The following is a 114,962-nucleotide window of genomic DNA, read 5'->3' on the forward strand; positions in this document are numbered from 1 at the left end:
TTATTTTTTTATGATCCAAAACAGGTTGTTATTCTCGCGGTAAATTCAAGACACTCACGTAAGCATTTCTCTTTATATTTTTTATTCTCTTCAAAGTAATTGGTACCATCATAGATATAATTAATCAGAGGTACCGTCAATGATGTTTTCAAAAGATAGAATCAATTACTTCTTTATGCAAAAGACAGAAACGAAAGAGAAAGATAGAATCAACTGAATGTTTTTCGGCCCTAAGCATCAATTAAGGAGGGATTGATCATACACGAGAAAGAAGCCCATTTCCTTCTAAGCGGTCACATCTTTAAGAACCGTGATCCTTCGTCTTCCACGTTTTCTTGTTCTACTTGCTTTGTTCCCCCTCACCTAGGGTGGAGTTTTTTCCGATTGACAAATCTATCGAGCATGCCTGGAAGACACCACATATAATCCTGAAGACGAGTAATCTCTTCGCTCGAGCAAACGACATGGATCCGCCGTCTCTTGTTAGAGTCCAATCCGCCGTCTCTTGTTAGTCTCCGAACACGAGATTATGACACGTGAGAACTTTCATTTTGAGCTCATTGACAGCAAACCTAACAGTCCCCTTCTCTCCCCAAGACAAACCTAACGTTAACGTCTTGGACGGCCTTGCATGGCCTATCAAAGATAAGCTACAACGGAATGTGAATGCGATGCAACCTCGAGCAGTGCCTCGTAGTCACAGATCAAGTGGCATTGATGTTTGTGTATTGGACGTAAGCTTTGTTTGTCATCACGCGTTCTTATCTATATCCCAATTTTGCGATCTTCTCATTCATTACCCGTGCAAAATATTAGCTCGGGCACTTTCTCTACTCCTTCTTACCCGATCCGCGGCTGCCAATATATCTCACGGTAACAAGTCTCTCATTACGAGCTTGTACGCAATAAAAAGATCGACCGAAGACACATATGACTATCGAATCAATTACGGTTTCATCTCGTCGCCGGCAGGGAGCTAGTGCACACGATTCCCTCGCTCCCATTCAACTTAGCCAGACCCATAATTTTTGCTTCATCAATTCTCTCAACTTTCGAGAGGTCGTTGCTTAAGACTCATTTTTTAGAACGGAATCACTTAAACACGGGATACACGTTTAAATGTAATAGAGATTAAAGATAATTTTAACTTATTATTTACAAATTGAAAAAAAGGTCTGGCGATATAATTTCTTTTACCATCGAAAGCTCGTGGGCTTCCACAGCCGATAGTTTTCCATGGCAATCGTAGTATATAATCCCATACCAATGAACGTACTAATCCAACTCTTGCACTGAGGTCGCTCGATTGCCTCCATTAATGGAGGTCGACGAGCTTGGATGCCCTGCGCGGGGTGGTGTCGGCGAAGAAGGCAACCACTCAATCATCTGGTCCAGTGTTTGGAGGCTGATTTCCTCGTTGTTTAGAACTCCTAATCGGTTGCCATGATACCAACACAAATATTTCTGTCTTTTGCACATTGTGCAGTTCTCTTGTCGGACTGGTGTGTTGCAGTTATCAGAATCATCATTCAACATCATCAACTAGATATAATTTGACATCTGATGTGCTAAACGTGTAAGCTGTGGTACCTTTCGTGTCTCTTTTAAGGGGTTTTTTCAGCGTTCGGAGTCCCGAAGCTTTAATAATTGGAGTGAATGATTTACTTTTATCCATGCATTAATCCCTGCAAAGGAATCGGCACCATCATGGATATAACTGTCAGTGATGCTTTCGAAAGATAGAATCAATTGCTTTCAAGCGAAGTTTCTACACAAGCGATAGATGGAATCAGTCACGGAATCATTTTTGGGCCCTAATCATCAATTAAGGGATTGATTATACACGAAAGACCGTGCATTTGCTTCTAAGCTGTCACATCTTTGAGGAACATGTTCTTCATCTTATAATTTTTCCTTTTCTACTTTCTTTTTTTCCCTCACTTAGGGTGGGGATCGGTTGCAACCAACAGAAATCGGAAAATTACAAAATAAGTCTAAAACCTATTGTTATTGTGCCAATTCAATTTTAAACATTTCAATTTGGCCAATTTAGTTATAAACATTTTGACGATTTGCAAATTTTGGCCAAAAATGATTGACGTGGTGTTCTAGTCAGCGTCAGCCGTCCTACATGGCGTGACTGACGCTAACGTGGACAATTTTTAAATTTTTTTAATCATTTTTTCTCTTGTTCTTTTCTTTTTTTTCCTAACCCTAGGCTAGTAAGGTCGTCGTCCGATCCTCGTTGACCTCCTAGACCTAGCGAGGGTTAGAAAAGAAAAGGGAAAGAAAAAAGAACAAAAGAGAAAAAAAGAAAAGAAAAGAAAAGTAAGAATTCAAAAAATTCAAAAAATTTTAAATTTTAAAAAACTGTCCACATCAGCTCCGGCCATGCCATGTAAGACGGCCGACGCTGACTAGACCACCATGTCAGTGATTTCCGACTTATCCTGAAGGACTAAATTGACAAATTATCAAAAAGTTTATAACTAAATTAATACAATTGAAAGGCTTGAGAATGAATTGGCAAATCGTCAAAAGATTTAGGACTAAATTAGCTACATTCAAAAAGTTTTGGACTGAATTGACACAAGTGTAATAAATTTAAGACTTTTTCGGTAATTTTTCCAATTTATCAATAGAAAAAAAAAGGGTTTCACAGCTTGCCCTTGTAGTCCCGCAAGAGAGTCATTAGAACTGCCATCATATTATCATCAGAGAAATGCTAAATGTTTTAAAATATTTTACTAGCTTTTGTATATTAAGCGAATTTAACATGGATTTAATGTTTAAATAACCCAATTATCTCGAGAATATATGTATATATATACATATATAGTTTCAATTTATCCTTCTAAAGATGTTTAGTGTATACATATATAGTTTCAATTTATCCTTCTAAAGATGTTTAGTGTTTTACTTTTGTTGGTTTCGAGGGAGCTCGACTTCACCACAAAGGACTTGGACGGCTTTACATGGCCAATCAATTTGCTTTGCTTTGCATGCATGCAAACGAAGATGGATACGAGGGCATGTGAATGCGACGCAACCTCGAGCCGTACCTCGTAGTCTCGTATCAAGGGGGGCATTGATGTTTGTGTTTTGAACATAAGCTTCGTTTGTCATCGCGTTTTCCATGTATGTCTTAAAAGAATCGAGCGAAGACACGTATGACCATCCGATCAATTAAGATTTATCATCTCGTATCCAACTTGGAGCTATTGCACGCGATACCTGCGATTCACGTTTATTTCCCATTCAATTCATCTTTTTGAGAAATCATTGCATACGCTCATTTTATAAAATCCCGATCATTTACGCACCAAAGATTAACGAGATACACATTAAAATGCAATAGAAATAAATTATCTATTTTGCGAATTTGTTTTTAAATAACATGTTTTCAAGTTCATAAAAAGATCTAGTTAATTATGATTAAATAGTTGATTCATGTCACCGAGAAGACGATATCCGAATGATTTTTGGGCACTGAAATTATAACAATCACCAAAGGTCCGCCTTTTTTTGTTAGAAACAATTAGCTTTAAAGGAAAATTGTAATTTACTATGCTGAAAATAACTATGATTAATAAAAACATGCCAGAAAGTGTGGTTAAGTGCGCCCGCTTGTGAATGAGTGCGTACATGATCGGTGAATGAAAGATTTTTCCTTTTTCAAATTCCTTAACTCTTCCCTCTTAAGTTAAAGCGTTAATACCGGTTCATTTATAGACACAGGCAATAGAAACTTACGGTAGATTTAGCATTTCTCTTGTCTAACTTAGTAGTTGTAGTTATCAGAGATTCAGAATTATCATTCAACATTACCAACCAGATTTTACTTTGACACTCTTGTGCTAGACGTGCAAGTTGTGGTCCTGTTTGTGTCTCTTTTATACGATTTTTGTGCGTTGCATGATGAAGTTTATTTATTCATTGATCTCTTCAAAGAAATCGGCACCATCATACACATAATTACTTAGAGGTACTGTCAATGATGCTTGCGAAAGATTAGTTACTTTTAAGCAAGAGGCAAGACAAAAGAGAAAGATAGAATCAGTCGCGGAATCTTCAGAGGTCCTAATCATCAATAAAGGGAGTGATTATCCACGAAAGGCGCACATTTCCCTCCAAGCTGTCACACCTTTTAGAACAATATCTTCATCTTCAATACTTTCCTGTTCTTGCCTTTTCCCCCACGCTCAGCACGGAGTTCAGTTGCATAGACAGATGTATCAAGTGTGTCTGGAAGATGAGTAGTCTTGTCTCTTGAAAAAGCGACATGGATCCACCGTCTCCTGCTAATGTCCGATCTGCTGTCTCCAAACATGAGATGATGGGTACGTGGAAACTTCATTTAAGCTTTACTAACGCCAGATCAACCCCGAACCTAACAGTCCCCGTTCTCTCCCCAAACCAATGAGCGATCTTGATCGCTTCTCTGTTGTCTGGAGTTTGGCACGCTCGCGTCGCTGCTGGTAGTTTTTCGTCAACATCATCAGAAAAGAATCTTGAACTAATCTGGCGAATGCAAATCTTGCCAAGAAAAAAGGCTGTCACAGCTTGCCCTTCTTCTGTGATTAAAGTTTCTATCGTGCCTTTCTACCGACACAACGGTAAGATGGTGCTTTAGATTTGCTTTTAACACTTAAAAAATGGTGGAGGTCTTCTAGGCCCGCACGAGAGTCATTAGGAATGCCAGCATCTTCTTCTTTAGGGAAATGCTACATGTTCTGAAAATATTTTACTGAATTTTGTATATTAAGTGAACTTAAAATGGATCGGATGTAATAACCCAATTATCTTGAGAGAATATATAGTCCCACTTGCTTGAACATCTAATGTATAATTTCGACTACTCATTTACTAATTATATATATGTATGTAAATTTTCAATTTATCCTTCTAAAGATAGTGTTTTATTTTTGTTGGTTTCTAGCTCGGTAAGTAAAGGGTCGACTTCAACACATTAAGGACTTGGACGGCCTTACATGGCCAATCAATTTGCCTTGCCTTTGCATGCATGCAAACGAAGATGGATACAAGGGCATGTGGGTGCGACGCAACCTGGAGCTGTGCCTCGTTGTCTTGTATCAAGGGGGCATTGATGTTTGTCGTTTGTCATCACATTTTCCATGTATATCTTAAAAAGAATCAAGCGATGACACATATGGTGATAGGAGGGAAAGTAGTTGTAGATCAAAGTCAGAATATCATTGCATTACCAACCAGATTTTACTTTGAACTCTTTTTAGTCGTGCAAGTTGTGGTACTTTTGTGTCCTTTTATCGATTTGTCGCGTTCATGATGAAGTTTATTTTCATTGATATCTTCCGCGTGATCGGCCCTTACTTAGCGTCAATGATGCGTGGATAACTTTTAATAATATTTTAATATTTTTCCAAATATTTTTTTTTTATTTTTTCATTCTTTTCTTTTCTTTTTTTTTCTTTTCCTTTCTTCTTTTTCTAGCCGATTGCCGATCTGGCGATCGGCTAGAGGCCAAGGCCGGCAAGCTTCGCCCTCACCAGTGGCCACGAGGTCAAGGCCTTCGACGTCGCAACCTCTGCCAGCGGCTGGGCGTGGCACGACCTTGCCGGATCTAGCGAGGTCGGGCCTCGCCCATGGACAGTAGGGCTCGACCCTCGCCAGTCCAGCGTGAAGGCGGCCTCACCTTGGGCTGGCAAGGGCTCAAGGCGTCGCCAGCGGCTGGGCGAGGCTTGCCTTCGCCGTCGCCGTCGCTGGCGAGGGCGAGCCTCTCCAGTGGCCAGGGGGGCTCACCGGCCCTGGCTTCCAGCCAATCACCGGACTAGTGACCGGCTAGAGGAAGAAGAAAGGAAAAGAACAAAAAAACAAAAAAGGAAAAAAATATTTAAAAAATTAAAAAATTCGAAAAATATTAAAATATTATTAAAAATTGTCCACGCGTCATCGCCGGCAGAGCCACGTAAGCCGGCCTAAGGCCCACGTCGCAAAATCCTGTCAAAATTAGTTGGAAGGACTAAATTGGCACAAAAACAAAATGTTTAGGACTGAATTGGCACAAAAAAAAAAGATTTAGTACTAAATTGGCATCAATGTAAAAGGTTTAGGACTTTTTCAACACTTTTCCCGACCGTCGAATAAGATTAACATTTATCATCTCGTCGCCGGCGTGGAACTTTTGACGCGCGATTCACTCGTTTCTACGTTTTATCTTCCATTGAATTTAGCCGGAACCAATCCTTGCTTCGTCAATCCTCTCATCTTTCGAGAGGTCATTGCTTAGACTATTTTACGAAACCTAATTGCTTACACACCAAAGAATTAACGACATACACATTAGAATGTAATAGAAACTAAAAGTAAGTTTCACACATTCATTTTTACATCGTTATTTACTAATCAAAAAGAGGTCTGACAATATCGTTTCTTCCATCCGTCCAAAGCTTGGGGGCTTCAACGGCCAGAAGTTTTCTACGGCATTCCTAGTACATAATCCCATACTAATGAAAGTATTAATCATGTTGGGGTGCAGGTTATACTAATGAATAGCTGCTGTTTGTATATAATATTTTTCTCTTATAAACAAGGGTTGTAACAGAAAGGTGAGAAATGCTAATTATAGTGAAATTATCTGCTAGATGTAGCTATAGTTTAATGGTGGACCATGATAAAACATTGCGTCTCGATTTCTCTTTCTTACCTTTACCTTCTATTCCGTTGTGTTTATGCGCCTAATCCTAACGAATCAAACACTTAGCACTCTTTATACACCTCCCACAACACTCGCACCATCTCGTTGAATAGCTCGCATTGATTCAGGCAGCAATACCTGGATGTGTAGTCTTTTGAGAGGACTCAAAAGGCACACGACGAAGAGCAACGATGCAAGCCACGAAAAATCTCCAGGGGCCCATCACTTTGTCAGCGCCCAGACAGCAACTTTAGCAAAGACAAAGCACATGGTTTAAACTGGATGACGATAGATACCGACACTCTCTTTTCTTTCCTTCTGTTGTCTTGCTGATTCATGCTTAGAGTGATGCTACTGCTGATAAGTTTTTCTTCATACCACGGTTACAAATTCGATCAGATGTTTTTTAAATGGAAATCGCGGATGCGAAAAACCGAGTCTGAAATTTAAGCTTCTTATTGTGTCCTTGAGATTATATATAGAGAAAAGTATTCAGATTGAACTCGAGCTCATTATTCAGTAGTTTCTCGTGAAGAAAAAAAAGTAGAAGTACATCTTAGTCATAATCATAGGCAACTATTAGTCAATGAGGCTAATTAATTGCTCAGTTCAAATATACTTATGTTAGTTTTGGAGACAAGGACATGATTGAGAATTTTTTTTCAAAAGGGTTAATACCATGAAAAACCCCAAATCGATACACCTGTGATAAATTTACCTCAAACTAATTTTTTGACCATAAAAAACCCTCCAAACTGGTACATTTGTGATAAATTTACCCTCCGTTAAATTGAATTAATACCACGAAAAATCATAAACCGATAAACCTGTGACAAACAGAAGGGTAAAACTCCAAACTGGTACATCTGTCAACTGCCATATATCATTCAACTCATCAATTTGACGGTAAAATTTAATAGAAACTAACGTAGGGTAAATTTATCACACGTGTACCAGTTTGAAGTTTTCTGTAGTCAAAAAAATTAGTTGAGGGTAAATTTATTACGGGTGTACCAATTTGAGATTTTTCATGGTACTAATCCTTTTCAAAATCAGGTTCATCCCACGAAATGTTTTCCGGGCCTTTCGTTCATCCCACGAACACTAGAATTTGAGAGGCCTTTGTGTCCCATTTATGAGTCCATTTCCTATGAGATGCTTCACACTTGTGCAAAATTAGCCCATGGATTGGTTTAGCGGTTACGGAGCAGCCTTCGCACAGGTCCTGTTTTCTACGCCGCCAAATGCAAGTGACTTGGCGATCGTCGACTCGGGGCTTTAGCTCGCATCTTACTCGGTCCATGACGTGCATGCTGTAGTAATATATGGGCACGGGTCCACTCCTAGCTGCAAATCTCGTTCTGGGTAAAGTTGTGTTTAGATGGGCTTTGAGGTGCTCAAAAGACCCAATCAAGTGGAAAAAACTTAGGGCTCTCTTGAGACATGCCGGTCGATATTCGAAAGGTTCGTGTTCCATTCCGGCCCAGCCACTTCATCCACAGATACGCATCACCAAGTCCCTAACACCCCTTTTCCTAATTAAGAGCTACTCCTGACAAATTACACCGAGGTTTTTCTACGACATGGGATGCGCGTATCTTACGGCTCGACTGATTCTCGTGGATACACGCGAACTGTCTCGTCCACGTGCGTCGAGTAAGACTTCACCCGCTAGATGGCGGGTGTGGCCTCTCAAGGTTAATACAAGTGGGCAGATGTCGCGATTTGAACACGTAATTTGTTGAATCCAAACCAAGCGCTTAACCATTCGGTCAACACCACTCTTGGGGGGGGGGTGTTTTGTACTATGATTGCTTTGTATCGCAGTTTTTTTTGTCCGACTTTTATCTCACCTTTTCCATTTCGTTTGCTTGTTGTCGCTAACATTATTCGGATCTAGGTCTCGAAAAAATTATGTTCATGCATAGCCACCTAAATGGCCTGATTGATCCGTGATAGGATGTGGCTCGTTTCGGTTCATTATTGTAGATAGGATGGCAGGGACCGCTAAGAGCTATGTAAGGCACGAAGATTCATGCTATTCAGTTTACATCAAGATGTGATCGATTGAAAGTGAAAATCACAAGGCTTTGGGTTTAACAACTGCGGAAATCGTTGGAGTTCGATGATCGAGTCTAATGTAAACTACCGACCATTCGAACCCTTTGAAGTCGTCACTTCCGGATACATACGTGTACCATTCTCATCGGCTATTCCGTTATTCCGTTGGAGTCGAGCCATGCGCGATGCAGACCTAGCTCGACCGTGCATCCATATGAGGATCAATGTCGGGCTACGCCGTAGCGGAACGGCGGGAATTCATTTCATCCGCGATTCAACAACCCGAAGCTGCAAGTTTTTCCAAGTGTCAAAGAGACATTTTCTTGTCTCCATCGTATCTTGAAAGCGACTAGAGCATGCAGCATCACGATAGCAAGGCTGTGGACGATAGAGACTCGACGAAGTGCAGTGGACCAACCTAGCCTGACAAGAGTCGCATTCCATAGATGCCCGACAAGAGAAAGTTTAGTGTGCTGGGAGATAATGCACTTGTTAAACATAATATGTAATTTAGGTTTACTGTTCATTCATTTAGGTTTACTGTTCATTCTTTCCCTATATAAAGGGACTTGGCCTTGTAGTTCAATGCAAGTAATATACACAAATTTCACTCATCTCAACTTGGTATCAGAGCCGTTATTACCTGAGGAGCGCCCATTGAGTCTGCCACCCCGTGGCCGCCACGACGCCAGCCGCACCGGCCGCGCCGTCCCGGTTCTCCGACAAGACCGAAGTCTTTTCGTCTCTGCTCGCCACGACGCCAGCCGCACCGGCCGCGCCGTCCCGGTTCTCCAACAAGACCGAAGTTTTTCGTATCTGCTCGGCATACTTCCGCTGCTCATTTCGGAAAACTGAGACCACCAGCAGACTCGCCGCCCTCAGGCGACCCACATCCTGAAATTTCATCATCAACGGTCGCCGGACGCCGCCGCACGCACCGCCCCGCGCCACTGCGCCTTCGACTCAGGAAGTCCACCGCCGTTCACCGCTGTTCACCGGTGTTTTGGACATCCTCCGCCGTGTTTCTCCAAAAACCAACACCAACCCACGACTCGCCGCCCTCAGTCGAGTCGGCCAGCCAAATTTCGCCGCATTCCTCCATCGAACGCGCCCTCACGCGCCGCTCCAAGCCTTTGCGCGTGAGATCCACGCGCCGGCGAGCCCTGCACGCGCCGGCACGCGCCTGGACGTGCCCGGCACGCGCCTGGCACGCGCCGGCACGCGCCTGGCCCACGCCGACACGAGCCTGGCCCACGCTCCCAGCTGACGTCACCGCCACCGGTCGTTGACCTCCCGTTGACCGGCGTTGACCGGCGTTGACGTTGGCGTTGACCAGACCGGTTTTTCGGCCGGTTTGACCATTTCCTGACCGGTTTTCGGTGTTTTCCAACCGGTTCTTGAGGTATTCCGACATCCTGAGCTGGTTTTTGGTGTTATTTTTCCCATATCTGCGCTCAGTATACTACATTCCGTTGATTCTATAGTAGTAAAGTGCCTTTCATGGATAGAATGGATAGAATGGAAGTCTCAATGCCAATTCAGACTATTTTGAATGGTTCCAATTATATTTTATGGTCTCAAGAGATATCAAGTTTCTTAAAAGGACGCCGGCTTTGGCGTTATGTCACTGGACAAATTAGGGAACCTACTAGAATTGCTGAAGAAACTGATGATCAATTTGTGGATCGTTTGGATGAATGGGATAGTAGAAATCATCAGATTCTCACATGGTTTCGAAACACTTCGATCCCATCTATTCGACTCCAGTTTGGCCTTTTTAATACAGCCAAGGAAGCTTGGGATCTTCTTGATCGTCGTTATTCTAGTTCAGATGTTGCCCATCAATATCGGTTGTTAGGGACTTTATATCACATGCGTCAGGAGCAAGGTCAGTCCATTAATGATTTTCTATCATCTATGCATGCTATTTGGGATCAGTTGACCTTGTGTGAACCACGCTTGGAAGGGGATAGTAACATTCGCAAAGTTGCTGAACATCGTGATCGCATTCGTGTCATGCAATTTTTGATGGCTCTAAATGATGAGTTTGAACCTGTGAGAGCTTCCATTCTACATAGAGATCCCTTTCCCTCTATTGAGACAGTTGTATCAGATTTACTGAATGAGGAGACTCGGCTAGCTACCTTGAAAACGCAACGTCCTGCTGTGCCTATATCCATGCCCACGGATGCAGTACTTGCCGCTTCGAGTTCTTCCTCCATGCGCCGTCCATTTTGCAAACATTGTCGCCGATATGGTCATATGGCATCAAATTGTTATCGGCTACGACCTATGCAATCCACAGGATCGACCACTCAGCCTCGTAGCCGAGGTCCCTCACGAGGTCCCTCTGTCGGTCCATCTGCCAATGCTACCACTGTAGAAGCTTCTTCCCATGGATCGTCCCACACACTAGTGTCTCTAGAGGATCTTCGCACTATTCTCCGAGAATCTGGTACCTTTACTCCTCCTATTCCTAGCACTTCTACTATGTCTACTACTCCAGGTATTTCTGATTCTTGGTTCTTTGATTCTGCTTGTTGCAATCACATGACATCAAATTCTGCCTTATTTCAGTCTAAATCCTCCGCTTTACATGCACCTCATATTCTTACTGCCGATAATTCACATATGAGAGTTAGTCATACAGGAAACATTTCCACATCTACATTATCTTTAACTAACACATTCCTTGTTCCTAAACTCTCACTTAACTTGATCTCTGTCGGCCAATTGTGTGAACTTGGTCTTGATATTCACTTCTCTTCTCATGGTTGTCGTGTGCAGGATCCTCGGACGGGACAGACACTTGGGACAGGCCGTAAAGTGGGGCGTCTCTTTGAGCTTGTTTCCCTAAATATTCCGACCCCTTTTGCTGCTTGTGCTGCCACAGTGTCCTCTGAAACTTGGCATTCTAGGTTAGGTCATGCTTCCTTTTCTAGGTTAAGCTCTTTAATTTCGAGTGGTCATTTAGGTTCTGTTGACACTAAACATTTTGACTGTCTGCCTTGTAAGTTGGGAAAACATCATGCTTTACCGTTTCAGACTAGTGATTCTGTGTCTCATGCTCCTTTTGATCTCATTCACTCTGATATATGGGGACCTTCCCCCACTCCCACCATGGGTGGCTCTCGCTATTTTGTCATTTTTGTGGATGACCATTCTCGGTATACTTGGGTTTATCTTATGAAAAATCGTTCTGAACTTTCTCGTATTTATCGTGATTTCGTTGCTATGGTTAAAACCCAATTTTCACGAGATATTAAGATTTTTCGTACTGATAATGCTATGGAATATAGAGATACAGAATTTCTTCGGATTCTTTCTCAAAATGGTACTATCATTCATCGCTCTTGCCCTGGCACCTCTCAACAAAATGGTAGAGCTGAACGTAAGCATAGGCATATCTTAGATGTTGTACGCACTCTGCTCATCTCTGCCTCTTGTCCTGAACGGTTTTGGGGGGAAGCTTGTCACACTGCTGTTTACACTATAAATCGTACTCCATCACCTATTATAGGTCACATCTCTCCTTACGAGCGTTTGTATGGTAGTGTCCCAAATTACACTCTTCTACGTGTTTTTGGTAGTGCCTGTTTTGTGCACCTTCATCCACATGAGCGCACGAAATTAGAACCTCGTGCCCATGTATGCTGCTTCCTTGGATATGGCATTGAGCATAAAGGGTATAGATGTTGGGATCCCGCTTCCAATCGTCTTCGTGTGTCTCGTCATGTCACGTTTTGGGAACACAAGATGTTCTCCTCTATTCATCCCTTCGACCCCTCTACTCATGTTCCTTTCTTTACCAATCCTTCCGTGGACTTATTTCCAGAAGACACTACACCTCCATCCACATCTGACTCTTCCATTCCAGATGTACATTTCTCTCATCTTGAAGCAGGACATTCTGGTGACCCTACTTTGGCCACTTCTGACGTGTCTGCACCTCCCGCGGATTCTCCACCAGCGGTCATTCCTTCATCCTCTGATCGTCGCCCCACCAGAGTAAGTCAACCTTCTGTTTGGCTTCGAGATTACCATTGTTATTCTACAATAGCTTCCCTTCATGAACCTCGCACATACAGAGAAGCTAGTACTAACCCTCTTTGGCAGAAGGCAATGGTAGATGAGTTACAAGCTTTAGACAAATCTCATACTTGGGATTTAGTTGCTCTGCCTCCTGGTAAGTCCGCTGTCGGTTGTAAATGGGTGTACAAGATTAAGACAAAAGCAAATGGTACGTGGACCGCTATAAAGCTCGCCTCGTTGCAAAAGGCTTCACTCAGAATATGGCATTGATTATGAAGAGACTTTTGCCCCGTTGCACGTCTTACTTGTCATGAGCCTTCCATTTGTCGTCGTTAGCGTTGGCTCGCATTTCGGATGGATGTCAAAAATGCATTCCTAAATGGCGATCTCACCGAGGAAGTTTATATGGTACCTCCTCCTGGCTACACTCATTCTTCCCACCAAGTGTGTCGATTACGTCGTGCATTATATGGATTGAAACAATCTCCTCGTGCATGGTATTCCAAGTTTAGCTCCACCATGGCATCTCTTGGCTTTAAATCTAGTCCCCATGACCACGCTCTTTTTGTTCAACATACTTCTCGTGGATCTATTCTCCTGCTTCTATATGTTGATGATATGGTTATTACTGGAGATGATCGTCCTGGAATTTCAAAACTCAAGCATTATCTTGGTCAACAGTTCGAGATGAAGGATCTCGGACAACTTAGTTATTTTTTAGGCTTGGAGGTTACTTCAGACACATCCGGATATTATCTTTCACAAGCCAAATATGCCACTGATCTTCTTTCTCGAGCAGGACTCACGGACACCAAGGTCGTTACGACCCCTCTTGAGATCAATGCCAAATTTGATGCCGGTGATGGGACTCCTCTCCAAAACCCTACCCTCTATCGACAGCTAGTTGGCAGTCTTATATATCTTACTGTTACTCGCCCTGACATCGCTCATGCTGTTCATATTGTCGCCCAAGACATGACAGCGCCTCGTACAACTCACTTTGTTAGCAGTTCTTCGTATTCTTCGCTATGTCAAGGGTACGTTATTTCATGGCCTTCACTTTTCTCGCTCATTCGACATTGGAGTTGGATCGCCTATTCGGATCTCGATCGGGCCGGTGACCCTCAAGATCGTCGTTCCACTACGGGTTATTGTTTTTTCTTGGGCACTTCACTTATCTCCTGGCGTAGCAAGAAACAATCCACTATTGCTCGTTCTAGTACGTGTTCGAATATCGAGCTCTTGCTGATACCACATCGGAGTTATTATGGTTGCGATGGCTACTGGAAGATATGGGAGTCCGTCATCATAGTGGGACAATCCTTCATTGCGACAATCGCAGTGCTATCCAAATTGCACATAATGATGTTTTCCACGAACGCACCAAACACATTGAGATAGATTGTCACTTCATCCGCTCTCATGTTCTTCGTGGCACTCTACGACTTGTCTTTACTTCATCAGCTAATCAGATTGCCGATATCTTCACAAAGACACATCCACCTGGGCGCTTCTTAGATCTTCTCTCCAAACTCCAGTTGACTTGTTTCAACTCATCTTGAGTTTGCGGGGGGATGTTAAACATAATATGTAATTTAGGTTTACTGTTCATTCATTTAGGTTTACTGTTCATTCTTTCCCTATATAAAGGGACTTGGCCTTGTAGTTCAATGCAAGTAATATACACAAATTTCACTCATCTCAACCTGATGATTTTATCTCGACAACGAAGAAGCTTCAAGTACAGTATGCAATGTTCCCCGTTCCACCGACGCAAAAGGACAATCAAATCAACGGCTATCTATAAGCTTTCGCCTCCGAAGGGACGTTCCCGGTTTTCGTTTCGTGCCCGAGACAAGATCTTCTAGCGAAAGAGCTGCTTCCGCCCTCTCGTTCTCTCCATCTTTAAGCCCTTGGCGCCAATCCGGGGAGCTTCAGGACATAGGCAATGGCGGAGAAGAAGCCGACGATGCACGCGGTTTGGTATGAGTCTTACGGCGGAGGACCCGCCGGCTTGAAGGTGCGCTAATGTCTTCCGGCTCTCGACCATATCTCGCGATTCGCACACGCGCACGCGCGTATACGCATTTCGAAACTAACACCAGACCCCGTATATGTGTTGAATTAACAGAGTTTGCATTGACGAACTCTGTTAACTTGTTCTCGGACAACTTGTGCTGTCAATTGGAGCCTTTCTTGCTTTTTAGATTCTTCTATTCCAAACGGAACAGAGGAAGAAGCTGTTCAGTGTTCTCGAATCTCTGAGTTTGGTGGAAACAGAGAAGATCTTTGTTATAGAACGTTCTCCTAATGTGAGAGTGCACAAGGCGGCACAAAGTGAGCCCCAAGCTTATAGCCTTCTCGGTCACGTTTGTCTGTTTTCTTATTGAGCTTTTGACGATAACGTTTGCATCTTCTTTGGTCCTTTTTCGGCCAAGCTTTTTCTTTTTCTCGTTTCTTTGTCCGGTATGACTGGACCCGATCTCAATTTTGGTTGTTGGCGTTGAGAAAAATCAACGATGAATCAGAAGATATAAAACCAACGATGTTTTGGACAGGAATATCTGTCTAATAATTTGAAGTCTAAATTCTGAATTCGATCTGCTCCTACACCAGAAGAAGACCGGTAGAACCCACGGATCGACCTATAATCATGCTTATATACGTTAGATCCACTTTTGTGAGTCAATGTAAGATCCCTTGCTCGTGAAGTGTTTCTCTATGGACTGCATATAGTCTGGAATTTGGGTATTGGGAAACAGTGAAAAAACTGCTTTTCTTCAAGTTAATTGATCTCTTTATTTTTCTGTTCTTTCGTGAGCTGACATGTATTAATCCTAAAATCTGATTGATGTTATATACGACTCCTCTGTTCTTCTTTGTGTAGATACGTGTTTGAGTGGTTTTGGTTGTCAATTATCTGGGCGTCGGTTGTGCTTTTGATTTGCCTTACATGCCGTGTTACCTGTTCTTTGCGCTTCTTGCAGCATGTGAATATCCCGGTTCCTGACCCTAAAAAGGACGAGGTTTTGCTGAAAGTAGAAGCGATTAGTATAAATCCTTTTGATTGGAAAGTGCAGGATGGACTGCTGAGACCAATTCTTCCTCGCAAGTTCCCTCAGATACCTGGTATTGGGTTGAAAACCCGAAATTGCTTTTTTCCCCTCGTTGTTGAGAAAAAAAAGTGTGACGTCTTTTACAATGTATGGATCTCTGGGTGTAGAGTTATTTCTTAAAGATTGTTCATGTTTGCTTGGGTAGGCAATATAGTCAGTATAGTTGCATAATGCCCTCATTCATCTGTTGTGCTTAAGAGATGACTATGCCACTTTCATTTTGGAGACTGCACTATGTTATAACAAGAACCGATTCATGCAGACTATTTTACTACTTTCAAGCATTCATGTCTGTCATCATCTTCTCCCTATCTAACCCGTGGGTTCGAGCCATTCGAAAGGACGTGCGATTGCAATATCGTTTGGTTGCTTCTGGTTTGTGCCAGCGCACGGGAATGCTTATGCGTTTGGTATGGTCTCGAGGGCAGGACATCATGTTTCGAGGTGTTAGTGGGAATGATTTGGAGATAGGCATGTTTCTTCTGTCAAAGCATATGTACTGAATACAAGTGCAATTTGACGTCTTTTGTCTCTTCGCCTTCATTTTTACAGCCACGGATGTAGCAGGAGAGGTTGTCAAGGTTGGACCAGCAGGCAAGAAATTTAAACCTGGTGACAAAGTCGTAGCCGTCCTCAATCCCCTTGTAATGCTCACCCTTCTTCATGCCTTGCCTTTTATCTTTTGACTGGTCTTGGATGTTGCTATGATGCTGGATCAAAGACTGGAATCAGAATTGACCTTTTTATAGATTGAGAGAGTTCCTGGAATGGCTGATTTCTCTCCTAGTCCGTTCGTGTAACTCGTGCACGCTAGTTCAGACCCGCTAATGTTAGATCATTCTCGGCCTTTGTTTGATAACCTGACAGGCAGGAGGTGGATTCGCCGAGTTCACCGCTGCAAAGGAGAGCCTAACGGTGGCGAGGCCGCCTGAAGTATCGGCACCAGAAGGGGCAGGGTTACTCGCAGCCGGCCTAACTGCTCTCCAGGCCCTCACCCAATCTGCCGGGCTAAGGCTCGACAGGAGCGGACCGCTGAAGAACATCCTGATCACCGCTGCCTCGGGCGGTGTCGGCCACCACGTGGTTCAGCTCGCGAAGCTAGCGAATACACACGTGACCGCAACTTGCGGGGCTCGCAACATCGACTTCGTCAAGAGCCTCGGCGCCGACGAGGTCCTCGACTACAAGACCCCGGAGGGAGCCGCCTTGAAGAGCCCCTCCGGGAAGAAGTACGACTTCGTGGTCCACTGCGCAGTCGGATTCCCATGGAAAGTTTTCGAGCCGAACTTGAGCGCCCGCGGCAAGGTGATAGATCTCACCGCGGGTGCCAGGGCCATGATGACTTTTGCGCTCCAGAAAGTCACCTTCTCCAAGAAGCAGCTCGTGCCGATGGTACTGTCGTCCAAAGGTGAGAACCTGGAATTCCTGGTTAACTTGGTTAAGGAAGGGAAGCTCAAGACCTTCATCGACTCGAAGTATCCTTTGAGCAAAGCAGAAGATGCTTGGGCTAAGTCTATCGGCGGTCGCGCCACTGGCAAGATCATTGTAGAGCCATGAGACTTAAGTGCTGGTGTGTTCTTGAGAAGTGTAATTTCACTTAAAACCCTACGTGGACCACCACGTCAGCGATTCCCCAACAGCAATCGGCCGGAAGGACTACATTCGAACTTCGCTCAGAGTCCATAGGCAAGAGATTGAAAAGCTTTTTTTGTTGAATTGGTATCCGTACAATAGGTTTAGGACTGAATCGATAATCTTCTCCCTATATCCATCGTTTGTATTGTTTAAATATTGTTCAATAACAAACTCAACTGGAAATTATGAGCATTATTGATATTTTTCTAGTGAGAACATCGTATGTAAGTACCTGTTGTGACGGCTCGACCGTCTTCTCTTCCCCTTAATTCTAAGTTATCTCACTGGCGTACTAAAGCGGATACCTGAGACAAGAGGACCGATATATCCTCCACCAAGTATCAAGTGTCGTCGCACCACTTGTAACGACCCGGTTCGTCTCAAACGAGCCAAAACACCCAAAACAATATTCGGAATAATCACATAAGGCGACCATGATCGGAGCGTGAGTCTTGGTCGCAAATAACATTACAAGTAGAACCGGTAAAATGGGTCGACAACCCACTTTTTCACTGATTTATAAGATTGCGGACGGATCACCTAAAAAAAAATTTTTAAGCAAATTGAAATTAGTTTAATGGTGCATTTGTTTCGCAAAAAATGAATGATCTGAAAAATATCATCATACAAATAATCGTTTGTATCGCTCATAAATATGAACGAACGAACGAAAATTTTTATTTTATCGCGCATGACAATGATTAGACAGAAACTGTTGTTCGATAATGAAATATTTTCATTGACTAATAATTTCAAGCGATGTTGGTAATGCCTTCGAAATGATCTCGTCTAAATTTATAATGGGGCTTATGAGTGATAGAATGATCTCGAGAGAGACCTACTATACTCGTATCTAGGCGTGAACCTTGGCGCATGCGTTTGAGGTTTTAGACACTAAAAGACAGATCACAGCTCAATGTGATTGGTCTGAATTTACTGTGGACTATCGAGTGTGTTTTATAGATGAGCTCAAATCATCTGATGTATCTGCATCTTGCAAGACAACCGGCATATGCAAACAAGTCGTGTTTTTTTTTTTTTTTGGTCGAAACAAGTAGTGTTCAATACAAGCATTTTTCAGCATTTTAGATTTTGTTTAGTTTTCACGATGAATCTCAATAATAATCACAACTCGCGTGTTTCGGACACGAAAAAATAAGTAAATAAACAGAATGACTTTTTCGCATCGATTCGACAAGTTTTAAAATTTGATTGTATTATTTATAAATGTTAAGACTCGATTGCACTTTTGCAATAAGTTTGACGATTTCTAACGGGGGAAAATTACCAAAGTCACAAACCTATCAATTCAGTCATAAATCTTGCTTTTTTTCCAATTGAGTTCCAAACAAAGCATTTGTATCAATTCAGTTCATCCGGCTAATTTTAACCGGAAATCGCTGACATGGACGCCGACTGTCCTACTTGGCGTTGACATAGATAACTTTTAATATGATATCAATTAACTTCAATGAAATGATTTCACTAGACTCAACCAATTATAACTTTTAATATGATATCAATTAACTTCAATGAAATGATTTCACTAGACTCAACCAATTAATTTTTTTTTTGGTCGGTCATACTCTATTTCTCACTCACGATACACACTCAGACTTGCGCCTCACCTCTTGCAGGGCGTGGGCGTCGAAACCCACATCTTAAACTACGCGGCCCCACACCTATCCCCTGCGAAGGTGGGGATTCGAACTCCCCACCTCCCCCTTCTCAAGTAAGAAGGGTGGCCACTGGGACCAATTAATTATCTTGATCATGGAATATCATCGAGAAATAAGAATCTGTATTATCAAAAGATTTCCTGCATTATTTCTAGTATGTAATGAGTCAATCACCAACTTTGATTTCTTATTGAACAAAAATGGTGATATTGTTCCTCCATTGATCAAGAATTTTTATTTTTGGGAAGTATCGTGATCATCCGGTAATGGTTTCCATTTTTTCAAATGAACGATTTGAAGCCCTATTAATTCTAAAAAAGAATGAATGTATCTTGTAGGATTCTCAAGAAATTCTTCAATTTCTTCCGGAAGCGGATGATTCTTCATCTCCTTCTCACATTCCATGAATAGCCAGGAATATCCATGAATATTTTTTTGAATTTTTTATTTTTTTCCTCTTTTTCTTTTCTTTCTCTCTCTTTTTTTTTCCTTCCCTTCTTCCTCTTGCTAGCAAGGTTGACCTTATTAGCCACTAGTGCCGGCCACTAGCGAGGGCGAGCCTTGCCATGGATCGCCCACCCCTGCCCTCGCCTCTTGGTTTGATGACTAGCTAAAGGAAGAAGGGAAGGCAAAAAAAAAAAAGAGAAAGAAAAAAAGAATAAATAAATAAATAATTCGAAAAAAAAAATTAAACTATTATTAAAAATTGTCCACGTTAATCCCTTGCTAAACATCGTGCTCAACTTTTCGAGTATATCTTTAATCTCAATTGGATCAGGAAAAACACGAGCTAAAACTTGAATGATTAGCTCAAATAGGAAATTGTCTTAACTTGATAGCTTGAGGAATCGAATTTCTATCAAGGAAAATTACTTGATTAGTCGAAAACCCATTATACAGATGTCAATTCAGCTGTAAAGTTTCTAAAATTTAGTCCTAAACCTTTACGCGAAATTTCAATATAGTCATTCCGGACAACTTTAGCCTAAAATCGCTGACGTAGCGGTCCAGGAATCGCCAGCCCTACGTGGCACATCGCCGTATTAGGCGTCAGCGATGTCCGGGCGAAAATAGATCAGTAGGATTACATTGGAATTCCACGCAGAGATTTAGGACTCAAATGGCCAAATCGAAATATTTAATGATTGAATTGGCGTTCGTATGATATATTTAGGACTTAAATTAACTAATTTCTCCAATTTCCGTCGTACGTCTCAATTCATACACAAATCCGCTCCTTGATTTTGAAAGCGACTCGGCTCGTATGGTGCCAAAAGACTAGCAAATTTGTGAGCAATTCTTGTGTTTTCTATGACCAATAGGTTAACTCATTGTTCCTAGCTTTATCCGGACGTATCCAAATCAGGCTTCTTTCTATCGTTTCGACGCACTTGGTTTCATCCCCCCACCTTTCGCTCTCGTCCTTCTCAATGCTCAGCGGGTAGCAGGATAAGGGAAACCGAATCCCGATCATGCCCTCGCCTCGTTTCCCCCTCTCTCCGGACCTATTACGGAAACCGTCTCCCACCGAGGCGAGGCTATTCCAGTCATTTCCTAAAAGAGAATCGACGGCTATGAATACGCGGTTCGCCTCCGAACGGACGGTCCCGGTTCCGTTTCCGTGGCCCCGACAAAACCATCTCTTTCGCGAGAAAAGGGTGCTTCTTCCCACCTCTCGCTCCTCTAGATCTTCACGCGATTCGAGGGAGCTTCGGGGGAATCGGAAAATGGCAGAGGCGAAGCCGACGATGCGCGCGGTGTGGTACGAGTCTTACGGCGGAGGACCCGACGGCCTGAAGGTGCGAACGTCTTCGGCTCTCGATCGCCTCGCGATTCGTCTCTATGCACGCGCGTACGCGCGCGCGTATATATACGTGCGACGCGAAACTAGCGCCGGACACCCTGTATGTGTCGGAAGTAGCGAAGCTCGCATCGACGAATTGTGTTCGTGTGTTATCGGATGGCTTGTGCCGTCAAATGGGTCGTGGTCACTTTGGTGAAAATGTTGAAGCTGGCCCTTCTTTGCCTTTTAGATTCTGCTGCTGATGCTGTTCAGTGTTCTCGTCTGTTGGTTTCTAGACTCTGCTGGCGTGTTCTGTTCCATTTTTTATTGGAGCCGACGACCTTTGTTCTTTTGGGTAGTAATTGACTCTACGGTTGAGTTCCCGGGACGTAAGAAATCGAGGGGTAATGGTGAAGGTGGATAAAATTTTGACTTTTGCGCAAGCGCAGCGATGGAGTTCGGTCAGATTTTGCTCACGTGACAGAGTAAAACGCTTATACTGCTACGGATTGTGATTTTTAATGAATAATATGTGAGGATTCCGTTGACCGACGCAACCCTTAGGGACAGAGCTTTGGAAACAGAGAAGATCTTTGTTATAGAACATTCTCCTTATGTAAGAGAGAATAAAGTGGCACCTATTAACCCCCAAGCTTATGGTCCTCTTGTCCCGTTTATCCATTTTCCTTGCTGACCTTTTGATGATTAACGTTTGCATCTTCTTTTGGTCTTCTTTGTCCTGTGTGACTGGACCCAATCGCGATTTTTGCCTGTCGGTGTTGAGAAAAATCGATGATGAAGCAAACAGAATGTGTTTTTTACAGGAATATGTATCGTATAATGTGAAGCCTAATTCTGAATTTGATCTGCCCCTATGCCAGAAGAAGACCGGTAGAACCCGGGAATAATGAAAAATCCACTATTGTGAGCTAATGTAAAATCCCTTGCTCTGTAAGTGTTTTGTCACAATACATGTTGGCTGGAGTGTTTCTCCATTGACCGCATAAAGTCAGGAATTTGGGTATCATAAAACAGTGAAAAAGGTGCTCCTTTTCAAGTTAATTGATCTTTTTTTTTTTCTGTTCTTTCTTGAGCTGACAGATATTAAACACGATCTGATTGATGTTATAAATATTTCTTCTGTTCTTCTTTGTCAAGATATATCTGTCATTTGTGCTTTATATTTGCATTACATATCATGTTACCTGTTCTTGTGCTTCTTGCAGCATGTTGATATACCCGTTCCTGCACCTAAAAAGGGTGAGGTTTTGCTGAAAATAGAAGCGACTAGTATAAACCCTGTTGATTGGAAAACGCAGAAAGGAATGCTGAGGCCACTTTTTCCTGCCAAGTTCCCTCACATACCTGGTATTGTGTTGAAACTGGAACTTGCTATTTGTCTTGCCTTGTTGAGAAGAAGTGTGATGGTTTCCCAAATGTATGGATCCTTGGGGGAAGAGTCATCTCTTAAAGATTGTTCATATTTGCTTGGGTAGGCAATATAGTCAATATAGTTGCATTATGTCCTCATTCATCTGTTTTTTCTTTTATAAACTTTGGGCCAATTCGTTCATGCTATTTACTTTTGTCCGCTTTATCACTGATTTGGTGAATCTATTGTGCTTAAGAGATGACTATTTTATTTTCATTTTGTGGACTACAGTATGTTAACAAGAACCAATTCGTGCAGACAATTTTACTACTTAAAGCATTCGTGTGCGTCATTGTTTTTCCCTATCTAAACTGTGGCTGTGAGCCATTTTGAATGATTTATTGTTTGGTTGCTTCCGGAATGCGCGTGCGTATAGGAATGCTTGTGTTTGTGTGTGTGTGTGAGCATGTGCTGGGTCCATGTTGGGAATGCTGATAACTAGATTATCTGGGATTGTCTTGAGGGCAGGACATTGTTTTCCGTGGTTTAGTGTCAATGATTTGGGGTTAGGCATGTTTCTTTTGCCTTCTAGTATGCTCACTCTTTGAGCTTCATCTATGGGCTGGTTATTTTGTTAAGCATATGTGCTGAATATAAGTGTAACTTCGTATCTTTTGTCTCTTTGCCTTCATTTTACAGCCACTGATGTAGGAGGAGAGGTTGTTGAGGTTGGACCAGCAGTCGAGAAATTTAAACCTGGCGACAAAGTCGTAGCTCTCCTCGATCGCTTTGTAATGCTCACCCTTCATTTTTTGCATTTTATCTGTTGGTAAGATTGTTTTTTGCGATGATGGTGGATCACAAACTGGAATTAAAGTTAACTTTTTCACAAATTGCGAGAGTTCTTGGAACAACTGATTGCTCTCTTAGTCAGTTTATGAACTCCTACACGCTAGTTGAGGCCAGCTGATGTTAGACCATTTTGTGCTTTTATATGATAACCTGTCAGAAAGGAGGAGGATTTGGCGAGTTTGCCGTCGCAAAGGAGAGCCTAATGGTGGCAAGGCCACCTGAAGTATCAGCACCAGAAGGGGCAGGGTTACCAGTAGCCGGCCTCACTGCTCTCCAGGCCCTCACCCAAGCTGCTGGGGTAAAGCTCGACGGGAGTGGGCCACCCAAGAATATCCTGATCACCGCTGCCTCAGGCGGCGTTGGCCACTACGCAGTTCAACTCGCGAAGCTAGGAAACACGCACGTGACTGCAACTTGTGGGGCTCGCAACATTGACTTTGTCAAGAGCCTCGGCGCTGACGAGGTCCTCGACTACAAGACCCCAGAGGGAGCTGCCTTGAAGAGCCCATCCGACAAGAAGTACGACTTCGTGGTCCACTGCGCGCACGCTTTCCCTTGGTCAGTTTTCGAGCCGAACTTGAGCGAGCGTGGCAAGGTGATAGATATCACCCCAAGCTTTGGCACGATGATGACTTTCGCTCTCAAGAAACTCACCTTCTCCAAGAAGCAGCTCGCGCTGTTGTTGTTAACGGCCAAGGGCGAGAATCTGGACTTTCTGGTTAAGTTGGTTAAGGAAGGGAAGCTCAAGACTGTCATCGATTCGACATATCCGCTGAGCCAAGTGAAAGATGCTTGGGAGAAGTCTATAAGTGGTCACGCCACTGGTAAGATTATTGTAGAGCCATAGGGACTAAATACTGATTGCTGGTGCTTTTGTGGGTGTTGTCTATGGTAATGATTTGCTTCTTGCTGTGAATGTTGTTGAACGTTTTTGTTCATTTTCACCTATAGAAAGGTTTCTGGAATGTATGATATCACTTTGAACAGAGCGATTTACATTATATTGAAGTGCTTATACTTGTGTTCTTCCTTTGAATCTTTGAATCTTTTTCACTTGTACTTTTGGCTCAATTATTAGTGGCTGTCGCCTACCTAAGCTCAGCTTTATACAGTTCAATGCATCACGCGCACGGTTCTCGTACAATGTGAATTTTTTGGGATTATTTATTTTCGTATTAGGTTTCAGTCATAGTCACGTGTAAGATATTTCAAGGAAAAATTTATTATACAATAAAATACAGATCATGGAAACGCGGTACCCATAAGAATGTACGCCTATGTGGATACTCGGTACATGTCAGTGCCACATCAATTTTGAAGAGAACCTCTTTTTTACTATTTGAGAGCTAACACTAAGATGGTCATGTGCTATTTATTGGCAAAAAGTTCTATGAACTGAAGAGTTGATTAAAAGACAGTACAAAATTTGATCCAACTCTCAAAATCAATTACCTTGCAATTCGGTTAATCAGGGAAAACAATTGACGTCATGCTCACGCTATAATATTGATAGATATTCGATATTGTTTTCAATTTTTAGAACCATCTGTAATTTTGTCACTCGTTATGTTCACTTTCCCTGTTCTTATTTTACATATTGGCATTGATACTTTGATTTTGTTAATTTTCCATTTGACCGTAGATCTAATACATTTTCCCTCATCAAGGTTCCCATGCGGTGAACGTGCAAATACTACGTTGAAAAATTTATAAACGAGAGAAAGTGGCCGTCTGTGACGTGATTAAATAACAAGTTCATGGATCAATGAGATTGCATGACATGCCATGATGCGAAATCGACACGCAACTTGAATCTAACACTAAATATCCTTAATTTTTCATCGAAATTGTTTATAAGTTAGTATATTTCATAAACAAAATATCATAAAATCGGATTAAACTCTTAGATTCATCGTTAATGAATTATTATTTACAAATACAAGGGTCCGGACGTGGAACCCCTCTACCTAGAGGTCCGTAAATCCCTTGCAAATCTCATAAATTTGTTAATTCCAGGTTTTAGGCTAGTGCAAGTGATGACACGAGCACTTTGCATGCATTCAGTAAGATCTGAACAAGTATCCTTCAATTTCTGAGTTGGAAATCTCGACGCTTTACTCAAATATACAAATTTTATAAGTTTTGTAGCCAATGAATTATTAATAATAAACAATACAGACGACATAATCTTCTTGTGAATTATGTCTAATCAAGTCGAGTACATGTTGCGTCGATATTAATTCATCAAGTTAAATGGGTTATATGAATTAAGCTGATCGTGTTGATCTCAAGACACGACAGGTAATCTCGTCGGATCAGCGTCAAATCCGATGATTTCTATGTGGTTCACATCGTGCCACGTGTCGTGTGAGTAACTGTCACCCGGATCAGTCGTTGTGTTTCCATCAAGTACTCTAACGATACCATGAAGTAAAGCTATGGGATTTTCGTCGGAACTGCTCTCACTCGTGGAATCACATTCGGCGCGATTTTCAGGAAAGCAACCGATGACGGTTCTTCAAAGCGTTCTGCTATTGCAAGTGGCGGAGGAGAAGCTAATGCGCGCGGTTCGGTACGATTCTTACGGCGGAGGAGCCGCCGGTCTGAAGGTGCGAAACGGGGTCTGCTCTTGATTCTTGGTGTGGTGAGGAGACGTTCATTTCTCGATGATCTGAAGCGGAAACTCTGGATCTCCGTGCTTCGATCCGAGCCTCCCCGTGATTTCTAATCCTCGTGCATGCTAAATTTGCACGCCAATGCCATGAAACCGGAGTCAAAGGAAGGGTCCTTTGTAACCTGCTTGAAGATAATCAGTTACAGTGTCGTACTTTGCTTGATTCAACGTTTAATGAGTCTCTTTGGTTGAGCTCATGCTGCAACAGCTTTTGATTGTTGATGGGTACATGAATGAGGATCCATTGATTCATCACACCCTGCTTTGGGAAGGAAGAAGATAACAGGTTTCGTATCATAGAACATTCTCAAGGCACGAGAGTGAAAGAGTGAGGCTAAGCGAGCTGCAAACTACTGGTGCAACATGGAATAGTGTACAACCCTTTAGTTATTATCTTATGAATTTCATGCCATATCGAGCACGGAGTTCTCTATTCTTGCGTTGTGCTTATCCAATGATGGATCGCAGGGGCCGCGGGTTGCACCCAACTGCTTGGTGCTTGAGTAAATTTATACCAATATCGACGGAACTCGTAAATAATAGATATCTTGCCCCCGAGTTAGGAAGTGCAAAACCTTTTTTTAAATTTCTTCCTTCTGTGCCATCCGTTGTGTTTATCTAGTTCCCTCTACGATCTTCAAATTGAAACTTATGCACCTTCTCGGACCTGTTCTTTGGTGGAGCATATATCTTCGGTTCGTTCTGGTCGGAGTGGGATTGGACCTGATTGCAAATCTGAATCGGTACTACTGTTTTTGTTGTTGTTCCTTCTTGTCTGCGTTAGCTGTAAGGTATGAATCCTATAGTATCATCAGTGTCATGAATGTCTCCTTTGATCTTGTTTTCATGTTTTACAGATGAGGATGAGTACTGCTGTTTTCCACTTCAGGTTTGCTCTAGTTCTCGTACCTCATTACCTGTTCTTGTGCTTCTTGTAGCATGTAAAAGTACCGGTTCCTGAGCCAAAGAATGATAAGGTTCTGCTGAAATTGGAAGCGGTTACTATAAATCCCGTCGATTGGAAAATACAGAGCGGAATGCTAAGACCCTTTCTTCCTCCGAAGTTCCCTTACATACCTGGTAATGATCATGTTTGCCTTGCAATAAGAAATGTTCTGTTTTTGGCTCCCTTCTCGACAAGAATACGATGGTTTTGTAAAGTATGGGGCCTCTTTTTTGGGTGAAGAGATGTTTCTTAAAGATTGATCATATTTGCTTGGTGATGCAATACAAAGTACACTCAACATAATAACGAAGTATGAGGAAGATAATGTCCTCATTCAACTGCGTTACTTTCGTGCACTTTACTGTCAGATGATTTGGTAATTCTGTGATGCTTAAGGTCTGGCTCTTCATTTTGTGAACTATGGTATGCTAACAACAGCTGTTCCAGCTCTGAGTTTCATAAATGGCCGGTTGTTTTGTTAAGCACATGAACATAATCAACTACCAAATTGCAACTTTGGCGTGCATATCTTTCACTTCTCTTTAGCTGAAGAGATTCTTCACTTGTATTGTACAGCCTGCGATGTCGCAGGAGAGGTGGTTGAGGTTGGTCCAGGAGTCGAGAATTTTAAAGCTGGCGACAAAGTCGTAGCCTACCTCAGTATTAGTGTAATGCTCATCCCTCATGTTCTGCACATGTCATCTCTTTCAACTAGTTTTGCTCGCGTGGAGGATCAGTTGAGAGAGTTTTTTGGTAAAACTGACAGCTTTCTATGTCATCCCTCATGTTCTGCACATGTCATCTCTTTCAACTAGCTAGCATGAAGACATTTGTTTTGCCTGTCTGTTGATATAATATTTTCGGTATGCTTTAATTTGATAACACGACAGAACGGTGGTGGATTTGCCGAGTTTGCCGTCGCGAATGAGAGTCTAACAGTGGCAAGACCACCTGAAGTATCCGCACCAGAAGGGGCAGGGTTGCCTGTAGCTGGCCTCACTGCTCTCCAGGCCCTCACCCAAGCTGCTGGGGTAAAGCTCGACGGGAGCGGGCCACTGAAGAATATCCTGATCACTGCTGCCTCAGGCGGCGTCGGCCACTTTGCAGTTCAACTCGCGAAGCTAGGAAACACACACGTGACTGCAACTTGTGGGGCTCGCAACATTGACTTCGTCAGGAGCCTCGGCGCTGATGAGGTCCTCGACTACAAGACCGCAGAGGGAGCTGTCTTGAAGAGCCCATCCAGCAAGAAGTACGACTTCGTGGTCCACTGCGCGCACGCTTTCCCTTGGTCAGTTTTCGAGCCGAATTTGAGCGAATGCGGCAAAGTGATAGATCTCACCCCGGGCATCAGCACAATGACGACTTTCGCTCTCAAGAAACTCACCTTCTCGAAGAAGCACCTCGAGCCATTTCTGTTAATACCCAAGGGCGAGAACCTGGAATTCCTGGTGAAGTTGGCTAAGGAAGGGAAGATCAAGACCGCCATCGACTCGAAGTATCCGCTGAACAAAGCTGAGGATGCTTGGGCAAAGTCGATAAGCGGTCACGCCACTGGTAAGATAATTGTAGAGCCATAGGGACTAATTGCTGGTGCTTTCTGGGCGTGTTGTCTATGATAGTGATTTGCTTCTTGCTGGGAATGTTATTGAACATTGTGTTCATTTTCTTTCACTTTAGACAGATTTCTGGAAAGCGTAATATCACTTTGAACGGAGCGATTTTACATTACAATGAAATGCTTATGAATGTGTTCTCTTTGAATCTTTGTCTTCTTTGTCGCTTGTACTTTTGGCTCAATAGCTTGAAAACAGTTGAATTCTGCTATATCTTTGCTCCTTATTCTTGTACTTCTACTCTTCACTACCAAACTTAACTACTAATTATCAGCGCCATTAGAATTTTTCCGTGAACGGGCCCTCGTACCATGAGTAAACTCTTAGTGAACTTACCACAACGTGGAAGTAATTATGATGACGTGTTTACCTTCTTCGCTATTTGCCTAAAAAGTTCGGAACACGTAACATAATTCATATTATCTCAGTGACGTATTTTCACATATGTCCATGACAAGAGCACCCATACATGTACTTCACTAATTGTCGAGTATCATCACACCGCTTGTAATGGCTCGATCCGTCTATGTGGGCAAACTTTCAAAAGAATTGATGATGAATATAACATTGCAAAAAGGGTTGGTGAAATGAAACCCAGCGTACTTCCAACTTGCATGACCACTCACCCATTATTATTCATTTTATTCTAATTGTGGCCATATTATACTTAATTTAAGCTTATTGTGTCTTACCATAGTATTCGATGTATTTTTTTTTAAATTTTTTGGACCCTTTGTTATCGTATTAGGTATCAATCATAGTCATCTGTAAACTAATTTAAGGAAAAATTTAGTAGACAAGAAAGTCCAGATCACATAAACGCAATACACATAAATATGTGAGCCTATGCTGATAATCGTGTTGAAATTAAAGGGATTGGACGATGATTGAGGACACATGATACGCTACGAATGCGCCGTGTGTCATTGTCACATCGATTTAAGGAGAACCTCTTCTTTACTATTTGAAAGCTAACGATAAGATGGTCATATGCGATATATTAGCAAAGAATTGTATAAACTTGAGAGCACATAAAAAAAATTTTGTTCGAACTTCAAACTCAATTACCTTGCAATTTAGTTGATTAGACTAAGGAGCTGATGTCATGCTTACGCCATAATTTTGATGTACAGTCAATATTACTCTCAAACTTTAGAATTATCCGTAGTTTTGTTGCTCTATTTACTTTACTTTTATGAAATAAATTTATGGTCTATTATCGAAATTAAAGTCGAGTTTTTGAAATTTAATGCTAATTCTAATTTGTCTCCTAGCTTTGATAGTGATGTTTGTCCTAATTGTTATTCCAATTTGTCTTGTAGCTTTGATAGTGATAATTGTCCTACTTGATGAAAAGTCTATTTATACTGTCTTTTGAAAAATTGGATATACAAATAAAAATGAAGAGTTATTTTGCCTTTTCTCATCTTACATATTGACATTGATACTTTGATTTTGTTAATTTTCCATTGACAACAAATGTGATACCTTCTCCCACAAATAGAAAATACTCTGTCAAAAAAAGTTTATAAACCTTGCCAATACCATAGTCAAGAATCAAGATAATGATTCCCTTTCGTCCGAAGTCGTGATTGTTCGCGAATCATGCCTTTCCTGGGGAGCTTCTCGATAGCAAGTGGGGGATACGAAGCTAGTGCACGCGATTTCTTACCAAAGTGGGGGAACCGTCGTTTCCAAGGCGCGAGACCTTTTGCTTTTGATTGTTATTGGCGAGACATATACCATAGTAGAAGATTCGAATAAAAAACTCTAGGTTTACTATAAATAGAGCGACAAGAACAGTGGCCTCAGTAGAGCTGTCAAAATGGGTCTATGATCTACTTCTTAATCCATGTACAATGGACCGAATTATTGTATGGGTTAAGTAAAATTTGGAACAAAAAGGAATTGGCAGGAGTTAATAAAAAGCTAAGCCCAATGGGGTTTTTAACGGGTTTACACCTTACCCAACCCAGCTAAAAGGTCGAACGCAGAAATCTTATAAACATGATTAAGACAGCTTAGGAGGAGAAGGTGGGCTTAAATTGAGGTCGCTCGTTTTTTTCAAGTAAGTCAATGAGATGAGGTGGCTTGTTATGGTTCATATGTTTTTATTCTACTATTCCAACGATTCTGGTCGGTTTAGGGCAAGCTTTTCTTTTCTTTGCTTTGCTTTAATCTTTTCTCTTTTTTGACCTTTTAATCTCATTTTGATTGTGGTTTGATTATTTACAGCAAAATGGAAATTACCAAGAAGGAAAAAAGTAATGCAATTCACCATGGGAGTGGCGTGGGGCTATGTCATGTGCCTTTCCAAAGCAATTCTAATTTCTAATGGCAAGTGTGTGCATTTCGATTTCGAAGGAACAAACTTATTGACTCTGTGAATAACTTTCCAACCGAATCACGACGCTCATGATCGCACATCGTTATGGAATTGCAAACTTTACAGAGAGTAAAGAAAATGTAGGAAAAAATAAATAATTAGTTTTTCGTCGTAAATAGGTTCTAATGGGTTTTGATGGATTTGGCGATGGAAAAAGGATTAACTAAACTCAGATCAATAAAGTATGCATTCAAAGTGTGTTCCGTCACAACACATGCACACTTTCATAGTTATTTATAATTATTTCAATTTATAAGGTTTTTTTTTCGATTTTTACTTTATTTACAAACATTTTTTATTGTACTAATTTACTTTTTTAATTTGATATGAAAATTTAATTCAAGTAACATATGCACACATGAAGAGTATAAAGTGGGTTAAATAGGTAGATAAGGGTTTCATAGGTTGGATTAACATGAACGTGTTTTAGTACTGCTAGAATAATTAAATATTAACTCACGCCTTCATCTGACAGCTTAAATTTTTAGAACAATTGGCAGTGATCTCAATAAATCTCACATGATATCAAAGCTGGAGGTCCTGAGTTCAAATTTAGTGCTAGGTAAAAAGACCAGACTAAGCGCATTCATTAAACTTTTAGAACAGTTGACTGCGATCTTATCAAATCTCACAAACACTATAGTATGAATTGGTTATTGCTCACTAAATTAGTGTTGCATATAAATGGATCAAATCATTTTCAAACTTGATCCAAATTCGACGATTGCCCTACCCCCGAGCTACTGGCAGAACAGGTAGCCTCTTAGTCATTATTCCATGAATGTCGTGTCACATGGAGCATGTAGTTCTCTGTGTGCATACGATGATGGACAACCGTCGCCGGTGGTCTGGGGGGCTGTCTGATCATCTTCTTTGAACTGATAAGAAAGATCTGCCCAACACGAGGATAGAAGTACAAATGACGCTTTTTCAACGTTCTACTTTTCTGACCAAAAGAAAAAAAACCGTTCTACTTTTGCGTGCTCGAGGCAGGTCCACCTTCGGTTATCCATCTCTTGTGCAAAAGAACCCAAAACCGTTTGAACAATTCAAGTTATCACCGCGTTCCGATCCGATTCCGATCTGGTTCTAGACGGTCCTGAAAGGTTCTCGATCCCAATTTTTGGGAACTGATGGGTATTGATCCGATTTCCGATTTCAGGTGTAGAACCGCCCACCTGGACCAGACATGTAATATAATAATAATATAATATATTTATTTAATTTTTAATTTAAAAAAAAATTCTAAATTCCTAAACAAAACCTAACTCGCTCAAAGCTCGCAGCCTCACATTAAGTCGAGAAACACATTTTTTCGCCTTCGCCTCATGCTCACTCTCACTCTCACTCTCTCACTCTTCTCGGTCAATGCTCACCTCACCATCTTCGTCTCCATCTTCGTCCTTGGCTGGTAAGACCGGTTCCATGGACCTACTCAGGAACCGAACCAGACCAGCGGTCCGATTTCCGGGTAAATCCATGGAACCAACGGGCAATTTCCGATTCTAATTTTTCGAAACCGATCTTTAGTAGGCGGTTCCCGGCTCTAAAATGAAAATTACCCACCCGGACCATACTCACCCCTATCCACACCTTTGCTCTCGTTCTTCTCAGGCTCGCAAGACGAGAAGAACCAAGTTCCGGTGATGCCCTCGTTCCGTTTCCCCTCGCCGAACCTTCCACAGACAAAAAATACGCAAGAAACTGTCCCATCGAAGTGAGGCCATTCCGGTCATTCGCAAATGGAAATCCGCGGCTATCTATACGTGCACGCCTTTGACCAGATGACATTTCATGCCCGAAGAAATTTCTTCTTGCGACAAAGCTTCTTCCACCTCTCGCGCTATTTAGATCTTCACACAATTCGGTGAGCTTCGGGAACGAAAAATGGCGGAGAACAAGCCGACGATGCATGCGGTCTGCTACTTGTCTTACGGCGGAGGATCCGCCGGGTTGAAGGTGCGAATGTTTCGGCTCTTGATCGTCTCGTTATTCATGTGCACGTTCGCGTGTTGACATAACGAAGTTTGCATGGGCGTACAGTGTTTATGTGTTCTGGGACAACTAATGATGTCCATGGATCGTTGTCACTTTAGTGAAAATGTCGAAGCCAACCTTTCCTGCTTTTTTTATTCTGCTGTTCCAAAGTAAACAGAGGAAGAAGCTGTTGGGGGTTCTCGTATGTTGGTTGTGGGAATGTTTGTTTGGTGGACTTCTTGGGATTCAAATTACGACTTGTTCTGCTAGCCTGTTCTGTTCCAATATTATTATTGAGCCAACAACTTGTTCTTTTTAGCAATTGCGTCAACAGTTGAGAATACGGAACATTAAAAATTGAGTGATGATGCTATCAAGATTATGACTTTTGCGCAAGCACGGCGACGGAGTTCGGTCTGGTTTTGCTAGAGCAACAGAGTAAACCGCTTGTTCTGCTACAGTTTTTGATTTTTTAGTGAATATGTTAGGATTCCATCGATCAACACGCCCTCGATGATCATAACTTTGGTGTAGGAGTGAATAAAGTGGCACAAATTAAGCCCCAAGCTTATAGTTCTCTTGGCACGTTTATCTGATTCCCTTATTGAGCGTTTGATGATATCGTTTGCATCCTCTTTCAGTCCCTTTTCGGCCAAGCATTTTCTTTTCTCGTTACTTTGTCCTGTTTGACCAGACCCAATCAAGATTTTGGGTGTTGGCGTAGAGAAAAATTGACGATGAAACAAACAGAATTAAGTTTTTGACAGGAATGTCTATCTGATAATTTGAAGTCTACCGAATTCGATCTGCTGCTACCCTAGAAGAAGACCGGTGGAACTCGGGGACAGACGTATACTGAAGCTTACATATGTTAGATATACTTTTGTGAATAAATGTTAGATCCGTTTCTCTTTGAGTGTTTTGTCATAATACATGTTGGCTGGAGTGTTGCTCCTTAGATTGCGTAAAGTCAGGAATTTGGTTAGCATAAATCAGTGAAAAAGTGATCCTTTTCAAGTTAATTGATCTTTTTTTTCTGTTCTTGTGTGAGCTGACGCGTATTAATCAGAGGATCTGATTGAATGTTACAAATGTCTCCTCTGTTCTTCTTTGTGTAGATACGTGCTGAGTGATTTGGGTTGCCAAATTATTTGTGTTTCATTTATGCTTTTGATTTGCATTACACACCATTTTACCTGTTCTTGTGCTTCTTGCAGCATGTGGATGTCCCGGTTCCTGCACCTAAAAAGGATGAGGTTTTGCTGAAACTGGAAGCAATTAGTGTGAATCCTTATGATTGGAAAATGCAGAAAGGAGTGATGAGACCATTTCTTCCGCGCAAGTTCCCTCAGATACCTGGTATTGTGTTGAAACTGGAAATTGCTCTTTTTCCTACCTTGTTGAGAAGAAGTGTGATGGTTTTGTTTGTAATGTATCGATCTTTGGGTGAAGAGTTATTTCTTAAAGATTGTTCATTTTTGCCTGGGCAGGCAATATAGTCAATATAGTTGCATTATGTCCTCATTCATCTTTTTTTTTCTTTTGCTTTTGTCTGCTTTATCACTCATTTTGCGCCCTACAGTATGTTAAGAAGAACCAATTCATGCAGACTATTTTGCTACTTGAAGTATTCGTGTCTGTCATTGTTTTTCCCCTTATCTAACCTGTGGGCATGAGCCATTTCAGATGACGTGCAATCGCCATACTGTTTGGTTGCTTCCCGAACGTGCGCGCGCACAGGAATGATTGTGTTTGTGTGTGTGTGTGAGCATGTACTAGATAATCTGGTTTGGTCTTGAGGGCAGGACATCACTTTGCTGGTTTTGGTGTGAATTATTTGGAGATGGGCATGTTTGTTTTGCCATGTAGTGTGCTCACTCTCTGAGCATCATAAATGGGCCAGTTATATTCTTAAGCATACGTGCGAATATAAGTGTAACTTCGTATCTTTTGTCTCTTTGCCTTCATTTTTACAGCCTCGGATGTAGCAGGAGAGGTTGTTAAGGTTGGACCGGCGGTCAAGAAATTTAAACCCGGTGACAAAGTCGTAGCCACGCTCAACATCCTTGTAACGCTCATCCTTCATGTTTTGCCTTCATTTTGACAATGATGGTGGATCACAAACTGGAATTCCCGAAATCACTAACTGCTCTCCTAGTCAGTTTGTGAACTCCTACAGGTTACTTCAGGCCGGCTGATGTTATATATCATTCTGTGCTTTTATGTGATCATCTGACAGGCAGGAGGTGGATTGGCTGAGTTCGCCGTTACAAGGGAGAGCCTAACAGCGGCAAGGCCACCTGAAGTATCAGCCCCAGAAGCGGCAGGGTTGCCCATGGCCGGTATCACGGCTCTCCAGGCCCTCACCCAAGCTGCCGGGGTAAAGCTCGACGGGAGCGGGCCGCTGAAGAACATCCTGATCACCGCTGCCTCGGGCGGCGTCGGCCACTACGCGGTCCAGCTCGCGAAGCTGGGAAACACCCACGTGACCGCAACTTGCGGGGCCCGCAACGTCGACCTCGTCAAGAGCCTCGGCGCCGACGAGGTCCTCGACTATAAGACCCCGGAGGGAGCTGCCTTGAAGAGCTCATCCGGCAAGAAGTACGACTTCGTGGTCCACTGCGCGGAAGGATTCCCTTGGTCAGTTTTCGAGCCGAACTTGAGCGAATGCGGCAAGGTGATAGATCTCAGTCCGAGTGTCGGGGGCATGATGACTTTTGCTCTCAAGAAGCTCACCTTCTCCAAGAAGCAGCTCGTGCCGATGATGGCAACACTCAAAAGTGAGGATCTGGAGCTTCTGGTACAGTTGGTTAAGGAAGGGAAGCTCAAGACCTTCATCGACTCGACGCATCCGCTGAGCCAAGCTGAAGATGGTTGGGCAAAGTCTCTCAGCGGTCGCGCCACTGGTAAGATAATTGTAGTGCCATAAGACCAAGTACTGGTGTTATGTTATGCTGTTGTTTAGTACGCATTATATGTTGTTAGGGCTCTGCTAGCAAAATAATTTTTGAGCTACTGATAGAATAACATCATATTGTAAGCCATAAATTCTTGAAGGGGTGGATCATACAGCAATTTTGATTATTTGTTATTTATTTTTTTTATAACCCAAAACATGTTATTTTCATGGTAGATTAAAAACATTCACATAAGCATTTCTCATGTTCTTATGCATGTGTTGTGTGTACGGCCATCAGATTTGGGACCATTGGAGATGAGAAACAGTGTCGAACTAGCCAATGGCAAACTCATGTGCCAATTCTGGCTTATTGACGAGTAGATATTGCTATGAACCATCAAAAATGTCCTATTTGACAGTGTACTCTGCATAGGTTGAGGATACGGGGCGAATATAAGGTGGATATGATTCCAAACCGATTTTGATATTTTAGATCTAGAACCTACCCGGTTGTACCGGTTCTACATATCCTCATGCTAAAGTATCAAAGCCATTTTTTAGGGGAAAAAAAAAAGAGAAAAAGAAATCACTATTACTCATGCTTTAGAATAGTACTAAAAGCCTTATCCGAATATTTTAGGTCAAATTGATCAAGACAAAAGGGGCGATCGGTTTCTTAAGCACAAGAAGCATTAAGTCCTCCATCGTTAAATCTCTCTGATTTCGGCGTGGGAAACCCTAACCTTTGCTAAATCTCCCCCCTTCACTTTCTTGTCCGATTTTATCTATCTTCCCCACCTTTTCACTTCTCCTTTCAAAAATACCCTCGAATCGGCACGAGCCGGCACGTGAGATGGGCGCGCGCGCGCGTCTCCACCGTCCGCAATTCCCACCTACGTATAGATCTTGGGGGCTCGATGTCGCACATTTTGGTCAGTATTTAAGGAGGGGAGGGGGCTAATTGCACGAATTTGAGGTTGATGGGTTGTTTTGCGAAAATGGGCTCACAGTGGCGGGGGTGCAAATTGAAATTTCCCCAAAACAAAAGGGTGCCGTAACCGGATTGACGATTAAGGCCGTGCACTAGATCCCTAATAACCGATAGCACCAACGCCGCCTCCGCTGCCCCTGGCGGGACAATATCGTCATTTGCGAGGGCACCGCCGAAATAAACGAAGCAGTCCGGGGATACTTTTGTAATTACGGTTAACACAATATTGTATTGCCCGCGTGGGGCCCACCCCGCGATCCCCTACCTCTACCAAGCTATCCCCGATTTAATATTTTCTTTTTTTACCAAACATTAAAATATTCTCCGAGTTATTAAAATGTTTTTTTAAAAGTTTTATTTTTATTTTTTATTTTTTTAACTTTTCTTTGGTTTCTTCTCCTTTGCTGCGGAATCCTACTCCTCCTCCCTTCTTCAATGGCTTCATCAACACTCTAATTCTCTCTCTCTCTCTCTCTTCTCTCTCTCTTGTTCGTTCTCGTCTTGAATGGTTTCACGCATTGGCGTTCTCGCTCTGGCTCGTCGCTCGTCGGATTCATCGACCTCGTTCGGTTCTCTTCTCTCTCCTTCGAATCAATGGTGAGTTCGTCGATCTCCTCGTCTTCTGGCTCCTGCCGTTCGCAGACGATCCTTTTCGATTACGCAAATCCCGCCCCCTCTCTCCGTCTCCCTCTTCTGGCCGTCGTGGCTTTGCCGAGGTTATTGTCGTTCGGTTATTCGATCGTGTTGGAATGCGGTTGGGAGTTTTCTGTCGTGTTGCGGGGCCGCTGCTTGTTTTTTGGTGGGGAAAGATAAGGGAACTGATGACGAGAATAGGATTGAGGAATCGACTGAAAATTCGGAGTTTTGGCTTTGGATGGAATAGGAAAATCTCGAGTTGTCGGAGCGAGTTGTGGAATGAGTTCATTTATTGGAGTCCGATGAATGTTGCGTCGTGATCTCTTTTCGTTTTCGTGGCTTTGATGAGGTTATGTTGTTCGATTATTCGATCGTGTTGGAATGCGGTTGGGAGTTTCCTGTTGTGTGTGCGGGCTGCGGCTTGTTTTTGGGGGAAAGATAAGGAGCCGATGATGAGAATAGGATTGGGGAATTGACTGAATCCGGCGTTTTGGCTTAGGATGAAGTAGAAAAATCTTGATTTGTCGGAGCGAGTTATAAAATGAGTTCATTTATTGGAGTTCGATGACCGTTTCGTCGTGATTTCCAAATTCGAAAAGGTTTTGCCTTCCAAGGACTGATCTTGTGTTTCGCGGGCGCTCCTCCTCTTTTGCTTCGTGTGATAAATGCGTCCCGAATCCGATGTTTCTATTGCGGAAATAGGATTCTTGTTTCCTTTTCGGTTCTCCAATCGTGCACGGCAAACAAACGGATTAATAAGAGTCCGTCCTTTGTCGTTCCGAAAGATTATCTGATTTTCTGTTTATCTTAGTGTATCAAGTATGTAATTAGAGACTGAAATTATTCTCTCTATCTTCTTAACATTGCGTTTCTGTTTTGAAAGTAATTTATAAGAACGGCAAACAGGATGAATCTTTGTATTAGCCAGGAGAGTGAAGGACCCATAGGAAATTAAAACAGCTGATTCATGCTCAACTCCAGCGTATATGTGCCTCCTCGCATTGTTGAATTATTAATAAATTATTAGATTAATTCTTTTTGCAGCTCGCTTTGCCGTCTTAATGGGGCCTCAGTTGAAGGATGTGAAGAAATAATGATTAGATCGATCTTGTGTTGAGTTGAATGCATCTTGTACGAGTGTGCTAGTTGGAAGTTGCAGCATGTTGGGGGTTTTGTCCCTAATGCTCAATCGTTCCAACGCAAAGTCCGATGTTCACGAGATTGGATATTTTGTGCGACTCAATAACGCCAGAAAGTGTTCACAAACTAGTGGCCTGCACTGCGTTGACGGTGTAGAGACCTGCATTTTGTCTTTTTTGGAAGTCCCTTGAGAAAGTGCTGATTGTCATTTGCTGCGACACGAAAAATGGAAAGGTTTGCTGCTTCTGAGTGCTTTAAGTTCGATACTGCCAACATAAATTTTGATAAACTCACACAAACTATCCACCTGTATGTCTATCTTCCAGATACGAAATTTTGGGAGAGCTTGGAGATGGCACCTGCGGCAGCGTTTATAAGGCCCTCAATAAGGAGACACGCGAATTTGTAAGGGATCTGTTGTTGGAAAAAATTGATATGACTCAGCAGATCATGCGACTTACATGTTTTATTACTTATCTTGTTTCCCAACCTTCTTTTCTTTGGACATCATAATGATATTGATTATCAAGCGGCAAAAGTCGCAGATTGTGCTTGCTGCATTCATTTGTTGGCTTTGGTAACGTGGTGCCATTGCTGGAGTCTTAATAAGATTTGGGGATGCTTGGTTATGTTACCATGACTTAACTTTTTAGGTTCTTTTTCTGTTATTTTTTTGTCTGAAACAGTCTCTCTAAACGGAACAGATTCACATCCAGTTCTGGGAACCGTAGTGTGGTATTTGACATCTGTCGCCCTGTTGGTGGGGCTTAGGAACTTGATTTGTATGGTTGTCATTGTGGCTTCCTCTCAGGCCTTCATTTGATTGACTTTCATGCTCGTTGGAAACTTTACGTTTATACTTATAGAGTTCTTGGGGTGGGGCCCAGCTTGAGGAGCTCCTTCGGCATTCCTTGGTCAATGGAGCGTAATGCTTTGAGTTTTTCTTTTCACAATCTCAGGTTGCTGTTAAGAAAATGAAGAGGAAGTTCTACTATTGGGAAGAGTGCATGAATCTTAGGGAAGTTAAGGTACTTCAGATTTTACAGAATACTGTGCTATAAATTCATTCTACGTATCATATCGATAATAATAACTAATGTTTCCGCAGGCGCTTCGAAAATTGAATCATCCCAATATAGTCAAGTTGAAGGAGGTTGTCAGAGAAAACAATGAGCTGTTTTTCATTTTTGAGTACATGGTGAGTGATCATTTGTCCCCTCACCGATATTCGTGTAATTTACCTAGCATGTAATAGGAATGGTTAATGTACTCCCTTTTTAGTACAGAATGATTTAGCCGCTGACTTTACTTTAAAGGGAAGAACCTTCCACAAAACTCCCCTTGATATTTTACTGCTGTGCTCGATATATTAAGACATATTTACAGCCTCATAAAATATTGTCCCTGGTGTGTGCCGATGTGAAGATGGAGTTATTTTCTACAGGTAAGTTGAAAAGGAGAAGAATTTATTTTAATTAGGACTGAAGAAATAAATGGGTCTAAGATATATCCTACATTTTCTTCAAAATGAAAACTTTTGTTTATTAAATTTCTAGTGGCAACTTTTAACAGTGGCAAGCGATAAAACTTCTCCGTGGTCTAAGATTCTATCTTCGGATGATCAGCAGTATGATACAAGTCTTTCTCATCAAATGCATAATATGGTATTCCATGGAAATGATTTGTTCACGAAGATTTTTTTAAAGCAAGATAGTTAAGTGCTTTGGTGCACATGTAGAAGAGGACTTCTTGAAGTTCCATGTTGTAACTAAGGAAAAGTGCAGCTCCAGAATTTTCTCTTACATGATTAACCGACAGAATGTGTAAAGAGTGTAGTAGAGTGATGAAATCTTTTCGCGATGGAATTTGTTAATTAACATCCCGGAAAATTTCTTCAAACCAAGAACGCCAAAGATACTTTGGCGCACATGCAGCACTGACTGCATGAAATTTGTCAATTACTATGTACGGTGTTCAAGTTCCCTTGTGACTAAAGAAAATTACAGATCCAGAAAAGTGGCATTCTTCTGTGGCTTGGTTAGTACATGAAAGGTGAGGTTATTGAAGCGAAAATTTAATGGGCTCCTGTTCTTGTCAGGAATGCAACTTGTACCAGCTAATGAGAGAACGTCAAAATCCTTTCTCAGAGGAAGAAATATGTAACTTTGTGTCTCAGTTGGTGCAAGGTCTTGCCCACATGCATAAAGTAGGTTATTTCCATCGGGATCTGAAGCCGGGTAAAATTCTAATATTGGTGCAGTTGTTTGGTCCTATGCATGCACAATTCCCTGGTTCAATTTCATTTAGCATCTTTAGTACGCTTGAGGATTTTTATATCCAAGTTTTAGACAATTTACTTATCCTTCATACAGAGAATCTGCTTGTGACTGATGATGTCCTCAAAATTGCTGATTTTGGACTTTCTAGAGAGGTGGCTTCCATGCCACCTTACACTGAATATGTCTCAACACGTTGGTGAGTCTCTATTATCTGAGTTATTCTGGTAATTTTTGCTTACATAATGCAGCTGTCAGCTTCTGGTCAATGCAAATAGCGTGACTGAGTTGCTACATATGATCATGAGCCTTATTTCTTGTAGGTACCGAGCACCAGAAGTTCTCTTGCAGTCATCGTCATATACTCCTGCGATTGGTATGTTGTACGTACATAGAAGTCTGTACTAGAGATTATAATACAGTTGTCAATCTACGTCGAAATCTGACTTCATATCATGCAGTTGGCATGCTGAATTGTCAATATCAGTTAAGATGATCATTTTGGAGAGTATATTATGTTGGAAGTTTGTCTATCATGCATGCCATGAACCAAAAGATGAGCAACTGAATTTTTTTATATCAAGATAGTCAAATCATGCATATAGTGGAATACATTACACTACAACACGGTGTTATAGTGATGCAGCATGCAAGAGAACAGCACCATATGATATCTATTGTGCGCAGTGTACAGGACCAAGATTGTTGATAGGTAGTGAAATTTTATATTCTCTGGTATCTTCGATCCTGGCATGCATTATGGACATTATTCATTAGTATTAGTTGACAATTGAAATTCCATCACATGTAATGAGTTCAATATTTGTCACTGTTCTTTGGAAAACAACTAGCGGTTAGCTTGTGTGATGTAAAAGAAGGAAAGCGTTCACCAATATATTGTCACATTTAGTGTTAAGGTTGCTTAAGTGATCATCAATCAGGTTTGATATGTTTACCTGTGCTTAATGGGTATACTTGCATCTTGTAATACGATGACATACTTCATCAATCAGGTTTGATCTGAGAAGCGTACGTCTCATGAGGATTTCTTGTGCTGTTGCTGTAGATTTACTCGGGTGCCCATGTTCTCATGCACTTAATGGCTTAGTGTCCCTATGTGTGTAAATTCTGTGTTGATAGTTAGATCATACTAAGCAAATTCTTGTGAAGCACCTATATGAGCTTATGTATTTGCTTGTTTGCTGTTAATCAGACTTCCATATCCCATTTCATAGAAGCTAGTTATGCTCATGTCTAACGTTGTAGAACATTTCCAGACATGTGGGCTGTTGGTGCAATACTAGCTGAACTGTTCACTTCGTCTCCTATTTTTCCTGGTGAAAGGTGATTTTTAATGTTTTCACTCCACAATTATCATTGAAATTTATTTGTTATTTGTCCAGCGAATCATAAGTACAAGTTGCATTTAAGTTTAAATTATTTTTGGAGAGTTACCTGCAGATATAACCAATATGATCTCATAAAAGAAAAAATTTCTTATGACCAGTGAAACTGATCAATTGTACAAGATATGCTGTGTTCTTGGCATGCCGGATTGTTCTCCTTTTTCTGAAGGAACCAGTATTTTTCCCTTCATTAATATCAATTCTTCAGAGGTGAGTATTGATGTTAATCTGTTTGTAAATCCATTATTGTCATCCTCTGCCTTTAACTCCTACAAACCTTTTTTCTCTGGAAGTATTTTGTCGTCGTCGTGATTCATTGTTTCTGGCCAGATTCTGCCTGCCAATCTTTCTGCTATGATACCCAATGCTAGCTCGGAAGCAATTGATCTCATAATGGTGAGGAATGAACTATTGTTGGATAGACAATCATATTTTTCTTGCTAGCTATGGACTTATAAATTAACAGATGGTACTTTTTGACTAATATTAGCAACTATGTTCATGGGACCCTTTGAAAAGGCCAACTGCCGAGCAGTCGCTTCAACATCCATTTTTCAATGTAAGCATCCCTTCTTGTACTTGTTTTTTTTATTTCACCTTTAGGAAATGCTTTGTTAATACCCAAAATACAGGTTAGCAAGAGGGTTCCTTTTCCTCTGCGTGATCCATATGAGAGGAAGCTAGACAAGATGGGTGAGTCTTGCAGAATTGAGATTTTGTGGAGTTCCTAATGCGGCGGCATTTATTTAACAGATTTTACTGTATTTTGCCTACACTTCAAAATGAGAATTTTCTACTCCCACTTCAAAATTTGGAAAAAAATATCGAAGCTTAAAATTATGAAAACCTGTTTGTAGGTTTAGAATTTGGAAGGTTTCAGGTTTTCAATGTCAAATAAAAGTCAAAGCAAAGTTTGGAAAAAGCATTAGGTATTTGGAAAAAGTCTTACCAAACAGACATTGCTGCAGGTGCAATCCCAAACCTTGAGTTGAACCTGTGGGACTTTGGCAACCAACCTGATGACTGTTTTCTTGGCTTGACACTAGCAGTGAGGCCAAGTAATGAGAACTTGGGTATGTTTTTTAGTTTTCGCGTTCGGTTGATGCTCGTCTTTGTGTTAACTTGTGATAAGTTATAGAAATTGCTCCCGGTTCTTCATATGCATCAAGTAAACTTTTTGTCCTCTCAGTATTTATCATAAGATTTTTAATAGAACTTCTCTGCTATTCAGTTGTGAAGTTCAATTTCACTTATCGGTTCGAGAGGATTTTGAGGTGTTACATGCATAAACTTACATGAATATTTAATTCGCCTTTACATGCTTCTTGAGTGGGTGAATGATACATTCTTCCTGTCATTTTCTGTAAATGCTCAATTTGACTTGTGTTTGGGCGCTCATCTCTTGCATTGGTTTGACGCAAATTTTTGCTTGTCTTCCAATCCCATCTTTCTTCTTCCCCATTTGATTTCTATTGGCAATCATCTTTCTTTTCATATGAGCGATTCCTGCAGATTTGGTGCATAACGTCTCCCAGGGTATAGCAAAGGTGAGTTTAGACTTTGTAAGCGCTTTATGTAAATCATTGTTTGAACGTGCTAATAATGGGGTTCACTGCGTTTCTCTATTTAATACTGATTTTCAGAAACAAAAGTAGTAAAGAGACTTTCTGTTACTTACAATCGTTGTACTTTATTGCTCCTGTCCTAAGTGTAAGTTTCGACTGGTATCATAAACTAGCTTGAACTTCGCCCTGCAGGATATTTTTTTTGGCTCCGACTATAAAGATTGCGCAGAACCATCAGGCAAGTGTAGTGTTTAATATGGAGAAGGCTCTTTTCTTTGCTCTGAAGCTTAGTGTAGCGTTTTTTGAGAATAAATTTCTCATGTCTTTGATTAGCTGTCATTCACATTATTGTGGTTTTGGTGTTTCAGTTTATTGGTCGCTACTCTCTCCTAGTCAAAATCAAATTCAGACACCGGTCGACTCTTCATTGTCACTATCCTTTAGGTAATGGCAGGTTTGAAAGTGTACAATTTTCACTAGCACGACAAATGTGACAACCTTTTCCCAGATGATCATATGGAAAAGTTATACCTGGATGTTGATATGGTTGGTCGACTGATTGCTTTTTGATGAGAATGCAAGACTTTTCTTGGAGTGAATGTACGGTGAATGTTTTGTCTTCGGCAAAACCAATGATGTCAGTTGTACAGGCAAATTTCTGTAATGTGGATTAATTCTCATTACGGACCGCATTGTAGTCGTTTATTATGCTAATGAGTAGATTGTGCTTTCAGAGGAATGATATCTAATATTATCCTTGTGTGCTGCAACAGTTCAATTCGGCATCCCTCAATAGGAGTCCCACAGTCAACTGGGTTGACCCTTTCTTCTTTGCAGCCCGGTATCTTGGACTGCCCTCTATTGGCCATGCCCTCTTCTTTTCAGCAGGGTCATTGGCTTTGAGTTACTAATTGCACCAACGGTCAATAACAATATGCTCTGTAATTTATTTCAATTTTTTTTCTTCCTGTAAAGCTCAACAGGACATCAGTTTGATGTCCAGAAATGGACAATGCCCCGCGATGCATTTGCTTCTTGGGGAGTATAGTTCGGAAATACATGATGAACAAATTGGAATATGGAGAGGAGAAAATTTGTACAGGATTCTCGACTTCATTCTTGCCTTTATATCGACAGAGTAATCAAAATTTTGTAGGTGCTTGCAGATAAGTGGTTGCAAAGTTTATCATCACGTGTCTGGGTACATAAACTGCTCTAGGAACGAATCTTATAGGTTATCGTGATTTGGGAGGAAGGCAGTTTTTAATAATCCTAAATGACGGACACATGCTACCGGGAAAACATTCCCAGGTAGTAAGAGGGATTCTTCGCACAAGGAATTGGCCAACATTCCTGGTTAGGAACTAGGAAATGTCCAATGTGCCTGTGGGACTCAGGTCCTGTTGCTTCTCCATACGAGTCGAAATAGATTGAGATTTGAATGACGGGTGTGAGACTGAGTAGGGCCTCATTTTGTAGGATATTGCACATCGAGTACTTTGGGAGTGTTCTTGCGTTGGAAGGTTTTGCTTGGGTGGGCAGGTTATGAGTGACTTTTGTGAAACGTCACTATGAAAAAAAGGGGATTTTGATCAACTGTCCTTGGCTAATGTGGAAACACATCGCCACCCATTGTGAATTTATTGATGATTGGAGAAGGATTTATGTTAGATCAAGCCCGTCGATTTCATTCTCTACAGTGTCGAATAGAGGGATTATCTTCGCCTGCGAATTCGAGCTCCCGAGGATATGCTCTCGTGGCGGAGATTCTTTTCTGTGCTTCTCCTCTGTAGCTCATCGATTTGAGACTCCCACCAAAGCTTCCACTCCACCGTGCCGTGTTGTACCTGCGATATTTTAGGACAACCAATTAAGTAAACTCTATGGTCGGAGCATACAAAACTACCCGAATGGTGAAAGAAAAGTCGAACTTTATAACAAGCATGGTTGGTTTCTCCCCTTTCATACTTCTTTTCTCGCGACAAGCGAGTGGGTTCGTGTTAAGAACAATATCTGACTGTGATCGGTATATTAACATGTGCAATTTTGACTTCATGACAGTCGATTACAGTAAGACAGAAGCCAATTATCTTTGTCGTGAAATGTGGAAGCCAAAAAGATTATCCGAACTCGTGTGTAGTTTCCATCCACACATCGGCTATGATCTTTCAAAGACAACATCCAAATATCAATCTTTTGACACACAAGCTGCTTCACACGAACAACAACTAGAATCTCATAACCCTAGACCATTCTCAACCTAACACAGCATAAGCAAGGAAAAGAAAAAAGGTGAAAATTGTAAAAAGAAAAAAGAAAGCAAATACCTGTATATAACAGAATGGTTTCCGACCACCAATGGCCATGTCTCTATAATACAAAGCTCTGCTTGTAGGATCGGACAACGTCTCGTGGGCCTCCTGCACCTGAATGAACCTCTTCGTGTACTCTTTGGCCCTGTCGGGAGGCGACACGTCAGGGTGGTATTTCAGGACCAGTTGCCTGTAAGCTTGCCTGATCTCCGACGTCGTCCCACTCTCCGAAATGCCCAGCAGGTCGTAGAGACTGTCCGCCTCCGTCGCCTCCGTCGCCACCACCGCGCGGAGGTCGTCAACGGTGGCTCTCGAAGCGGGTCTTGATCTTGCGGAAGAAGAAGAAGACCCACATGAAGTCCTGACGAAAATGGTTGTGGCAAGTGGGCAATGAATCTTGGGCGGACACAAGGTCGGGGCACGGACTTTGCGCACACGGGGAAGTAGGTTTGGCTCATCTCTCTCTCTCTCTCTCTCTCTCTCTCTCTCTCTCTCTCTCTCTCTCTTTCTGCTTCCGCTGGTGAAACAAATGGAAGTTTCGATGTCTTCTTAGCTTTGGCACGAGATTGAATTGCGAGCCTCTGCGGCTCTCTGTATATACGAAGGAGAATGGTGAATTGGCAGTGGGGACCAGAGCCACCATGCGTGATGATGGCAACTCAAAATTGATTATGAATTTGAGGTTGGATCATGATTTGGATACGAATTTTATCTTAATTTGTTGGCTGACACGGTTGTGATTTGATCCCATGTATAAAAAATCGATGATCTGATCCGTGCACAAAAACGTGTCATGAATATTTTGGATACCAAATTGTAATGACGTAAGCCCAAACTTGTTTCATCAACAAGCGAATGCACGTAGTTGCCATTATGCCACTTCCTTTCTGATCGGTACATTGTAAATGTAAGATTATAATTATAATCAAGTCGGTTTCACAACATGACACATAATTTGACTTCAAAATTAGGATTTGGTAAATTGTAAATGTAAGATTGTAATTATAATTAAGTTGGTTTCACAACGTGACACATAATTTACTTCAAAATTAGGGTTTGTTATCTACGCCACAAGAAAAAGATCACTAACACCTATATACGCCGCGAGTCATGACCTTCAACGAGCACAAATAGGAGGAATGGTGGGTCGAGGATTTTTGGTTACGGTCTGCCCGATTTAGTTACTAATCTGAAACATGGTGCGGTCTTGTCTGTTTTGAATATTTCACTATACAAAAATGATATTCAAATAGAATAATTTCAAAAACCGTCCTCACTTTTGCGGGCACACATCAAAAGATTGTTTGGAAAATTTACAATTTGCATGGGTACACAAAATCCTCCTAAGAAAGACCGAGCTACCTACTATTCCACCTCACCTGAACCCCAATCCCCGCCACACGGCACCCCCCCCACCACCCTCTCTAAACTGGCCTAGTTGGTGTGAAGCTCAACCAGATTTAGGGCCTCTCTTAAAAAGCTTAAACCATTAAATAAAAATATCGTTCAATAGTTAAATATTTAACGCGAGTGACAGAGTAGTAGGGATGAAGGGAGAGACGAACTCCGTCGGAGCGATTGTCAATGACTCGGCTCAAGGCGGCGGAGTGGCGAGGTGGCGATCATGGGCCACGCCAGCAAGGAGGGGCTGAGCTTGGATTGGGTTAAGGTTTTAGTCGTGTGGACCTTGCGATCGATGATGCTTTGATGCAGTGAGAGAGCTAAATTGGAAGGAAAAATTACGATACCATAATATAAGATTAAAACCTAGATGCGACTCAAAACGGAATCCTTCACGTGAGGGTAATTTCGTGTGGGTTATGGAAAGTCTCCCACAAAATTATTCTAATACCTATTTACGACACATCGAATCCAAGTTTTAGAATGTTTAACCATCCGGAGGGCGATAAGCGAATACCATAGACGGTCGCTGTTACACGTTAGCTCGTGACATGACGTTGGAATTTGAGCGTGCATGAAATTATATACAAAAACTGAGATTGGCGACAGCGTTTCGACGAGGAGGAGGACGGCTCTTAATTCCATGGAAAAGATGGGCCGACGTTTGCTTATTTTGATGTTGATCACTCTCAACTCCAAGTCATGACTCATGACCCTTCTTTAGCTACTGATGACGATCGACAGCATCCTCAGAGATTTGATTCTGACGGATTTGCCAGGACGTTTCCATCAGACCGTCTCCTTCTGAACAGCTTTCTCGAGATTCAAATTATTGTTTGCACGGATTCTGTTGAACTGCCTTCATTCGACCCTTCTTCTGCGATCGATATCTTGACATCAATATCTTGACAAGCGGTCTTTTTAGTAGGATACGTGCAATCATCCTCATCTCATAGCTCTAATAGTACCCTCTGTTGCATGAAAATATCAGTCCCCATTGTGTCCTCCTCTGCAGAAATAGTCGTTTTGCTTCATAAAATTTCTCCACTAGAACCTAAAAATCTTCTAATCAATTCGAACCCAAACTCAATCACCAATGATTCCCTTCTCCCCGTCCGCCGTCACGAGGACCTTTGCCCTCGTTGGCCACCACCAACCATAGGTGCTTGCATCTCTCTCTCTCTCCCTAATTGAGTGGCCAAGGCATCAGTGACCTTGAACCGAGGTTGCCGGCCTCGTTGTCCGGTCGAGATCGCGAGCTGCATGGAAGCCATATTTCATTCTTACGTCCCCGGGCCACGTAAAAATCGCATGCAGCATGCACCTAACGGGGGCGCAAGGCACAAAGAGGGTCGTACTGACTATCTAAATCAGGAAAGACGAATGCTTCGAAAACCAAAGACTTGCTTATTTATTCATTACCCCCACCTACGCCGACAATCATGTCATATGATATACATTAAAGATACCCCGATCAAGCTCATTTACAATGACCTTTCAGGACAAGCAGAGATGCTTATGACACGGCCCAAGGGAGCAAAGGGCTCCGAGCTCGTCCATGAACGAGACATGGCCCCTTACGTGCATGGGACATGGCCCATTCGTGCATGGGACGTGGCCCATCCGTGACTAGGCGCGAACATCATCCGCGACCCTTCAGTTGCCTCTGACACACGACCATGCGGCTTCCCTTGGCAGACGTCCCTTGAGCTTCCCCACGCCCCTAGGGCCTCTGCAACTTCTTGAGTAGCTATGTAATGATTGTATCGGTTTGAACACCACCATTGGATCATGAGGGGATCAATGGATCAGATTAGACCCGCACTTGTATATATAGGGGACCCTTCCCCTTCATTTGTACATGCTCATTTCTACAAGAAATACAACTACGAAGCTTTCTCTCCATTCTTGTGAATTCAAGTGTGTGTACAAGGCTAACTTTGGAGTGATCCTAAGGCCGCACGGGTGTGGGATCGTTGTTAATCGACCGACCCGTGACACTTAGCTCAGTGATGACCACTTTGAGACATTGTGTATAATTTTAGGTGGAGCAAACGCGCATCCCTTGGTCGATGCTCCCATTGGAGGCCAAGTTGCCCAAGTTGTGGTACCCCACACTCCTGTTGTAAAGCAGGACAAACGTCAAGAAGTGGGACCAGATCATTCTCTGTTCTACACAAGCATGCAAGACAATAATAGATAGACTTAATCTGAACGTTTTCGTTTATTAGAACTGGATTTATAAAGCATATGAAAGAAGTCTATAGGTTCAATGTCTCTGATATAATCGTAAAAATCAGAAAGTTCTACAAAGGTTTGTATGATATCATAAAATAATTCTAAAGTAAGATTGATTATATATAAAAATCTTACTAAATAAAGAAACAATTTATAAATAAAAATTAGGCTAAATAAAAAGGCGAGCATTATAGCTTACATAAAACCATAAGCAACATATAGAATTAGAAGTAAGACTACTAAACCAACCATGTAGGTGGTAAGGGCAAAACAGTAAGAAGAAGTAAGGATATATATCAAATGTAGTAAATTGCTTTAAAATAAATCACAGACCAACCATAGGCGGTTCGACCTGCTGATTGTGGGGTATGTAAATAGAATTGCAGGAAAGATATTGCGATTAATAAAAATTACTATTAAATGAGATGGAAAGATTACAATAACAGTATTGAAAGATTACAACTGAACTGCTAATATTCAAGGTATAAGTGCGAAAGTAAATAAAACACTTTATATTCTCATATCATGAGCAAGATCTGGAACACAATGAGGTTCAGGGATGCTATGGAACTTACTGGTTATAGAAGGCTAGAAAGCTTAAAGGTTTCTTGAGATTTACGATCTCTTATTCTTTAAAGAAGGGTCGAGGAAATCTGAAGAAACTTGAGAGAGGTTTTGAGGGATATGGAATTGTAAGTGAAGAATGGTCTGTCTTCTCTGAAGGAAGGAGTCTGAATATATAGGGGATAAGTACAGCGCAAGTGCCATAACTTTTGTACGGAGGACACTTAAGTGCCATTTACGAGCTAGTCGTGAGGGCCCGAAACCGCGGCTTTTACGGCCGAACAATGACCTTCCCGGTGAGGCGAGCACCACCAGCTTGAAGAGGGGGCGTCGGTGAATCATTCCATGGCCTCCGTTCGTCTCGAAATTTCCGTTTTAGCCTCCGTTGACGAAGGTAAAAATGTTTCGTAGTCACACAAACGGCTTGATAAATGTGTGACTACGAAGCATTTTTACCTTCGTCAACGGAGGCTAAAACGGAAATTTCGAGACGAACGGAGGCCATGGAATGATTCACCGACACCCCCTCTTCAAGCTGGTGGTGCTCGCCTCATCGGGAAGGTCACCGTTCGACCGGAAAAGCAGCGGTTTCAGGCCCTCACGACCAGCTTGTTAGAGGGGTTGGTCGTGAGGGCCCGAAACCGCGACTTTTTCAGCCAAACGGTGACCTTCCCGGCGAGGCGAGCACCACCAGATTGAAGAGGGGGTGTCGGTGAATCATTCTATGGCCTTCGTTCGTCTCGAAATTTCCGTTTTAGCCTCCGTTGACGAAGGTTAAAATGCTTTGTAGTCACACAGATCGGCTTGATAAATGTGTGACTACGAAGCATTTTTACCTTCGTCAACGGAGGCTAAAACGGAAATTTCGAGACGAACGGAGGCCATGGAATGATTCACCGACACCCCCTCTTCAAGCTGGTGGTGCTCGCCTCACCGGGAAGGTCATTGTTCGGCCGGAAAAGCCGCGGTTTCGGGCCCTCACGACCAGCTCGTAAGTGGCACTTAAGTAATCATTTTTTTGAAAGTTATGGCACTCTAGTGAGCCAAAAAAAAGTTATGGCACTTAAGTGTCCTCCGTACAAAAGTTATGATATTTGCGCTGTACTTATCCCGAATATATAGACAGACTGACTACTGTATGAAAAAGATTCACGAGTGGTACTGTAGCAAGCAGTAGAAAGTGCACAGTGTTACAATGAACAGACATAATTATGAAAGTTATAAAAGAGAACAAAAGGACAGTCTTCTTTCGGCGCCTTCTGTCTTTCACAATGATGGAAATTATTCAAAATCTAGACAAATCTTCAGGGGATCTTCAGGGGAATTTTCTTCTTCTTCTTCATGATCGCCCCATGGAATGCGCGGTATACCAGGGATTCCATAACAATCATCTTCGTTGGAATTTCCACTATGATGAGAGTGGGAGGAACCCGAATATTCTATTTGAGAAAGGACTTGTTTTAGCATTCCTGCTAACTACTGATGAGATTTAACATATGCTAGTTTTGACAGAACAAACCCTTTGTCGTGTAGAAATGGAGTGATATCATCAGAAGTTAAAGGATGAGATCCTCTAGAACTAAGCAATTGGGTAACAGCTTGTTCAGTAACTCTATCGAAGAACTTGAAACCATCCCACCATTTGACTTTGAAACGTCTTATTAAAATGGGGATGCCAATGTTAATGGATTTGCGATAATCAAAGTGCCAGCCTAGTACCCATGATACTCCAAAGTGATAGAAAAAGAGCATCAATTTGGGGAAATTTTTCTCATATGGAAAGGGAGTAAATTTGCTGAGGAAAAGTTCATAACTGTGTTGGACTTTTGGGTGAAGGATTTCATCAATAGGTCCAAGATGTTTCCACCATCGGATGAACCAATATGGAACTTGTTTAATATCAAAATCTTCGAAGAAAAATAGCCATGTATGAGAATTGTTGGCATTTTTTCTCCAGAAAGTATTCCACCAAGCTTGTTGGTAGTCAAAGTATGAGAAAGATGATCTGTATGGTAAAGATTCAGTCATCTTGATATCAAATTTTTTCAAAGTTAAAGGATTGGGTTTCCATTGGGAAGGGTGAATGACCCTATGAATTATGGCTGTGGAGTAATTAATATGACCTTTACCAGAAAAGTGTCGAAAAGTGACAAATTTTGTTTCTATCACTTCATTGTTTTATAAATATCATGTGGAGTATAATTAAATTTTTCAGAAAACATATTTTTTGCAAAGAGGTATGGATCTTCATTATAAAATCCATTTTCTACATTGCAAACATTTTGAAATATTGTTTTATGAAAGAATTTGGATTTTGGAGGGGTTGCCTGAGTTGGCTAAATAACCACCTCACTAAAAATTCTTTTTCCCATTGATTTTTGAGTAGCTATGGGAGAAAGATTAGGACTTACTATTGCTATTGAAGGTTGAGACTGGTTATTGAAGGCCTGTTGAAGAAGTTGTAAAGCTTCTTCGTCAGATATTTTAGTAATATCAAAGGGAGTATCTGGTTCTTGTTTGACTTGATTAGAAATAGTGGTAATATTTAATGATGGTAGAGTTGCTTGAAGGTAACTCCTGATGTTGGTTAGGCCAGAAGACTTTTTCTCTGAAGATGTTTCGGCAATTTCTTTGCCTTTGTCTCTCCTGGTGGGCTTGTTGGGAGGTTTGAGAGGTATTTTCCCAGTAAAAATTCTCTTGTGAGGAAATCTGGAAGAGAATTTAAATAACCATTTATAAATTCTATATCAAATCAAAAACAGATAGAATCGCTTGCCATCTGGCAAAGATTTGTTTAGAAGCAATATTTTGAACATCTTTTTGCAAAATATCTTTCACAGATTTGCAATCTATTCTTAATAGAAATTTTTTATTTAAAAGATCTCCTTGGAATTTAGAAATAGAAAGTACTATAGCAAGAATTTCCTTTTTAATAGTGGAGTAATTCTTTTAACAATCATTCCAGTGTTTAGAGACAAACTGAACAATTTGTTCTTTATTGTCTTTTGATTGTTTTAGAATTCCTCCATATCCAATTTCAGAAGCATCAGTTTCAACAATTTTATAAGCAAATGGATCAGCAAGATGTAAACAAAGAATTTCTTAACAGTACGCTTGATTTGTTTCACAATATTAGTATGAACCTGAGTCCAGGGTGGAGGATCTTTTTTAAGTCTCTGATGGAGTGGTTTGCAAATGATGTTGATGCGAGGAAAGAAATCAATAATATAATTTAAACTACCAAGAAATCTTTGCAATTGATTTTTGTCTCTAATTTCATCAGGAAATTTTTCAGAAAATATTATTGACCTTTCAATGGGTATGATAGTCCCTAGGTGGATGTAATGTCCTAGGAAACGTATCTTTGTTTTGAAAAGGGATATTTTAGTAGGTGAGACTACCAATCCATTCTTTTTCACAATATTGATAAAATGATTGACATGTTTAAAGTGTTTTTCTATGGATGTAGAAAATATTAAAACATCATCTATATAAACTATAATGTAATCAGAATAAGAATTAAAAATGTCATTCATTATCCTTTGGAATTCAGAAGGGGCATTTTTTAATCCAAAAGGCATGACATTCCATTCATATTGGCCAAAAGGAACAGTAAAGGCTGTCTTGTACCTGTCCTTTTCGCTAATTTGAATCTGCCAAAAACCTGATTTCATGTCAAATTTCGAAAATACTTTTGCATCATGAAGTCTATTCAACAACTCCTTTTTATTAGGTATTGAATACCTTATCCATTTTAAAGGTATATTTAAAGGTTTATAATTTATTACCAATCTTGGAACTCCCCTTTCTAGTTCAGGATTTTTGTTGACATAGAAAGCTGAGCAACTCCAAGGGGATTGGCTTTTCCTAATAAGCTTCTTCTCGAGAAGTTCTTGTATTTCTTTTTGACAGAAATTTAGAACTTCGTGATTCATTTGAGAAGGTCTAGCTTTTAGTAGGAATGTCCTTTTCAAAGAATTATGAATCATAAGGTAAATCAACTATATGACATTTTCTTGACCAAAAAGCATTGGAAATAGTTGAACATATGGAATTTCTGATTTGATTTTCAAGACTGGAAATCCTTTTATGAAGATTTGGTTTAGAGAGATTTTTGTCAATCTTTTTGTATTCAAGATCTTCTTTTAAAAATTGAAGATGGGTTTCTTTTTCTTGAATAATACAATTTATTTCAGAAATAGAATGTTCTTGAAGAGTGTTTAAATTTCTGGGCTGAGGTTTTGAAATGAAATCAAAACATATTTTCTTGCCCAAAGTTTTAGTTTCTATTCCTTTGTTAGAAACTTTAAAAGGTTAAATTAAACCAATAAAAAGTGTTCCCAAAATAATATTTTGTTTGATGTCTTTGACTAGAAGAAAAGGAGTTTTATAAGAAATTTGGTCTTTCACAACTTCAGCTTCAGGAATTTTGTAACTTATATTTAATTTATTCCATGATGCCGATTTGAGAGACTAGGAAGTTTTTTCAAAATATTTAGTTGGTATAAGACCTTCTTTTATACAATTAACATTTGCGCCAGTATCAAAAAGGACTATTGTTTCCAAAATGAATTCATTATTGACTTTTATAGTAATATTGATTAACCATTTTCTGGTTGTTATTTTAGAAAGCATCAAAAGGAAATCATTGTTAGAGGGAGAAGGAAGTTTAGAAATCTCATTTTCTTCAAAATCTTCTTCTTTTTCTTTTCCTTTTAAAGATTTTGTTTTGATATCAAAAATTTCTTGTTGCATTTTCAATTGGGCTATTTTGAGTTCTTGAATTTCTTGTTTTTATTTATTTATTTCGTGATTAAGGTCACTTATAGAAATTGGTTTAAATTCTGTTTTCTTTCCTTTACTGAGTATAGTAGAAATATTGTAAGGAGTATTTGTATGATAATCTGGTTTGGGATTTTGGAAATTATTCAAATATTTTATTTTTGTTTTCGGATCAGTAATTTGATCAATAGTTTGCAAAAGAATTTCTTCTTCTTTTGTTAGAACATTTATTTCAAAATTGGTGACATCTTCATCTTCACTTTCTAAAGTTAATGAAGAGGTTTCTAAATCACAAACATGAAGACCTTTTTCAAAACGAGATTCATCAGAAGAACTACTGTTAGACTCGGCCATTATTTGGTTGAGTTGATTGATAATTTCTTCGTCTAAATCTAACTCATTTACCTTTTTGCTAATTTTACAATATCTAGAAGTATGACCTTTTTTGCCACAATTGTAACAAGTAATGGTTTTAAATTTTTTCTTGGTCTCTTTGTTTTATCAAAACTTTCATCTTCTTTTTTCTTAGAAAATATTTTATTAAATTTTTTCTTATAGGGTTTTTTATAAGATTTCTTTTGGTCCTTTTGTTTAGAAAAACATTTTCCTGGACATTTTGACTTTTCAAAAGTTTCAAAAGATGGATCATACTGGGCACAGAAATCTCCTAATCCCTTGTTAGAGAGTTTCTGTTCCTTTTTAATCTACTTTTGAAGGCGAATGTTGGTGCACATTTGTGTACCTATTTATAAACATAAGAGGTCAATTTACCGTAAGAAAGATGGTTATATGGAATCTGGTTTCCATATTCTTCTCTTATCTTATTGCGAACTTGTTCTCCTATGAGTTTTGGTAGACCAGCTAGAAACTTTTCTTTCCAAAAAGGTTGATTACAATCTGTTCTTAAGAAAACTCTTTGTAAAAAGACTTCTTTATATTCTCGAAATTCTCCTAAAAATCTGCATTTCATATTGGCTAAGAGATATTGATTCTTATCACGTATATGAGATGGATCTCCTAGAAAATGTTGAGATATAGAAAATATTAAAGTATTGACAGCATCCTGAATAGGTTGATTATTTTTATCAACTATTCTTTGACCAAAATCATCTAATTTGTTAGCATTAAGAATTTGATTTCTTTGCTCTACAGTTAGATAATTATCCCACCATCCTTTTAATTGTCCGATAAAACAAGCTATTAAAAGGTAGGCAATAGAATGGTCGGAAGTGTCTGAAATGGTTTTATAAGTATTAGCAAGCATAACCATTTGAGTCAAAATATTTATGAAATTTTGTTCAGAAATACCATCTATATTCCATTCATAAATAGCATAGAAGAATATTTGTTCTGAGTTTTTAAAAAGGATTCTTCTGTAAGAATATCAGGAGGAGTCGCACGAGAATAATATAATTTTTGAGGATTTCTCCAAGTAATTCGGTTTACCTTAGGAATTGATTCAGTATCAGATTTATCCAAAAGATTGATTTGATTAGAAGACTCAATACAATCAGGAGTGTCTTTGACACTTAGGTTTTGTATTAGAGGAGTATCTAAAATTAAAGGATTTTTAGAATTTTAAACTGCTTTTCCTTTGAGGAGTTTTCTTCTATCCTCCAAGGCCTTAGCAAATTCAATGCTAGGATTTTTTGGAATTTCAAAATTCCTAAAGAGAGGTGGTTTTAAATCCTTTGTTTTAGAAATTGTTTCTGAAGAAGAAGGGATTTGGATTGAGCATTCTATTCTATCTAATTGTTTTCCTGTGGTGTGAATATGTTGATTTGAAAAGTTATTTTGCTCAACAATCTTTTTGATACATGTGCCATCTATTTCAGAAGCCATTTTGAAAGGAGAAGCTATAATTTCATTTTCTCAATGTTCAAATTTTATTTTTCGAAGGGGTGGATGATTGGATTCAATCATTTGCTCATTGTCTAATTTCCACCTCTAAAATTGGTCTAAAACAAAAATCTGTTTTTCTTTTAGAAATTCATTTTCAAACCAATCAAAGAAGAATAATTGGAGTTCATGTTGGTACATGTAATCATAGTATTCCTTTTTGATTTGTTTTGCTTGTTGTCCAAAATTTGTAAAGAACCAATCTCTGATTTGCTTATTTTCCAAAGAATTGAATTCTTTATTTAAAAGTATTTTATTTGGCTCAAAAGTTAATTCTAAAACATTGATCTCAAGATCTTCCATTTCAGAAGGAGTTGAATCAGGAAAATCAGGAGTGTGGAAGTGTTGATAGACCGGCCTGGAGATTCTTGACCTGTTATCTATCCCGTTGATATTTGAAAGGGGAGGAGCACTTGCATATGCTTCCTCAGGATTATTCAAAGGAATATTAGGGACAGAGTCTACAGATCTTCGAGAAGAGGTGGAATGCCAAGAAAGAATTGATCTGATGTCACGAGACCTCCTAAGAATATCAACAGATCTTCTAGAAAATTGTATAGTTACTCTTCCTTTAGGATATTGAATGATATTAGTGGGATCAGAATTTTGAATAACTCGTTGGGGAATTTGATTTTCTAATTCCCATTGATCAGAGAGTGTTATTTGATTCCAAGGAATGGTTTTAGGAATGGTAATATTGGCTTTGGAAATATCAGTTTGTAAAAGAAGAGTTTCTCTATTGGAGTTTAATTTAAAAACCTTGCTTCCAAAAGCAGAATTCATTACTTTGTAGTAAACTCTATAAACCAGTGCTATGGGAATTGAAGCTTATGCTATTGAATAATTATGAGTTTTTATTTGAAGAATTAGAGACTTTAAAATATTCTTATCTTTTAAAGAAACTGTGAAATCAGGATGACTATCAAAATGAATAGGGCCACTGCAAAGACTGGTCTCAACTGCTCCAAGAATAGATTCATAATATATATATGAATGACTCAAACTGGACAGACACCGACACTATTACATTCTTAATACACATCTTCTCCAACTAGATTTAGTATTGCCTTCGTATTATTGTGTTAGATGGAGACACCGAGCCCACTTGCTCGTAGTTTATGTTTTATTTAATTTCATTATCGAAACATATGGTCATGGAAGGCAAGTTGAGGGTGATTCTAGCGATCCCATGTTTGACGTGAGAATCAATGACTTCCCTCGAACTAATGCAGGTGAAATCCAACCTTTGGCAAGGCTTGCCCTCGTACAAAGAATTAATTCTAGCACCTTCTCTTCTCTTCTCCTCATACAAGCAACGTTTTCGGACCTGTCCTTATTCAGTCCTTCCTTCCTTCCTTATTTCTCAAGGAAGAATTGCCAAAACAGTCTTAAACCTATTGGAATTGTGCCAATTCAGTCCTAAACATTTTTTTGAGCCAATTCAATCATAAACATTTTGCATTTGTGCCAATTCAGTCCATCCAGCTAATTTTGGCCGGTCGGCCAACGCTGACGTGGCAATTTTTTAATATTTTTTTCCGAATTTTTTATTTACTTTTTCTTTTTTCTTTTCTTTTCTTTTTCCCTTTCTTTTTTCTTTTCCTTTCCCTTCATCTTCAACCTCCTGGAGACTGGCCAAAGGCGAGGGCCAGCAAGGTCGTCCCTGCCGGCCGCTGGCAAGGGCGAGCCTCACCCATCCCTGGCAAGGCTCGACCTCATGAGCAACGGCAAGGACGGGCCTCGCCATTGAAAACCTACACCCCACAAGCAAGGAATCCTCCCGAGTTTTGTCCCCAACTTGGGTGGTCTCTGTCTTCAACACATCTCGTACAAGCTCGGATGGGGAAAATTGTCCAACCCATTTCAAATAAACTCAATTTGCAAAACGTGAAAATGTTTAAGACTCAATTGGCACAATTAAAAAGTTTAGGACATTCTGATAAAAAAAATTAGGACGGAATTGGCAAAAATACAATAAATTTAGGATTTTTTGAAAAAAAATTTATGGTCAAATGTTAACGTTGTGGAGCTTGTGGCGGAGGTTTTGTCTGTGATACTTCGCACTGCAGTGTGAGCCCGGGTTCTTTTGTTCTGCTCCCAGCTGTGCTCCCAGATTTTCTTTCGCGTGTATCGACTCCATGCCATGGGAGTCTTCGGTTTGCCTGCTTTAGTCCTCTTCATCCACTCCTTTTCAAAAGGATTGATTGAGTGAGTGAGTGATCGAGCTAAAAATGGACAGGCAAGACATGTGATCGCGCGAAACACATGTCTCGTGTTTCTCGCTCAGGATTATTGATTCGTTTCAAGTAGTATTACCGTAAAAAATTAATACTTTTGGCTGGACGTGCTAGAAAAAGGTAGCACTTTAAGTTCATGCCAATTTATGTCGATTCCAAATTATGGACGTGTCACGCGTGTCTCGCTTGAGATTATTGATTCGTTTCAAGTCATGTTACCGTAAGAAATTAATACTCTTTCCGTGAATTGTTCGAATCCCTATGTTCTTATAGGCGTTAAGTTCAATGCAGGAGCCTTTAGGTCTATTGTGTCAATGGGTATCAAACTCCGATTAACGATTGAAAAACCGATGAGTGCGACGTAGCCTGGACGATAAGTGATAAAGACAAATCACAAAAAAGAGTGTTTTTTTTTTTTCAGATACCACCGGGGCTTGAATCATGACCAAAATTAAGAGGGACAGAGAGAAGTAACGAAAAAGGAGGAAAATGGGACCCACGAGAAACAATAAAGAAGAAAACAAACGGGACACCACAAACAAACAAAAAAATATGCTTAAAAAAGATGGGACTCATAAAGATTAATATTATCAAAACACTATGATATGAAATATTTTAGCTATGGTAAGAGTGGAAAAAGTTTTTGAATTGAATAGATAAATAATGCATTTATTCGTGTATCGAGCCCCGTCAGTCCCGACGGAATCAAATCCATTAACAACCGTAGACTTCAAATTATGAGTATTATTTATTTAGTACAACAAATTTCTCTTTCTGACTTAATTTCCAAATAAATGCATTGACTCGTATATTTGAACTACTTTATCTGTTCTTCTCAATTTTTAAACAATAAGATAAATAGAAAGAGATTTAAGTTCGGGAAAGATAATAGAAATAGATTTCAAGAATATTTATTTTATCTATTTATTGATCAAATACATTTGAGAATACATTTGAAGATACTTTCTAATTTTTCGTTCTTGGATCATTAATAAGTGATTGACGTTTGGGGATGACAAATTATTAAACTGATGATAATTGGACAATGCCGATGACGGTCATGGATGAGCGTCGGCGTTGCTCGCGAGCCGCTCGTCCCGAGCAATCGCAACGCAATGGAAAATGATAACTATGGAACGAGCATTTCTTCGAAGGAATCCCTCCTTCGTCCGTGGCGGGGGGGAGAACGACACGATGGTCGGGTTCTGGAGCGCAGCGAGGTTTGGTCGACAGGCTTCCCCGTCGAGGCGTTGTACGAGAGGGTTGAGGAGGTGGAGGTTCTCGAGAAGTCCGATGGCCGGCGGGGATCGGGCCCTCGACCTGATTGTCAAAGAGAGATCCGGAGCGCGGAGCTCGACAGCACCGAAGACGGTGTCCGGGAGGGACGGGTGCCGCGTCGAGGGAGTCGTCGGAAAGGTCGAGGGTGCGCAGGTATGTGAGCATGCTCGTGTCGGAGGGGATCGAGCTGGCGAGCCAAGCCGCGAGCCCCCGGAGGGAGGGAGAGGCCGCGGTGTCGTTACCGAGGGGGCGCCGCCGCACGTGACGCCGGACCACGAGCACGGCGCGCCGCCGCCGCCGCCGTAGCTCCAGGTGGCGAGCGCGTCGACGGAGGAGACACGAGAAAATATCGGGTACCTCTCGAAGGAGACAGCTTCGTCCGCGGCCTACAAGACGAAAACAAAGAAAAACAATTGGAGAAGAGAGAGACTAACGAAGGAGAGAAAAAAATTTGACAACAGGGTCTGCGTGTGCGACACATGTCGCGTTGTCGCATAGTGAGTGGGACACGTGAACGGATAACGTGACATCACTATGGTACCTAACATTTTCTTATATACGATAGAAGGGCCGATTGACACCCGCTTTTATGGACTTTTCTCTGGTGCATTTTCTAAATTACTATGCTAAGCTTGTGACAATGGGAATGCAATTTCAATTTCTCGATCTCCATAAGTACTTAAAATTTTCTGAAAAAATATATTACAAAATGCATCTCATCTTTTACCTAACGATCACTTACGTATCTCTCCCTTTAACAATATCAAATGTATATACCTGACTATTACTTTTGAGATCACTACACATTCTCATCAGTTATTCTTGCACCACCATTATAAAATTGTCGATTTTGTTTTCCAAATATATCCATCCTCAAATCTCAAATTCTCACAACCACCCAAAACACTCACAACCAACTACAAGCTGAATCACTCAAAAGCTAAGTAAAATGGTAAATGAATTTACAATGAGTGACTATTTCATTTTTTCAATATGAGGTTTTATTTAGAGATATGTAAATGATATTTGCAAGAATAGAGATATATAAGTGACCATTAAATTAAAAATGAGATATGGTTTTTTTTATATTTTTCTAAACCTTCGATCTACTCATAGTGGTGAACTTTTCGTCTTTTTTCCGATATTTCAATGCATATGTCATCTTCAATCTCATCTTTGGATAGTGTCACACAATCTCTTCCTTTATGTGGTTAAGGGAAATTTACCTAAAAAGTCGTAAACATATTACACTTTTACCAATTTAACCATAAACCTTTTAATAATGTCAATTGAGTCCTAAACATTTTCACGTTTTGCCAATTTAGTCTAGTTGTGCCATGTAAGACGGTCGACATCCACATCAGCGATTTCTACCAAAATTGATCGGATTGACTCAATTGGCAAAACGTAAAAAAATTTATGACTCAATTAACACAATTAAAAAATTTGGAACTGAATTAACAAACGTGCAATAGATTTAACAGTTTTTTTGATAGTTTTCCAGCTTTGTGGTTAATGGTAATAATTTTAGGTATCATCTAACAAATTTAATTTGCTCTTGTCGCGTTGGCCGACGAGAGATATTTTCTCTCTCACCCACGATTTTCATCCGACGTCATATGTCCATATCTGGCTCGATATCAGGTCATGCATGTTCTGTCCACAAACTCATGCTTTTGGTCTAGAATGGATACAAAACAAAAGTCACCGTTGGAGTAGAAAAATAGGCATTGCATGCAAGTGCACAAAACTCAGATTGTTACCAGCAAATCGCAGCATCCCACAATCGATTCCTGCAGTCCCATGGACATCCCTCAGGAAATGCATGTCGTTCTGGCTGTAGTTTTTTCCCTCCTGGTGCTCCGCATCGTTCACCATCTTGTCAAATCCGACAACGAAAAGACCGCCGGAAGCCAAACCCCGGAACTGCGCGGGGCGTGGCCTCTGGTAGGCCACCTCCACCTCCTCTGGGGCCCGGGGCCGGCCTTCCGGAAGCTCGGGGCAATGGCCGATGCACTCGGGCCTGTGTTCTCGCTACGGCTCGGCGTCCACCGCGTGGTCGTCCTTAGCAGCCGGGAGGCCGCCAGGGAGTGCCTCACCACAAACGACCGCGCGCTCGCCTCGAGGCCGGACATCGCGGCGGGCCGGTACATGGGCTACAACAGTGCTGTGCTCGGGCTCGCCCCCTACGGCCCCTACCTCCGCCTCATCCGCAAGATCGCCACCCTCGAGCTCTTCTCGAGCCAGCGCCTCCAGGCGCTGCACCCCGTCAGGAGCTCCGAGGTCGATGCCCTCACCAAGGAGCTGTGGCATCGACCCGCCAGCGGCGGAGTGGAGATCGGCGAGAAGTTGGAGCACATGACGTTCAACATGAACCTGAGGATGATAACCGGGAACAGGTACGAGGACGAGGAATTCGAGGAGGTCGGGTCGGACGCGTGGAGGTTCAAGAAAGCGATCCACAAGGCCCTGTATCTTTGCGGGGTGTTCGTGCTCTCGGACGCGATTCCGTGGCTGGAGTGGCTTGATTTTCAGGGGCACATGAGGTCCATGAAAGAGACGGGCCGAGAGCTCGACGCCGTGCTCGAGAAGTGGCTGAGACAACACGTTGAGAAGAGATCAGAGAAAGGGATCCGAGCTGATGGTGGTCACGCCGATTTCATGGACCTTCTGTTGGAGAGCCTGCCCGAGGACGACGTGGTGTTTGGCCACGAGCGTAATGACATCATCAAAGCCACAGCTTTGGTATTAGTTTCTGCGTTCAGTTATTATTGTTTCGTAAATACTTTGAGATTATACCGCATGAACAAATATATTTGCTTGATGCAGCCACTCCTGATTTAAAAGTCTGAAAAACTTTTCTGGACCTCGTCTAGGGAAGACGAGTCTTCAACTCCGGCACTGTTCATGAAAAAATTATTTTTGTGATTCTCTATATACTGAAAAAAACTGTACTTTCTTAGATTTTATGAGTCGTATGGAAGAAATCTTGTTGACTGTTTAAACAAGTCAATTATCCCCTCATGTTCTTGAATCCGCTTATCAAGCGTCCACTGAAGATTGGCGATCGCATCCATGTATGATTCTCAGTTTACTTCTCCGTTATGACACCTCTCTCTCTCTCTCTCGATCTGCAGATCCTGATGCTAACTGGGACAGAGAGCACATCCATCACAATTACATGGGCACTCTCCCTCCTCCTCAACCACCCGGCCACACTCAAATCCGCCCAGCAGGAGCTCGACACCGTCATCGGACGAGACGAATGGGTCCGAGAGTCCGACATTAGCAATCTCAAATACCTCCAAGCCATCGTCAAGGAGACCCTCCGCTTATACCCGCCAGCTCCCTTGACGGGGATCAGAGAAGCCATGGAGGACTGTCACATCAGCGGCTGTCATGTTCCCAAGGGCACTCGAGTGCTCGTCAACATTTGGAAGTTACAAAGGGACCCTCGGGTCTGGCCGGAGCCCGACACGTTCCGGCCGGAGCGGTTCTTGGAGGAGCACAAGGAAGTAGACCTGAGAGCTCAGAACTTCGAGTTCATTCCGTTTAGCTCGGGAAGGAGGTCTTGCCCGGCGGCCACACTCGGGTTGCAGGTAAGAATCGCTTCTGGCATGATTCTCACGCTTCTATGAGAGGACGAACTCAAGAGTGACAAAAAATTAACATTGTTCTGGTAATCACGCGATTGACTAGAATTGGACTTAGATCAATGGTCGGGTCGGATACATGACCTAAATATCCTTGATTCGGCCCGTCTATGAACCGGGCATGGGCGAGGCTGTGAGGGCCTACATTAGCGGGCTTGAACCAAGAAAGAAAATGCTTAAGCAGGTTCGTTATATTGTGCTCCGAGCCTTATTGGCTCGAGTATATGTCTGATAGGACTCAACGACTCGGAGGACCACATTCTAGTCTAATATGAATACATAAACTCGATTTTGACACGTGAATACGAATTGCAGGTGGTTCAATTCACACTAGCACGGATCCTTCAGGGATTCGAGGTGACATTGGAACAGGGGGCGAGGGTGGACATGGAGGAAGGGCCAGGCATTTCCCTGCCCAAGGTGAACCCACTCCGAATTGCGCTCAAGCCACGCCTTCCGCTTCATCTCTACGAGAGCCTCTAAAGTGGAGGGGATAACAATAATATGATCCAGCTTATTTATGATAATTATGAATACCTCCCTTGTTGTAATGATTATCGTTTAGTATTTCAATGTAATCAAAGAAAATGGTTCCTTTTCCTTTTTTCTCTTCTTTTTTACGCTGGAATGTATAATGAATAATGGACTAAATAAAAAGGATGTTGTGAAAAAGCACCAGGGCCTCGTAAAAAAGTATCAATTTTACTTTGTGATTTGTGTTTTTTTTTTTATGTACCACGTGTTAGAAAGAGACATTTATTCGAATTTTCGATGTCCTTTAACATGTACTGGAAAATTGTTCTTCCTATCTTTAGGTTCTTATTGAGTGCAAAAAGATATTTGTTAAGAAGGATCCTAAGTAAAATGGGTTTTCCATTAGGGAAAAGACTACCAAAAACCTCAAACTATGCCACTTGTAACAAATTTACCCTAAACTTTTTTTTGTGATACGAAAAACCCCAAATTATGCCACTTGTGACACATTTACCCCACTATACTTTGACAAATTATTCAACTCATTTGACAAATTTCCATCTACAGAGATGAGCTCCGAATAGATACTTGCAATGCCATCTGCTATTGCAATCACCAGATCTTCTAAAATGGAAATCCCCTGTGAGACAAACAAGCAACTGTTGTAATAGCAATCCTTCCTGCCAGTCCATTGAGAGAGGTATTAGAATGGCGTCCAAACAGTTCTGCAAATGAAGTGCTATGAAAAGAGATAACATTAATGATGGGGAAAGGCTGCACCGAGTGTTGTAAAAAAGCAAGGCAGCAGGAAGCAAAGAAGCATGTATAGCTTGCAGTAACACCATGACATGTCCAGAAGGGAGAAAAACAGAGAGAGCGCATTGGGATTACCCTGCCATACATGTGAAGGAAAACAAGATATACAATCTTTATCTATGTTAATGCCTTCCAATGACATATTACTTCGCTTCCAGGTTCATAATTATGGAACATAGCAAATTGGAACTGTAAGCAGTTAATCATCGGCAGATATTGTTATTTGGTATAAGATGTCCCCATTATTTTCTCTCTCTCTCTCTCTCAATATATATATAGTTATTTGGTATTAAAGATGTCCCCATTACCTGTAAAGTCCACGAGTCCACACAACTGTCAACAAGACGATATACTGAAGCCTATCATAACCCATAAAGTTTAAGACATCTTCCTTAAGCCAGTAAAACCACCCACATTAAAAGAGTTCGAGATTATGTTTTTAACTTCATCTCAGGTTCCAGGAACCAGCAGTCTTAGCTAGTTCGCGTCTTTCATGAACTAGCTACTCCATGTTAGCGGTTTCAAGTATGCTTTCGGTTTAATTTCATTAAATACTTGAACCAACAGAGAGCGCCATCTACCTGAGAGAACCAAACTTTAAAAAGCAGAGTAATAATTATGCAAAAAGATCCTCCTTGCCCAATCTCCTGATCTTCTGAAGTACGGCGCTCTGTCCTTCTAATTTCTGGAGAATCAAAGTAACTAGTGCCTGACAAGATGAAGAATGGGGCGTCAATCAACATGAAAGTTAAACATGAGAATATACCCATGCAAGCAGATGAGAGTGCATGTCTACCCACACCGAGTTGAATAACTTGGAAGGCACCTCTTTGACATCGCTGCTTCTTTCAGAAAGTTTATTGTCTAGCCAAGCCACACACACGGGGCGAGAGGAACTCTGTATGATTTCAGAAAACAGAACCAACCAATCTTCCAGAGTCCCATTTTGAAAACCTTCTGGGATGCTGTTCACCTGCAAAAATATATAACATTGGTGAATCCTTCGGTCACAACACAGCCACATATTTCAGCTAAAATAGCGACTTCCAGGAATTGCAGAGTGACTTGAGACTACTGACTGTAGCATAATGTGACAAATAAGAAGTCAAAGCCGGCATTGGGGTTGGGCGAGGGCGACCCTCGCCGGCGTCGGGCGAGAGTCGCCCTCGCCGGACGAGGGCTGCCCTCGCCGGCTTCCCTCTGCCATGGCCGGCGGAGGGAAGAGAGAAGAAAGGAAAAAAAAAATAAAAAGGAAAAAGACGAAAATGCCCTTGGGCCAAAGTATTGTGAGATAAATGTATCACAAGTGGCATAATTTAGATTTTTTCGTATCACAAAAAATAGTTCAGTGTAAATTTATCATAAGTGACATAATTTAGGGTTTTTGATGGTATTTTCTCTTTCCATTAAAAGGTTAGACGGTCTTCCAGATAGATGAAATTATCAACCGGTCTTAGCGCATCCGATCTATGGGTCAAGAGGACAATTTTTCGCAGAAAAGGTTGTTAACGCATGGAGAGACTTCCAATGTACCATTACTCGGGTCATGAAAATAGTATCATCGAGCTAGCTCGCGAGTCGTGTGTGCACGTCCGCCCGCAAGCAACGCAGATTAGATTCACTCCGTACTCATCAATTCAAGGACGAGATGGCACAGTCCAGTCTCTGATAATTGCCCGTTTTCCCCTCCACTCCAGTGACTTGAATCGTGAAGTTTCGTAGCTAATATCTTCTTTATCACATCATCGAATTCCCTAGTCCTCCGGATGATATGCAAATCCGGCTGGCTCGCGTCTACTGGGCCTGAAGCGATTGGGCTGATCCCGAGGCTCACGGGGAGTGCCGAACCTGCACACCACAAGCAAGGAAGCCTCCCCAGTTTTGCCCCAACCTGGGTTGTCTCGGTCTTCAACGCATCTCGTACACGCTCGGATGGGAAAAATTGTCAGGCCAATCTGGTCGGACGGACTAAATTAGTAAGACGTGAAAAGATTTAAGAATGGACATTCTGATCATAAAAAAATTTATAACATAATTGATAAAAGTATAATAAATTTAAAATTTTTTGGATAATTTTTTTATAGTTGGTTGTTAATGTTGTGGAGCTTGTGGTGGAGGTTTTGTCCGCGTTACTTCGTACAGCGGGGTGAGCCCGGGGTACTTTTGTTGTGTCCCAGCAGTGCTGGATGATTTTCTTTTGCGTGTATTGATCTCCGTGCCATGGGGCTGTTGGATTTGCCTTCTTGAGTCCTCACCATCCACTCCTTTTCTAAAGGATTGATTGATTGATTGAGTGAGTGATCGAGCCAATAATGTACGGGCGACACATGTGATCGTGTGAGACACGTGAGGCGGCTGAAAGACGGTAGCACTTTAACTTCATGCCAATTTATGCCGATTATGGATTATGGATTCCGTGAGACATGTGCCTCGCTTAAGACATGTGTCTCGTGTGTCATGCATGTCTTGCTTGATATTATTGATTCGTTTCAAGTCGTGTTACTGTAAGAAATTAATACTCTTTGCTAGACATGCTAAAAATAGCACCTTAAGTTCATGCCAATTTATGTCGATTCCGGATTATGGATTTGTGTATAAGCTATATATAAAATAAGTGGAATTTTAGATAAGTGCATTTTTAAAGAAGGAAATAACACTAAATAAGATGTGGACAAGCATGTTTCAAACTAAGTTGCAATTTTTATTATGATAAAAATTTATCGAATATCTAGTGAAGTTTATTCAAGTAATAAAATAAGTTATTGCTCATATTATTTTAATCTGTTGTTGAATTGAATGGATAAATAATTCATTTATTCGAGTAATTAACAATGCTATACTTCAAATTATGAGAATTATCTATCTAGTACAATGGATTTCTCTTTCTGACTTAATTTCCAATTAAATGCATCAAACTCATATATTTGAACTACTTTGTCTATCTCTGTTTTTTTTTCAATTTAAAATCAATAAGATAAATAGAAAGATATAGATGTTTGGAAAAGACAATAGAAATATATTTCAAGATATTTTAATTTATCTATTTTGTTGGTCAAATACATTTAAAAATACATTTGAAGATATTTTCAAATTTTTCGTTCTTGGATCATTCAATAAGTGATAAACGTTTGGCGATGCGGCACAATTTATTCCGTAAGGCATGCTAGTGTGGCAATGAAAGAGGTAAAGTTAGGTTCCACGTGGTGAGCACGAGAGCGAATATTCTCTCAATTCTGACTTAAACTAAATATGATAGACGAGCCAATTGACACCCACTTTTTTGAACTTTTCTCCGATGCATTTAATTTTTTTCTAAACTACTACGCTAAGCTTGTGACAGTGGGAATGCAATTTCAATTTCTAGATCTCGATACACACATAAAAACTTTTGGAAAAAACTTTAAAAATGCATCTCGTCTTTCACCTAAGGACCACTTATATAAATATATATATATATACTTTTAAAAATATCAAATACATGCCTGACTTTTACTTTGGAGATCACGTTACGCGTTCTCGTTAGTTATTCTTACGCCCCATCATAAAAATGTCGATTTTGTTTTCCAAATATACCCATACTCAAATCTCAAATTCTCATGCCAATCCAAAACACTCGCAACCAACTACAAACTGAATCGCTCAAACCCTACTTAAAATGCTAAAAAGAGTTTACAATGAGCGACTATTTGGTCTTTTCAAAATGAGGTTTTATTTAGAGATATTTAAATGGTATTTGCAAGAACATAGATATATAAGTGACCATTAAATTAAAAATGCAGTATGTTTTTTTTGTATTTTTCTAAACTTTCAATCTGCTCATCGAAAATGTTTGACCCACTCTTAGGGGCAAACTTTTTGTCTTTTTTTTTTTTATATCCGAATACATATGTCACCTTCAATCTCATCCTCAGATCAAGTCGCACGGTCTCTTCCTTTGAGTGGTTAAGGGAAAATTATCAAAAAAATTCTAAACTTATGGCACTTTTGCCAATTCAGTCATAAATCTTTTAATTGTGTCAATTAAATCCTAAACATTTTCACATTTTGTCAATTGAGTCTCTCCGGCCAATTTTGACCAGAAATCATTGATATAGACGCTAGCCGTCCCACGCGGTATGGCCGGCGCTAACATGGATAATTTTAATAATATTTTTTGTAAAATTTATTATCTTTTCTTTTTTTTATTTTCTTCTCTTTTCTTTTTTTCTTTTTTTTAACTATGGCTGGTGAAGGGGCTCGTGGTCCTTACCCGCACTCGCCGGCCACAGTTAAAACAAAGAAAAAAAATAAAAAATTAATTAAAAAATTCGAAAAAATATTAAATTATTATCACAACTGTCTACGTCAGCGCCAATCATGCTACGAAGAATGTCTAGTATCTATGTCGGCGATTTCCGGTCAAAATTGACTGGATAGATTCAATTAGCAAAATGTGAATATGTCTAGGATTGAGGACTAATTTTTCCGGGTGGTTAATGGTCATAATTTTAGGTACTATCTAACAAATTTGCTCTTGTCAGTGATGACCGCCGTATCATAGGATCCGTCTAATCAAAAGGGTATTGTCTCACCCACGTTTTTCATATAATGTCACTTGTCCGTATCTAGCTCGACATCACGTCATGCATGTTCTGTCCACAAACTCATGCATTTGGTCTAGAATGGATACAAAACATAAGTCATCGTTGGAGTAGATAAATAGGCATTGCATGCAAGTGCACAACACTCAGATTGTTACCAGCAAATCGCACCATCCCACAGTCGATTCCTGCGGTCCCATGGACATCCCTCAGGAAATGCATGTCGTTCTGGCTATAGTTTTTTCCCTCCTGGTGCTCCGCATCGTTCACCAACTTGTCAAATCTGATAACGAAAAGACCGCCGGAAGCCAAACCCCGGAACCGCGCGGGGCGTGGCCTCTGGTAGGCCACCTCCACCTCCTCTGGGGCCCGGGGCCGGCCTTCCGGAAGCTCGGGGCGATGGCCGACGCGCTCGGGCCGGTGTTCTCGCTCCGGCTCGGCGTCCACCGCGTGGTCGTCCTTAGCAGCCGGGAAGCCGCCAGGGAGTGCCTCGCCGCGAACGACCGCATGCTCGCCTCGAGGCCGGACATCGCGGCTGCTAGGCACATGGGCTACAACCGTGCCCTGTTCGGGCTCGCCCCCTACGGCCCCTACCTCCGCCTCGTCCGCAAGATCGCCACCCTCGAGCTCTTCTCAAGTCAGAGCCTCCAGGCGCTGCGCCCCATCAGGAGCTTTGAGGTCGACGCCCTCACCAAGGAGCTGTGGTGTCGACCCGCCGGCAGCGGAGTGGCGATTGGCGAGAAGTTGGAGCACATGACGTTCAACATGAACCTGAGGATGATAACCGGGAACAGGTACGAGGACGAGGAATACAAGGAGGTCGGGTCCGACGCATGGAGGTTCAAGAAAGCTCTCAACAAGTCCTTATATCTTTTCGGGGCGTTCGTGCTCGCGGACGCGATTCCGTGGCTGGAGTGGCTTGATTTTCAGGGGCACGTGAGGTCCATGAAAGATACGGGCCGAGAGCTCGACGCCGTGCTCGAGAAGTGGCTGAGACAACACGTTGAGAAGAGATCAGAGAAAGGGATCCGAGCTGATGGTGGTCACGCCGATTTCATGGACCTTCTGTTGGAGAGCCTGCCCGAGGACGACGTGGTGTTTGGCCACGAGCGTAATAACATCATCAAAGCCACAGCTTTGGTATCAAGTCCTGCGTTCACCTATCGTCATTTCTTATCTAGTTTGAGATTATACAGCATGAACAAATACATTTGCTTGATGCAGTCCACCAAATCTCACATCAATTATCCCCTCATGTTCTTGAATCTGCTTGTCAAACATCCATTGAAGAATTGCGATCGCATCCATATATGCTTCTCAATTTGCTTCTTCACCATGACACCTCTCAGTCTCTCTCACTTTCTCTCTCTCTCGACCTGCAGATGCTGATACTAACTGGGACAGAGAGCACATCCATCACGACTACATGGGCACTCGCCCTCCTCCTCAACCACCCGGCCGCACTCAAATCCGCCCAGCAGGAGCTCGACACCGTCATCGGACGAGACGAATGGGTCCAAGAGTCCGACATTAGCAATCTCAAATACCTCCAAGCCGTCTTCAAGGAGACCCTCCGCTTATACCCACCAGCTCCCTTGACGGGGATCAGAGAAGCCATGGAGGACTGTCACATCAGCGGCTGTCATGTTCCCAGGGGCACTCGAGTGCTCGTCAACATTTGGAAGTTACAAAGGGACCCTCGGGTCTGGCCGGAGCCCGACACGTTCCGGCCGGAGCGGTTCTTGGAGGAGCACAAGGAAGTAGACCTGAGAGCTCAGAACTTTGAGTTCATTCCGTTTAGCTCGGGCAGGAGGTCTTGCCCGGGGGCCACACTCGGGTTGCAGGTAAGGATCGCTTCTGGCATGATTCTCACGCTTCTATGAGAGGACGAACTCAAGAGGGACACAAAAATTAACGTTGTTTTGGTAATCACGCGATTGACTAGAACTGGACTTAGTTCAATGGTCGGGTCGGGTCAAGTCCTTGACCTAAATGGTCCTCGATACGGCTCGTCTGTGAACCGGGCCTGGGCAAGGCTGAGACGACCTATATCAACGGGCTCAAACCAAGCAAGAAAATGCTTAGGGCAGGTTCGTTATACCGCGTTTCGAGCCTTATCGGCTCGAGTATATGTCTGACGGGACTCAATGACACGTAGGACCCACATTCGAGCCTAACTTGAATACATAAACTCGACTTTGACACATGAATACGAATTGCAGGTGGTTCAATTCACACTGGCACGGATCCTTCAGGGATTCGAGGTGACATTGGAAGAGGGGGCGACGGTGGACATGGAGGAAGGCCCGGGCATTGCCCTACCCAGGGTGAACCCGCTCCGAGTTGTGCTCAAGCCACGCCTTCCGCTCCATCTCTACGAGAGCCTCTAGGTGGAGGGGATAATGATAATATGATCAAGCTTATTTATTATATGATTATGAATACCTCCCTTCTTGTATTTTATTTTCGTTTAGTATTTCAATGTAATTGAAGAAAATGGTTCTTTTTCCATTTTCTTCTTCTTTTTACCTTGGAAATGTGTAATGAACAATGGACTAAATAAAGGGGATTCCGCTAAACTAGCTCCATACAGCACTGGATAAAAAAGTACTAATTATACTTTGTAATTTGTGTTTTTTTTTAATTCATGACCCGTTAGAAAGAGACATTCGTTCGATTTTTCGATGTTCCTTAATGTGTACTAAAAAATTGTTCTTCCTATCTTTATGTTCTTATCGAGTGCTATCAAAGATATTTGTTAATAGGATCCTAAGTAAAATGGGTTTTCAATTAAAAGGTTGGACGGTCTTGCAAATAGATAAAATTATCAACCCGTCTTAGCGTATCGGATCTGTTGGTCAAGAGGACAATTTTTGTAGAAAAAAGTTGTTAACGCGTGGAGACACTTCCTAACTGCTAGCTTCCCGGTGGGGCTGCAATGAATGACTCGCTGACCACCATCGCAAGTGGGGTGTTGCTAGCACTATGAGAGTAAAAGCATGTTGTAAATCACAAATTCTTGAAAGAGTAGACCTCATTATAATTTTTAATTATTAGTTATTTATTTTTTTGTAATCCAGAACTTGCGGTTAATCTCATAGTAGATTGAGGACAGTCACCTAATCATTTCTCATTCGAAATAATTTTGGCTCAAACCAAATATTTCGTAGTGGGTTTAGGATCCTTATAATAAGGCCCGAAAAAGGCCGCTAGCGCTGCTTACCCTTGTTAAGGAGGAAAAAAAAAAAAAGAACATGTGATGTGGCTAATTATCAGCACGTGCGGCATTTGAAGTGCTTAAATCAAAGCCATTTAACAAAAGATGTTGGCCATTTTATTTAATAAATTCGAGCTACCATCTCTAGGACGGGGCCGTATGCACAAGGCCCATGATCAATGTTCATCTTTTGTGCATTACGACGGACAAAATAAAGGAGGTAGAGAGCAGTCATCCATTTGATTGGCAGGACACGTAATTTAAATCATGTAAAACGTTTAAGTGACAGTCCTTGATCTAATGCGAGATTAACAGCATATTCAGAGATCACAAAAATAATTAATAAATAATTATAAATTACTGTGGAGTTTACTTTTTTAATAATTTGTGACCCAAAACTACTAATCTCACGTTGGCCCAAAAATTATGATGCTAGCGAAGCCCGTTATCATAGTGTTGTCTGTCAAAACAAATTACAGCTGGAATTTCAATATCCATAAATGGAGCGGGGAAAAGAAGGGAGAAAAAAGAGGAAGGAAATGATCATTCCTTTCTCTTATAATAAATATAATCATTTTTTTTAAAAAAGGAAAAATTGGGGGGACTCGTACGGACAGTTCAGCTTCCTAACGCTACGAGAGTATATATATACACGGCTAAAGCCCTTCCGATCGTCTCTCTCTCTCTCTCTCTCTAGCTTCACGCCACTCTCTTTCCGTCGCGCCTTTCGAACCTTCTCTCGGCGATCGCCACCATAAAACCCTAGGAACCGCCGAGCCCGCAGCCCCGCGGCGAGGTGCGGAGGAGGAGCGCCGAGGAGATCCTTCCCTCTCGCCTCGCGCTCGGCAGATCCCGTCGGAGCTTCCAGGTAAGCCTCTGCTCCTCCGTTTCCCCCGAATCGGCATTGCCCGGCGAATCGCTACCCGGTGTTCGTCTTTCGGGTGCGAGATCACCGTTCGGCGGATCGCTGCGCGGAACTGACCTTAGCGGTTCGGTCAGATCAGCGCTTTGGTCTGTTTCCTTAGGTCGTTTTTCGCGCGGATGATGTTGCTGAGAAGCTGGAAGAGTCTCTTCTTCTTTTTGCTTGCGTTTATGGCTTTCGATGGAAGACGAGTGTGCGCGAAATGGCGTTTGTGGTTGAATCTGATTTGTTCCTGGTTACCAGTGATATGTAGCTCCGCAGATGTTGTCTTGGAACGGTGTGTTTGGTGAATTTCTCTGTGTTTGGCTGTAAGGCTTGTCGTGTTACACTGAGGTGGGATTGAGGGAAGTGGAAGGAATTGAAGAGAAATGAAAGATAGGGAATGCTTCTAGGATTTGTCAAGTGGTGTCGGATAGTTCCATGGCATTAAGTTTACCTCTTAATTATATATTTTTTCTTCATGTAACGTTTGGCTTTCTGTTTTAGGGTTGTGATTGATTGTTTCCTGGTGATCAAGTGGTAATGGCGGTGCAGCAAGCCCCTGCTGGAGCAGCCTCTCCATCAGCTGATGTTGTATGTAGTTTGTTGAGTGTAAAATGGGAATTGCGCTTTGTGTGTCATTTCCTCTGTGATTTCAACCCGCATTTTCTTCCCCTGATATATCCTTCATATTGTATAGGTTGGCAATGCATTTGTTCATCAGTATTACCTCATCCTTCACCAATCCCCTGAGCATGTTCATCGATTTTATCAAGATATTAGCAAGCTTGGCCGTCCTGAAGAGGATGGAGTCATGGGTATCACCTCAACCATGAAAGTGAGCTGTTTGATATCTCACTCCCTCTCTCTCTCTCTCTCTCTCTCTCTCTCTCTCTCTCTGATTGGGCAACCCTCCTTTCTGTTATGTGTCTTAAATGCTGTGTTTCATTAGGCTATATGTAATATTATTCGGAGAGACATTCCAGTTCACTCTGACATGTTGGTTGAGCCATTGTTAGCGTTTTTCTCCACTAACTAAGCGAATGCTATTTGTGGATGGTCTTACTAATTACTGGTAGTATATTGGGTGTTATTTCTTTAATATAACTTAAGCCACTTGCTCCTGATGCAGGCTATTGATGAGAAGATACAGTCACTTGATTATGGTGGATTCAGCGCAAAGATCATTACAGTGGATGCACAAGACTCTTTCAATGGCGGAGTCACTGTACTTGTTACTGGATATCTTACAGGAAGAGACAATGTGAAACGGAAATTCACCCAGAGTTTCTTCTTGGCACCTCAAGATAAAGGTTACTTTGTTCTGAATGATATTTTCAGATACGTTGAGGAAACCAGTCATCAACAGCCAAACCATGGTTCAGCTAATGATGTGGAAGCTCCTCAAACTATCGAGCAAGGTAATGGAAAGTGATTAAATTCATATATGTTTAAATGAGGCAATCATTTAAAATATTTCGGTTTGCAGAGTCAACACCTCCGCAGGAGAACCGCATTCCTCAACAGGTAGCTGCAGATTCAGAAGAAGTTAGTCAGGAGCAAGTTTACAACCCGTCTGAGAATGGAGATGGTTCAGTTGTGGAGGAGGAAGCCCCAGTGCCTGAAGTAGTTGATGAAACTCCAGTGGATTCACACACAGTGGCTGAATCTAATGCTAAAAATGATGTTCCGAAGAAATCGTACGCCTACATTGTAAGTTGGGCTGATTCTACATAGAATTTTCTATTTGAGGCACGTTAGCTAAATTTTCCTGCACTTGTCATAGTGGTGGTAATATCTGAGGGACTGCACTGTTTGTTTTGCTGTAATTAGATCAGAAGTAAGATGATTCTTGGGCTGATAGCATTTGTCATTAGTAACTTGATTTGCTGCCACTTTTACTTACAGTTGGGAGTCATGAAGGAGAGTGCTGTCAATGTGCCATCGTCTTCACCTTCTCCAAAGCCTGTTCCAAAGAGCCAAGAACCACAGATGACTGCACCACCACCTCCAGCCCCAATACCTGAGACTCAAGTTTCCAGTTTAAAAGCGACTGAAAATGGGAATGTTCAAGAGGGTGAATGTGCGTGGTCCGCTTATTCTTCTTTTGTTAAATTAAATTGATAATATTTTTCAGTTGTAGATATTGAAGTGCGTCTAAAAAGTCTGATTCATGTGATTACATGCTTATTTTGAGCAGCTGATGGGCACTCCATCTACTTGAAAGGGCTGCCTATGAATGCAACCTATCCACAAATTGAGAATGAGTTTAAGAGGTTTGGAGCAATCAAAACTGGTGGTATTCAGATTAGGAGCCAAAAGGTTGGTTTGATTTTAACAATTTTAGCTACATTGGAACTTCATGTCTTATCAATCTTTCTCAAACAACAGGGATTTTGCTTTGGGTTCGTGGAATTTGAAGAGTCAAGCTCTGCCCAAAGTGCAATAGAGGTAAGTCCGTTTACTTTGCTCTTTTCTCATTACAGTTGATGGAGCAATTGGGGAGGGGCATGCGAACATTTTCATCACTGTTCGGGGCTACTGGATTAACTTCCATCTCTGACACTTTTGTTATAAGCTATTATATAATTGTCGTTTACCTCTTAGTTTAGCATTTACTTGGTAATCTAAACTTGTAAATCCCTCTTCTTTTCCAATTGTTCAGAAATCTCCGCTAGTTTTATCATTTCGATCTTTCTGTATGCTTGCGGTCACAACAATCTGCATCTTCACCTTAAGCTGGGTTTAGTATCGCAGTTATAAGAATCATGTGCAAGTGTATCTGCTGCTAAGATTGCCACCTTTGCAATGGACTGCCGTCTAGTCGCTTGTTTTATTTGTGATATAATAAAGTTCCCTTCATGGTGCCCATGTAATTATCTGGACATGCTTATCCTCACTTGTCTATACGTATGCATTGCACAAGTTATATTGAGCTCTAAATGAGTTGAGTTATGAGCATTTCTCAAGTTTCAAGGTTAATGTCCAGGCCTCTCCAATCACTATTGGTGGACGACAGGTGGCTATTGAACCAAAGAAGTCTACCTCACGAGGTAAGTTACTTGTTCAACTTTTAGAACTCTGCTTTTGTTATGCTTGATGGGGGCCATAATTATTCTCTTAATTTTACAAAAGAGCCACATTTTACCAAAAACAAGTCCTTAACGTCCTCTCGCCCCTCGTGTGCTGCATATGCAACCTTTCGATTTTATGGAGGAAATTAGGTCCAACCTATCTCCACCCATCTTGATAGCCTAAATTTATTCGCAGAACTTTGATACATGTATATTGGATCATCCTATCATATGGAGTGATTTCTATTTTGCATGGTTCTTTCTGCAGGGAATGGTAGGGATCGTTTTCCATCTGGAAGGGGGGCTGGCTACAGGAATGAGGGTGTGCGAGGGCGCGGAAGCTATGTTGGCGGTAGAGGCTATAACAGGGGCGAGCTTAATAACAGGATGGATTATGGAAACAGAAATGGTGGCAGGGGAGGATACGCTAACCGTGGCGATGGATATCATAGGGCTGATCATTCAGGAGGCAACGGTGGCCGTGTGAATCGAGCTGGTTTTGCTGTCGATGCAGCCAAAAGCATGGCACCGCGAGTATCTGCAACTGCTTGAGGAACCAACGGGTAGTTACTTTTCTCAGTTGTTGGATAGGCATCAAGAATGCATCTTTAGATTCTTTTGCACATGATAAATTTTGGAGCTAAATCAAAATATTAGTCTTCAGCTTTTTGGCTGTCGATCATGTTCAGTCTCACTGGTGGGAAATAGATGTACTTAGTTTCTGCTTCCAAACTAGATCTTTGTCTGTCTTTGGTGGGATTATCCTGCCGATTTTGGAGCCGTATCATTTTATAAAAATACTGAAAAGACCAGCATTGTTGTTGTATGGATATCCTGGATATATTGATGTACTTCTTGGGGCCATTTAGGCAGGTTGCAACCGTACAATGAGAGGGTACTGTGTGTTTTTGAAAGTCGAGGCCAATCTGAAAGGAGAGAGCTGTGCAATTGTTGATTCGTGTTCGTTTTCAGTTACTTAGATTAGAGGTTATTTAAGGAGCACATACTTTTTGTTCCATCCATTTCCCTGGATTCTCCTGAGCAGTTTAGCTCCACGCAGACAGATACTGATGTTTATCAGCAGCTTGTGGCCCGATAGATCGATCACGGGCTTGTCATTTTAAGTTAATGCTTTCCTGGCCCAATGTTTAAGAAGCTTTCTTATGGTTCTCAGCATCTTTAGTGTATCCTACCAAAATTCCTTTACTGTCTTCCTGCAAAACTGAATCGGCAGACTGGCTTACCGTGGGGTTTGCATCGGGGTAGATCTGGTGTTTTAATCGAATCGAATTAAAGCGCTCTAATGCAGTATAAAAATATTCGAAATTGAAATGAAAAACCATCCAGACCGAACTGCGCTTGCGTTCATTGTCTCTTTTTTTCTTTTAACGTGCTGACTAAGCTTCAATACTTTGAATAAAAAGCTGCACTATACATTTGCACTGAAGCATTTTAAACGCATCGTGTCAAAGAAGAACCGGTTTTGACCCAAAAAAAAAAAAGATAGCAAAGAAAAACCGACAAAAAAAGAGACGAGTCAATAGCCAGCGACTCAGGCTATGTGCGCAGCTGAACTTTGCCGCGTCGGGAATCCTCTCAAAAGAGACGGGAGCTGTAGAGAAGTAGAAGAGGAACAAAGAGACATTTTGCAATGGAAGGTTCAATTTTAAAGTGAGAAATGCCGAACACCAAGTAAAGATGAACTGCGGTTTGGTTTAGATTTGTCAACTATAAACTATTGCAAACGGCGAGCCAACAAAGCCCTCCTCAGACGGGGACGAAAGAAAAAACTCACCCAGGTGTAGCGTGCGTTACCTCCATTAGGATTTTGCAAAACCTCAAGGCATTAGTTGCCGTTGGATCATTATTCAATAGATTTCAGACGTCCATTGAAAAGATATTGCAAGCGTTTGTATGTCATGACATTGCATATAGAAATGCATGCGGTACGATGATGCCACACAACGGATTTAAAAAGTACTTATTTTCCGAAAAGTTACATTACGAGACAGATCACTCTCAGAAGTGCTTGATCGGATTCAAGGCATGACAGATTTGGAATAATCCTCTAAGTCAAGACAATGGATATCTCTTCCAAATATACCAACGATGTCCTAGCTTAGAAACTACCCGCATTACTAAAGTTGCAATCATAACATCCGCAATGAAGCATTAGTGTCAGGTTAACCAAACATCCAGAACCACCTCATACATTCCTCGTAATGCACTGTGACAAGATAAAGAAAGCAGAACATCTCATAAGGATCAATAATTAAATTCCTGATATATAGGCGTATACAAAATCGAGAAGTCTTCTGAAAGAGATCACTCAAACTTGTGGGGGGGTTTGAGTGGACGAAAGATATAAAGGAACTTCATTAGGAAAGTAATTGCATTCTGGATAATAAACATTTGCCAAATAATTAAGATTGCAGCACTTGTATGGACAAAGAAAGCAGGGTTGTGTAGTAGATATGGCACAAAACTATCTAAACTCGGATAGCAAACGAACCTTCTGATGCAACTAATAAGGATGCGTGGTAAATGTTGATCGCATTCCCAAGTATCCCACGATTGGAACCTTTCCAGCAGAAAGCCCGCAGGAAGATGATTCATCTGACTGTTTCTTCAGACACCAAAGTTGCAGGCCTGGACGAAATCCAACTCGTAGTCGACGTACTTTGTCCATAGTGGCTTAAACAGGCTCATGGCAATGTCAAGCCATGGCTTCATATTCCCATTGAAGTGGACAACAGCAGCATTACGAATCTCCTCCATGCTTATGCTGGGATTGTAGCCAAGTCCTAAAACATGCCATGACTTGTCCAGTGGCTTCGTCGTTGAGTAAAATGTTATCAAACCCGGGGGCAGAGTTCCCAATTTCCACAAGGTTCGGTTCTCGTTCTGCATTTTAGAGAGAAAACAGCATTATACTCGGAGAATGAACGAAAATTTTCAACCTCTAGTAATTATTTTGCATATTTGACAAGGATTGCCAAAAACAATCTTGGAAAGCCATTGTGCATAACTTTTACTCTCCTCAGGTTCATCATTACTTTCTTTTTCAGTTACTCATCGCAGTGAACTTAAAGAATTATTTACTGGAACAGATAAAGTTCTGTATTACCATGAAACCGAAATGAGTCCATTTGCCCTCACTGAAAAGACAATCGGTGAAATGCAGCATAGATTGGGAAAGATTATCCCTAACTTTTATGTAGAATTTATCAGCTTATGATAATCACTTAGCAATCAAGCAGGAGCCCTAAAAGAGGGGGACGGGGATTAATTGACAAAATTTCACCAGAAAAGGTTCAAAGATGTTACCAGATTCTGCCAGTAATGATACTGTTCGGTGCATTTCTCCCTTCTCCAAGCATCCAAATCAAAAAAGTTCATTCCATAAGCCCATGCACAAGCCTTGGGGTTGAATTTCTCCTTTATCAGAGGGTGCGAGAAATTCATATACTGCGCATACCGATGGAAAGAGCCGAAGCACGTCTCAACTGCCCCATTCACTTTTCCATCCATGTCTATCTTCCATAAACCAGTCAAGTCCTTCTGCACAACAATATCGTCATCCAAAAACAGAATCCTGTGCAACTTGGGGTACATTTCTGGTAAATAAAACCTCAGATGGTTCAGTATCGAGAGGTACTTAGGGTTCCTAAACTTCATATTCATGGTATCCTTAGTAGCATTTTCGAGCTTATTCTCGAAGTAAAACTTCTGCAAGTTTGCAGACTCCAGTTGTCTAAGCACCGGTACATAAGAAGAGTTCAAGAACTTGTAATCCTCGACTGCCTTAACCTCGACATGAGCCCCATTGTATTCCTTCAACTTGAACATAACTTGCATAGCCCCAAGATTCATCTTATCAGTCACCACATGGAAAACATGTTTCCATGGCTCCTTTGCATTCTTCACAGCAGAATTTACCACCACAGATGCTGCAAGCACATTATCTGAGAAAATTGCATAATGGTAAAGGTTGGGATCCTCCAGTTCTGGCTTGGGAGGCTTTCCCTCATCTGTATACTTCTCAGGGTGCGCGATTCGCTCTTCCATCAACCGCATCGAAAGGCAGTGCAGGCTCTTAGGTATCGATTTCGCAGCAATCAAACTCGAAAAGGCACCCTGCTTCTTTGCCTTTGTCAATTGCTCGTTCACTGCGAAAATCGTATCCTTCAACTTCTGAATCTTCAATTGATTGTCGAACGACTCCTTCGATTCAGACACCGCCTGGCGAGTGACCTTGATGCGCTCTTTCACTTCCTTCTCGAACTGGCGGAGCACGGTTTCGTCGATACCGAGCGAATCGGACCCGAAGAGAGCATGATACCCGGGCTTCTTGATGAGATCGCTGTAGTTCTTCGAGAGATCGGCGAAAATCCGAACCAGCTTGGAGTACTCAAGCTTGAGCTTGCGCGCGTACGACGCGTAGGCCAGTGCCAGGGCGCGGTGATCGTCGGCCTGCTTCTGCAGCTGGTCGAGCCGAGGCTTGAGAGGATCCGATTTCATGGCGAGAATGGATCTCCCGACGGATGCGTATCCATGAGAAGCAGAACCAATCCCCTGCGCATCAAAAAGGACGCACGCACGCACGCACAGCAATAAGCTTCGACCAAACGCCGCCTACCTCAAAGTCCTAACTACCGAACCACACGCGATCGACAAATCGACCATCCAAATCCACCGAAACGGCATCGTGCGAATCGGATCTAGCGCGACCGCGACGGGGACGGGGACGGCGAGAGCGCGAATCGAGGATCGAGAGGGTTGCGAAGCGGGAGAAAAACCTAGCTCCATCGAGAAAAGGAACAGCGACAATGCAGGAGGGAGGGGACGACGTACCAGGCGGTGGAGACGGGAGGCGTCGGTGCGGGAGGTGGCGGAGAGGGAGGAGGCGAGGAGGAGGAAGGCGGCGGCGGCGGCGGCGGCGGAGGCGAGGAGCTTGAAGGGGGAGAGGCCGCAGGATCTCCGGTGGTTCGCCATTCGCTCACCGCCCCACCCCCACCAGTCGAGTCGCTCACTCAGTGTCAAGAGGGAAGGGAGGAGATCCTTGAGAGAAAATCGCGGGCGGAAATTGGAGCGAGTTAGACGAGCAGTGGATCGCGGAACGAATGATGATGATGTCTCACGGCTTCGCACCCGAAATCTGACTAACTGGCCTCCACAATCTAATAAGCACATTTGTTTTTAAAAATATATATTTTTTAAATATTTTTGTTTATTTTTTATTTTTTATTTTTTTTTAATTAGGCCATATCCCACTCTCAATCTCCAATTGGCGATGTTTAATGTAATCGATTTTTTTGGCCGTATGAAAAAGCATTTTCATATGATTAAACGAAGTCGGCGACAATTATCGGATCCCGTATTTTTGGATTTCGAATGAAAAGACCCAATTGCCCTTCAATCAGTTCTTTTCTTCCCTCCTGCCTTGATGTACTATGCGGTAATATTTCGGGCCTTTAGCTCTGTCTGGTTTGCCAGAAGAAAATGTGAAAAGAACGGGGTTTTCTTTTCTATTGTTATCTACGCTCGAGTACGTGCATATGATACCTTCGACTTTACAACGAATCAACATAATCTTATCCCAACCAAATCTTTTGATAGTTCAATTTAGATAGATCCGGGTAGCATTCGATTCAAATGGAGCTTGTTCGATGAAAAGAGTTTTTCAGCGGAAATACAAAATGACCGGGGATCGACATATAATAAATTTTTAAAGAAATATCGAGCTTCATTATAAGAATAAGAATAAGCTTCACAATACAAGCTGTATACTTTTATTTTCAATGAATTAAATAATATTAAATTATTAAATCACGTCTTTATCCTCGAGTTAAAGTTTTTAGAGAGATCCGGCTTTTATTTTGCAGAAAAGAAAAGATTTAAGTTATGCATACACGTTCACGCGGGTCCTGATTTTAAAAGTGTTTTCTGACAACGGCAACTCCTGCAACGCGCTTCGACCAAATGTAAATAGCCCCGTCTCTTCTTCTAATCTTTAAGTCCATGAAACAGTTGACTTTTCTTTGCTTCGACATTCGATAGGTTATGCTCTCTTGCTCCAAAACTTTATATCATATGCCCTCACATTGCTAAGGATAGCGAATCAAAAGCAAACTGAAAACAATACAATGCAGCACACAAAAGTCACGATGGCCACCGTCCATATCAGATCTCCAAGATCACGCGCAGCATCAGGAAGAAATGAGACTGGGGAAGCGAAAAGGAGCTATATTGACGTTAAAATTAGATGACCCAGAAGTAGTCCTGATACAGATATAGTTCGAATACATACAGAACCTCTCTTTCCTTTGCTTTTGCATTTGCCGTTTGAAACCCAAGTCTGCAAGAACCCTGAAAGAAAGAAGGAAGAGAGCGACGGATCTCAGTTGTAGCCCTTCTTGGTGTGCTTGCCCACATGGTGCAACCACCCAATGCCCCTGAAGGCCTTGGAGATCCTGACCAGGTTGGGCCTTCCCATGCCCAGGTTCATCTTCCCCGCAGAGAACTTGAGCGCCTGCAGGCAGCAGAACTGCTCGTCCATGTCTTCTTCTTCTTCTTCTTCTTCTTCTTTGACTTGGTAGTCGCCTTTCACGTGCCCTTCGACTCTCCCTCCTCTCTTGCCCTTCTTTGCGCTGTTCTTCACTTGCTTGGTGGTGGTATCGTTCTCGTAGGCCTCCCACAGCAGATCCATCCCCTCGCCACCCTCCGCATTGTGCCTCTCTTCGAAGAGCTTGCATGCCAGTGTCCTCTTCCACTCTTTCTCTCTCCTCATCGACCCAAAACTCCCCAGATGTTGAAGACCCGTGTTCTCATAATGGCTCTCGTAGAGTTTATCAGGTGAATAGTAAGATTGCTCTCCTCCGCCGTTGTCATCGAAGAGCCTGAGACTCCCACCAAGTCTTCTAGAATTCTGCCTTGTTCTTGAAAAGCACTCTCCTCCATGATTATCCCTTACTTTTAGGTCGCTTAATTTATTGCTTACTGCCTTGGATCCGCCTTTGAACAGTGGATCATCTTCTTTTTGCTCTTCTTCTTCTTCACCAACTTTCTTGGGCTCTGAGTCTGGAAGTTTGACTTCTTTCTCTTCTACTTTGAAAACCGCACCTTCACTTTCCCATTCTGCCTTCTCCCGGAAAAACAGTTCTTCAAGTTTGTCCTCAACTTTGGACTCTGGCTGACAAATCTCAACCGGCTCTTCCTCGAATATGGTTGCTGATGCCTCAGATTGCCCCTTGACAACATTATCTCCATAGATCAAGAACTTGTCAACTGGTGCTTCAGATTCTTCAGACCCACAATCCCCCCGTGGCTTCAACTGATCAGAAACTTCATCTTGGCTTTTCCCGGAGTCCCACGTGGAAGCTTCTTCAAAGAAAATCTTGTACACTTCAAGGTCCTTTGAGAGCTCAATCCCTTCATCTTCATCAGCTGAATTTGATCTCAACTTCTCTAGAACCCTGGAACATAACTTTGAAACAAAACCCACTTTGGATTCTGATGTTACTTCAAGAGACCCCTCAAGGCCTGGAGAGAGGGAGAGGAGGGCAAGCAGGATAAGGAAGGTGGTGATGAGAAGAGGAGAGAGGAAAGTCACAAGCTTGAGAAGGTAAGGTGACAAGAAAATGAAGTAAGAGAACAACACAGGGTAAGACAGAAAGAAAGAAGAGAAGAGTACTAAACAGGACAAGAGGACCCTAGACAAGGGTGCATTTTTTGCTGTGCTTGACATGGAAAACTCAGTCATTTTTCTGCTCCAGAGTGCTTGAAGGAAGCGGAAGAAGAAATAAAGCTGAAATGGAGCTAGTGATGGAGTGAAGAAGAAGAAAATTGGATTGCTTTACAGAGGAATTGAGTGGTAAAAGTGTGAAGCTTTGGAAGAGAGAGTGGCGTGATAGAAGGAAGAGACAGGGAGGTTGGGAGTGAGTGAGTGAGTGAGTGAGTGAGAGAGTGAATGGAGGAGTGATGAACATTGGCGAAAAAAGGCATCTTTTGAAGCCTTTCCATGTCTGTCTGTCTATAACCACCAAATGTGCCCCCACCCGAAATAAATTAGAGAAAGAAATTTTGACAATGGGCTACATATGTTTCCCTTATAATTATGAATTGGGAAAATTACACAAACAGTCCCTGAACTTTGACTATGTACATTTGATCTCGAACTTTTAATTTATTCAATGTAGTCCCGAACTTTAGCTCGATATTCAATTGGTCCATGAACTTTAATTTGTTCAATGTGGTTCCTTAACTTTTAGTATGTGTTCAATTTAGTCCTCGAACTATTTGAAAATGTTCAATGTAGTCCTTCTATTAATTCAAGTGCAAGGACTACATTGAACATTTTCATATAATTCATGGACTAAATTGAACATGTGCTAAAAGTTCAGGGACCACATTGAACAAATTAAAAGTTCAAGGATCAAATTGAACATTAGGCTAAAGTTCAAGGACTACATTGAACAAATTAAAAGTTCAGGGACCAAATTACACATTGGGTCAAAGTTCAGGGACTGTTTGTGTCATTATCCCTTATGAATTCTCCGAAAACAATTACGAGGCACTAGTCGAGTGGTTAAGCACTTGATTTATATATGGCATATGCATATTTCGTGTTCGAATCCCAACATCTCTCACTAGGGATGAACTTAGAAGTCATCGCTTATCACCTTGTGAATAGAGTCCGGTAGAAAAGAAAGATTGATTCTTTGTCATATCAAAAACAATCCCAAAGAAAAACTTCTGCAGCCTATTTCACAGGTATAACAGTTGCAGCATTGATGAATATTTAATTGCTTTGCACATGTGGTTGGTTTCAATGCCACAACTTATTGGACTTGGATAATTGGAAAGATACATAACTAACAAGCTCACAGCAGTGGGTACCGATCTCTCCCTTAATCATTGCAATGCCTCTGTGATTATTACAATAAGGCAAAATATCGACCCCTTGTGTTGCTGATATCTCAGTTTGGTTCCTTTCTCAGGTATTCTCCTCCAATCTACAGAACGTCCAGTCACCTTTTTCGTCCAGTCCGTGCCTATGGACTTTCACTTTAATGGAATCCCAAGTGAAGTTTTGGCGATCCCATTGTCTGCTTGACACTTTTCAGCAGCCTTTCCATGCGGGTTTGCGATCTGCCCAGTAAATTCAGGGAACTCTACAGACAATCCTCGATGTTCAAGGTTACAACCTAGTGGTATCTTGACTGCTGCAGTACTAAAGATAGCCAATAACATTCTTTCAAGGCGATTTTCCTCTCATCGTGGGAAATATGCGCTCCCTTGAGGTTATGATCTTAAGAAAGATCTTGCAGATGCAGGATCTTCCATCTCATTCACCGTTAAACCAAGTAAAGAAGGACGAAACTTCATCAACTTGGAGAATCCAATCTAACCGCCAGCCTGTTTGGAGCACATAATCTCATCCAACCCATCATACTCCCACAGAACCATCATGCGCATTTCGTAACGACTCTTTTGGGTCCGAAAGCGCGCGAGATCCTAATTGCCTCAGTCGGTCCTTACACTCAATCTGAATCATTGTGTTTGTAGTTGATTGAACTACTAGAATCAGAATGCCAATGACCCAAGAACCCTTTCTGGTAACCCTAGGTTTGGAGATACAAGTATTCGTCTCCCCCACGTGGGTAAAATCCTAATTAGCAAAGCCAAAAGGAAGGTGCCTGAGCAGCCTAAGAAACTCGGGCACATTCTGAGTTCTCCTCATCTTTTCTTTGCCAAATAATAATTTGGAGCAATTATTAGCAAATTAAATAAGAAAGGAGCAATGAAAGAAGCAGGAGACAGGAGCCGAGTGAAGGATTCTAAGCAGAGAACTGGAGTATGAGCGGAGACATTTGATCAACCCCCACATGGGAAAGCACTCATGGCCACTCGAGTACCGTTGATGCATCCAACCATTTCCACCATTTGGACCTCTCCTTTTGACCTCTCCAAAGTTTTCCATGTCGGAAACGTGTCCTCTCCTCTTTGACCTTACACCTTTTCTTAAATCTGATCATTGTCATCGATGGGAGGTTGGTCTGTCTCCCCTTTCCATGATACCTACCCGACCTATGATCGTCACAACCAAATTCGCTTTATCAGAGCTAAGAATTTGTCGACGGGACAGAGTCCGAGCCGAGGTATTATTATCTTCAGTGAGGAAAACACACGTCGCAAACCGTGCATTTGCAAGCCAACCTTCTTCCTAAATGCTTCACCTTGTTATGAGGCGACAAATGTGCCTAATGACAATACGAGGAAGATTAAGAAGCTGAATCGGAACAGCAACTAGACCGTGGACGACTTTACCTATCACAACTCCTCGCTGGGACCAGACATTGTCTTAGCTTTCCGCGATTTATTATATGGTCACCGACGTGAGAAATTACACAGCAAGTAATCAATCATAAAGCCATCCTGAGATTTCTTGGCAGTAAAAACAAAGCCCAGATAATTTGGCTAACGATATCAAAGCAAGAACAATCGGCTTTCATTCCATAAAGACCAACACTACACGGATCATCAGAAATTTGATATCGAAATTAGTCCTGAATCCAAAAGGTAAACCGCTCGAACATCACGGTAGACGGATACACTTCCAAAATGAAACATTCTGTCACTCATGCCCGCCTCGACTCCGAAGGGAGATGCCAACAAGTGAATTCTACTCTGTCATGATAGGTTTATTTTCGCTAGCCTTGGGCCTCTGCTCCTTGGGCCTCTGCTCTTCCATCTTCCTGTAATTCAAACCCAGGAAACAACACGGAAATGTCAAAAAATGCAGAGTGGCAAAGCTGACACTAGTAGATCCTATGCATCCCCATCGCTATACACCTTCGACAGCCAGAACACCTCACAAAGTAAGGATGGAAATAAATAGCCTAATGGAAAGAAGCCAGAGACAGCTTAAAGCTCCTAAAAGCAAACGGGAAAGTTAGCTTCCCTAAATTTGTCAAGCCTAAATGGCCATCACATGTGTCCATGAGTAACTCTCACTTTTTACCATTACATCCATAGTATTGCTGCAGCCAACCATCTACTTTTCAACATAACTTTGATGGGGATATGAAGCAGATACTACAGCCCAATAAGTAGAAAACAAGAACTAGCACGGGGACCACTGAACTTGACAAGGGCTAAATTACATATGCAAAATAAGAATGTTAATGAACAATCTCATCAATGCTAAAGGGCGATGACAATGACACTGATGACGAGACCTTAACAATACTAACATGCCAACTATAGCGAGCCCTTGAAAAGCAAATACAAAGGCCAGGGAGACTGAAAGAACAGAGACCATATATTGGAATTACACAAACTCCAGAGTTCTGCTCAGTGAGAATTAAGTAAAAGACAAAGGGCTTGGAACTAGGAAAACCAGATGAAAGCATTGACGATGGAATGAATAGTTACCGCTTGATTTGGAAAAAGAGACTGAGAGAAATAGGGCAAGATAAAAGATTACAGCGTTCAATAAAGCAAACAGAGCCACCTTATCAAATGAAGCTTAATTTAGCAGATTCGATCATGGAAACAAAATTTTGAAACCCACATCTTCACCTTAAAACCCATACAAAAAAAGCCATGATCACCAAAAACATACCCGTAGGGTGCCTTTGTTTAGCCGAAAATGAATTATTTGGAAAACATTTTCCTAAACATGATCGCTCGTATCTCTTACAAAAATGAGTGGACGAAACATATTTTCAAGGTCTACGAAATATTTAAACATAAAGTGCTATCGATAATGATAAAAAAATTTCATCGACTAATTATTTCAAGCATTATAAGCAATTATTTTTAGGAAAATGTTTTCCAAATCGAACAAACGGAGTCGTAGTATCATTGCCAAACTAATATTCACATGATTCTGAAACCTTCAAGCTCCACGACCAAAATTGGACTCTACCAAAGTTCAAACTTGAATTAAGCAATACACACACGCCGCCACCGACGTGTTCAAAACAAAAGACATAAACCCTCGGCCGCAAAGACGACCAGGAATGGCTCACATACGCCACCGCTATCTAAGTAGCTCGACGATTCGCACATGCTATCGGCCAATAGGAACTCACAGGCTGCAGAGACAAGGCGGAAATCACGCAAAATTGGCGCAAATTCCACGAACTTCTCATCGGATACATCAACCAATATGCAGAATAAAACTGCGTCTAAGTGCTTGATCCTAGTACCAGCCCAGTTTCAAATCGTCTCGACTCGACAAATAAACTCATAATCAACAACAAACGTCAAATCACAATCACAGACGCGCGCGCGAACAGAGATAGAGAGAGAGAGAGAGAGAAAGAGAGGGACCTCTTGTCGGAGGAGCCACCCTTCTGGCTGAGGAACGATCGGAAGAGAGGGGAGTTGACGTCGTAGATCATCGTCTCCGGTGCGGTGGAAAATCTTGCAGCAGCAGCAACGGGAGTATGTCCTCGAGCTTTCGAAGCAAACCCTAATTTCTTCTCGCTCGCGATTACCCTCCGCGGCGACCCCAACGGGGGCCGTTTTATATGCGGACGCGGTCGACGACGTTAAAGCCCGAAGTAACGCGACGCTGGGCTTCCTGCCAAAAAGCCCATATCCGGAAGCGCGCGTGGGGCGATCCGTTTCGGAAGAAGAGTCCAGGGACCGCAGTGCAATTTTGCCAAACGGAAGCACTCCCTTCCGCAAATTGGTATAAATTGTAGGGCTAAATTCTTCCGCGAAAGTGACGGGCGACCATTACGTGCCGAGCGGCAATAGCTCTCGGATTCCTTAAATCACACAAGATGACAGCCTCCGGGATCTATCGCTTTCGAGGAATCGGAATTCACTAGAGCCCAATGAGGTAATTTTGTGTGTCCCTTTGCCTTGAAATACTTTACTTTCCGATTCCATAAGGAATCGTATTGTTAATTTTGGGTGAATTGGACGAATGGTAGGCTTATCCGGCGATGGTAGAATGGGGACCGAACAAGAACGTAATGTGCTGCCCTGAATGCCACCTGACCGCTGGATAGAAAAAAAGAAGAAGAAGAAGAAGAATTACGTGCCACGTCGTTTTATCGAGAGATGTATATCCTCTTCCTTAACTCCAAAATCATTTTGGTCGCTTCAATTCGTTGCATCTGCCTAATGGGGAAGTGTAGCCAAATGCACTATGTCGAAGCACGCGTCACGCGCGTGCGCAGCTTGATGATTATGTGAGGGAAAAAATGAGCAATTATATAACGAAAATGGAAAAACCATAAGAGTGAGCGGAAGAAAATTAGCTATATAAGAAAGTTAGAGCGGAACAATTGTTAACTATGTCTTTTCTTGTCTCTTCACATAGTGCGTTTGTTTAACAAAAAAATTATGATTTGAAAAGTATTTTTCAAAAAACGATCGTTTGTATTGTTAATAAAAATAAATGTTGTTGATAGCGAAAATATTTTTATTGATTAATTTTTTAAAATAATATAACCAATCATCTTTTAAAAAATATTTTTCAATCATTTTTTTTTCTTGAAACAAACGAAATGAAAAAAGCATATTTCGAAAGAGTCAAAAGTGAAAGTATAAGCTATGGATAGATGTCCCTGATTACTTGCTTTGACATAACAGATGGAATTAGCAAAAGGGTAACTTTTGCATAATCGTCCCATCATATTTATGTTCGTGCTCCCCTCGATTAAGTACTAGAGATTGAATTTGAAAAAAAAAATTAAAAGGATGTATTTTTTTATAAACGAAAGAATTTTTCGCGAATTAATTTTCTTGCCGACCTACGGAACTGTTTTTGTGGCGCTAGATTAGACGGGCTGTGGTCGGGCGACGGAGATTGGATGGCCTATGAGCCCGGAAGGGGGGGGCCCACCGTCAATTTCGCGAAACATGTTCTCTTAACCTCATTTGCCAAAAAGGACCAGCGAGCCTGCACACGTGGGCCAATCACGTGTCGGATCTCTATTCCTCTGGGTTAGAGAATCTGGAGGACGGGCAACCAAAGTCAACAATCATGCTGGCTGGCTACTTTCGGCTTTTGTTCGTGAACTTGACGACATGCGGCTGCCAAATCCGGTTCGTGTGAACGACAGTTCGTTTCTTGGCACGTGCCGGCTAAGTTGATTTTTCTAACCTTTTCTTCGGTTTCTCTGGTTGGCCTATATATATACATACATACATATATATATATATATATATATGGGTTGGTGTTTGGAAGTTGGATCCGTGGATGGTAATTCTACTTCTGTTTTTTCTTTAATTAGGACATGCTTGTGCAAATAATCCTAACTTGTAACAATTTGCATGCAATTAATGAGATTTGATATGCATGGTTCTCCGATCGCCGTTTGTTGAGTTTTTTTTTTTCCTCATTTACACATGGACCCGAGAGATTTCTTATGTCATCATAACATGTCTGGCAAGTTTTTCTTTTTATGATATGATATTATGCTTTTAATAACCACAAAACATTCGAAAAATTAAGAGAAAAAAAAAAGCAATTTTGTCAATATTTTATACAATGAAATATGTCATGGAGTTGCATCTGTTTAGAAATATAGTAAACTTTTAAGCGAATCATTTTTTTCTTTTAAAATAACCTAAGGTGTGAAAGTAGAGGTTCGATTGCTCGAAAGTCCAGGAAATATCCTGTGATTTTGGATTTTCCAATCCCGACAAGTGGACATTATCGTTGATTTCTACCTTAATAAGCCGAGATACATTCGCAGAATCTCCAAGTGCATCACTCTCCCGATCGTATACTTCACCGTTGCCCATCGTGATCAGTCCAGAGTTGAGCGAACTTCATTAAGCAGTCGGATTGCTCCCTTCCTTTACTCAATCTAAGTAAACTATCGAGTTAAAAAAAAAAAAGAAAAGGGTCCGTGGCAATACAATCTCGCGACAGAAGGCCCATCGCCCGATCCCGAGCCGCTTCGACGGAACGAGCTGCTCCTCCGGCCGAGCCCGAACATCGGCTTTCGGGGCTAGCTCGGAGAGTAATGAGGAACTAATCATCGTTATAATTACGATCATCAAATTGATTAAGGGGGGTGGGGGGTCGGGAAATGTGTACGTGTGCGTGTGTGCGTACGCATGTATATCTATGCAAGGAAATGATTGGAGTTCATTAGGGTTTTGGGGCTGGCGGGACACATTGCAACATTATCTTCTCTACAAAGGGGGAGGGGGGCGCGCTTATATGGCAGGCCGCCCATCCAATCACCGCTCGTCGGTGCCCTTCGCTTGCCACCAACTAACTCACGCTTATTTAATAATTCCCCACTTCCGATTTTGCCCCTGCTCCCGCCCCGGAATTCCCCCCCGTGCCCCCGCTCCCCTCGTCCCCACATCCGTACCCCATACCTTGTGCCCGGTGAATTATGACGTGATATGCACCGGCGAAATTACATAAATGGTGACGCCTGATTTGAAATGTTTTTTTCCTCCTTCTTCTTTTATTTTTTTTGTATTTTGCTTTTCATTCTCTCGTTTACTTTGGTCCTGGAGTATTTATGCACCGCACAAAAAAGAAACCTTCAAAAAAAGGAAAAAAAAAGACGCGGTTCCGAATAATATAATGGGATTAGTGCAACGGAAACTCATTATATCATGTTAGTAATTTCCGTTAGCTAAATTAACAGAATTAACGAAAGTATAAAGACTAAAAGTTTATTAAAAAAATCATGTTAGTATTTTCCGTTAGCGAAATTAACAGAATTAACGAAAGGACTTGATTGTATCGATATGATAAGTTTAATGATTTGATTGCATTTTTTGAAAATTTTATAACTTAATCCCACTTTCGCAAAATTTTTTAGAACCTCTGGTGGTGCACTTATTCCAAATATAATTAACCAATCTTTGATTTTTTTTTTTGTGACACGAAATATTCGAACCTATTACTCGACCAACTCCTACATACCGCAACAGGGTATCGGATAAGACCCGATCCACGCGGTGGCGGGCGGGACCCGCCACGTTACTCCGGGCACGAGTTACCGTGAACTAAAACGAAAGAAGAAAAACGCTATCGCATTCGGATCAAACGTTTAGTGGTTCGGCCAAGATCTCTTCGTGGCCCTCGAATGCTCCAACCGTATAGAACAAATTTCGCATTTTGGGGATGGAACATGGTGGGATTCTGATTTCAAAGGTATCCGAATTGACAAAGGATAATTCTCGGATTTTCACGTAATCAATCAATCCCACCAAAGGAAATTATGCGGCCCGTCAGCAGAAGCTAACATTATTTGACTTCAATCTGTCCAGTCTCATCTAGAAGCCAGCGGCGGGTTTTAAACCAAAATGCAACTCAAAAGCAGACCTTCTCTTACCAAAGAAAAACTTACTTTTAATGGGTCCCCTTTTTTTTTTTTTTGGGTCAAAACCTTAATGGTTCCTTAAAAAGCATTGACGGCGTTGAATTAATTGATTGTTGGGGGCTGTGGTTTTGAATTTCAGATGTAGAGGTATCTCCAAATCTGAATTCTTGATCTATTAAAAGAAAGGAAGCAAGCAATTCGGATAAACCAGTCACGTTATCGACATATTCTTACTTTTTTTTTTAATTAAAACATAAAACGTCGGTTAAGTAGCCCTATCTAATTATGAAGATTAACCGCGAATTCTTGTAGCAATTTTGTTTTTATACCTTGTGCTAGAAATTTATGTAAAGAAAAGCTTAATCGATTGGGTTTGAGTTCGGGGAGGTGTTCGAGCCGGAGGTGATCATAGTTCCAGGGTAAAAGCTAGAACCTGATAACCGGACCGTTGGAAACTTGTCGATTCCGTATTTCAAATTATGTAAGGTAGGTTCCAGGTTTCAAAAGTTGAGGAACCTGTTTCAACGGATAGATTCCACGTTCTAAATAGGTGGAACATGAAACCTGGAACCTATGACTAGTAACAAGTTTTTTGTTTTTCTAGGTCTATGCCTTTATATGATCCTGCGGTGTTACATAGCGTCCAATTATGAGTGTATAAGTTGTGGTCAGTGGACTGTAACGGTAAGTGGTTGTCATAAAATGTGATGTTTAGCTATAATCCTTCAATTAATAATATAAGTGAAACCTGAATAAGCCCTGAAACTGACCTTGGAATCTATGACATGGTAAATTCTAGGTTCTAGGGCATTTATGGTAGATTTCGGACTTCAAAAAATGATGAACCTCTAGGTTCTACTTGGAATCTATACGGAATCTGGAGCCGCTCACCCTTAATTTGAGCACTCGTGTCCTCCCGTCAAGACAAGTTCCTCAACGTTAACGTAAGGGTGGAGTAAGAACTTTGGTAAAAAAAATGTCTCGAATTTGATTCCTACTTTGATATTTTAGTTGCCACGAGCATCATCTCAATATTTTAGATACCCATAATTTGTTTAGCTATCTGTCTCCCCTTCCATTGTTAAATTCTGTGTGCTTTCTTGCATACTCATGCTATTGATGAAGGAATGTATATAATATATACAATACTTTAAGCTATGTATATAATATACACAATACTTTAAGCTCGCCATTAGACGTCAAGGTCAATTCTATTTAATTCTTTTCTTGCAAGAAAAGACTAAAAGGAATGCTACACTTGCGGGGGTTGGTGCAGCAACACCATTATAAAAAATATTCAAGCCCACGGTTTGATTGCTTGACCTCCGGAGGGAGAATTGAGCAGTACTTGCCCTTTTGTAGATACGCGAACCATCGAAATCCTTGAAATCTTTTCGCCTGCTGAATACGATGACTCGACATCGAGGCATGAAACAGCTCGTCAGGCCTGTTATTCCCGCCCGGTGTAATCAAAGATATATATAGTAACTAAAGAAAATTTACTTTTATTAACTGCATTAGATTAGTATTCCCATATCAACACCACTTTTTTATTTATTTTTTAATAAAGGTGTTTCCAATATGCTCGATCTTTAATGATCTCTCAAGAAACCATAACATCCCTCTTGCGAGATGGAATCGACGGAGTTGAAAGAGTAAGAGATTTTCTCGAACGAATGTTTAAAAATCCTTCATCGAATCTTTTTTTTTTTTAATATCGCAACACGTATCATAAACATATCCAAAAGAATTGGTTAGCGATTACGCAACTGTATAAGGTCCGCCGAAGCTCTTAAAAGAAGGTCGAACGACTCGCGGATCCCGATCCAGTGCAAGTAAAATGCCTCGCTCTGTCGAGATAAGCCGCGGCAGCCCGGGAAAAAAAAGAAGAAGAAGAAGAAGAAGAAGGGAAAGCGCGGAAAGGAAACAATCAAAACGAAAGGCAGAAATTGGAAAAAAGAGAAGAAAGAGAGAGAAAAAAAAACAAGGAGAGCGCGCAAGCGGGAGGGGCATTTTCGTAATTCGGCAGATCAGGAAAGATCCCCCGCAGCCCCCACACTCCCCAATCGGGGAGTAATTTGGCCAACCCCATCAAAAGGGCAAAACGGTAAAAAGGATGGAAAACTCCACCCCCTCCCTCCCTCTCTCTCTCTCTCTCTCACTAGACTCCACACAAAGCACGTCCCCTTTCTCCTTTCTCTGTCTCTGTCTCTCTCGCTCTTCAACCATTATACCACCACCACCACCACCACCACCTTCTTCCTCTTTTCGAAGAAGGAGAGCACACTGCCACCCTCCTTGTCAAAATGACACCAGCTATAATGGGAAAGGTGGAGAGAGAGGGAGAGCGGGGAGGGAGGCGGGTGAATAAAAACAAAAAGGTGGTAGATGCATGAGCAACAACATCTCTCTCCTTCTCTCTCTCTCTCTGCCTCCGCCTCCCACCTCCACCTCTCGCTAGCCCCCTCTCTCTCTGTGCTACTTCAATCTCTGCCGCCGGCAACTCGCCCCCGGATTCCACGACCCGCGACCCCTTTCGATCGCCCTCCGTCCCTCCCCGGGTCCTCCCAGTCAAGTCGCCACCTTCGTCTTTTCTCTCCGGTACGTACGCATTGACTCGGTCTCCCTCCCTCTCTGTCTCTGTCTCTGTCTCGCTCTCCCTCTCCCTCGCTCGCTCGCCGTGATGGGTGTTTCTGGGGAAGGCTGGGAATCGGTCGGGTCGAGTCCAGCTGGCTGGTCGGTCGGTCGGTCTCGTTGGGTCCTTGATTTTTTGTTGGGTCGTCCGGGTTGGCTCGGATGGAGCTTTTGTATTTGGGACTGTATTTCCGTACACGCGGGGGGGGGGGGGGTTTCGGTTGACTAGTCCATGAAAGGTGGTAGGTTGGTGGGTTGACTTAACTTTTGTGGACGGAGGGAGAGAGAGAGAGAGAGAGAGGTGGTGGTCTCTGCGGATGCTTGCCGTCGTCTCTTCGTTTGCGATTTTCGGTTCACATGCTTGCGCGCGAGCATGTAAAGATTGTCCTGTTTTCTCTGTTTCTTGTTTTTTTGACGAATTCGGAAGTAGGAATTACATGTTTAGCTGGCGCCTGACTCTGTCACCTTATCCGCAATGCTTCGCGTGCCTGTCTTCTTCTACAGAGAATTCGGTGCTCACATGAGTTGATTGCATCGAATCGCGGATTGTTTTGGGTCTTGCGCGTTCTCTGTTCATCTCAATTGTGGGGGAGGCCTCGTTTGCTTGGTCTGGAACCTGGCATTGCATTATTGCTATTATTATCACCTGCCTCGAATGATATGCTTGCTAAAATTCTCATCTGAATATTGGGTCTTGCCACGGAAAATTACATTGGAAACTGCGGCTGGTTTTGTTTTTGGGACGGATTAGAGAGAGCGAGAGAGCGTAGAGAACTGTGATCTTCTCAGCTGCTTAATTTGGTGTAGCCGCAGTGACAACATTGGCATGGTATCGATAATCTTATATAGCTTTGGTTAGCTTAGCCCATTAAGATACTTGTAGCTGGTGGGAGCCGAAACTGGTATTGTAGTAATAGCTGGCCGCGTTGATGGGGTGTGATTGTCCTAATTCTCCTCAAAATGTAATTTTCGCTGCGAGTTTTTTTTTTCTTAATTGCATTGCTCGTGACTACTCTAGATAATGATGATGCTCTAGCACGATAAATTTGACTTATGAGACATAGCTCAGTACGTTCTCATCTTCAGATGCTTCCTTTTTCGATTGATTTAGGTCATTTGTGCTTGGAAGATAGCTTGAGTTGAGCCACATCACTCCAGGTTGCAACTCATTCAATCCTTACCGGCGATAAATTTCCGAACCAAGAACTTCTGCAGATCATCTGTCTCGATTGTCCTGTTCTAGTTAAACGTGTTTGGCAGAGGGCACATTCTGTGTGCTCATATTCTTTTGATGTGGCATACGGTGAAAACTCTTGGTTCTGGGATTTGTCGGTTGAGTACTTGTTCACGTGGCGCTTGACTTGTTTATCGTCAATGATGGTAATTGCTAGAAACCTGCAGAGTTGAAAATCTTTTCATTCTCTTTTAATTCTTTCTCACGGATTATCTTCCTCTATATGTTTTATGTAGCATGGTGATGCATATCCAGATTGAAGAACCAGACCATTGTGCACAGAGAGGAGACTCGGAACAACCATGGTGAGCTTAAGAAGGCGCAAGCTTTTAGGACTCTGCTCAGGTAAACTTTACTCGACCTCACTGTGTCTTTTACTGCAGTAGTCAACCATAGTGTAGGATATAAGACCTCGTTGTAAATTAGTTTCCATATTTGTAAACTACTTTACTATGACAATTCTGTAATCCCGTCCTCTGGGCTCCGCTTTTCTGTTGATATGGTTTTTTCTTGTTTCTTAACGCAGGTTGAAATATTACTTAGCTTCTTGGTTTTATGAAAGCGCTTATGTTCTATAATTTGATTTTATTGCACATGATTGATTTTCTCAGGGAAAAGTTCTTTCTTGGCTCCACTTCCCAAGTCATCCGATGGACATGCAAATGATACTCCTAACCAAAACACAAAACTTGTGACGGTGCATCCCTTACCTCTGGATGATGTCAAACCGCCAGAAGAAGTAAGAAGGCAGTCTCCATTTGTCCTTTCCTGAGATCATCTTCTCTTTGACAGCTATTATTGTGCTGGATTTCCGTTTCAAATTTGGCCATTACCAGGAAAGGAAACTCATTGGATACTTACTGTGACCTTATATTCTCCTATTTCAGTTTTCGACAATCATAGCTCTGGACTATTACCACTATCTCACGATTTATTGTACTAAACTAGTGAAGAAAAAGATTTAATTTATATAGAGAAAATGCGGTTCTAGGGTGGAGCTGTGTTTGGGACGTTGGTGAAGAGATGTATTTTTCATTAGAAGGATTGTCTCAATGTGTTACTGCATTATCAGTTCAGACATCGTATCAATTTAGTCTTTTCCTTGCATTGGTGGATGTTCTTGGTGTGAAGTTCAATCATATTGGAACTGGGAAGGGCTCAGGATGTCACTTCTCATGTGTTATAAAATCTGACCAGGACTTCCATATTAGCATAAGTATTTGGTTTCATGAATTTTCTCGATGAATTGTGGTCTCAGAGAAGGTTATATGTTGTGATTGGCCAAATGGACAGAGTACTTGCGCCTTGCGAGTCTGAGATGGCGGTGCGCTAAATCGGAACGTTGATTGCTATTGTAAACATCTTTTCAGTTTCATGCAAATCTGAAAGATGGATATGGGGTCTTGATTTGTAATTAATAACTCCATCTCTTTGTTTTGTAAAAAGGTTTGACTTACCCTGTTTGTCAGATAGAAGTCTGATGTCATCTGAATGTTTATATTCCCCAAGTTCCAAAAAAAAAGCCTTCACACATGACATCCAAGTTATATCTCTAATTGATTCACATGCAAAGCATGTGCATTTTACTAATGCTACTGTCAAATCAGTAGAATCCTTGTGATCTTTGGCGGATTTTATTTTCCCAGTAACCTGGTGCTCACACCTTCTTTATGTCATTGTCCAGAAAATACTCGCAAAATTAGGATCTGGCTCTTCCAATATTTCTGGTTCTAGCACAGCAAAAGAGCCACATAATCAAGACTTTCCAGGTTTGTTGCTCCGCCAGATTGTTCCCATTTCTTGCATTTGAATTGTCAGTACCCTACATTATTCAGATGGTCTGCTGGTTTTCAGTATACAGCTATTTTCGCTTTGTCCCCCTTATAGAAATGGATCGATTCTCAGATTTTGTTTCTAGCTACTTGACCTCAATAGGTTTGTGCTTTGATGAAGATTATTGTGCTGTACTATTGTGAGGGAATCTTTTTGATTCCTCAAATGATACTGCGCATACATTTCGACGATTTACCTCGTGTATTATGATATTCTGTATAAGTACATATTATATGATGAAAGCTTTTATCAAATGGGTTTACCTAAATAGGAACTTTCATGCACTGAGTAGCTGTCCAAGGTTCTGATTTGGATCCATTGATTCTGGTTTGATGGTTGTAGCTGCTACAGTGACCTTAACCCGCTTCTGCTAAAATGAGGATCCAGATGTTCACTTGAGGAAATTCTGCCTGTTAAAATAAACAGGACTCCTTAGAGAGATGGCAATAGAGATATTCTTTATATGTTCGAACACCATTACTGTCAATAGCTGACAGAGGTCTCACGATACGAGCCGAAAGTTTTTAAAATTCTATGCTTATTTGTATCGTATCTACATGTATTATTACACGCCCAGCAAATCACGCTAGGAAAAAGTGACAGTAATTAGAAGACAGAAATCACTGTGAGTTGAGTCCAAGATTCAACACTTCTGCATGGTTTACAGATAATACCATCCTGTAACCAGATTTGTTACCCGTGTCTTTGTTTAGTCTAAAAAATGGTGATAAGAAAAAAGGAAGCAGCATGTTGCACTCTCTCTTTGGTGTGACAGTGGTGTGGCTGAATTATTGTGACTAAATGATTGGAAGAGCGAAAAATAATGCGAACGAGTAATTCTTTTCTACTAGGTTTTACTGTTTTCACTTCGTTTTAGCAAAGTGTTTGCTTTCCTTTTACTTTTTGCTTCCTGTTTGTATTTTCTGCAACTCCTAAAAGTGATTCCAAACATTGAGCTGGCTTGCCATTTATATAAAGTATGTAGAAGAGTCTTATTAACCTAATTAATCTCATCAACTGAGCCTTTTCAGAAGCGCTTGTGTTATTTCCCTATACACTGTGTCCTTACCGGTGCCCTGTTTAATGTCCAGTGAAATGTTCTCTGGTGACCACATAACTATTTTTGGTAGCTAAAGTAACTCATTGCCTATGAAAGCTAAGTGGTAGTAATGGTAAATGGGGTCTCTTGGAGTACATGTCTCTGAATCGTAAGGTGTATGTTCGTACAGAAAGCTGTCACTCTGTCTATAACACTTCATGAACCTAGCCTGATCCCGTGGACATGCTACGAATTCATATTATAAAGACTCTTTTGTCCCCATTCATTTCTCTTTTTAAGGAATAGATCTCCTGGTAAGAGTAACTCCTTGATTGAAGATTGGTTGTTAGTTGAAATGCAGCAATTTGAATCGTGTATGCCTTTTTATTATTACGTGAAATATCAGCATGCAAATAGTGCATGCATAGTTGGCAGAGGTTTCTGTTGGAGCTTTCTGGTTCATGAACCTACTTCTGAAGTCTGAAGCATGGGCATGGGTTGCTCATTTTCAGGACAAGCGATCAAAAGGAGAAAGCGGCACAGGAGAAAACATCATCACAACCAAGAACCTTGTGTCATGAGAGGTGTGTACTTTAAGAATATGAAATGGCAGGCTGCAATAAAAGTTGATAAGAAACAGATTCACTTGGGCACTGTTGGTTCCCAAGTAGAGGCAGCTCGTCTTTATGACAGGTATGAATGGATATTGTCGTCAAAAGTACTCATCTCTACCCATTGACCATGCTGCATCATGTGTTTTCATGATATTCGTCCGTTTATTCTTTTCGGCATAGTTTATTTAGCATTGAAAAACTATGAGTAGAGTAGGCATCTCTCTCTAAGCTGACTGGATTTCCAATGATAGACATCTCCTTTAGCAAATAAGATGAGGAATATCGCTGAGAGAAATATATTTCACTATATCTTGAGTACAGCAGAGGAATTCTCTGTCACTGGAAAATTTTGTGGGCATTGGACACTTGTTTTGGTTGTTAGGAATAAGCTTAATAATCACAATAGTGTTACACTTCTGTAAGTATGCTTGGCGTTGCTAGAGTTCCATTATAGTTGATGTTTTTGTGTGGCTACGCTCTTTGTCCCGCTTTCTGATTATTTGTCGTTAAAGAGGAACCGAAACTCACTGTTCTAAGCTTGATTTTGACTTACCGAACTTGTGTTAGCCATGATTGTTTTTATTTTTATTTTTCAAAGAAGAATGCAAGAAAGTAATTATAAAGTCTTAACCTTGCTAAGCTACATGCTGCAGGGCTGCTTTCATGTGTGGCAGAGAACCAAACTTCGAGCTGTCAGAGGAGGAGAAACACGAGCTCACGAAACTGAACTGGGACGAGTTCCTGGCAATGACACGCCACGCAATTACCAATAAGAGTAATATGTTTTCTGTGCATCTCATCTGAAGATACATTGCCACTCTATTCCGCCGAATTCTTTGCTCTTACATCTCTGAGGTTTTTTCAGAACACAAGAGAAGGGTCGGGGCAGGGTCGGAGAAAAAATCCGAGCCCGAACCCGAGAATGGCGACTGGGATGGCGAAGAAGCCAATAGCTTGTCGGGTTCGGAAGAGGTGGAGCCAGACACTTCAGTCTCTTGAAAGTTTGATCCGAAACGAGGCTGAACGATCAATTTTAATGGTCGGGCTCGAGCCGGTCGGCATTAGCCTCTCTCTCTTTTTTTTTTTCCCCTTTTTTTGATCATTAAAGGTCCCTATTAGGGCATTAAATATCTTAGATTATATTTACTCCTAGCAAGCAAATTCTTGTAGCTTGAAGAGAAATAAGCTGTAATGTCAGACATGTCGCCGCTGCCGATCAATTTATAAATATATATAATTGTAGCGAGAACTCGAAAAATCATAATCTCGCCTTTCCTGAAGAAAAAGTTTAGTATTTTGCAGTTTAATTTCTTTCTCGTAGTTAAGAGTTCCCGTGAAATTTTTGTGCATCCAGGGCAAGGAGGTTTTGATTGATATAAGCTATACATTGGCTCTCGGCAATGGCTGATGGATGAGTTTGCCTGGGGATCTGGGGACACAACAATGTCAAATGACACTGTCAATTCTCCTGTGTGAGATAGTTTGCTTGCAGCTCTCAAGTAGTTTCAGCTTTTAGATGAAATCTAAAGTATGTTAGAAGTTTACTAGAAGTTCCTCAAGAAGGGGAACCTTATTACTGCCGATTCGACATGCACAAGATCTCCCAACCCTGTCCACTTATTCGGAAAATACGAGAAATAAGCAATTACCAACTTATCAGTACGGCGGGATCTTTAAGATACGAGCATCGATCACTCCTCTTTATCCTTATATCCTTATACTTATTAGAGAAGAAAATTAGACAAAATTGTGCTTAAAGATTACCAACCAATTGTGTGGAGCGTGTGGGAATGGAAATTGTTATCGAGTCGATCGGTTGAGTTTTTTTTTTTTTTTTTTTTTGGGGGCCCGGTTAAGGAGTGTTCTAAAATACATTAGCTAATCCTAAAACTAAGGCAACGATAAACGAGGCATAGTACGGCCGGGACATCACTACGCAACGCGAGGCCCTTTTTGTGCCAGTCGGTTGCTTTCCCTCCCTCCGGAGCAGCGAAAGAGCTTGGCATCATCGGACGAAAAATGGCTTCGAATCGCGATCCGAAACCCTCCCAATCAGAGCCTCCATCTCCATCACCGTCGCCGTCGCCGCCGCCGTCGCCGTCTTCTTCTGACGATTGGAAGGGTCGTGTCTTCCTCCCCGCTCTCCTCGCAGGTCCGTCGCCGTCGCCGTCTCCTCCTGGAGTCGGCATTTCCCTTTTTTCTTCTCCCTCTCTCTGCCGTTGCTTGATTTGATGGTCTCGGCGGTCGCTGGATTGCCGATTGATTTGGCGTTGGGATGGTTTGGTTTGGTTTGGGGTGGCAGGAATTGCTGGCGGCGGGTACGGGCTGGTGTCGAAGCACCGGAGAGTTCACGGCGTCGCGAATATCTCCGCGACCTATGCTGCCAATTTCGCCATTGTCATGGGTTGCTATTGCGGTGAGTTCCTCTATCGCATTTCGCTATCCGAGTCGGCTTACATACGGAGTCGGAGCTTTAGTTTTGTCGGAAACTGCTCGAGGCGATGGTGTTCCTAGATATTGTTAGTCTTAAGTTGAATGGCGTCGAGCGTTCTCGATCGGGGGCGTCGACTATGAGGAAGAAACTGGTGACTGCTTATGCCGCTTTAAGCTTCTGATTCTCCAACAAGTAGCTGATGATTGCATATACTAGAGAAAGGCTGTGTTGCTAGGGTTCATTCGCCTCTTTTCATCTACTTTCAATTCTTCATTGTCACTTGCATGACTCTAGGATGGGATGAGAGGACAAACAATGCAGGAATCAGAGGAGTGGTTACCATAGTAGAGGTTTCAAAGTGAGCGAGCGAGCGAGCTTCTAGGATTCTCAAACTCTTTCAGAATTGTCCAGCCTAATATGAGAAGTCGGGCTTCTGTACTCACGGGAGTGGAATCACAGATTTGCATTCATTATTCACGGTCCTCGTCAGATTATTCAGTCATGCTGCTAGGTGCTATGCTTCTGCAATAAGCGGTGCAGCTAGTTAGGATGTATAGTCATGCCTGGGACAGTGGTAGCTAGTTTTCCTTTCGTTTCGTCCGTGAATCATACATTGTTATTTCCATATGATCCTCTAATTTATATGTAATTGTGGCAGAACCGTCATTTGCATATGCAATTATATAGTTGATCATTTTCAGAAAGTTGGGGGTCAGTTCTCTGTATCTCAATTACCGCACCATTTGACATGCACAACTGCAACCCGAGTTGGATAGTTTTGCTGGAAAGGAAAAGATCAAGGAGTGTATGTGTACATCAATAAAGGACAGAATACTTAATTTTTTAACGAGCTCAATGTGTTTGAACCAAAGTTGATTTCCCATGATCAAAACTCTCATACTAACTTTTGCAAGGGAAGTATTTAACCAACAACAGTCTGTGTGCAGCACAATCTAGATAATGCTATGGAGTCATGACGTATTTTAATGGCAAAATCTTCCAACTATATGCATTCCATATGGGCAGGGACCCGCGAGTTTGTAAGAGTGACTCGTAAATCAGAACCGGATGATCTGTTCAACTCTGCCCTTGGTGGCTTTGCTAGCGGTGCTATCCTTGGGCGGCTCCAAGGTCAGATTTCTCTCTCTCTCTCTCTCTCTCTCTCATGAATGGGTGAGCACAATGGAGTTGGACTAAGCTTACAATTGTGGATGATTACTATCGTTCATCATATGGGTCTTCATTTTCAGGATCATCGCGACATAAAATTTCAGCTTCTAAGTTCAGGTTGATCTCAAATAGATGGGTTTAGGATTATTAGTATATTGTCTCATGACGCCAATGTTGTGGTGACTTTGTATTTTTCACCTCAGCTCCTTATTTGCTTGTCTTTTGAATACTGCATCCCTCTTTCTTGTGGGCTTTAGTAAGGTTATGCAAGGATATTTGGGTTTATCTTCTGTATAAAACAGCTTTGCTGAGAACTTCTAACGCTACAAGCTCTGTAGACTCTTAGAACTTTTTCAGTGAAACTGCCCAATCATCCTAGTATTTTTTTTAAAAAGTGTCAATGTGCAGACATTGCATCTACTGGCTGGTTTGTTCAAAAAGCCACGTCTGTTATATCATTCTTAACAATACGTGGTAATTTGGTTATCTTGCCTTTGAAAAAGGATCTGTATGTGTTTGCTTTGCAATTCCAGGTGGGCAAGTCGGAGCCATCAAGTACTCAGCTTTGTTTGCCATTGCGGGGACAGCTATGGACTTTGCTATTTTGAAATTGAGACCAATCTTGAAGGACATTGACTCGTTGAAACTGCCGGAGTGGTCCCCCATCCAAATACTTGATGAGGAACAGCTTGCCGCAAAGAAAGCTAGGGAACAGCAGCTCTATTCCCAAACAACGCTTGGTAAACTGAACAAAGAAGATTCTTGAGGAAATTGAGGGTTAGTGATAGCGTATAGGTAAAAGATAGAGTGGCTGGAGGGGAGTCTCTTTACCATGTTACCCAAATTTTAACTCAGTGGGGATCTTTGTTGTACCTGCTTTGCGAATGGTTATACTTTGGCTCACATAAAGGCAATCTCCCATCTGATGTTTTGGCAAAAGACCACTTTCTTGGAAAGCGGTTGATATTTGGATGAGCTTATCTGATTTGACTGGGTTCTATTTACAGTCGGCAGCAGCTCCTGAATCTGGTGTGTTGGTACTTGCAACACTATAGAAAGCTAGGTCCAAAGTGTAGCTCAAGTTAAACTTCAAAGGGGAGACTGATTTATGTGATGAAGTGATTCAAGGCGGGATGATCATGAATCCTCCACATGGCTTGTGCTGAAGTTTTTCACATTTTAGCTTGTGGAAACAACGATTTTCTTATTGGGTAACCGGAAAACTCTAGCAGTTCAATTGTTGAGCCCCGTTGCTGGTTTGAGCTTTGGATAATCCTAGCGACTCTTTATCCTCTCTGTTTTTGGGTTGGGGGGTCTGCCTCCTCCGGCAACTCTCGACTTTAGTCCCCATTGAATGATTTGAGTCACCAACTTTTAGGTATATTCATTTCAGAAGACCTAAGAGAAATCGATACTCTCATTTCGTAACGACCAATATCCCACCTCACGCTTAATTAAATTACTCCTTAAAAAAGGGGCTTGCCATTGCAATGTCGTAGGCAAAAGAATAGACAGTATCTAATTCCGAAGAAATAACATCATTTACAGGAAAAAGCTAACAAAAGGGAAGGCTAAAAGTAATCCTAACATGTTAACAACTTCATTGTGACGAGCTCAACACTGTCCATAAGTACTAAGATCACAGGTAAAAAGTACACCACATCAGATTAACACAAGAAAATCTAGAAGGTGCCACAGCGCAAGTACCAGCCCTCATTATCATGTCACGAGAGCAGAGAGACCAATGACACAAACTCTAACGTCACCCGGCCCTTCGACCTCGTGTTGATGACGAAGTGCTCCGGGTATTTTCTCAGCAACATAAGCAAACCATACCAAGGTTTTCCCTTGGCTTCCGGGCCAGGCCAGTCCTCAGACGTGAGGTACCTCCTGACTCGACTGTGGTGCCAAACACTGCTATACTGCTCCACCAGCTAGAGGAACAAATTCCATGAGTTAGCATAACCATAGGTCAAAAAAGTTTTTAGCAGTACATCACACAAAGTAACAAAATTCACTAAATCCAAGAAAGTCGGAAGACAAAATTCCGGAAACTATATTAAACAGTATTAATGGTATAATCATACGAGAGTATCAATAAGGGAAAACAATTCGTGAACGGTAAAGGGATTCCATGCAAGTAGCAAGAGAAAGAAGACAAATATTACAAATGACCATGACGATCAAATAAAGCATGCTTGGTACTCTGCATATCGTTTCAACCCATATTATCATGACAATCTTTTGCTAAGTCAAATGCACACAAAGAAAACACATTAGTTGCCAGGTAGCCGTGGGCATAAAGGGGAACTTACTCATGAGAAGTGAAAAATCTCATATTTCAATAAATTTTTTTGGAATCTGAAGACAGGAATTTGTCTGATCCTCCGAATGGATCAATGATGATATATCATCATCATACATCATAATTTTCTGATAGCGAAATTCAACAGCCCACTTAAGTGGAAAATGATTGTTTGAGCTGTAGACTTCATATCAAGTACTTGTTTTGGTACAGGATCAATAAACCCATTCAGAAGTTTCTTTCGGCCAAAATCAGAAACCTGGAGTCTGGAAAATAGACTTTCCAGATACAGCAACCAGTTTGTTTCGGAGACCTTAAGGCAGTTTCTGAATATTGTGAACAGGCAACTAAACCAGGCTAGCCCAATCTATCTAAAGAAAATAGAAAACAATTTGCTCTTCAAATACTCACCTCAGTATGAAGTTTCTCCATGGCCATCCATTCCCCAGGACCACAAAGATCAGACAATACTGTAGCTACAGATGATACCACATCCTTCTCTTCCAACTGCATTAGCTGCTGGTTATCAGCATCTCTGTCAATTCTCGATCTGTTGTCTCCCTTCTTCTCAGCAGGAACTAGAAATAGTGTCATGCCAAACGAAAAAATCATCACTTCCATGTGCAAGATATCGATCTCAATTGAATCTCCAACTAGGAAAAACAACAATGGTCCAGCATCTATAACAAAAAGACCAATCCACACTTTCATGACACAATTTAAAACCAATTTCAAATCTCCACAGTAGCTCATAACAGAAACCACAAAATATAAATTGGAATTACATAGAAACCAAAAGATACTATCAGCTTGAATGTATCAAGAAATGGACATTTTGAAATCTTGATTGCAATGCATTATGATTGTTGAAGCCTCAGATCACTTGGTAGAGGGGTGCGGGGGTCGAGGTTGCTCGGACTATGTAGGAGAATCTGGATAAAAATCAAAATGAAAGAGGTGATTGGATCTTGAATGCTGCTAATGAAGAGACAGCTCGATCAAAGATTTTGACCAACGGGTAAGAGAAGATGGAGAATAAAGTCACTGGAGGAGGAATAGACAGAGATTAGGAATTATTTAACTAAGAATAATAGCTTGCAAGCAGCAGCAGGATTAAAGAACCTAAGAAGTTTCCTTTCAGGTACCACTTACAATCCTCTCTACAAATAATAATAGGCTACTTGGGACAAACCATACAGGCCATGTAAGGATTTTGATGAATGCGTACAAGGACGATGGTGAACAAAAATACTATTAGGGGATCGACAACATTTAAAGAACTACAGCTTTGACTTTAAAATAGGAATAAGCAGAGACCAGGAATTGATGGTTCATTGTGCTATAAGCTTGCAAGCCACAGTAGGATCTTAGAATTCTCATTTGAGGTACCAATTACAATTACATGTAAAAGTATAATGCTCTGCTAACCAAGGTCGATTGACTACTTCATATTCCCAAGTTTTACTGAGCTTCCTCGTCCTCAATGTGTGTGTGTGTGTGTGAGAACCAATAGGATATTCCAAACAAAATATACAGGCCATCCAACATAACACCTGAAAAGAACTGCAAATTGAGAGCATAGAGACTTGACATTGTACGCAAAATCACTGGACAAAAAACAGGAAGAGGACAAACTACGAGTCAATCTCAGAAACAAGGACTACAGCCACTACCATACTGAATACACACTGTAGATTGTTTATAGTTTTGGTGTTCCGTAAATGACAGTAATGAGCAGTAGCTCTGAAAAAAAGACGTTTTCTGCAAAAAGCACACACTTATAACCATGCCTAGGTGGAGAGGTAGCAAGTGCGTGCATAATGTAGGGTATTGCAAGTAGGCAGAGAATCACCTTTTAAAATAGAAGGTTTTGTGGCAAACAGCCCTGAGCTAATTAGAAATTTATGTTCCGTCTCTAAATATCAAGCAAACATCAAGCAAAGACAGGCAAAGAGCCATCTTTTCTAATGACTGAATTATGAGAGACATTATTAGCTACATCTGTGCAGACTGCAGTTTGTTACCCACAACTCATATATCATGCCAAGGCATCGTCCTCAAAATTCAGGATAGCAGTTTTTGCTACAAAGATAATGAACAGTGAGCTCGGTTTATCTTATAGAATGGGCCAATGTGGAGAACTAAATGCATCAGCAAACCAGGCATGACACACATAACAGATGCTATCAAACTTCTCAACAGATTCTCAAAGTTCCCATTCCAGTGAGAAGCGAACAGAGATTGGAATAACAGAGATATTAGAATACAAAGAATTCCATTTTTTGCATATGGAAATAGCACGGGAACAACAAATCCTAACACTGATCCAACCACCAAGGCAGTAGAATGGAAATACATCAATCTCAGAAAAACCAACAAAGCAACAAACTTTAAGAGAAGACACCACCCTATTCTCCCCCATCTACCCCGAATCCGATTTCACAGACTTCCAATTTGTCATCCCCTTTTCCTAACAAAGTCTAGTCAAGAGTAATCAAGAAACAGGACATCACAGAGAGAGAGAGAGAGAGAGAGAGAGAGAGAGAGAGAGAGAGAGCAGAACTCACCCAGTGCCTGCTTCCCACCAGACCCACCACCAGCATAGCCACCATAAGCCCCCTCATACCCATCCCTCCTCACCCTCTTCCCACCACCACCACTTCCACCGCCACCGCCACCTTCCTCCTCCTCTTCCCCATAATCCTCCTCCTCATAAACCTCCCTCCCCCTCCCCTTCCTCCCCGCAACCACCGGCTGCGGCGGGTACCCATACGCCCCCGCCGGGGCAGCCACGTGGTGCCGGGGCCCGATCGGCCCGCCCAAAATGCTCCTCACGGGCAACAAGAAATAGAACTCCTTGTCGCCAATCTGGAGCAAGTCCTGGGAATCGAGCTTGACCGGGGGGTTCCCGGGGAGGTGGAGGACGCCCTCGACGAGGCATCCGTTCTTGCCGAGGACCTCGAGGGCAAAGCGGCGGCGGGAGAAGTCGTAGAAGATGCGGGCGTGGTGGCGGGAGATGTTCATGCCGCCGCCGAGGCTGGAGAGATCGACGTCGACCGTAGATTTCTTGGAGTTGCGGCCGAGGACGATGGAGTAGGTCTGCATGTAGTACTCGAAGTCCTCCCCCTGCAGCTTCGCGAACCCCGCCTCCACGTCGCCGCCCGTCGCGCTCATGGCTCGATCTCCGACGCTGCTGAACCCGGCGATCGATCGCTACCTGCTCTCCTCCTCCTTTTGAGTCGCGCACACGGAGAGAGATACAAAAGAGAGGAAGACGAAGAAGAAGAAGAAGAATGGTGAGGGCAATGTAGGCATTTCCATAAGAGAGTGCGAGCCGAACCGGTCGAAACCAACGGGACCGGTACTTCCGAGTTAGTGGCAGTTCGACCGGGGAAATTGGTTCGGTTTTACGTTAAGGTTCTCTTGATGGACTACGTTTGGGGGATACCTTGTAAAACAACTTTGGGATTTCAAAATCCTTATGAGCCAAATATTTTGTGCTGGGTATAATTTTTGTACTTTGGACCCAAAGCTATTTGAGGATCCAAGGCTAAAGGGAAATACCCACTGCTTTAGCTTTGAACAACTTGAGGGGTTTAATAAATTTTTTTGTCTTCCAATCTTGTCCTCAGTAAACGATTAGAATTCCGATTTTACATCTCAATCAATAGATAAATAGTATGATACCACCATGTCATGTTACGGATCTCGCTCTGCCTAGGGAGATCCTATCACATATCGACACGTGAAATTAAATGAAAACAAATTTAAAGTCCCTCAAAATTAATTACACGGGAAACTTCAATTAATGCTTTTAAATTTGAAATGATCGCCAACTCACTTTCATGGCTTTCTCCCTTTTTTATCACTTTTTACGTTTAGAAACTGTCTTTTCATTAATTTTCCCTAGTTTTTTTTTTTTTTTGAATGAGAAATCTCCTTTAGAGAAACCCATGAATACTCTACCTCAGGCTTCATAAAAATCAGCAGAGAGGTCTGAAGCTTTGATTTACGCAGCGAAGAGGTGCGAAGCTTCAGGTGGCGCAGAGATGTGCCGAGGCTGAGCACACATAGCAGAGATACGTGACAGTTTGAGCACAGTACTCCACTCAGGTTCAGCAGAGAGGTGCGAAGGCTGCACACGCAGCAGAGAGGTGTAAAGATTGAGCGCAAGCACTCACACTCAGGTTTGCACAGCAGAGAGATGCGAAGGTCGAGCAGCACTCCACTCCCGTTTGTGCGGCAGAGAGGTAGGTGCAAAGGTTAAGCACGTTCAGTAGAGAGGTCTGAAGGTTGAACGTAAAACTGCCATTCAGTTGCGCATCAGAGAAGTAGGAAGGTTGAGCACGACACCCCACTCCACTCCGGTTAGCTCAATGGAGAGGTGCAAAGGTGAATAACATATGTATATATTTTAGCTTTACTCATACATATTTTGCATTCACAGAATAAAAAAGAAAAAGGGTAACCTTTTTCAAGATAAAACAACATCGATGGTAATAAAGTCTCCAATTCATAATAAACATACTCACATGGCTCAAAACATCAGCCTAAGTGTGGTAAAAGAGCTCGTTCAATCGTACACATCGCCGCAAGTTACGTAAGTCACGGAATAAGCTTGCATAGATTTTTATTAATCATATAAATTGTTGAATGAAATCATGGCACGCCGTTTTAGCACGACCAATTGTGATTGTTGCACGTAAACAAGAACACCACCACATAAATCATTGAATTGTTTAAATTGTTGTATGTAAATCATACAACATCTGTTAAAAAAATTTGTTAACATCACGAAAAATCTCAAACTGGTACATCTCTGACAAATTTACTTTCCGTTAAATTTTACTGTCAAATTGCTGAGTTGAATAACACATGGCAGTTAACATGTGTACGAATTTGGGATTTTACCCCTCCGTTTATCACAGGTGTACCGGTTTGTGATTTTTTATAGTATTAATCCAATCTAATAGAAGTTAAATTTGTCAAAAGTGTACCAATTTAGGGTTTTTCATGATCAAAAAATTAGTTTTGGATAAATTTATCACGGGTGTATCGGTTTGGGGCTTTTGATGGTAAAAAATTAATTCGGGGTAAATTTATCATAGGTTTACCAGTTTAAGGTTTTTCGTGGTATTAACCCTTAAAAAAAACAAGCACAAAGGAGACCACAATCAGTTATGATTTTAGGACGGCTGGTGTTCACGTAAGCGATTTCCGATCAAAATTAACTAGCTTGATTCAATTGGCAAAACGTGAAATTACAACTCAATTGACACAGTTAAAAGGTTTATGAATGGATTGACAAAAGTGCAATATATTTAGGATTTTTTAGATAATTTTCTCTCGTGTTGTCTGAAGTTGTGACGCGCGTCCCCGATAGGGATTATGGGCCTGTTTGGTTCGGCTTTGGGGGAATGCATTTGGCAAAATGCAAATACCTTTGAGTTAAAGGGGTTTTCCGAAATGCAAGTAGTGTTTGGTAACGTGTCTTTTAAAATCACATTTGAAAACAACTTTGGTCTAAATACCGTTTGGTAAAATCTTAATTTTGTAAAGGACTTTTGCTAATATTTTTTTAAAAAAATTTTTGGCACAGAACCAGGCCACCGTAGGCCAACCTCCGTGACGGATCTGGCCGCCGCGGCTCGCTGAGGTCGGCACGGCCCTCCGGCGACCACTTGCAGCACAGGGGGTCGCCAGGCCAGAGCAACCACAGCACTGGGGTCGCCCGGAGCCTCACGCCCGGCTTGGGTCGCGCGATCCAGAGATCCGGGTCGCGACCGCGCACTTTGCCGGGCGACCCGAGCCGGTGGTCGCCGGGTCGAGCTTTGTTTCCTCGGCGGCGCCACTGGGGGTCGGGCGACCTCCGGCTGACACGCCGCCTAGGGGTCGCTTGACCCGGTGACCAGCCCTTTGGATCCGCCCGACCTCGGGCGGTGCTCGGGTCGCGCGACCAGTCTGGGTCGCGCGACCGGCACTTCCCAGCCGCTGAGGGGTCCAGCAATCTGGGTCCCGCAGCTTGACACAGCCTCGCTGCCGAGGTCGGGCGACCCGGCGACGATCGCCGGACCCCTCAGGCGGCCTCCGGTGTGGCTCCTTGGGCGCGATGAACAGTAGCGGAATGAACAGTGCCACTTGCATTCCGAAAATGCTACTTCCCCAATGCTCCTTCAACCCTCCATTTAGCCAAAGGCCCTTAGGAAGCTTTGGAGATGCAATTGCATCTCCTCAAAGCTTGCAAAAAAAATTGCCAAACAAGTTTGCATTTGCCCAAGGGCCTTTAGAGCCCAAAGCAGCATTTGAATGCTGAACCAAACAGGCCCTATGTCTGCTCTTCTCTATCCATGTATGCCCCTCCTCTTTTAATTTAATTTCTGATTTTACGGTTTCTTTCTAGCATGCACTTTTTTTTTTTTGGGGGTCTTTTCTAGCATGCACTTTAAACTTGTGGTTATCAAACACTATTTGCTTCGAGGGAAAACACGTCGAGTCATACTAAGGTTCCTAGATGTAAAGTCTCAAGGCCAAAGCAATTGCTAAGTCGGTAGTGAGTTGGTCTGTAATCCATATAAGTTGCTTATTCATGCGTTCTCTTTGAAACCCACAAAGCGAGGTCATGAACGTGGGATAGTGATGTGTGTCCAGCATTTGTGAGGCCATAGTGACGGACTTGCTCTTCTCGGACGTTTAAGACGCCGGTGGAGGATCATAAACATTTCCAATTAAAGCATGACATATCTTCTATCACGTTGATACGAGATATCGAGAGAGAAAACCGTGAGCATCCATCGTGGAGTAACCACGTGTCGATCGGCGATGCGCTGTCCAAACTCATTAATTCGCATGATTATTATAACAAACATAAAAGCTATATGTATAAAAAAAAACGACGATGTTGAAATAATCAGTTAACTGAAAAATATAACAATATGTTATATTGAGAAAATTTACTCTTTTTTTTTCTACCGTATCATACGAGCCCATTATGGTATTAATCTTGACGTGCACTGTATCAGAACGGGCGTGGCATGGCGATCACATTCATGGAAGCGTAGGGGGATGCACATTTCCTGTTTAACCCATCCTATGTTGTCCCGATCGAGACTATTCTTGTCGTAATCGGAAGCACTGACGATAAACATGATCACGACAGTCACCAAAAATCGAATCGAAACCAAATTTTTTTTCCTAGAGGATCTCATAATCTTCCTTTTCTTTTACATTTAGATTTAGGAGACGTGTGTAATTTTTTTTTGTGAAAGAAACGTGCAAACGCAATAATGCAATGCAACCATCACATGTTCAAGGCACTTTTGCCCCTCCCAAACTCCCTCATCTCCATCTTTTTGTATGGGGACGTGATCATTCCGGTTCATATGCCCCCCAACGTGATTTCGAAGAACATGCATGTGGCTCTCTTCCCCCCCAACCCCGTCGAGTCAATTACGGTGGTCCCTCCCCGTCCAAAATCACGAACCCCCGGCACTAAACACCGGGCCCCTCGTGCCAAACCGCGTTTGCTCCCCGCGTCGCATTTTTTTTAATGAAGGCGAAGGTATAAACACCTAATTATTTCTAATGAAATCGAATGGTGCAAATTTCGAACACTCATAAAGATTGTACCAAGAAATGCTAATCAATAGCCATGACGGGATGTTTCAAGACAAATGGATAGCACTCTTGATTTATCGACTTGTGACCTCAATCGATCAATCGATCTTATAGATTGAAGATGGGATAATGACACAAACAGTCCCTGAACTTTGACTCAATGTGTAATTTGGTCCCTGAACTTTTAATTTGTTCAATGTAGTCCCTGAACTTTAACCTAATATTCAATTTGGTCCATGAACTTTTAATTTGTTCAATGTGGTCCCTGAATTTTTAATATGTGTTCAATTTAGTCCCTGGACTATATGAAAATGTTCAATATAGTCCCTGCACTTGAATTAATGGAAGGACTACATTGAACATTTTCAAATAGTTCGGGGACTAAATTGAACACATATTAAAAGTTCGGGGACCACATTGAACAAATTAAAAGTTCGGGGACCAAATTGAACATTAGGTTAAAGTTCGGGGACTACATTGAACAAATTAAAAGTTCATGGACCAAATTGCACATTGAGTCAAAGTTCAGGGACTATTTGTGTCATTTTTTCATTGAAGATTAAAACGAAAGACGGGAGATATTGACACATGGCGGGCCATCTCTCTCTCTGTCTTGAATCTA

At 41.7% G+C, this 114,962-nt stretch overlaps 14 protein-coding genes, 1 long non-coding RNA gene and 1 pseudogene across 18 annotated transcripts; 10 read left to right on the forward strand and 6 right to left on the reverse strand.

Moving 5' to 3' along the window:
* The first annotated feature begins 14,485 nt into the window (after positions 1 to 14,485).
* LOC115690551 (chloroplast envelope quinone oxidoreductase homolog) lies at positions 14,486 to 17,480 on the forward strand. Its single transcript, XM_030616933.2, has 4 exons — positions 14,486 to 14,789; positions 15,757 to 15,898; positions 16,438 to 16,529; positions 16,753 to 17,480. Exons 1-4 carry the CDS (start codon positions 14,718 to 14,720, stop codon positions 17,440 to 17,442), a joined length of 996 nt encoding a protein of 331 aa, XP_030472793.1. The 5' UTR covers positions 14,486 to 14,717; the 3' UTR covers positions 17,443 to 17,480.
* A 3,357-nt stretch (positions 17,481 to 20,837) lies between these two features.
* Positions 20,838 to 24,242, forward strand: LOC115690550 (chloroplast envelope quinone oxidoreductase homolog). Its single transcript, XM_030616931.2, has 4 exons — positions 20,838 to 20,998; positions 22,209 to 22,350; positions 23,054 to 23,145; positions 23,364 to 24,242. The coding sequence occupies exons 1-4, from the start codon at positions 20,927 to 20,929 to the stop codon at positions 24,051 to 24,053; spliced, it is 996 nt and encodes a 331-aa protein (XP_030472791.1). The 5' UTR covers positions 20,838 to 20,926; the 3' UTR covers positions 24,054 to 24,242.
* A 1,378-nt stretch (positions 24,243 to 25,620) lies between these two features.
* On the forward strand, positions 25,621 to 28,601 carry LOC115690553 (chloroplast envelope quinone oxidoreductase homolog). The gene is made up of 4 exons (XM_030616935.2): positions 25,621 to 25,815; positions 26,819 to 26,960; positions 27,403 to 27,494; positions 27,717 to 28,601. Exons 1-4 carry the CDS (start codon positions 25,645 to 25,647, stop codon positions 28,404 to 28,406), a joined length of 1,095 nt encoding a protein of 364 aa, XP_030472795.2. The 5' UTR covers positions 25,621 to 25,644; the 3' UTR covers positions 28,407 to 28,601.
* A 3,840-nt stretch (positions 28,602 to 32,441) lies between these two features.
* On the forward strand, positions 32,442 to 35,773 carry LOC115690552 (chloroplast envelope quinone oxidoreductase homolog). The gene is made up of 4 exons (XM_030616934.2): positions 32,442 to 32,787; positions 34,023 to 34,164; positions 34,782 to 34,873; positions 35,045 to 35,773. Exons 1-4 carry the CDS (start codon positions 32,716 to 32,718, stop codon positions 35,732 to 35,734), a joined length of 996 nt encoding a protein of 331 aa, XP_030472794.2. The 5' UTR covers positions 32,442 to 32,715; the 3' UTR covers positions 35,735 to 35,773.
* A 1,347-nt stretch (positions 35,774 to 37,120) lies between these two features.
* On the forward strand, positions 37,121 to 44,819 carry LOC115690562 (serine/threonine-protein kinase MHK). Of its 2 annotated transcripts, XM_030616950.2 has the most exons (18): positions 37,121 to 37,292; positions 38,376 to 38,705; positions 38,798 to 38,876; positions 39,431 to 39,499; positions 39,580 to 39,669; positions 40,570 to 40,708; positions 40,844 to 40,946; positions 41,071 to 41,123; positions 42,025 to 42,091; positions 42,255 to 42,363; positions 42,484 to 42,549; positions 42,644 to 42,712; positions 42,786 to 42,846; positions 43,122 to 43,226; positions 43,666 to 43,700; positions 43,911 to 43,956; positions 44,087 to 44,162; positions 44,492 to 44,819. In XM_030616950.2, the coding sequence occupies exons 2-18, from the start codon at positions 38,698 to 38,700 to the stop codon at positions 44,619 to 44,621; spliced, it is 1,305 nt and encodes a 434-aa protein (XP_030472810.2). In that variant the 5' UTR covers positions 37,121 to 37,292; positions 38,376 to 38,697; the 3' UTR covers positions 44,622 to 44,819. The 2 variants fall into 2 exon arrangements, with proteins under 2 accessions (XP_030472810.2, XP_056170665.1); XM_056314690.1 differs by lacking the exon at positions 37,121 to 37,292 and having other exon boundaries at positions 38,359 to 38,705.
* A 509-nt stretch (positions 44,820 to 45,328) lies between these two features.
* Positions 45,329 to 46,874, reverse strand: LOC115690559 (chaperone protein dnaJ 20, chloroplastic-like; annotated as a pseudogene).
* A 15,278-nt stretch (positions 46,875 to 62,152) lies between these two features.
* LOC115690571 (dimethylnonatriene synthase-like) lies at positions 62,153 to 64,754 on the forward strand. Its single transcript, XM_030616970.2, has 3 exons — positions 62,153 to 63,174; positions 63,567 to 64,028; positions 64,398 to 64,754. Exons 1-3 carry the CDS (start codon positions 62,164 to 62,166, stop codon positions 64,563 to 64,565), a joined length of 1,641 nt encoding a protein of 546 aa, XP_030472830.2. The 5' UTR covers positions 62,153 to 62,163; the 3' UTR covers positions 64,566 to 64,754.
* A 343-nt stretch (positions 64,755 to 65,097) lies between these two features.
* LOC115690560 (uncharacterized) lies at positions 65,098 to 66,494 on the reverse strand. Its single transcript, XR_008817159.1, has 3 exons — positions 66,199 to 66,494; positions 65,954 to 66,081; positions 65,098 to 65,236 (listed from the first exon to the last, which is right to left on the reverse strand). It is a non-coding gene; the product is annotated as an uncharacterized LOC115690560 (long non-coding RNA).
* A 3,581-nt stretch (positions 66,495 to 70,075) lies between these two features.
* Positions 70,076 to 72,531, forward strand: LOC115690531 (dimethylnonatriene synthase-like). The gene is made up of 3 exons (XM_030616890.2): positions 70,076 to 71,092; positions 71,335 to 71,796; positions 72,175 to 72,531. The coding sequence occupies exons 1-3, from the start codon at positions 70,082 to 70,084 to the stop codon at positions 72,340 to 72,342; spliced, it is 1,641 nt and encodes a 546-aa protein (XP_030472750.1). The 5' UTR covers positions 70,076 to 70,081; the 3' UTR covers positions 72,343 to 72,531.
* Positions 72,532 to 73,836: 1,305 nt separating this feature from the next.
* On the forward strand, positions 73,837 to 77,995 carry LOC115690532 (nuclear transport factor 2-like). Its single transcript, XM_030616893.2, has 10 exons — positions 73,837 to 74,037; positions 74,578 to 74,664; positions 74,771 to 74,908; positions 75,203 to 75,491; positions 75,560 to 75,783; positions 75,979 to 76,153; positions 76,271 to 76,392; positions 76,462 to 76,521; positions 77,060 to 77,123; positions 77,413 to 77,995. The coding sequence occupies exons 2-10, from the start codon at positions 74,614 to 74,616 to the stop codon at positions 77,694 to 77,696; spliced, it is 1,407 nt and encodes a 468-aa protein (XP_030472753.1). The 5' UTR covers positions 73,837 to 74,037; positions 74,578 to 74,613; the 3' UTR covers positions 77,697 to 77,995.
* Positions 77,996 to 79,382: 1,387 nt separating this feature from the next.
* On the reverse strand, positions 79,383 to 82,311 carry LOC115690530 (galacturonosyltransferase 8). Its single transcript, XM_030616889.2, has 3 exons — positions 81,999 to 82,311; positions 80,472 to 81,719; positions 79,383 to 80,048 (listed from the first exon to the last, which is right to left on the reverse strand). The coding sequence occupies exons 1-3, from the start codon at positions 82,137 to 82,139 to the stop codon at positions 79,773 to 79,775; spliced, it is 1,665 nt and encodes a 554-aa protein (XP_030472749.1). The 5' UTR covers positions 82,140 to 82,311; the 3' UTR covers positions 79,383 to 79,772.
* A 1,059-nt stretch (positions 82,312 to 83,370) lies between these two features.
* Positions 83,371 to 85,261, reverse strand: LOC115690533 (uncharacterized). Its single transcript, XM_030616894.2, has one exon. It carries the CDS (start codon positions 84,904 to 84,906, stop codon positions 83,545 to 83,547), a length of 1,362 nt encoding a protein of 453 aa, XP_030472754.2. The 5' UTR covers positions 84,907 to 85,261; the 3' UTR covers positions 83,371 to 83,544.
* A 2,416-nt stretch (positions 85,262 to 87,677) lies between these two features.
* Positions 87,678 to 89,652, reverse strand: LOC115690536 (wound-induced basic protein). Its single transcript, XM_030616900.2, has 2 exons — positions 89,484 to 89,652; positions 87,678 to 87,901 (listed from the first exon to the last, which is right to left on the reverse strand). The coding sequence occupies exons 1-2, from the start codon at positions 89,552 to 89,554 to the stop codon at positions 87,829 to 87,831; spliced, it is 144 nt and encodes a 47-aa protein (XP_030472760.1). The 5' UTR covers positions 89,555 to 89,652; the 3' UTR covers positions 87,678 to 87,828.
* Positions 89,653 to 95,910: 6,258 nt separating this feature from the next.
* Positions 95,911 to 102,124, forward strand: LOC115690534 (ethylene-responsive transcription factor-like protein At4g13040). Of its 3 annotated transcripts, none has more exons than XM_030616895.2 (8): positions 95,911 to 96,064; positions 97,209 to 97,477; positions 97,568 to 97,676; positions 97,943 to 98,070; positions 99,016 to 99,100; positions 100,716 to 100,896; positions 101,471 to 101,592; positions 101,683 to 102,124. In XM_030616895.2, the coding sequence occupies exons 3-8, from the start codon at positions 97,634 to 97,636 to the stop codon at positions 101,814 to 101,816; spliced, it is 693 nt and encodes a 230-aa protein (XP_030472755.2). In that variant the 5' UTR covers positions 95,911 to 96,064; positions 97,209 to 97,477; positions 97,568 to 97,633; the 3' UTR covers positions 101,817 to 102,124. The 3 variants fall into 3 exon arrangements, with proteins under 3 accessions (XP_030472755.2, XP_030472759.2, XP_056170888.1); XM_056314913.1 differs by lacking the exon at positions 95,911 to 96,064 and adding an exon at positions 96,356 to 96,472; XM_030616899.2 differs by lacking the exon at positions 97,209 to 97,477.
* A 663-nt stretch (positions 102,125 to 102,787) lies between these two features.
* On the forward strand, positions 102,788 to 105,360 carry LOC115690568 (uncharacterized). Its single transcript, XM_030616963.2, has 4 exons — positions 102,788 to 102,969; positions 103,120 to 103,233; positions 104,278 to 104,382; positions 104,955 to 105,360. The coding sequence occupies exons 1-4, from the start codon at positions 102,837 to 102,839 to the stop codon at positions 105,185 to 105,187; spliced, it is 585 nt and encodes a 194-aa protein (XP_030472823.2). The 5' UTR covers positions 102,788 to 102,836; the 3' UTR covers positions 105,188 to 105,360.
* Positions 105,361 to 105,914: 554 nt separating this feature from the next.
* LOC115690566 (FHA domain-containing protein FHA2) lies at positions 105,915 to 109,996 on the reverse strand. The gene is made up of 3 exons (XM_030616955.2): positions 109,294 to 109,996; positions 107,138 to 107,304; positions 105,915 to 106,355 (listed from the first exon to the last, which is right to left on the reverse strand). Exons 1-3 carry the CDS (start codon positions 109,898 to 109,900, stop codon positions 106,146 to 106,148), a joined length of 984 nt encoding a protein of 327 aa, XP_030472815.2. The 5' UTR covers positions 109,901 to 109,996; the 3' UTR covers positions 105,915 to 106,145.
* Positions 109,997 to 114,962: the final 4,966 nt, after the last annotated feature.

Source organism: Syzygium oleosum, unplaced genomic scaffold (genome assembly GCF_021117445.2).
Source record: "Syzygium oleosum isolate NSW1041296 unplaced genomic scaffold, Sole_v2.1 Sole_v2.09, whole genome shotgun sequence".
Taxonomy (NCBI): Eukaryota; Viridiplantae; Streptophyta; class Magnoliopsida; order Myrtales; family Myrtaceae; genus Syzygium; species Syzygium oleosum.

Excerpts from the sequence above, each read along its gene's own strand:
- LOC115690551 (XM_030616933.2), top strand. The coding sequence starts at position 14,718 with ATGGCGGAGAAGAAGCCGACGATGCACGCGGTTTGGTATGAGTCTTAC. Across the intron at positions 14,790-15,756 it reads GAGGACCCGCCGGCTTGAAG|CATGTGAATATCCCGGTTCC; the intron begins GTGCGCTAATGT and ends CGCTTCTTGCAG. Across the intron at positions 15,899-16,437 it reads CAAGTTCCCTCAGATACCTG|CCACGGATGTAGCAGGAGAG; the intron begins GTATTGGGTTGA and ends TCATTTTTACAG.
- LOC115690550 (XM_030616931.2), top strand. The coding sequence starts at position 20,927 with ATGGCAGAGGCGAAGCCGACGATGCGCGCGGTGTGGTACGAGTCTTAC. Across the intron at positions 22,351-23,053 it reads CAAGTTCCCTCACATACCTG|CCACTGATGTAGGAGGAGAG; the intron begins GTATTGTGTTGA and ends TTCATTTTACAG. Across the intron at positions 23,146-23,363 it reads TAGCTCTCCTCGATCGCTTT|AAAGGAGGAGGATTTGGCGA; the intron begins GTAATGCTCACC and ends ATAACCTGTCAG.
- LOC115690553 (XM_030616935.2), top strand. The coding sequence starts at position 25,645 with ATGGGATTTTCGTCGGAACTGCTCTCACTCGTGGAATCACATTCGGCG. Across the intron at positions 25,816-26,818 it reads GAGGAGCCGCCGGTCTGAAG|CATGTAAAAGTACCGGTTCC; the intron begins GTGCGAAACGGG and ends TGCTTCTTGTAG. Across the intron at positions 27,495-27,716 it reads TAGCCTACCTCAGTATTAGT|AACGGTGGTGGATTTGCCGA; the intron begins GTAATGCTCATC and ends ATAACACGACAG.
- LOC115690552 (XM_030616934.2), top strand. The coding sequence starts at position 32,716 with ATGGCGGAGAACAAGCCGACGATGCATGCGGTCTGCTACTTGTCTTAC. Across the intron at positions 32,788-34,022 it reads GAGGATCCGCCGGGTTGAAG|CATGTGGATGTCCCGGTTCC; the intron begins GTGCGAATGTTT and ends TGCTTCTTGCAG. Across the intron at positions 34,165-34,781 it reads CAAGTTCCCTCAGATACCTG|CCTCGGATGTAGCAGGAGAG; the intron begins GTATTGTGTTGA and ends TCATTTTTACAG.
- LOC115690562 (XM_030616950.2), top strand. Across the intron at positions 42,364-42,483 it reads TTAATATCAATTCTTCAGAG|ATTCTGCCTGCCAATCTTTC; the intron begins GTGAGTATTGAT and ends GTTTCTGGCCAG. Across the intron at positions 42,847-43,121 it reads GAGGAAGCTAGACAAGATGG|GTGCAATCCCAAACCTTGAG; the intron begins GTGAGTCTTGCA and ends ACATTGCTGCAG.
- LOC115690571 (XM_030616970.2), top strand. The coding sequence starts at position 62,164 with ATGCAAGTGCACAAAACTCAGATTGTTACCAGCAAATCGCAGCATCCC. Across the intron at positions 63,175-63,566 it reads TCATCAAAGCCACAGCTTTG|ATCCTGATGCTAACTGGGAC; the intron begins GTATTAGTTTCT and ends CTCGATCTGCAG. Across the intron at positions 64,029-64,397 it reads CGGCCACACTCGGGTTGCAG|GTGGTTCAATTCACACTAGC; the intron begins GTAAGAATCGCT and ends TACGAATTGCAG.
- LOC115690531 (XM_030616890.2), top strand. The coding sequence starts at position 70,082 with ATGCAAGTGCACAACACTCAGATTGTTACCAGCAAATCGCACCATCCC. Across the intron at positions 71,093-71,334 it reads TCATCAAAGCCACAGCTTTG|ATGCTGATACTAACTGGGAC; the intron begins GTATCAAGTCCT and ends CTCGACCTGCAG. Across the intron at positions 71,797-72,174 it reads GGGCCACACTCGGGTTGCAG|GTGGTTCAATTCACACTGGC; the intron begins GTAAGGATCGCT and ends TACGAATTGCAG.
- LOC115690532 (XM_030616893.2), top strand. The coding sequence starts at position 74,614 with ATGGCGGTGCAGCAAGCCCCTGCTGGAGCAGCCTCTCCATCAGCTGAT. Across the intron at positions 75,492-75,559 it reads TCCTCAAACTATCGAGCAAG|AGTCAACACCTCCGCAGGAG; the intron begins GTAATGGAAAGT and ends TTCGGTTTGCAG. Across the intron at positions 75,784-75,978 it reads AGAAATCGTACGCCTACATT|TTGGGAGTCATGAAGGAGAG; the intron begins GTAAGTTGGGCT and ends TTTTACTTACAG.
- LOC115690530 (XM_030616889.2), bottom strand. The coding sequence starts at position 82,139 with ATGGCGAACCACCGGAGATCCTGCGGCCTCTCCCCCTTCAAGCTCCTC. Across the intron at positions 81,720-81,998 it reads CCTCCCGTCTCCACCGCCTG|GGGATTGGTTCTGCTTCTCA; the intron begins GTACGTCGTCCC and ends TTTGATGCGCAG. Across the intron at positions 80,049-80,471 it reads ATCATTACTGGCAGAATCTG|AACGAGAACCGAACCTTGTG; the intron begins GTAACATCTTTG and ends TCTAAAATGCAG.
- LOC115690533 (XM_030616894.2), bottom strand. The coding sequence starts at position 84,906 with ATGACTGAGTTTTCCATGTCAAGCACAGCAAAAAATGCACCCTTGTCT.
- LOC115690536 (XM_030616900.2), bottom strand. The coding sequence starts at position 89,554 with ATGATCTACGACGTCAACTCCCCTCTCTTCCGATCGTTCCTCAGCCAG. Across the intron at positions 87,902-89,483 it reads GGTGGCTCCTCCGACAAGAG|GAAGATGGAAGAGCAGAGGC; the intron begins GTCCCTCTCTTT and ends TTTGAATTACAG.
- LOC115690534 (XM_030616895.2), top strand. The coding sequence starts at position 97,634 with ATGGTGAGCTTAAGAAGGCGCAAGCTTTTAGGACTCTGCTCAG. Across the intron at positions 97,677-97,942 it reads GCTTTTAGGACTCTGCTCAG|GGAAAAGTTCTTTCTTGGCT; the intron begins GTAAACTTTACT and ends TGATTTTCTCAG. Across the intron at positions 100,897-101,470 it reads GCAGCTCGTCTTTATGACAG|GGCTGCTTTCATGTGTGGCA; the intron begins GTATGAATGGAT and ends TACATGCTGCAG.
- LOC115690568 (XM_030616963.2), top strand. The coding sequence starts at position 102,837 with ATGGCTTCGAATCGCGATCCGAAACCCTCCCAATCAGAGCCTCCATCT. Across the intron at positions 102,970-103,119 it reads CCTCCCCGCTCTCCTCGCAG|GAATTGCTGGCGGCGGGTAC; the intron begins GTCCGTCGCCGT and ends TTGGGGTGGCAG. Across the intron at positions 103,234-104,277 it reads TGTCATGGGTTGCTATTGCG|GGACCCGCGAGTTTGTAAGA; the intron begins GTGAGTTCCTCT and ends CCATATGGGCAG.
- LOC115690566 (XM_030616955.2), bottom strand. The coding sequence starts at position 109,900 with ATGAGCGCGACGGGCGGCGACGTGGAGGCGGGGTTCGCGAAGCTGCAG. Across the intron at positions 107,305-109,293 it reads TGGTGGGAAGCAGGCACTGG|TTCCTGCTGAGAAGAAGGGA; the intron begins GTGAGTTCTGCT and ends CACTATTTCTAG. Across the intron at positions 106,356-107,137 it reads TGGAGAAACTTCATACTGAG|CTGGTGGAGCAGTATAGCAG; the intron begins GTGAGTATTTGA and ends TTGTTCCTCTAG.